This window comes from Pelobates fuscus, chromosome 5 (genome assembly GCF_036172605.1).
Source record: "Pelobates fuscus isolate aPelFus1 chromosome 5, aPelFus1.pri, whole genome shotgun sequence".
Classification (NCBI taxonomy): domain Eukaryota; kingdom Metazoa; phylum Chordata; class Amphibia; order Anura; family Pelobatidae; genus Pelobates; species Pelobates fuscus.
In genome coordinates, this window is record NC_086321.1 from 76,594,449 (window position 1) to 76,719,825 (window position 125,377).

Here is a 125,377-nt window from a genome sequence, read left to right on the forward strand (position 1 = left end):
GAAAGATCAAGGAGGATTAGGATAGAGTATTGGCCGTGAGATTTAGCAGCAATTAAATCATTGGATACTTTGGTCACAGCAGTTTCGACAGAGTGACCAGCGCGGAATCCAGACTGAAGGGGGTCAAGCAGAGAGTTGGATTCGAGAAAGTCTGTCAATCTGGCGTACACAACTCTCTCGAGGATCTTGGAGGCAAATGGCAGTAGCGAGATAGGGCGGTAGTTGGATGGGGAGTTGGGATCAAGGTTGGGCTTTTTCAGAATCGGGGTTACGGTTGCATGTTTGAAGGGTGAGGGAAATGTGCCAGCTAAATTATCTATTGGTGAAAAAGCTTCAATGTAATAATTAGTGTAAAGTCAAATAGAGAATAACTAATGTCTGCATTTTAAACCAACATCACCAGTTAATTATCATACAACTAGCAGTATAACGGGTCACTCTACATTTTAAAAAACGAATACATTTTGAGAAACTATCATACATATATATATATATACACACACACACACACACACACACACAATACATACATACTACATACAGAGCCTGCAGCTGACTCCTGGTGAACGTGCTGTGCTCCAATACTATATTTTGCACAAATAATGTCCTCTTTGGTGGAGATCATTAATTTTTCTTAGGATTAGGTTTGGTGAGAGCTACATATGTACTTTTAATAACCTACTGTTATACACCCACCCATGGTCAGATACACACCCACTTACATTATCCCATATCAGGATCTTTTTAAAATGGAATATCCAGGGAAATTGTCTGTTGGTCATGTCCTTATGTGAACAGTAACTAATATTTTGAAAGAGTCTGAATATAGATTTCTTGCTATCCCTTTTCCAAGAACCCCAACCTTTTACTTTTTACCCCAAATCCATAAAGATCTGACAGCACCCCCTGGTCGACCAATAATATCAGGGATTAATTTGATTACATCAAATCTGTCACAGTACATCGATACATTCCTGCAACCATATGTGTCTAAGGTCAAGTTTCATCTTAAAGACACGACACAGATGATTAAAGAGCTGGATTCCATTTCCTGGCAAGATAACTATATTTTAGTATCTACATATGTGACCTCCTTACACACGATTATTGATCACCAACAAGGCTGTGACTCCGTGAGGAACTGGAAGATACGCAAATTTCATGTATAATAGAAGGGATTGCGTTTATTTTGAAGAACAATTATTTCCTATTTGAAGATCAGTTTTACCTCCAGAAGAAGGGAACTGCTATGGGGACTAAATTTGTCCCTAGTTTTGCTAACCTGTTCATGGGGGAATGGGAGGACAATCACATTTGGAATGTACATCCCTGGAATATGAATATTCACAGATATAAAAGATACATCGATTATGTTTTCTTTATATGGGAAGGTGAGATGGCAGACCTGCAAGAGTTCCTAGAATATGTGAATAAGAATACCTGGGGAGTTAAACTGAATACTACCTTTAATAAAACACAGGTAGAATTCCTTGATCTTATCATTTATATAGATTCCGGCACAGTTAAAACGAAAATGCACTTTAAAGAACTAGATGTGACCAGCTTCATCCTTAAATAGGGCTGTCACTTACCTGCATGGCTTAAAAACGTACCTTATAACGAATTTAGGCTCCTGAGACGCAATTGTGCAGACTTTGAAGTCTACAGGGAACAAGCGGCAATAATAAAGAATAAATTCCTGTCAAAAAACTATCAATACAATGAAATAGAGGATGCACTACGTAGAGTAGAACATTTAGACCGTATTAATCTCTTAAAGAATAGAGATAAACTACAAGCAACCAGACCAGAAGAAGAATTTCCAGCGATTATCTTAAACTACAACAAAGAAAATGCACAATTAAAAAGAATACTCACAAAACACTGGCATCTATTGAAAAAAGATAAAATTCTTGCTAGTAGCTTACCGGAAAGACCTAGAATTCTTTTTAGGGGTGTACCTAATCTAAGAAGGAAAATAACAAATAAGCACCTAAGAGTAAGGAAGGATAACACTAAAATAAAAAAGAACGGTTTATTTTATTGTTTAGATTACATCGCATGCAAAACAAGCAAGAACAAACAAAAGGAGTATTTGAAGTTATGAAAGAGACAGAATCTTTTAAAATAAAAGAACATATCACCTGTCATAGTACTAACGTGATCTATGTACTGGAGTGCCCGTGTGGGCTCCAGTACATAGGAAGAACCAAGAGGCAAATGTATGTTCGAGTCAGAGAACATATGCTGAATATAAGGAAAGGATATATGCAGCACTCGTTTTCAGCCTAGTTTAAACAACAACACAATTCGGACATGAGCCTTTTGAATTTTAACCCCTTAACGACGAGTGACGGACGAGGTCCGTCACTCAGGGGAATGCGTTAATGACGAGTGACGGACCTCGTCCGTCACCCGTTAAAATTAACCCCAGATCGCCGCAATCGCGGCGATCGCGGGGTTAATGGTGCTCCGGTCTGCCTCTGCATTAGAGGCAGACCGGGAGCACCGGATCGGGCTGTCAGAGTACATGTGCCCGCTCTGACAGCATGCCAGAGCGGGCACATGTGCTGTGTATACTCACCTCCGCCTCCCTGCACTTCCTGGTTCTGTGTGAAGTGCAGGGAGACGGATCTTCAGTGATCCTGCCCCCTGGTGGAAAGAAAACATAGTAAAATTAAAATCCCACCCCCCTTTACCCCCCCTTTACCCATTTTAATAAAAAAATTAAACCCTTCCCTGCCAATTGATCACTGACTACAGTGATCAATTGGCAGGGATTAAATTTTACTAAGATCTGATTTTTTTTTTAACCCCTGAGGGTTAATTCTTTTTTTTTTTTAACCCTCAGGGGTTCAATTTATTTTATTAATTAATTTAAATATTTTAAAATTATAAATTTAGCTAGCTGGGGAGGGTGGAAGTTAGTGGGGAATTGGGGGATTTAGTATTACGCTAACTAGGGGTTAACGTTAAAAAAAGTTTAAAAATACGCTTTAAAAAGTTAAAAAATTAAGTTAAAAAAAAAGTTTTAATAACATTTAAGTAAAAAATTTAAAAAAATAAACCCTTTACCCAGTCCAAATAAAAATTAACCCCTTCCCTGCCAGTCGATCACTGCCTACAGTGATCAAAATACAGATCACAGTATTATACTGTTCTAATTTTTTTTTTAACCCCTGACGATTAACTTTTATTTATTTTTTAACCCTCAGGGGTTAAATTTATTTAATTAACTAATTTAAATATTGTATAATTAAATATTTTGCTAGCTGGGGTGGGTGGGAGTTATGGGAAAATGGGGAATTTACTGTTAGTGCTGCTTACTGCTAGTTAGGGGTTAACGTAAAAAAAAAAGCTTAGAAAAATGTTAAATCTGTAAAAAAAAGTTTTACAAAAGTTTAGGAAACTTTCAAAAAATGAATAATCAAAACAAAAGTTAAAAAAATAGTTTTAAAAAGTAAAAAAAGTTTTAAAAAGTAAAAAAATACATTTAATAACGCTCATTACCACTACACCTGGTACAAGCTAGCGGAAAAATGATCCCACGCTAAGGTTCAAAATATGCCTTTTGAAATACCCTGGGATGTCTTCTTTAAGAAATGGTATGGCTTTATGGGGTATTTGGTTTATATAGCCTGGTAAAATACTCTAAAATGGGACATGGGCACAGCGTAAAAATTTAAAGTTTGAAAAAAAAATGGAATGGCTGTGTCCCAAATGTGCCCCTCCGATGTCCACATATACCTGGCAAAGGTACATACGGGGGTATTTTTGTACTCAGCAGACATAGCTGAGCAACATATGAAGTATTATACAGTGGTAGTACACATAAGGTTTGCAAAATATACTGTGCAAACTCACTTTGTGTGTCAAAAAGGCAGAAAAACGCTTATTACCACTACACCTGGTACAAGCTAGCGGAAAAATGATCCCACGCTAAGGTTCAAAATATGCCTTTTGAAATACCCTGGGGTGTCTACTTTAAGAAATGGTAGGCCTTTGTGGGGTAGTTTGAATTTAAAACCTGCAAAGATGCTTGGAAATTGCACATAGGCCCGGCATCAAAATCCAAAGTTCGGTCAAAACTGATATGGCTTGGTCACCTTTATGGCACTGTAGCTTCACAAAATAGTGCCATAGACATACAATGGGGGTGTCCTTTTACTCAGAAGACTTAGCTGAGCATAATTTGGGGGGTTTGAACTTAGTGGCACACATGAAATATACAAAATGCCCAGCAAAAATGCAATCCGTATGTAAAAAATGCACAAAATTATTTTTTACCACATACTTTGGCATGTAATGGTAAAAAAATGGGGGCATGTTAAGGCACAATATGCACCTTATGAGATACCCTGGAGTGTCTACTTTTACAAATGGTAGGCCTTTGTGGGGTGTTTTGAACAGTCAAACTACTATAATACCCCAAATGGAAGCATAGGCTCATTAAATCCGTCTCTCAAAATTCTACTGTGAATACTGAAAAGGACAGGTCTCCTGTATGGCACTGTAGCTTCACGAAATAGTGCCATAGACATACAATGGGGGTGTCCTTTTACTCAGAAGACTTAGCGGAGCATAATTTGGGGGGTTTGAACTTAGTGGCACACATGAAATATACAAAATGCCCAGCAAAAATGCAATCCGTATGTAAAATATGCACAAAATTATTTTTTACCACATACTTTGGCATGTAATGGTAAAAAAATGGGGGCATGTTAAGGCACAATATGCACCTTACGAGATACCCTGGAGTGTCTACTTTTACAAATGGTAGGCCTTTGTGGGGTTTTTTTGAACAGTCAAACTACTATAATACCCCAAATGGAAGCATAGGCTCATTAAATCCGTCTCTCAAAATTCTACTGTGAATACTGAAAAGGACAGGTCTCCTATATGGCACTGTAGCTTCACGAAATAGTGCCAAAGACATACAATGGGGGTACCGTTGTACTCAGCAGAAGTAACTGAACACATAATAAAACTTTGTACAGGAATGGCACACACCAAATTTACAAAATACACATGAGAAGTTCTTTGTTATAAGTTTGTGTGCCAAAAACCCCAAAAAACACAATTTTACTCCAATATTTAGCAGAGGTTGGCGGTAAAATGGCTACGTAGAAAGTGTCAAAACAACCTTAGGTAAATAGCCTGTGGTGTCTACTTTATATAAATATATACTTTTGTGTGGCAATTTTGTTTTCTTTTATGGCTATTAGGCTTACAAGACAAACATACCAAATTCTAAAATCGCTCCACATAAAAAGTTTATTTTACTCCTTGTGCTTTGTGACCTGTAACTACCAAAAAAAACTGAAAATCCCAGACACATTATATATTCTGTAATTCAGAACAACTAAATGAATTTATTTTTAATTACTTTCCTTAACCTGCACTAATTATGTACACATTATTATTGCAAAAACTGTAAAAAAAAAAACACAAAAATTCATTTTTTTGCATATTTCTGTATTTTTTTTTATAATAAATAAGCATTTATATATACATGTGTTACATCAAATTAAAGCCCTTTCTGTCCTTTAAAAAACGGTATATAATGTGTCGGTGCAATAAATTAGTAAAATGCAAATTGCAGTTGAACGCAAATAGCAAAAAATGCAAAAAATGCCGTTGTCATTAAGTGAAAGACAAGCTTCTGAAGCTCTGTCCTTAAGGGGTTAAGGGGATATGTAAAGTAAACAAAAACTGGAGAAGAGGAGATCATAATAAACAACTGGGCATTACCAAGATGAAATGGATATATAAATAAGATACGCTGCAGCCTAAGGGATTAAATGCTGAGCTTGGTCATTTTTTGGGATGACCTTTTTCTTATAATGGTGTGTGTGTGTGTGTGTGTGTGTGTGTGTGTGTGTGTGCGTGCGTGCGTGCGTGCGTGCGTGCGTGCGTGCGTGCGTGCGTGCGTGCGTGCCTGGCCTTTTAAGAAATGAATCTGTTTGGATTCTATTAAGATTCCATTGAGGTCTATTTTACCCTGAGTAATATAGGGAGGGTCCTTTTAAGATGAATATACTTATATAATGTATTGTTCATACATTTTGAGGTCCTAAGTCCATATCGAAGATGCAATGAAATGAACTGATACAAAGGAATTGCAGTACATGTATTAAGACTAGAATTTCTAGATGGTCTTAACAATCCTTTTACATTGAAATTATCGTTTTTAGCTGTAATACAGTAATTATTTATCTTTAAACGAGCATAGTAGAAGATCTAAGGAAAGAACCTTCTTCTATAATAAACTTCTTTTCATCCTATTTCTTTCTCTGTTTAACCAGTTGAAAACGGCAGTTACATTTAAACCCGCTTAAGCGGGTGTTACCATAGTAACGGCAGTGAATACAAGATAGCAATACATTGTGCCGATCGAAAGAATAAGAAGTAATTTTATAAATAAAGTTTCTGATTTTAATACAATATGGTTGTTTAGTTACATAGAGAATAGCTGGATTTTTGCAACACACACGGTTGATTCTTAATTTGCCGCGATCATAAGAAAGCCGGCAGATACTATATAAATGAGCACTGAGAGACAGACCGCATCCATTGAGAAAGCCGCCGAAGCAGAGAAACGCGTCTGGAGGGGTCTGACTCCCATCACTGTCAGCCATCATCTTTACTTCAAAGAGGACTACTGTTTGATATTTTTCAGCATTACAATTTTGCTGACTCGGGATGCCGAGTATTTCAAATAAGGTCTGGACTTTTGTATGGCTTATATTAGTGATTTTTAATAGACATATTTGTGACAGATGGAAGTTTCTTTTTATATATTTTTTGATATTGATTAATTAATAAACTGATTTTTAATTACTCTTGAGTGTGTTAGTAAGGACCTATGATTTATTAGAAGAGAAGGGTTTATTAATTAATTTGTTTTATATTGTATAGGTTGTTAGGTTCCCTATTTTGTACCCTATTCTCATCTAGGTCCATTGGGGACTGGGCTGACCAGGTACAGTTCAAGGGAGGAGCTGCTATGGAGTAGCAGTGATAACTGCTGTTGGCTACTCTACTCCAGAGCAGATTTCCGTTCACAAGTGCTTGCAGGAAATGATCTGAAAGACTCCAGACACATAAAGCCGTTCTGATTTATTACAACGTACATAAATGTATAAAATAACAAAAAAAAAAATCCCCACAACAATGTACATTTTCGTATGAATCAGAGTTTGAATGAAATCTGTTTGCCATATGTTTTATTGACAAAAAAAAAACAACAATCATTTCTCAATATGTTTTTTTTAAAAACTTTACATTTTTACAACTCTGTTTGCACTATTGAAAATTGACCTGTTTGCCCTGTTGAGGTTGGCATATATTTGTCTAGATAGAAACTTGTACATGGAAAATATAAAGTTAACAGACATTTTATTTCTTCACCAAATGGATTCCCAGGAAGCAGCAAATAATCTTGTTTTAAATTCATATCTGCTGTAATGGCTTCAGATTTGGTGAAACCTGGAAAAAAAAAAAAAATTGTTTAGAATTCCCATGCACAGTATAAGTCTTAATCTATGTTTCTATGTTTCTAACATTGCAATAGAATTGCAAGTCATAATATCTCCTAGATCTGCATAATCAAAGGCAAACAGGGATACTGGCAAAATAAAATACACCCTTGCAGGACCAGTGATTTGCAGAATGGCTTGAAAGCATCAATATTTACAAATCAGATTTACAATTACTTTTCAATTTACAAAGGTAATTCTTAAATTAACGGTAACCCATTTTTTTTCCGCCCAAGACTTCAAAAGAGTTTCCATCACCCATCAAAAACTCCCTGCAGTGTGTGGGAGTGGGTTGTACTGGGTTCCATCAGATGTGTTTTGTGCTTTCAGATTAGAGATTAGCTTTCAATTATGGGAGGAGAGATTCTGTGTACAAGTCTAGTACAGAATGAGTGAAGATTCACTGTGCTCAACCAGTAATCTCCGAACATAATTACTGTATAGTATGTTTGTACAATCACATGTCTGTAGGCATAAAAACCATTGCGTATGCAACCATTTCAATGGGCTAATATGACTTATCAATTTAATATAACAATTACCCAATTCAAAAAGATTTTTATGCATCTTGTAAATATTATGACGTAAAATGCATTAAGCTATGCCAGTTGTGCAATAAACAGTGAAAGAAACCAGATACTATATTTTAATTGTTGCCAGACGGTAAGTCTTCCTTAGTGTCCAGACTACAATTCCCACTACACAGGGCAGATTGACTGATCCCTGGCTCTTACGGTAGCTTTGATAATGTAGACAACACATTATGCTTCACGTCACCATGAGCAACTGTGCTGCAAATAGCTGCAATGCATAGTTAAATTTTTTTTTTAAACATTTTTCAGAGCCACACAGAGCTGGTTGCATCAAGGTTTAGATAAGCAAAGACTTCAATGTTGCTAGCCTGGAGGAACTATTATGTTACTATGTTACTATGATAAGGGATGAGAGAACTGTCACTTCTAGTTGAAGAGAAAATTGCTTATGCTTACGGTGGGTTGAGAGGGGATAGAATGCAGAATTATACAGATCACAGCATTTGTGAAATGAAACAGTCACCTCCATTGCATTAAATGGCAATCAATTCCCCCCTTTTTGAGAAAAGTAGGTTGAATCTTGAAAGAGAAAGAAAATAGGTAGACAAATTCTCTGTGTTTTTTCTATAGCAGTAAAATGGTTATTTAATCTAGAATTACCTTTAAACGGATTAACACGACAATGAAATAAATTCACAGAGAACGTCTATTTTTTATGGTTATATCTGTATTATGCAAGATAAATGACAACATATAAAGCTGGCTGTTCATAAATTACACACCATAAAATTAAAGAGGAACCGTTACTTACCTGAAAGTGACAGTTCCATTCTCACCATCACCATTAACTGAAGGATTTACTGGGGTGATGCATGCACTTCAGGCATCTGCTTATCCTGATTCACTGCACCTGTGGTCATGGGCCACGTGCAGAGAATTGATGGGCACTTTGAGCTTGTATTGGAAGCCCGTTTGCACATTTAATGAAGGGGGGGGAGGAGGGGACACACCACAATTGCCAACTTCAGTCCAACTTTAAGTTAAAGTATTTTAAAGTAACATACAGCACATTGCAACAGCTGAAGAGGACATGACTACTTTGTGTGGGGCAGCAAGGTGGAGATATATGGACCTGAAGCTTTATTCCAGGGTTTGTCTTCACTAAATGTCTGGCACTAAAGTCACTGTTCAATGTGCAAGAGTACAACACAGTGTTCTATGGAAAATCTCTAGCGATACTGGGATCCTAAATATAACTACCAAAAAATCCTGTTCTTATAGCTATGACCACTGACGGCTGCTAGGAATTGACAAACAACTTGAGGCGGATATTCTGATCTGAATCAACATTTGCCAGCCTCAGCTTTGTCCATAAGAAAAAGTCCTTATTTTGACTTCTGATTGTGTTGGATTTTCCAATGATATTCTAAAACAGTCAATGTGAGGATTTCATAAACATTTCTCTTAACGATTCCAATATTTACCAGCCTACAGAGCATGACAATCTCTAAATAAAGCCAGTAATAAGGAATCTTTGTGTGATTCATGGTAGCATGAACTTGTTGAGCCGTTTAGCCTTTGTTAGTTACGGACATGTACGAAACAGTTCTGCTATGTTAGGTTAAAACTGTACATGTGTATTTCTGTAGATGCACAGCCCAAGATTAAAATTCATTAGTGTCTATATCACTGAGTGACAATGTGTAAACTATGTATGTGGGTGTATACTATGGATTGGTACAATTCCTCTATCCATTCACCTTTTCACATCAAAACATAAGAAAGTAATTTGCAATATAATAGAGCAATGAGATATACATGTACATACAGATGTATCCCATTGCCAATAACCTGTCTGTCAGGCTTGCCAATTATCCTGAAACATAGGAAACTAAGCAGCTCATATAAAAATCGATTCAGAATGTAGATTCTGCACATATTAAGCCCTGTGTGTCATAATGTTTATTGTATCAGCGATGGATTCATCAATACATTCAGTATTGGGCACTGGACTCGAACATGGCACTGAACATTTATTTTAATTTTAAGAGAGAAGGCAAATATTATCCTCAAATTTATTTTACTTGCTTCTGCAGCATAAACCCACAGTTTTGTCTCGGACTCACACAGCCAACATGAAAAAATTATGTTTTTCAATCAGATATTAGAGCACAGTGTGTTTACTTTAGATGTTATCTCCTTCTCTGTTAATTGAACGGGAGGCTCCTGCAGGCTTCTACATTAAACACACTGTGCAATATATTAAGTATAACATTAGCAAGGGCTGCAAAATTAATTATACTCCTAAATGGCAGAGAATTGAGCAATGAGACAAAACTGCTTTGTTGGTGGGGCTATCATGGGCAGACCTGTTTGTGTGTTTTATTTTAATGTCCCCCACCAATAAATAAAAAATATCTTTAGCTCTTTAGTGTCATGCCATTGTGTTTAACATTACTTGTAATGGCAGTGACAAACTGTCTTAGTCTGTGTAATGTCTGTGCATGTGGAGCAGCAGGAAGGAAGAGGAGCTTGCGCAACGTTCAGAGAATACAGCGAGGGACATGACAATCAGTTGAGCATTACGGGAATACAGAGCTTAACAAAAGAAGTGGAACTTGCCGTAAGCTCAACCCTGTGTTAAGCGTAAGAAAATGACAGAACATCTTCGGTATTTTATGTGAAGAGACATAATCTGTGCACCAAAACCTATTCATTAAACAAAAAAGTCGTTATGGTACTTAGTCTCTTTAATTTGTAAAATGTTTTAAAACTTTTTAGTGCTAGTGTCTGCACAGCTAACGTTATAACGAACATCTAAAGGGATAAACATTTAATAAAAGATTTTTTTTTGGCAACCATTTTGATATTTCGTAGGAGTCTAGCAGTTCAATTACCGTATTTATCGGCGTATAACACGCACTTTTTCCCCCTGAAAATAGGGGGAAAATCGTGGGTGCGTGTTATACGCCGATATCCCATAATTACTTACCTGTCCTGAAGCGTGGGCCGGCTTCACAGCGCGCACCGCGGTACAGGAACTTTAATTTCAGGTTCCGGTTTCCGGCGGGACTGAAAGGAAGTGTGCACAATAGTGTGCACACTTCCTTTCAGTCCCGCCGGAAACCGGAACCTGAAATTAAAGTTCCTGTACCGCGGTGCGCGCTGTGAAGCCGGCCCACGCTTCAGGACAGGTAAGTAATTATGGGAGGGGAGGGGACAGGGAGGAAAGTACACTATGGGAGGGGAGGGGGAGGGGGAGGAAAGTACACTATGGGAGGGGAGGGGGAGGGGGAGGAAAGTACACTATGGGAGGGGAGGGGGAGGGAAGTACACTATGGGAGGGGAGGGGGGGAGTACACTATGGGAGGGGAGGGGGGGAGTACACTATGGGAGGGGGGGGTACACTATGGGAGGGGAGGGGGAGGAAAGTACACTATGGGAGGGGAGGGGGAGGAAAGTACACTATGGGAGGGGAGGGGGAGGAAAGTACACTATGGGAGGGGAGGGGGAGGAAAGTACACTATGGGAGGGGAGGGGAGGGGGGAAAGTACACTATGGGAGGGGAGGGGGGAAAGTACACTATGGGAGGGGAGGGGGGAAAGTACACTATGGGAAGGGAGGGGGGGAAATACACTATGGGAGGGGAGGGGGGGGGAAATACTATGGGAGGGGAGGGGGGGAAATACTATGGGAGGGGGGGAAATACTATGGGAGGGGGGGAAATACTAGGGGGGGGAATACTATGGGAGGGGAGGGGGGGGAGAATACTATGGGAGGGGAGGGGGGGAGAATGCTATGGGAGGGGAGGGGGGGAGAATGCTATGGGAGGGGAGGGGGGGAGAATGCTATGGGAGGGGAGGGGGGGGAATGCTATGGGAGGGGAGGGGGGGGAATGCTATGGGAGGGGAGGGGGGGGGAATGCTATGGGAGGGGAGGGGGGGGAATGCTATGGGAGGGGAGGGGAGGGAATGCTATGGGAAGGGAGGGGGGGAATACTATGGGAGGGGAGTGGGGAGAATACTATGGGAGGGGGGAGAATACTATGGGAGGGGAGGGGGAGAATACTATGGGAGGGGAGGGGGGGAGAATACTATGGGAGGGAAAGGGGGAGATTACTATGGGAGGGGAGGGGGAAGAATACTATGGGAGGGGAGGGGGGGGAATGCTATGGGAGGGGAGGGGGGGAATACTATGGGAGGGGAGTGGGGAGAATACTATGGGAGGGGAGGGGGGAGAATACTATGGGAGGGGAGGGGGAGAATACTATGGGAGGGGAGGGGGGGAGAATACTATGGGAGGGAAAGGGGGAGATTACTATGGGAGGGGAGGGGGAAGAATACTATGGGAGGGGAGGGGGGGAGAATACTATGGGAGGGGAGGGGGGGAGAATACTATGGGAGGGGAGGGGGGAGAATACTATGGGAGGGGAGGGGGAGAATACTATGGGAGGGGAGGGGGAGAATACTATAGGAGGGAAGGGGGGAAATTACTATAGGAGGGGAGAGGGGAGATTACTATGGGAGGGGGAAGAATACTATGGGAGGGGGGAGAATACTATGGGAGTGGAGGGGGGAGAATACTATGGGAGGGGGGAATACTATGGGAGGGGGGAATACTATGGGAGGGGGGAGAATACTATGGAAAGGGGGGGAGAATACTATGGGATGAGGGGGGAATACTATGGGATGAGGGGGGAATACTATGGGATGAGGGGGGGAATACCATGGGATGAGGAGGGGGAATACTATGGGAGGGGGGGAAATTTCCTGGAATTTCTTTCTAAAAATGAGGTGCGTGTTATACGCCGGTGCGTGTTATACGCCGATAAATACGGTAATAGAGTTTACAGAGAGAGGTGGTGGAGTCTAGTGCTCAAATATAAAACAAACCACTGCAGATAAGACTTATTTCTAGAAATTTATTTTATATTTATATGGGACATTTGATATAAAGGTGAATGCATACATGGTGTAATAATACCTACCCATCCTCGAGCTGATCAGGAACCTCAGGACATGCCGAACCAAATAAACGTTTGCACAGAGCGAATACCAGCACTGATAATGCTTCTCGCATTTAGAGCGCATTCTTAAAGACACAGGGGACTTCATGTCATTTTTGGCTCAGATTGGTCCATGACAGTCCAGCGTTTTCATTCATGCATGATGTGGCGTCGTTGGCCAATCAAATCACACAAATTGTATTTAAACTCCTTTGGCCCCATTTACTTTGCCCTACCGGATGTATGTTCTCAGTACCCTTTAGTGCTTTCCTTCTTACATCGTAATATTTCTGGTATTGACATTGGCTTTGTTCCTGACCTTGAGTTTCTCTGTAACCCTCTCCTGACTCTTTTACCTATTCTATTGATAGCCTTACTCTGGCTAGTCCCCGTTTTCGCTATCTGTTATCCTGGCCTGCGCTTGTATTTTACTACGTTTCCTCTCTATTGAATGTTAAACCAGGCCACTCTAAGGACCGGTAATACGTCTACTTCTATTTCAGTCCAGTCTGTTACGGCTATCCTAGACACAGTTACCTATATTATCTTAGTCATAAAATATTCAGAATGAATATGTCAAACTGCAATGGCAGGTGTTTGAAAATACAAATACATTTAATATTTCATTGAGAAACCCACCCATATGGCTGCAAAAACAGTTTGAAAAAGACAATAGTCGTTCTTCGGACTATCCGTAATACTTGCCCAATTCTACCATCCAAACATGTTTTATTAGTTGAGAAGATGGAATGGCAGGGTAATTTGGAAAGTGCCAAAAAAAATAATTTAAACAGCGGACCAGAATATCTCTGAAAACAAAATAATACAAAATAATAATACAAACAAATTATAAAAAAATAAATAAAAAAAGGACCTAGTATTAGTTAATTATGAATCACAGTCTTTGAGGAGCTAAGACCATTGTGTAACCAGGTCATAAAAATATTCTCATTTCAAGAGGAAGATCAATGAGGGAAAATTCAAGCCAGACTATTTTTGCACATCAATTAGTGAAGAATCTCTAACATATGAGTCGCCTGAAAACAGACTGCTCCAATGATGAAGATGATTAGGATGATAATGAACACAATTTATGTTCAACAGTAAAACGTATTTCTGAAATATGAATTTTAGATAAACATGAAAGTCCTGAAAATATTATGCATTTCTTCAGTGGGCCTAATTCCACAGACAGATAAATATATGAAAAAATGGCTGAAAAAAAAAATCTTAAACAGAGTCTCTAGGAACTATTTTATCTCACTGAAGTGATAATTGTTTCTGGCATCCCCTGGTGCCGTCCCAGTTTTCATTTTTAAACAGTCTTTGATTAGTTTGACACTGAATGAGGGCACCCTGCCACATGTGGAACCATCCCCTGCAAGAGGCTATAGTGACCATGGAGGTTACATACAGATTGGCCATAACCAACTCATGTCAGCGGCAGGCAGCAATGCTAGGCTGCCCACCGCTGGTCTCACTAATTGGGAAGCATTGGCCAGTACAACAGAGGATCAAGCTGCATGTAGGTGGGGGCATCATTCTGTGTCAAAAAAATAAAAAAAAACACAAACAGTGGAATGCTACCATGGTGCTCCAGGAACCATAGCGTCTTTAATGATAAGCATCACGGGGGAAAAAAGGAAAAGCACAAACAAAAATAAAGTGTCCACAAGTACCAATGTGAGCGAGAAGACAGCCTAATATTTAAGTGAAATAAAAAAAGAATATCAGAAAAGGATCCCTGAAGTCCAACAATTACTCATACAAGTCAGGTCGGAGATTCCAAGTTGATCAAGGCTTCATGTATTTAGAACTTCCTAGATCCCCTTTGTTACCTTTTAGTTCTTATTTGGTTTCTATTCTCTTCATGTCCTTGGAGGTATTTCAAAGAAGCATAACATGCATTTGTTTCCTTTACTCTACGCACATTATACCCACCTGGCACTGCTTGCCAATAATAGCATCAGGCAAGTAACCGTTATAGGATTCCCATCACCTCCAGCAAATAATACAAAATGCAACTCATTAATGATTCAATAATTAATTGTTACAAACAATAGAAACCTATTACATTATTATACTTACAGCAAAATCAGAGCCAGTGCATTTCCTTATATCATCTACTGAAAATCCTTCATCAACTTCAATCAGAGTCAGACCATTGGTTTTGTCCACATCAAAGACAGCCTGTTATACATTCATAAAAAAAACTAGTTACCATCAGATTTAAAACTTATAAAATCGATTTCTTCCTGTAAAACATTAATTTTGTATCTGTACGGACCATGGCAGGACAGGTTTTAAGGGAAAAAGTTGATCTCTTCTTTCTCAGTGTTGGCCAAGCAGTAGGAAATTATATCACGGGCATTAAATAAAATTTGCATTCCAAAACTGTTCTATTACCTACTGAATAAAATAGTATATAAGCAGATAGATGTGCATTCCTTTATTCATGGGTGGGTTGTTTTATTGTAAGTTATTAAAGGAAATCTAGTCTATTAAAAATGTATTATGATGAAACGTTGCAAACTACAACAATATAGGTTCAGCACATTTCTTTAGAATCCAGATTACATACTTATTGGGTCCCAGTTCAATCAATGAGGTCTTTGTCAAGCATAACCCAAATGCATTCATCTAACCTGTATGTTTTAAAGGGATTCTGTAGGCATCAAAACAACTTTGGCTTAATGAAGCAGTTGTAATGTATAGTTAATGCCCCTGGAGACTCACTGCTCAATTTTCTACTTCATAAAGCTAAAGTTGTTTTAGTGATTATAGTGTCCATTTAATGACAAATCTGAAAATAGATTGCATTTATTTTATTTTTTTAAATTTGTTTTTTATTAAATATTTTTTTTTTCAGTTGAGCATTGGTAGGACTCGCAGGTCAATTGGCATCAAACGTTGACATTCAGGTCCCTCATATTGCAAACACATGAATCTTGCATCACAGTATAACAAGATGATATAGCATCACAAATATCTCAAGTCGTCTCAATTCTATGCTGCAGGTATAGTTAAAAAAAAAAAATAAAAAAAAATACTCCTTACTGTCATGAGCAGTGGTGGAACTAATATAGAAAGGTTAAGGATGCAAGAATTTTTTTTTGGCACCCATCTCTAGTTCAAGGGTGGCCAAAAGGTAAATCCCAATCTTTTGTACAACATTTGCATTGCTATGCCAGCTAAGGATCCATCCTTGCAGGGTTATATTTTTCAGCAGTGTTTTGGCATTTGAATGTAAAATTGTTTTTGTATGGAGTATTTGCAGAAAGGAGCTTGAAGAAAGACGACCTGTCACAGGGTGCTTTGTTGCAGACTGTTCCCATGAGGGCAGCTACCGGGTATAGATCACAGCAGTTGGTGGGTCTAGAAACATGTGAGACGCTGGGCGCTGTGCACTAGAGACTTTTATGGCTGCCCAGTATTTTTTTCGGACATCACACACGAATGTCCAAAGCCATGTGACCTTAATTAGCAAATAAGAATAGTAATTTGGCTATTTAAACTCATTTTGCTTTATTTTCAGTGCCATGTCGTGGTTTCCAGTTTGGTTATCCGAGAGCTCGTTATTGCAATTGATTCTTGTGTATTGTGACCTTGGTTTGCTCGTTGACTATTCTGACTGCTGGTACCCTTGACTTTTGGCTTGTCTACCATTTATGAACCTTCTGTTTCCATGACCTTGGCCTGTCCTGTACTCTTCTATATTAACGTTGAATCCAGCTATCCTAAGGTCCAGTAATACGTTTTAGGGTTTGATTTATTTTTAGGTTTGTTAACTTTTTTGCATGTTGACTTTCCTGACACCTCCTTGGGTAAGTGTAACATTCCACAGAGTATTTAAACTAGCACTTAAAGAAAGACTGTGTGCCATAAGTATGCCATCTCAATGAAGTGGTTATGATCCCAGAACTGCTCCTCTTGAGCTTGGGATAATACAGACTCTGATGCTGTCTATTACTGCACACTCATGCCAATAGGTCTGGATTAGTCCAAGAACAAGAGGAGATGCCACAGACCTGAACCTGGGGACACTTTTCTGTGTTTAATGGTTAGAAAATGGATAAACAGTAAAAGGCAGCACAGCGCCAGGTGTCTCCAAGGACCATAACTACGTAATTGAGATAACGTTTTTATGGTGTCAGAAGTGATCTTTTAATACCTACATCAACTGGACCTTGTTATCCATAATTTTGTAGCTGACAGGTCACTTCATTTGCAAATTAAAATGAAAGAAAAAATATATATATATATTACGAAAGATAATATTACCAGCCGAAAACAAGTCTTATACTTGAATTAAGCTGTAACCAATGGCGTGTTTGCGCCATTAAAATTTTATCTAGGATAAACTTGCAGTGGCAGTATCTAAACAATTTATAACAGACCCTGGTATTACAAGACATTTTAAGCATTTGGAGAAACAAACAAACAAACTTCGGTATAAATAGTATGATGGTAGGCGTTGAACTAAAGCAGAAAAATTAAATGTTACCTTCTCTGTAATAATACGGTCAACACACTGTTTCCCAGTAAGTGGCAAGTTGCATTGTTCCAAAATCTTGTGTGCTCCACCCTTTAAGGAACGAAAAGTAAATGTTTTAATGTTTGAAAACAATTCGTTATTCCCCCTTGTTGCTTTATATATTCCCATTAACTCATGGAACTCCCATCCAATGACAGAAAGGAGAAAAATGATGGAATTGTAACAAATACTAAACATCAACATATGTGTTTCTATAGACTAATTGTTTGTAATAAAGGGACACGAAGCTCCCTAACTGCTACAGGCCACTGTATTAGTTACTGTGCAAGCAGGCTACTGTAAAACAATTTCAACTTTTTACCTCCCAGAATCCTATGGCCAACTTCTTAATTTCAATATTAAGATTGCATGTGTTACACTGCTTATTAGCATTGTCAATTACAAATTTGGATTAAATAGATTGGCTGAATATATCAGTTGAGGTGTTAAAATCATCACTGTCATCCATATCTTGATAACCATTCTTACCCAAAATTTGTGGTTTATAACTTTAATGTTGTTCTGAATTGTAATGAGAACAATTTGAAATGTCCGTTTTACATTTTATTAAATCACTATTTGTACAACCTGATCACTAACTGCAGAGAAAAACTGACCTGGGACAGGTTGACAAGCATTTATTTCATTAACACAACAATGGAATTATACTTGTGTACAGTTTGTCATTTATTCCCTCGGCATTTACTAGGTACACATGCACCATAGGTCAGATGCAGAAAAGATTTCGCACAAAACGAAGATTAGAAAAACGTGACTTTCCATCTTAATGAAGCATGACACATTATAAAGCCAGGTGGGCAAAGGACCTCGGTCTGCCATTAATTATTAGTTATTTATCTTGACAAGTAAGTGCGTATCCCAAATGATATCCTAGATGCATTTGCAAAGTGCTTTAAAAGCTCTTCGTAGTATACCGTAATTCAGATGTAGCTACATACGGACTGTGCTGCCTTGTCAACTGTGTATTATTACACTGTAACAAAGCATAAGCATGGCGTTTAACATTTCATAAAATGCTTGCATTTAATTTGCTCTAATAGATCAGGTTTACTAGTAATTTTATAGTCATAGCATAAAAGAACAGAAAATATATATATATTTACTGTATTTCTGGGTTGACCATGATGTATGATCCTAGTTGACTTACTTGGGAATTGTAAGGGTGTAAAACGAGGGCTAATTGAACACAGTGGCAAAGGGGAAGATGGCCAAGTGTACTCATGTGATTGGATCATTTCTAGGATATACATTTTACAGTTTCAAACCAAAGAAAACTGAAATGGTTTTCCACCAGATATGTTGTAAAAGGTATGGGGAAACATGTAAAGATAGTCAACGTCTGTCAACACAGGAACAGTGACTATGGATGTCCACCAAGTACAGTCTAAAAGCAGACGGAGACCTTGACAATAACACGTTATATAAATATTGTATCTGTGAATTCTAGCTGAAGGTATCTCTTGTTTCAGAACAGTAACAGTAATTCCCTATTACCTAAATTTGTCCTGCCTTTCATCATCCAGAAACATCTCATCAAACCATCTGTTTCAATGGAGCGGCCCAATTTCTGTGTTTTAATGCGCTTTTGCATAATCACAGGGGAAGTTTGTTAACTTGACTGGGAGACTAGATTTAGACACTCCATACCACAGACATACCAGACCCTTAAAAAAATTAAATTAAAAAAAAAACACACACTTCAACATGTCCCCTTGTCCCAATTCTGAAATGAAAGTTTACATTAATTCAGAAGTGCCAAATTCTTCTGAAAGTATAAAACACCCCAGTCAATCTGAACATCAGGAATGCTTCCTGATTTACTCTGCTTGAACAATTGTTGAAGCACTAGGAGCAGTCATTTGATGATCACCACATTTGATCTATGCAGTCACCACACATGCACCAAATTTTAACCAGACAGCAAGGGAATGTCCTGGGGGTCGAGCAGTGCAGCGGAGAGAGTATTCGCCTGAGGAGAAAATCCATTTACTTTCATTTATGCAAACGGGCTTGCATTGATAGAGTTAAAGGAACACTGCAAATGCTAAATCCGAATGTAAGATTACAAAGATTATGGAATATTATAAATAGGATATAGAAGGGTTAACATGTGAGTAGGCTAGTACTAAAATGCCAGCGTAACAGCCTAAAGCAAGATGAACTACGAGAAACAGAAGATGGTCATGTGCCAAAGTAAGAACTCATTAGGCAATGCAGGGGTGTTCGCACAGTACAGCACAGCATAGTTTGTAACCTTACTTGGTCCTAAGCCAAGCATAGGTTGAAACAGGTTTGTTTTTAATGGTATGTGAAATAATCATGGTCTAGGGTTATCTGGAACCTTTGAAGAAACAAAATGGAATAGAACTTTGGGTTGATGCCAGGACTTCCCGAAAGAACAAGAAGACCATGGTGCAAGAACAGTTTATTAACTATGACAATTGGCTTTGTTGTCATCCAGTTTATTAATAAATTGTAATATTCTGTTTGGAGAGGTTTATCTCGTTTGGACATTTAATAGGGGTGTGGGCAGAATTAAATTTTTATTTTTAGGTGAAATCTCACATTGAAGATCTTTTTTCACATTTATGAGTTCATTTAATTTCACCTTTAAGTTAATATATGTCAGGTTTTAGAAACATATTATAGCCAGAGTTTCCACAAAGCTGGTCAGGGTGTGAACAACCCCAAAAAATATAAAATCATGTGACCTAACAAATCACCAATTGTAGAAAATAATCCAGGCGCTCCAATGAATTCCAGAATATAGGCAATTTATTAGAACCAGAAGCTACACAGCAACGTTTCAACCCCTCAGGGTCTTTATCAAGCTTGGGTAGAGTGCACTTCCATAATTTCTTTATATCTAACTAAAAAATCACCATCACAAGTTGTGGATGACCATTTTCTGTCACTTCTACTGCAGTGGGTAAAGTAGCTACCAGACCATTTACAGATCGTCTACTGTTTCTCACAAGTAAGAGCTGGTATGTCCAGATATGTAAATTTAAATTAATAATGGGCAAGTTGCAGGGCACCGCCGTCGATGCAGGATTTGACTCAACAAAACCTCTCAACTCATAATCCAAGATTGTAATAATTGTCCAAAACCTGGCCACTGTACATATTGTGGTACAGACATCCTCATCCTACACTCTGCACATGGGAAGAACCATTCTCAGTCTTCTTCCAATAGCTTGTCTGGTTAGAATATTAACAGGCACTTTGCAACTATAGGTTCATCAGATTTAGATGGGCACTGCCTCTAGGACTGGCCTACTGTTTCTAGGCTAGTGGGCTACCTCCATTATACTATTGTCCTCTATCACACTTTTCTAAAGACACACACTTCATCCTTTTAGGCACCTCTAGGAAAAAACCCACAGCTGTTTAACCCCTTAAGGACACATGACATGTATGACATGTCATGATTCCATTTTATTCCAGAAGTTTGGTCCTTAAGGGGTTAAAACTACTATCCCTACAATGCTTTGCTAGTCTTATTAGACAAGTAAAGAAAAATTGAACTTTACAAGATTTACCTTTTACAAGCATTATGGCAAACTCTTTAAAGGAACACTATAGTCACCTAAATTACTTTAGTTAAATAAAGCAGTTTTAGTGTATAAATCATTCCCCTGCAATTTCACTGCTCAATTCACTGTCATTTAGGAATTAAATCACAGTTTCTGTTTATGCAGCTCCTAGCCACACCTCCCCTGGCTATGATTGACAGAGCCTGCATGAAAAAAAAAAACTGGTTTCACTTTCAAACAGATGTAATTTATCTTAAATAATTGTATCTCAATCTCTAAATTGAACTTCAATCACATACAGGAGGCTCGTGCAGGGTCTAGCAAGCTATTAACATAGCAGGGGATAAGAAAATCTTAATTAAACAGAACTTGCAATAAAGAAAACCTAAATAGGGCTCTCTTTACAGGAAGTGTTTATGGAAGGCTGTGCAAGTCACATGCAGGGAGGTGTGACTAGGGTTCATAAACAAAGGGATTTAACTCCTAAATGGCAGAGGATTGAGCAGTGAGGCTGCAGGGGCATGTTCTATACACCAAAACTGCTTCATTAAGCTAAAGTTGTTCAGGTGACTATAGTGCCCCTTTAAAATTGTGGCATGCAGTACACAAAAAAGCATTTGGTTCCTCTATGCCTATTCACTACAGCTGGAGGTTAGTATACCTATTTCCCATAATGTTCAGCAATACTCTGCAAAGTAGGGCATTGTTCGACTCATTACCTTCAATGTGGAGCAAAAGGCAAATCAAAGGGTTAAGCGTATCATTATGAAGCACAGAAACAAGACATGCATTGTGAAAATGAACAGGTTTCCTTAGCAACAGAGAAGGCAGTACCCCCCAAAAAAAAAACAGAAAAAAAACCACAACATATCTGAGTTTAGCTATTCAAGCACAAAACCATTAAGTACCAAAAGCTTTAATTCTCATGGTGATAGTTAGTTTAGTAGATTTTGCTTAGCTGCCGATTCTTCATATGTCGAGTATAGTACTGCATTATGTTACAGTAATTCAGTGACTCGTGGAACACGTCCAAATAAAAACCAAACACGAGTGTGCACAATGTGGGCCGGAATGATATACTGGAAATTGCACAGAATTGCAGAGGATGACAGTGGAACTACCAGGTTATAAAGGGCAAATGATAAATATTTAGCAAATAAATTTAAAAAGCGTAAATATGGTGATACAAGGCAAATGAAAAAAATTATGTCAACAATAAAAAATACACAAAAAACGGTCAAAACAATTGTGAATAATTAGTCTGTTTATTTTAGTTAAAATATTGAATGAATTATAGAATCCTCCCTGTGTGCAATCCATCACCATTTCATAGTCCACTTACCTTGGCAGAGTGCTCCATAGTAACCACAACTTTGGTTCCTGAGCTTGACACCAGGTCCATGGCACCACCCATCCCCTTCACCATCTTACCCTGAAATGGAAAAATAAATATATATTTAAATAAACATGATACGCTTTGGCTTGCTTACACAGTCCAAAATAATGCAAAGCAAACTATGTCAACACACTTCAAAGTCACTGAAGCAGTTTTGTCATAACTGATGTGAACCGTGGCCAGGATTTTGTTACAATCCTATTTAATGAGGCTTAGTTATTAAGCAGTGAACGGTAAAGTACCGAAAGTCAGGTTGCAAAATTACACTGAAATAGAGAAACATTCTACAGCCTTATTCCAAGTTTCTTTTTGCAGTTCAGTTCGTCAACTCGTAAATCCAAAGTTATGAATGACCATGTTATCAATAAAATAATTATCTGTCTCGGGTTTATCTCCGTTGAGCTAAATATCCAGGAAGTAACAGGAATGGCTGTCTGATTGGCAGCCATGGGGGGTGTAACAAGGTAATTGCACATTTAATAAAAATGTTTTAAAAAATGTCAAAAGAGGAAACACTCTTTACACATATTGCACTTCAGCAAGTCACAGTGCTTTAGTGGTCTAGAATGTCCCTTTGAATAGTAGGCATCCCATTGAAGACATCAATTCTATTCTATGTCTGTCAATGTATCTAGCATGCGTATAGGAAAGCATGAAGTAGTTAGGGACACCAGCAAACAAGATTTAAAATTGAACCTGAATTCAATTATCTTCTGGGGGAACCTTGGCTTTCTATTCTGAAGTATAAATAATTGACAAACAAGAATCGTGGGAGTCCACCACATAAAGAAGCTAAAGTTTGCCACATCTGGGTCAGAGTATATTTTCCAAGCACAGTAGCATAAAGAAAAGAGAAACTTTCAGGAATTGTATAGTAAAATAAAAATCTAGTTCAGCAGTTGATCCATTAATTAACTTCTGTGAATGACAATCCTGACACTAGAAATATTACCGTAAAGCTGGGTTCTATCTAGTTTGACTGTAGTGACCAAATAATTATGCAAGTTCGGCCACAGAGATGGAATCACAAAGCCTATTCTCCGTTCTTTCCATTCCCTTCAAAGGCAAAGACCTGCAGGGCAATGTTATTGCTGTGGGTCAGTCAGCCAGGAATCTTACAAAGAACTTGCAGCATGCTATGAAAGTATAATCCTCTATCTGTAAAAGGGTCAATCCTAATGCCAGTGCATCTTTTCAAATTGACAGCTGGTAGCATCTACCATCACAACCAGCATTCTTCAAGGGACATCAAGGCTGAAAAGAGCTCAAACGTAACAGAGGACAATGACAACAAACGAAAGAGACGTATAGTAAGTGGAGAGAGAAAACAATGGACACTGCTTTAGGTCCAATGCCCTCCAGTAACTAGAGTCTAGTTTATGCAAGCCTATTTTCTCCTCCTGTGGGATATCCACTTAAAAGCGGAAAAAATAAAGAATAATAAAAAAAATATATAATAATAATTACACTATGAAATGTACACACAAATATAATAGATATACAATGTGTACATTTGATAGTGTAATTAAAAAAAACTATACATACACATTTTATATTACCTATATATTTTATTTATTGTAGTTTTTTTTTTTATTCATTATCTAAAATATGCAAAACAGAATAAAGTGTTTATCCAGACTACAGTATCCAGTGAAGCTTTCCTAATCACCAATCACTATGGCGAGCTGAAGTTTAAAAGCTGCTTATGTTTATAAATATATCATGCTGTTTATTAGCTAGTAAACATTTATCTGCCCAATGAATCTTCACTAGGGATCTGAAACCATTAGCCTGTGCCTTTAGACAAGCAATACATATTTTGTTTTGGTTTAATCTAATCCCCTATGAACAGCTAATAGAGCATATAACCAACAGTTAAAAAAAAATAAAATGAAATGCAATAAGCACTTCTGCTCCGAGGTGTTCGCTTACATAAACTAACGATAAGACGTGAGCGGTGTTACAATGTTATAATGTCAGCGTACAATGTTTATTGCTATGAAGTGTTTGATTCTAATCCTCTATCAAAAAGAAAAAAGTCCTTCTGGGGATTTGGGAATAAGGGCCATGACAGCCATTGGTCCTGAATGTTTTATCAATGTGAATTATTAAAAGGAGGTCAAAAATACATAGATTTCCAAATGAAAGCATTAAAACAGCACAGAAAATAGTAGCCAGTCTTATGAATCTCCCCCTTTCTACTGCTCTAGGTTGTCTTGTTACGGTCACTACTACGGGTAATGTGTAAGCACAGCACTAGCAAAGTGGTGAATAACTACTCACATTTGGGATTTGAGATTTAAAGGGCTACAGTAGCTAGAGGGCACGTGAGAGGTGTTGCAAATGATATTGTGCCTGAATCGCACTTTGCCATTCCACAAGCGAAACTTCACTGGAAAATGGACATTGTTTCTGTGGAATCAAGGTTAAAACTTCGATATAGGCTACTTTGGTAGGGATACCTCTGTCCTATGTTTATTACATCTGATGTCATAGATGCATTTTCTGTCAAATAATTATTAAAAAAAAAAAAAAAAAATGATCTTGCCAAAATAAATAACTAAGAATTGAAAAAAGAAACCCACCATCCAACCACTGCTCCCAAAAGGTTTTCATCTCATAATTTGTTTTACTATATGCATATACATATAAGATATGCCTTCTATAAAGATTACCTATATAAATGTATATCTCTGCCTACTCACCTGTAGCTGAGGGGTTGGGAGGTTATATTATTTGTTAATTAAATAAAAACAATTAATCTTTGTAGACTCTACTTTTAGTAATTAGTCTGCAAGAGTACTTGAAACCTGCAAACTGATACAAAAGGAAACCGGATATAATCTGGACCATTCTTATAGTACTGTGAATACAATTAGAATACAGAGAGAAAAACATGCAGCAGGTAATGTAGTGAACAGCTAATAAGTTAGTTCATAGGTTTCATGGTTAAAACAGAACAAATACAATGCATCCTACTGGAATGTATCAGGCTTGTAGCTTTAGCTTGTGGGGTAAATGAAATATTTGTTATAATGTTAGGAGTATTCAAGTGCATTAGAAAAGCCCGCTGTCTGTACGTCAGAGGGGCTCTCCATGACGGGGAACAGACTTGGAACCTTATAGAGTTTGGAGGCGTAGTTGTGCCTGTTTTGCTGGTGTGAGCCAAGTCTGCCACTATATCTTCCCCTACCTGGGAAAAGGTTGACAAATCAATATCCCTGGTCTCATACTCCGATCCCGATCATACTGAGCTCCTTGTCTTTCCTCCTCCCAATACTGATCCTCCTCTTTCGCTCTCCCTTCAAGTTTGTGCTACCCACATCAGTCCATCCTTGCAAGCACACTGTCTTGGCGTCATACTTGACTCTGGTATCACCTTTGAGCCTCACATCCAGCATCCGCCCCTTTCTTGCACCAGATACTACCAAGGAGCTTGTCCATGCTCTAGTAATTTCCTGCCAGGATTGGTCTTCCCAAAAGCCGTACTGCACCCCTACAGTCCATAATGAACACTGCTGCTAGACTGATTTTCCTTGCTAGTCGTTTCTCTCACACCTCACCCCTCTGCCAGTCCACATTGGGTTCCTGTATGCTATAGGAGTCAATTCAAGGTACTAACTCATACCTATAAAGCACTGAACAACTCTAGCCCCTCTTATATCTCCTCACAGATCCATAGGTATGTCCCTTCTCTGTCTCTCCGCTCTGCCCGTGACCACCTCCTTTCCGTACCCATATGGCCAACTCGCGCTTGCAGGACTTCTCGCGGGCGGCTCCCTTCCTATGGAATAGCCTGCCTACCGCCATCAGACTCTCCCCTAGTCTTGCATCTTTTAAGAAGTGCCTTAAAACCCATCTCTTTAGGAAAGCTTATGGCCTCCAAGACTAACCCCTACCTCACATACCGGTCTCTTGCCCTCTCCTAAAGGGTAGCCCACCTTATTTGACTGTAAATTCCTGTCCTAATGTGTTTTACACCCCACCTCCTATAGAATGTAAGCTCGATTGAGCAGGGTCCTCTTCAACCTATTGTTCCCGTAAGTTTATTTGTAATTGTCCTATTTATAGTTACATCCCCCTCTCATAATATTGTAAAGCGCTATGGAATCTGTTGGCGTTATATAAATGGCAATAATAAATAATAATATGCTAAAACAGTAGCTTGTTATCTATCGGTTGAATTATCTTTTTGTTTGCGTCTTGGTTTTCTTTTATGCTCTCCTACCTAGTGCACACCCTAGTTATAACTGGAGATGCAAAAATTGCTGCAGATTACATAACTTCAACTTTAGTAACAGACATAAATGTCTGAGATATTTTAATCCCTACTTTGCTCTAGAACTTGGTTCTCCAAACTCTAGCCCTCCAGATATTACTGAACTACAGCTACCATGATTCTCATGGTATGATTTACAAGGACACCATAATGATATCCTTGTAAAGGACGCTGCCCTCATTTTTTGCATTTTTGTGGATTACCATGATTATCTGGCTATCCATTTCATTCAAATAATCATGGGAGTTGTAGTTCAGCAACATCTGGAGGGCCAGAGTTTGGAGAAACGTCCAAAAGGATCAATGAGCAGAAACCAGCCATGGACTGCAGTTTTGACCTTGTGGGTCTCACAACCGCATGTTGCTGGTTCTGGTCTTGAAGTTGAAGTCTATCAGAGCAAATAGCTTGGTACCAAGAAAAAAAATAATGTATTAAACAACTCCTCACATGCGATCTGATAAGTGCAACGGCAGCTGGGAGCTGCACTACATATCTCCCTAAAGAGGAGATTATTTTTGACCAACAAAAATGAAAAGGGATTGACAATAGTGAATTCTAGTCAAAACAAAAATATGACTTTCCCAACAAATACGAGAGGTTTACACATGAACACCCCGTACGCATGTGTTAACAGTTGTGATGTCACTGCACACATTCATCTCCCAAAGTCCATATGGGTGAAATAAATTAACTAAATTAAAGAACTCCATCCTAATCAAGTCAAAAAGCACATACCAGACAAAAACTGCCAATCTCTGACCATGTATACACACCGCCCTACCATATTTCAGAGCAAAACACCAATCAATTTCACACATCTAAAAAAAAGTTTCAATATTTATTTGCCTAAACAGGGACACGAGCATGTTAAATATATGACCACATCATTCATAAGCCATCCTCTGCAGTTGGCAAGCCAGTGGGATCTTTTCTTGGTCCGTGAAAAACTAGGGAACTTCTGCCTTAACTTGTCATGCTTAAAGCAGTTTCACTTGGTGTTGCAGAGAATTTAACATCTCAAGCGCACAGATTCTCCTCCTGAACTTGAGAGCAGAGGCAGAGCACATATCTGGTAGAGACTAGTGAGGTCGCAAACATAACATTTTCCGTTCGCAAACGCGAACTTCCGCAAATGTTCGCGAACGGGCGAACCGCCATAGACTTCAATAGGCAGGCGAATTTTAAAACCTACAGGGACTCTTTCTGGCCACAATAGTGATGGAAAAGTTGTTTCAAGGGGATTAACACCTGGACTGTGGCATGCTGGAGGGGGATCCATGGCAAAACTCCCATGGAAAATTACATAGTTGATGCAGAGTCTGGTTTTAATCCATAAAGGGCATAAATAAGCTAATATTCCTAAATTGTTTGGAATAACGTGCTTTAAAACATCAGGTATGATGTTGTATCGATCAGGTAGTGTAAGGGTTACGCCCGCTTCACAGTGACAGACCAAACTCCCCGTTTAACGCATCGCAAACAACCGCAAACAGTCCATTTGCACAACCGCAAACTCCCCATTTGCACAAGGTTGGAAAGCAAGCTAGCCATGTCCCGTTCCTTGTCCTCACTGATGTCATTGAAGGTCTCTTCCTCCACCCACCCACGTACAACACCAAGGGTCCCCGAAACGTGACAACAAGCCCCTTGTATATTTTTTTTTTTTTTTTTAAATGTACACTACAGTTACACCAGATAGGAGTTGCACTGGTGTGACACTGTGCCCTGAAACGCACACGTGTGAAGGAAGCTGACTGCTATTATATTACAGTCAAAAAAGTGTTTTTTGTTTTGTTTTTTTTTAAATGCAAGCTATTGTGACACCGGATATGAGTGGTGGCACTGGGCAAGTGGGCATAGTATACGCTGTGAGCCTGACACACACGCTGGCAGGCAGGCAACTGCAATTAGATTACACACAAAAAAAAGCAGACTGATGTTCTAGCCCTAAAAAGGGCTTTTTGGGGTGCTGTCCTTACAGCAGAGATCAGATGAGTCCTTCAGGACTGTAGTGGACACTGAATACACTAGCCTAGCCATCGATTTCCCTATTAAAATCAGCAGCAGCTACACTGTCCCTCCTCTCACTAAGAATGCAGCCTCCGGGGGGCGGGGCCTAGCTGTCATGGAGGAAAGACGCACTTCGTGTGAGCTCCCTCAATATCTCACTTTAAGCAGCTATCAACAAGCAAATTTCACCCCAGAAGGGGATGACCCAGCAATGTTGCTCCTACCTGACCGACCCGACATGCTTAATAGTGGTCAGCAACTCGACAGAGTCTTACTTACACCTCCGCATGGCAAGTGTGGCCTGGTGCTCACTGGGCGGGAGAGGCGGACAATCTCCCGATCCTGGGATGCCCAGGATCAGCTACTTCCCAGCAGGAGCACCGTTACCCCCCCCCCTCCCCCCCTCGGACTGGTGGAGGTTATCCCGGTCCACCCCTGAGAGGCTGTCTGGAGCTAATGGACGCACAGAGCACAGCCGCCCAGGCTGACATACTCATCTGCGACTCTCCCAATATGGAGGCAGCCGCGTGTCCTCCTGGTACCAGCAAAGCATGGCAGGATATTGAGTCTAAGCTGGACAGACTCTTTAATTAATTTTGGAAGCAAAGAACAAGCAGGAAGCCCCAACAAGCTCCACCACAGCTAAGCGAAGCAGTCCCCATTAAAATCCACCAACGCAAAAGGCGTCGAAGACGAGACCGGAGGCACAAACAGAAATACAGAGCCTGCCCCACGTCAAGCACTCGCCTCCACAATCCCGCACCGGACGTGAAGCACCACCGGGACAGATCCGACCACCCGACAAAACAAGCTTCCACCACCTCAAGCCGCGAACCTAGCACTCAGCCAGAGACTTGCCTTTGTTGTTCCAGGTATCAGGGACTCCCAGGGTCTGCACCTGGCGCCCAGAAAGGATCGGATAAGCACAAGCAGTAAACAGCAGCCTGCCAAGCATGTCCCACTATAGCCGATGCTCCACACCATGCCTTTGATCACATGAACTGCTCTCTGCCCATTAACTAATCGTAAAGTAGCAAGCGTTTAAACATGTCATTATTTCACCTCCTAAAGAGTTTATTGTCGTAGTTCCTTACATGCCTTTACCTTAACCGTTCATGTATTATGTTATTCACTAGTCTCATCTCATGGGGCGACTCACACTTGATTTATAACTAGTGGTGGAGCTGCTGATATAAATACACAGTTGATAACGTGCAAGCTACACCCTAAACATGACAGCCATCTTTCACAACAATGTACTGCTATATACTCATACCCTCAGTGCAACTAGCCGTGATATACGCACGTTCAGCCTAGCATGCTCAAATATAACACACTTCTGTCTATAAAAAAAAAAGAATGCAGCTTCCGAATGAATCTAAAATGGATGATGTCCAGGAGGTGGGAGGGTCTGGGAGGTAGGGTCTGCTGCTGATTGGCTGGAATGTGTCTGCTGACCGTGAGGTACAGGGTCAAAGTTTACTCAATGATGCCGAATAGGGGGCGGACCGAACATCGCATATGTTCGCCGTCCGTTGCGAACAAGCTATGTTCACTGGGAACTATTCGCCAGCGAACTATTCGGGACATCTCTAGTCAGGATAGATGCCTCTGGAATGGGAGGTACGGGTTGAGATGGAACGCATACCAGTGTCTCAGGGGCCAAATAAGCATTTCTGGACAAAAGTGTCTGATGGGCCTGGGCAATCTAGTCCATACGGTGATCCTGTTCTTAAAATCTTGCCTCATAGGAGGCCATTTGCTGTCCTAAACCTGCAGGGCCCATGGTCCTATCATAATGTCATGATGTAATAACCCAACACGCAGAGTTTAGGATAGCAAGGGACAAGACTAGGATGTAACGTATTACCTGGACTTAGAATGGCCAGACTAAACGCCAGACAGAGCTAAAGCATAATCAGAAACGAGACGAGGTCATGGTAACAGAGAGACTACGAAAACAAGCCAGAGTCAAGTAGATGGTAATCAGTCACACGGGCAAACAAGACAGGAAAGGGTTAAATTCAGAGTCAAGAACAAAGCCATGGTCAATACCAAAATAAACAAAATAGATCAAGGAACGTACTAAAGGGTACTGACACAGAAACCATGATAGGACAAAGTGGTTAGGTCTAGGGAAGTTTAAATATCCTTTAACATTTGATTGGCCCACGTTTGTGTGTGGGGGTGCTGGAATGATGTGGGCCAATGGGAGCCTGAATCAACTTTTGGCTCCCAATGCCCCTATAAGAGCGAGCTCGTGACTCGAGCCGTGCTCCTAGTGCCAGATGGGCCACGTGACCGATCACTGCGGTCAGTGCATGCGGCTAAGTCAGAAGAGGAGATCAAGCCGCATGCGGCTCGTGTGGAGGCAGGAGTGATCCAGCCACGCGCGGCTTAAGCTTAGGAGCCAGGTCGGTCCCAGGATAAGGTAAATACAGCCACAACCACTTATCCCAATCACACACCTTTCCTAACGTCCTATCCCATTAAAAGCATATTACTGCGTATTTAATAAAACAGATAGACCCCCTACTTCATCCAGGTTACCGATCGATGGTTCGATATTCTGAGCCCTCTCTGATTTACTTTACACGACTATTCGATATTCCCACAAATTTTATATAGCATTTTATGTTTGTTTGAGACCACCTTAAAAATATTGGATATCGCTAAAAATCATGATCACTATATACTTTCTCTACAAACCTCTAAAACGAACCAAACTACTCATCCATCCGCTATACCACTTTATCCCACCTAGAACTAGTGCCCAGTTAAAATACTTGACTCTTACTTACCCACACTCAGTCATGCCACTCCTAAGATTGGGTTGTATCCATGTCTCGGGTCTTTCATTTAGAATAGGGGCAGCTTCGGTCTCCTTCAACACTGACACTCCAGTGCATATTATTAAAAGATTAGGCAGATGGAAATCCTCAGTCTACAACCGATATATTCCTCATCCCGAGAAAGAAATGAGGAAAGCTTTTAAAAGTTTGGCTTTGTAAATTTGATGCAATAAGTGTGTTTTTCTTTAATACCTTTTCACCCTCTTTGCATGAACCCGATTTACATATATTACTAATATGTTTCTGAACATATATATTATATTATTCACTCACTCACTCTCTGGGCCGGCCTAAGACATCATGCTGCCTAGGTCCAACGATAAATGACTATGGGGATAATGTATAATAAGCACAGGTTACTGGCTATGGGAGGGATAATTTATAATAAACACAGGTTACTGGCTATGGGAGGATAATGTATAATAAACACAGGTTACTGGCTATGGGGGATAACGTATAATAAACACATGTTACTGGCTATGGGGGGATAATGTATAATAAACACAAACATACAAAAAAAAAAGAATGCAGCTTCCGAATTCATCTAAATTGTATGCTGTCTAGGAGGTGGGAGGGTCTGGGAGGGAGGGTCTGCTGCGGATTGGCTGGAATGTGTCTACTGACTGTGAGGTACAGGGTCAAAGTTTACTCAATGATGACGAATAGGGGGCGGACCGAACATCGCATATGTTCGCCGTCCGTGGCGAACAAACTATGTTCGCCAGGAACTATTCGCCAGCGAACCATTCGGGACATCACTAGTAGGGACACTTTCAGAGGTACACAGCATTTCACACACTCATGTCCAAGCAGTGGGAACCTGCATAATCTTCTACACCTGCCTTACTGGTCTCCAACTGGGTCAATGTGGAAATAGAAGAAACCTTCAAACTCACTTCTTCGTCAGGTTATAGAACAGTATGGAGACCTTTAGCACTTCCTCCAGAATAAATGTTGCATATGTACTATTCATCAGTGCCTTCAATAAAGCATTACTAGATGGGCAATGTCCAGCACCTGCTCCAGTATGTGATCATTAGTGGGACAGGAAACCTTTCTTGCCTAAAGTCCTTGCAGGGATGCAAAATAACCATTGTAATGTACCCAAGTCTATTTTGTTACGGATAATCCCTCAACGTGCAAAACCTACTGAAGATTGAGAGTTTCTGTTCTGTACCAGTGTTCGTCCAAGCCAAGAAAAAATGAAGCTGGATAAAAACTGAATACAAAACCAGATTTTCCCCCACCAAATCCCTATGAGACTAATGAGGAAGCCCAAAAGGCACATTGGCAGAGGAAGAATTACCACGTATTAATTTCAAGGGGTCCACACACTTCCATAAATATGAATGCAACCCTAGAGGCAATGTAGAGTACTCTATACATTATGCAATTAATTAGATAATTAAAGGAGGAAAATAAACAAAAGACCCGCAGGAAAACATATGAGATTCATACGCATTCATTGAAAATGACAAACTGAGAGACTTCAATAAATTCAAATCAAACATCAACATGGCCTGTTCATGGAACTCATCGGTGAAACAGGTTTTAAAATATTTTAGGTCAGTGCGTTTCTCAGTTATATTTCAACTCGCACAGGATTACGAATTTTAAGCAGCCTTCCCAATGCATCAAATTAAATGTGCTGTGCCTTAGAGGAGCTTGAAGGAAATGTTGGCATTTTGTATGGATCAGTTATTCAAGATACTTGAAGATTGCAAACAAAATCAGTTTAAATGGAATTAGGTCCATAAATCACCAAGTAAGAATACATACATTTTCTACTTGCTCAAATCTTCATGGTGTGTGATCAGCATTCACGGGTTTATTAAAATAAATATTTTCCATTCAAACTCAAAATAAAAACAGGGGGGGAGGGGGGAAATGAAAACATTTATATTTACAAGTGCGTATAAAGTACACAAACATATGTATTATTGAACATTCACAGAAGCCGTGTATGCAGAGATGGATTAATGATCACGACACGATAAATAACATGTCTGGGATGCAACCTGTCAGTTCTGCTCTGCATACATCCTCGCTAAAACCCAGCTTTCACAGGGATAACATTGTACACAAACACATGTACACAAATCTTGCTCACTAACCTGTTCTTTTTAAGCTGCAGATGTATTCCATGAAACACTAACCTCGACGAAAGAAGCACTAGCCGAGTTCTATATACTACCTATACAGCTGAACTGTAATTCCTAAACCCACTCTCAAATACAAACACACACATCTGTTGTGACACAGATGTTGATAGACACTCTGCTACAAAAGCAGTTTTAAATCAAAGTGATTTCCTAATTTAGCCGATTTATGCCATTCTTGTAAGCTCAGTAAGTCATCCCCATAGATTACTATTTTTAGATGCAGTGCTAATTTTGTAGACTAAAACAATTCAGAGGACTAAAAACGACAAACAAAAAATGGCTTCTTAGTCAAAAGACAGACAAACTAAATTGAAATTGATGTCAAAATTAAAACACTGCACAAAAGGGCTGTTGAAGGGGTAAAAGAGAACAGGGCTTGGGAGAGAGACCCCTAGACAAAGAAAATAAATAAAAATTGGGGAAGGTGCAAAATGCAAATAAAACTCAAATGGCTTTTTAGTCAAAAGACCATGACTAAAACTAAATTGAAGTTTTCCACCAAAATTAACACTGTTTAGATGGTCACAAATGTGGTTATTAGCCCCAGTGCACAGTCATGATATAACGTTGTCATTTTAGAGGGAAAATGTTACAAATGGATCTTATCTGATATTTCTACATTCCCTCCAAGTATACCTATAAACCTAGAATGAATGATGCATATGGAGAACTGTTTTTTCCCCACTGAGTTTTAAAATGAATGTGTTTATTTCCGTAATCTTTAAGAATAAACTTCTCAATTTTGTTTTACTAGAAAAAAATTGAAATAAATTGATCATATGAAAAACGTGTTTGTGTCAATTACAGGAGATTTAATTAATGTATACCACAACACATTATTCAGCTAGATAATGTATCTTCTAATCTATAAAGATTGCTCAGATCCTATGCAGTCAATCAATTAACATCCATTTGATGGTCTCTATTCAATAAGATACGAATTGTATCCGATCAATCTTCTGGTGTATCCAAAGACCCACTTACACAGCATTTCATTCTAGGCTGCTGAAATGAATTCAACACATAGGCAGATGTCTGGATCGATCATTATCTGGCAGAGATACATCTGCAATTTAGCAATTCTGGCCTCATATGCCCAACTATCGGATTTATACTGCTTGGTTATTTTACAAGATAAAGGCTATTTAAGAGCATTGACTTTCATTTAATTATAATTACCATGCCATAGACTATATTATGTGTTATTACTTAATCTTTCAGCTTACGTTAAACACATAGGGTTTATTCAGTAAACAATGGTTAGTAGTGAACTGTAAATTAAAAAAAAATCAGGCTAATTGACCACACACATTATGACATTAAGTGGTGGTCCAGGGAGCCCTTTCACATAAGACCCTGCAAGTCTCTCTCCCTCTATGTTAGCAAGGTGTCCCATAGACCCCAAGCATGCCTAGTTAACATTTTAGGAATTAAAGGGACACTCCAGGCACCCAGACCACTTCTGCCCATTGGAGTGGTCTGGGTGCCAACTCCCACTACTCCTAACCCTGCAACTGTAATTATTGCAGTTTTTTTTATAAACTGCAATAATTACATTGCAGGGTTAACTTCACCTCTAGTGGCTGTCTTTTAGACAGCCACTAGAGGTCACTTCCTGATTTCTAGCAAGGATTTTCCTTGCTAGAGCGTTGCTGGACGTCCTCATGCTGTGTGAGGACCTCCAGCGCCGCTCATTTCCCCATAGGAAAGCATTGAAATTCGTTAATGCATGCGCATTAGGTCTCCTCGGCCGGTGGGCGGGATCAGTCTCGCCCACCGGCCAACGCAGTGCAGATGAGGAGCTTCGCGGAGGAGACAGCGACGAGGGCAGTGCAGATGAGGAGCTTCGCGGAGGAGACAGCGACGAGGGACATTGTCGCTGCCTCAGGTAAGTGACTGAAGGGGTTTTCACCCCTTCAGTAACTGGGGATTAGGGGGTGGGAGGGAGAGGGTACCTCCAGTGCCAGGAAAACGGATTGTTTTCCTGGCACTGGAGTTTCCCTTTAATGTCCTTTCATTACCACAGAAAATATGGTTTGATGATACACATCACCGAGGCAACAACACGATAAATTAGCTTAACATGTAGTAGGATATTTTATATGCTTGCAGGTGGCATGGAAGCTTTGACCAGTTTTGTAGAGGTTTAGGTGGCACCAAATAAATACAACCAGTAAAAGCAAAAGAATAACAATTGAATCTCATCTCTCTACTTCCATTACCAGCTTTTCCCCTAACCATACTTCCTCAGCTGTCCTATGCTCATTTGCACTCGCTGCAGCAGAAGAGGTTTCTGCTCTGCTCCTTTCCTCCCACCCCACCACCTGTTCCCTCGATCCTATTCTCTCGTATCTCATCCGCACTCTCTCCTTCTCTTTCTCTGCCTCTCACTAAAATTCTCTCTCTCCCCCCCCCCCCAGGCACATTTCCTCTACCCTTCAAACACGCAACCGTAACACTGATTCTGAAAAAGCCCAACCTTGACCCTTATTCCCCAGCCAACTACCGCCCTATCTCGCCATTTCCGATTGTCTCAAAGATTCATGAGCGAGTTGTGTATGCGAGATTGACAGACTTCGCCGAATCAAACTCTCTGCTTGACCTGCTTCAATTTGGATTCCGCACTTGTCACTCTGTTGAAACAGCTGTGACCAAAGTATCCATTGATCTTATCACTGCTAAATTCCACGGCCACTACTCTATCCTAATTCTTCTCAACCTTTCTGCTGCTTTTGACACTGTTGATCATCAACAGCTACTTCTCATCCTCCGTAATCTCAGTCTACGAGATACTGCTCTCTCCTGGTGCTCTTCCTACCTCCCCCAGCGCTCATTCAATGTTTCTCTCTGGCTCTGCCACTTCTCCCCAATCCCTCTCTATTGGTGTTCCCGAAGGTCCCTTGGTCCCTTTTTGTCCTCAATCTACACTGCCACCCTTGGTAAACTAACTCATCAGCTCCTTAAGCTTCCAGTATCATTTCTACGCGTATAACACGCAAATTTATCTGTCCTCCCCTGATTTCTCACCACCCCTCTTGACTTGTGTCTCTGACTGCCGCCTTTCTGCTATTTCCATATGGATGGTTTCACATTTCCTTAAACGTAACCTGTCCAAAACAGAACTTCTGGTCTTCCCTCCCTCAAATGTTGCTTCTCCCTTGTCTGTGTCCCTCCAAATCAATGGCGCTACCATCTGCTCTACCTCAAAGGATTGCTGCCTAGGTGTTCATCGACCTCTCCATCCCTCATGTCCAATCAATCGCCAAATCCTGCCGCTCCCATCTCAAAAATATTGCCCGTATCCGACCCTATTTAACACCTGATATGGCAAAGGTGCTTGTCCATGCCACTGTCTTCTCTCGCCTTGACTATTGTAATCTGCTTCTCAGTGGTCTTAAGTGTTCCCAACTTGCCACGTTACAGTCTATAATGAATGCGGCAGCGAGGCTCATCTTCCTGTTCGCCTGCACCTCCCACGCCTCCCTCCTTTGTCAGTCCCTCCATTGGCTTCCCTTAAGATATAGGACTCAATTTAAGATCCTGATACTTGCTTACAAATCTCTACACAATGTTGCTCCGACCTACTTAACCTCACTAATACACAAATAAGTCCCATCTAGGCCTCTTTGCTCTGCCGGAGACCTAGGTATAACCTCTGTTCGTACTCCTACCTCTGATGCTCACCTTAAAGACTTCTCTAGGACTTCACCGCTCATATGGAACGCCCTTACCCTCTCTGTTAGATTCTCACCCAATCTTCACTCCTTCAAAAAAAATCTTAAAAACGTACTTCTTTAGGAAAGCAGATCCATTAAGCTGAACAGCTTTCCGTCCCCGCACCCTGATTCCTCTCCTGAAACGGTCATCAAAACAAAACACTTAGCCCTCAATGAACATTATCCTACCCTTACCTTTTGTGTCACATTACCCCACTCCCTCTAGCATATAAACTCATTGAGCAAGCCTCTCAATCCCTCTGTATCCAACTCATCTGGTTACAAATACTTGTCTGTTAGTCAACCCATTGTACAGAGCTACGGAACTTGTTGGCACTTTATAAATAAGACAAATTCACATTTTATTTCTTAGCAAAACTGCTAATCAATAGCAGATATTATATTGTAGTTTTGAAACAAAGGAGGTAATTATATTTTACTTCAGGTAAGAAAATAAAACCTGCATATATTGATTACAGATAAATAATTTAGTGTGCCCAAACTCAGAATTGTTAAAATGTGGGGGGAGAAGAGGGCAGAAATGATAAACAACCCAGGTTTTACAAAAAACTGCATTTGATTAAACACTCAGCAGATCTAGTTTGTACGTGGATGTAATGTTTTACCATAACAAACATCACATATTTCTCAATTACATTGTATTACACAGAAATAGGTTTCATGGTAAGCATAAGTTGTCGTTTTAATCATATACATTTTTAGAACTTGAGGTCATAAGTCATTTCATTCTAATTAAATATATGATGTGTAAAACACATGCAAAAGAAAAACAATTAAAGGAACACTGAGCACCATGGCATAAACAACAGTATATATCCCAATTGTTTAAGTACAATTGGACAACTCTCCTGGGTCCCATGAGACCTCTGCTGTGGCCTCCCCTTCCGCCAGAAGCTCCAACGCTCAGATGACACACTCAGTCAATGAACCATCCCTGGTTCAATCTGAACCCTCAATGGAGCCAACGGAAGCTCCTTGGTGAAGCTTTACAGCACCAGGAGAGGCCGCAATAGGTACCCAGCAAGACTGCTTCCTCTTGTAGGGCACCATCCCTTCTGAAAGCAAAACAATCACAGCAGGCTGTTTTTTTTCATGGTGCGGATGTGTCCCTTTCAATAGGCTTACTATTTAATTTCATGAGTTTCCACTTAGAGATCTAACCTGAACTGCCACCTGCAAGATATTTATAAAGCAAATTTCACAGCGCTGTACAATGGGTGGACTACCAGACACCTATTTGTAACCAGACTAGTTGAACACACAGAAAAAGAGGGATTGAGGGCCCTGCTCAATGAGCTTACACGCTAGAGTGAGTGGGGTATAGTGACACAAAAGGCAAGGGTAGGGTAGAAAAGTAGGTTGCTAGGATAGTATTAACTGAGTGCTTAGTGTTTTGTTTTGATGACCGTTTCAGGAGTGGAATCAGGGTGCAGGGAGGGAAAGCTGTTGACTGTTTAATTGATATGCTTTCCTGAAGTGAGTTTTCAAAGATTTTTTGAAGGAGTGGAGACTGGGTGAAAGTCTAATGGAGAAGGGAAGGGAGTTCCACAGAAAAGTAGCAGCCCTGGAGAGGTCTTGAAGATGAGCAGCAGAGGTAGGAGTGCAAGCAAAGGTTAGACGTAGGTCTTCGGCAGAGTGTGTCAATTGCATGTTTAAAGGGTAGAGGAAATATGCCAGAGGAGAGAGATTGAAAATTTTAGTGCGAGGTAGAGCAAAAGGAGACATCGTGCAGTTGAGATACGAGGGAATAGGAACGAGGAAACAGGTGGTGGGGCGGGAGGACCTGAGCAGAGCAGAAACCACATCTGCTTTAGTTAAACACCCAGCAGTAGCTTACTTCATGAAAAGACAAACTGCTGTGCTTGAAAATAAAACACACATACCTACTATTCAGTTTACCAATGGGTTCAATCCATATTTTTATTTTTACCATAAACAGAGCTTATCACACTTACAGCACAGCGTCCTCCATAGAAAGTTATCATAAGACATTTAGGCCACTTGCACATTCCTCCTGTAATGTGACTGTCTAGGGGTGTTTCAATATAATTTGTTCTTTATTGATTAATGTAATACATTTTCTCATATAAAAAAAAAAAATGTACATAACCATATTCATAACACAAAAATAGATCATTTAAATTAAAAAAAATTAAAAAAGCAATTTTTTAAACCTAAATTAACAATTACAATTAATCTGCCATTTGTGCCACCACAGGACATCTTAACTAAGACAACCTTTTGCTCCCCAATATAATTCTTCCATAACTCCTACTATACAGAATTGGGTACATAAAATAGAAGGTACAAATCTTCTACTTTATGTGACCAATCCTGTAAAGTAGGAGTCTTGGGCCATTTCCAAAATCTTGGTATTAAATCATTGGCCTCATTTAAAAGAAACCATAATAAAAATTATATTGCGATTTATCCATAAAAATCCTGGCCCAGCCCAATAAAATTTGTGAGGTGGTAACTTGTGAACTAATAGAGGCAAATAGTTCCTGTATTTCTGTATAAAACCACTAAATATGTTCTAGATTTACCCCGGTTATTAATATAACTGCAGTTTAACCAATAGGAATATGAGGTAGGAATATGAGAGCATTTACATACCATCCTACGTAAGCAACTTAGTCACAATTGTTGGAATTAAAACATAACTCATCCTATATATGAAAGTGTTTGTCATAGTGGACTGTAGGTGGCGCAGTAGCAAACTGTACATAGTTACAAAATAAAGTACAGATTGATGCTGTTTCTACATGTGAATGTACGCATTTAATTAATTCTTGCTCAAGTTCATTAAAGAGTACCCCTTTAAAAGGTCATGGTGGTATGCAGCTGAACACTAAAAAAAAATAAAATAAAAAAATGTAATTCAATTTTCAGTGCATGCATACATTATGAATAATTTATTTTAAATGTGGCAATTATAGCAGTCCTACAATTGTGCACCTGTCTCTTATAGGCAATTACTATAGACTGACAAAGAGTGGCTATAACGTGATCACCAATTAATGAGGAATAATGAAAGTATGATTTGGCTTTCTAGACAATCAATATCTTACAGAGAGTATGCCTGTAGCATTTAATCTGACCAGTTTAACTGTAACACCTAAATGCCTTATCTTTATGGCTGCACTTATCCCTTTCAAAAGGTCAGACTCCAAGTCATCGTGCTAGTTACCCTGCACTATAAAAATGATGTTAACCATCAAAATGTCAACTAGGGATATTTAAGATAAAACAATTTTAATAGTTTATCATTCATTAGCTTCAGGGCCTTGCTGTCAGTGATTCAGTGATTTATTTGCTTCTGCATTGTACCGGCTCTGGGGTGTAAAATATAAATATTAATGAATCCTTAGGAGGCTTCAATTTATCATATTTATCACATTTAATCGTTTTATACTTTTTCAAATGCTCGGTTTAGAAGCCAAAATCCAGTCCAGGTCCAATGCATCATTAGTCAAAGGAGATGTATTTATATAAGCAATATCCATTTAACAGGAGAAAAAGCAAGTAATTATGTTGGCTTTAAGAGTTTTACAAGATGCTTCGAAACGCATGGAATTCATTTTTTAGCATTGCAAATGCATTCTGGTTATTGTTACTCTATGTAGTTGACTTGAAAACCACACACAAACCTTCATGAATCTGGCTTGTTGACTATTCATTTCTAAGCACTATACAGCCACTGTCTGTGCTAAGATGTATTTTTTTTTTTCTTTTTAAAAATACAATTTGTATTGTGAATGCATGGTAGAATTAAGCAGAAAAAGCGGGTAAATTAGTCATACATTTTTAAGAATACCAAGATGTAATACCCCTAGTGCAGTGCAGCATTATTCCGTAAGGGAAGAGATGATTCCATCCAAACTGAATACCTTTTATACCTGATCATGGAGGCGTAACTTGGATACTTGGTGACAAGAGTACCAAGTGATCCCGCATGCAGAATTGTATCACACCTAGGGCTAAGGATAATGTATAACCGGACCTTAGAATGGCCGGACTTTACATATCCAAGAATTATCAGAATACTTGACAAGGTCAGGGATAGAGAATCAAACACAGCAATGAGAAAAAGCCAAAAGTCAAGGATACCGGAAATCAGGGAAGTCAGAACGAAGCCAAAGTCAAATACCCCCCAAAAAATCATCAAGATCAGGAACGCACTCGAAATACCATCAGGCAGAAACCACGACAGGGCAATAGGAGAATGTGCAAATAAGTTTAAATAACCCTCCTGTTATTCCGATTGGCTGTAATCTGCCTTTGAACACAAAGACGTGCGTGCGTGTGACGTCACACCGACGTTATTCTCATGGGACTGTAAGGTGGCATAGATTGGCAGCGTCCGGCGTCCCTAGACATGCTGGGATTATTGAATATCCAGGCACACGACTGTAAATGGGCACAACTATTCCTGTCAGGACGGTAAATACCATTAAACACTTTACCCTAAGTGGATGAATTTGTTACACTTTGTCAATTTTACATTATAAAATGTTGGTTGTGTATGCGCCAATCAGCACAGTTACAGTTTATTATTGTAGTAGCTGGGAGTGCATGGAGGTTATGCATGCAGTTTTAAAGTTGTTTGACAAAAATAGTAAGTTTCTGCTAAGAACCAAAGCCTCCTCATTATCCTCCCAAAACGCTTATACAAAAGTACAGCAGCCAAATCGCTGAACCCCTTAGGGTGCAGTTAAGTCGCTGTTAACTAGTTTCTACAAAACCAAATTAACAAAATCTCCTTTATTTTTTAGGGAATATGACATTCTTCATCCTGTACATTTTACAACTGTGACATTTCCCCATCTCTCCCCACTTACGCCTCTGGAGTGTTCATTTAAAGTGGCAGATGGGGTACAAACACCTAGAGCGATTTAGTTTTGAATGTGAAGAGTGTGTCTGCATTTTGTATTATACAAATAGTGCAGATTGCAACAGTTATTGGCACATTTCTAAATTGACTTTGTTGCACCCCCTGGCTGTCCGACAACTTGCCATGTTGCATTCTCTTGTTTAGCTCTCTGGTGCAAAGCTGAAGAGGCAGACATTGTTCAGAGAACCTACCTTGCAAAGACCTCATTCCTCATCAGGGAAGTCTGATTGGATAGACACAGAGAGTCTGAGCTGGCTAAAAGGAGATGGCTGGCAAAGGCTGCAGACTGCAGATTTGCAAGCTGTTAAGACATTCCCCGAATGAAAAAAAAAAAATACAGCAAGTGTTATATATATTAAATTGGTAAGAAGAAAATATATATATAAATTAATTTATATTTATTCCCAATGGAGTCTCTGCAACATGTTTGCAGACATGTACTTTGAATTTAAATTTAGCATAGGAGTGGCTTTACAGGAATTGACTGTTCATCTTATTGCTTATATTTTGCTATTATACCACATAACATCATAAGATGACATACTTTGAGATAATAAGCATCCCAAAGGGGTTCGGAGGTCTGCTGAAATTGAAGTTGCAGGAAGGTGCACCGGAGCCCCTGCGGCTCCCAGGGGTTCACAAGTACTATAGAGATGGGCTACGTGTAACTGGGGCTTCCTGAAGAGGATACATACAGGTGATCATATTTTTTTTTCCTTCATAAAAATATGAATTTACTTATGGCTAAGATGACAGGTAAAAAAAGACTGAGGAACTATATATATATATTCCTATAATTGTTCTTCCTGTCCCACTGGCTGGAGGAAGGTGCTAACCCCATTAGTTAACTGCTGCCATGATTAGCCAAGAAAAACCCTAAATTGACTGACCACTTAAATTATAGGTACACTACAGGCACCAAGACCACTTCATCGCAATGCCAGCAGGCCTTTAAAAAGGTCCAAGAGAATTCTAACTATGCTTAATAAAATATTATATCCCAACAAAAAAACAAAAATCAAACATCACAAGTTCTATCCTCCCACTGCAATGCAGATGAGGATATTCAGACATACATCTCCTTCAAACCAAGATCAAGATTTCCCTATCCCATCCCCCCCCCCCCCCCCCCCCCCCCCCTCCCCCCAAAAAAAAGGATCAATAAATGCTTTGATAATCTTCTGGAGTGGAGTATTAGTGGTTCAAAATTAATTTTGTGACAAAACACAGGTACTAGTTATTGGTGTGAGCTGTGTGATAGCTTAGCAACTAAGCTGCATTAAGATCATCAAATTTGTCTGGGATACGGATGTTAAAAACTGAACTTCAGCATCAATGAAAAAACCTAGGCATTATGCTTGATTTTGAATTTACCCCAGAGACTCAAATGAGCCGCAGTCCAAACCTCATTCCTCATTTGAAAAAATTGCCAGAATCAAACACCTGATTTCAGCAGAGAATCTCTCACAATAATAAATCCACTGGTCACATCCCCATCTGGACTACTGTAACACATTTAATCATGGTCTCAAGCACAAGTTTCTCAGGTAGAAAATGCTACAGCAAGGATTTTAACCAACGGGTCAAAAATCTGTCATGGGACACCAGCCCTCCTTTGCTTTCATGGATTGCCATTAATATGGTACAAAGTAATAAAAAATGGTCAAAACTCAAAGCACTTTATAACCCACAATAGTACAGAGTAAGTAACAAGTGGCTTGATAGTGAACACCTCTCTTCTTACCAATTAAGCAACTCCCAAAAACTAGTAATTCCAAAATACTGTTAGCCCAATAAAATTACTATCAGGCAGCATTATTTTGCATCTATTTCATGAAAGTATGTATGAATGTATACATACAAACACATAGAAACTCAAAGATGTTTTCACTAGTAGAGTAGCAAGTTTGAGTTTTTGGGGCACAATTTAGCAAATGGGTAAAAATAAATAAATCATCTCTAGGTCTTTGAAGAAAGTAAAAAATAAACAAACATTATGTAATATACATAGACACACACACACACATATATATATATACACATATCCACATATACATACACACACACACACACACACACACACACACACATATACATACATATACATATCTTTCAGTCTTTAACTAGATATTCTCTCCAGCAAACTGATTTTCAAAGCTAATGAATAGATAAAATACTTGTATCTGTGCTGCTAGAAAAGATAATGAACTTCTGTTACATGCTTCAGAAACAGACTTTATGCAACATTAGTTCTTACAGTAATTATAGATTATGGTGAAAGATTTTATTGTACGACTGACATCCTCATATGCAGTTCACCAATCCCTGAATCTCCAAATCATCTTTAGTGTAAGCAGAGCAGAGCGCCCAACCCCCTCGTTCAATACACGACCTTCTCTGCAGGTGTTACTGATATCTCCCACAAGGCTCAGCTGAGGCACCTTAGTAAGAGCATATTAAACCGCAGCCAACACAACTGTGTAATGCTCTTTTCTCAGATGTCTGTGCTGGCTCCAACCACTTAAAGACATGCTGACTCTTTACCAGATTCTGCCTGTCTGGTTTATATTGTGCGAGAAAAGAACTATATTACCATCAGATTCAGAATAGGTCAAGCATCACACAGCCTTTTCTTTCAGATAAAGTAAACTTAAAATAAATAAAGGAAGAAAAAAAAAACATGTCTGCGAATTTCTAAATCAACAAAGATATCAACGACATATTTGGTAAAACAGCCATTTAGCCATGATTTGTTTTGTTTTGTTTTTATTTCATGGGCTAGCTTTGTGTCCCAAATTTAAAATTAAATTTTAGAGTACTGCTGAAGACTTGTCATCTATCGTTGATATGGAATGCTAAAAAAGTGACCTTCCACTTTAGCGTATCGGTGCAATTACATATATGTTTTTTTTTTTATTATTATTTGTTGTACCACTCTACCCAAAGCTATAAATTCCCAATATGTGGATCAACACAGCCAGTACTGCAATAGTAATAGATAAAATACTCACCGGAATCATCCAGTTTGCAAGATCTCCATACTTTGATACTTGCATAGCACCCAACATTGTCAGGTCAACATGACCCCTGGAAAAATGAAGACATAAATATTAAACACGGACAGGATAAAATTACACATTACTTATAAAGACAGACAAGATAAAGCAAGGATCATAGGACGTTTTGTAGCATTTAATTTTACCCATTTACACATACAAAGTCTAAATATTGACTGCTATGCCATTCAATTAAAATTACTAGAAAATATTACAGATCTATTTAGCTTTTGCATATTTTATATAAGCCTGTGCAAATTACCATGGCCGACAGTCCACAATTAAAAGGGACATTCCAAACACCATAACAACCTATGTGCTACTTACCTAGCAGCAATGAGATCCTCTCACTGTGATCTGGCACAAAACATTTTATAATTGCAACAAAAAAAAAGCACTACAACTCTGATCGCATCCCTTCACAGATATGTGCCATGGTTCATCTTCACTGTATAAGTCAAGGGGGTACCACCACAGATGAGATCTAATGCAACTGACTTTATGTCATGAAGATGAAACCTCGCCAAGAATCCCAAACTTTATAGAAAGAGGGCAAGGTGTCATGAACCCTGCCCATTAGCTGATCCATTAAATGATTTCCGTTTATTTTAGTTCTAATTTCTCTGGTCCCAGTCATGATCCCGCCAAAGGTCTCCTTGCTGCTAAGGTTATTTTGTTGATCAATTTCTGAGCCTTCTTTAGGAAGCCCTCTAAAGGTCTCTAGGCAATAGTAATAGCCAGGGGTCTACATCAAAGGGCCTATGATAAACTGCTGCCAAAATATCCCCTACTCCGTCCCAGAAAGGTACCCCACATATGAAGGTCTGAGCCACGATAACAACATTATCTCCAACAATAATCAGTGGGGATTTTCCCTATGGGACATAACTGGACAAGAGTGGTGTACCATTGGAACATAATTTTATACCTATATCCTGTGCTGTGACACATTTGGAAAACTTGACTGCTGCTTTCCAAATCTCTTCCCAGACATCCACCTCAACTGCACCCCAGAAAAAAACCAAAAACATTTCCCATTGAGAAACAGAACATATTTGATCCCAGACTGTGCAACTGGAGCAGACTTTGATCAGCCACAACATTAAAATCACTGCAAGTGAGTAAAGCTGATTATATGATTACAATGGCACCGGTCAAGAGGTTGGATATATCAGACAACAAGTGAAGAGTCTGTTCTTGAAGTTCATGTGTTTAAAGCAGGAAAAATAGGCAAGTGAAATATCACTTGGACAAGGGCCAAAAAGAGTTATGGCTAGATGACTGGGCCAGAGCATCTCCAAAAGCAGAAAGTCTTGTGGGGTGCTCATAGTGTGCAAAAAATACCTACCAAAAGTAAAACAAGGAAGGACAACCAGTGAGCCATTGTCATGGTTATGGGCGTCTAAGGCTCATTGAGACACATGAGGAGCGAGGGCTAGCCCAACTGTCCCAATCACACAAAAGAGCAACTGTAGCTCAAATTGCTGAAAGACTTAATGTTGGTGTGACGAAACTATACTCTTTGGTTCCCAAACTTAATTTTTTCTTTGTTCGGGATATATATCTACTGAACACCGACCACCCCCTTGGCTCATTAACCATAAAGAAACAGCAGGATTAAGTACTCTCCCTGTGTGGCCGACGTTCGTATAACCGAACGCCACATGCTGGAGAAAACGGCTGCCATCTTGTCACACGAAATGAGTCAGCAGGACTTGGTAATCGAGTGTCTGAACTCCAAATTGGACACTCGACCCAAAAACACCGGTCAACTTCGCGAATGCCTGCTTCCTTTCCCAGACAAGCCAGGAGAGCGCTGTTCGGTGGGTTTGTTTACACGAAGCAGGTGAACAAACGCTGCCCATGAGCTAGGGAAACCATTTGTGGTTTTGTTCGGTTTGGAACTTCCGGAATGGACTGACCTCTACCTCTGAAACTATGGAACGGTTTTGGGCAGGCGCCTCGTGAGTGGTCGGTCAAAATTTTACCCCGGTGGCGTTTCGGCTTTGGACAACTTGGGCACTCAGATCCAGGCTATCCGGGGATATGACATTTATGAGGGTTCCTATGTGTATTATGTATTTTCTATATTTTGTGTTTTATGCAGAGTCATGGGGACTCAGAATTTGTAGGCGTGTTGGGGGAGTTTACTGTACTCTGGAATCGCATAAAAGCCAGCCATCTGGCCTGAATAAAACATTGTTGTACCCTTCACCTAGTCTAGTCACTGCTGAACAGCGGGTGTATGCTGCACTTTGATTCTTGGGAAATGTCGAATTAGTGTCCCGAGCTGCGAGTTATAATTACCAGTTCGTGAGGAACAAAATGAACGGGTATATGAAATACCAGCTTTCGTTACAGTTGGCCATTACAGAAAGGTGTCAGCGAGTACCTACAGAACGGTCAGAGTGGCCATGATGAACCCTGTCCACTTCTGAAAGTGCATTAATTGGCAATGTGAGCACCAGAACTGGACCATTAAGCAAGGGAGCAAGGCTGCCTGGTCTGATGAATCAGATTTTCTTTTAAAATCAGATGGATGGCTGGTGCGTCTGCGCGGTTTACATGTGAAAAATATGGCAGCAAGATGTACTATGGGAAAGGCTGGTGGACACAGTGTTATGCTCTGAGCAATGTTTTGCTGGGAAACCTTGGGTCCTGGCATTCATGTGGATGTACCACCTACCTTTATTGGAATTTTGTTCCCTAATGGCAGTGGTTTCGTCCAGCAGAATGCACCCTGCCACACTGCACAAATGGTTCAGGAATGGAATGAGAAACATGACAAAGCTGTTGCCTTGGTCTCCAAATTAACCAAATCTCATCCGATTGAGCATCTGTCTGATGTGCTGGAATAACAAATCCGATCCATGGAGGTCCCACCTTACAACTTACAGGACTTAAAGGATCTGCCAAGAACACGTTCAGAGCTCTTGTGGAGTCCATGCCTCGATGCATCAGAGCTGTTTTGGCAGCATGAGAGGAACCTACACTATTGTGCAGGTGGTTTTTGTTTTGCGTGTATTTATATAGCTGGGACACTAGACCCTTCTGATATATGTCCTAAAGGCACAGAGTTTCAAAAGGGATAGGAAGCTGCTCTGCCACTCCCCACACCCCTGTCACATGTACAAAATTAAAAATCTGTGTGTAACAAAATAAAGACTTGTTATTTAAAGGGGCTCTTTCTTTTAAAGCTGCAAAGTTAATGACAGAGGAATGGTTCCATAAAGATCTGTAGTGTTGTATGCCAGCTACTTGTATGTTCCCATGGGCATATCCCAATAGGGAACTCTGTTTCTGACGACTGGAGCCAGGAGAGAGGGATCTGAGGTTAACTGAAATTTATATTTGATTCGGTCTCATATGGAGAGGGAAGCAAGAATGGAACCACATGTTGTACAGAGTATGGCCCTTCTGGGTTTATTCAGCCCCAAATAAAACATAGGGAGATGAGACCTCATGAGATAAGATTCAAGGTTAACCGTTCGTGATTTTGTTCTCCTGTGGCAGAGCATGCCACATCACTATCAGCGCTAACTAGGCGGAATATAGTACATCAAGAGGTTCAGTAGTCCTGGACCGCATTTCATTTTTGGTCTATGCCAATATATACCGTTTATTACCCCAAATAATTTGTCAAAATACCATCTAGGTCACACTTTGTAACCCAAAACAGGAGAACCTTAAATGGAAAGATCAATCTTGGAGGATTCATATTCATTTCTATGCTATGCATTCTGCTGACCAAGGAGACTGATCCCACCCTTCAGGAACTCCAGGTTCATCTTGATCTTATGAAACATTATAGAATAATTTGCTGCAAATAAAAGCTTTGGAATCATCCTTGGAGGAGCCATCTGTAACTTATTTTGATATAATTTGGTCCATGTCGGCAGCTGACAGGTTCATGGATATTGCATGGGATTTCTCTACATTGATCTTGTAACCAGATAATGACAGTACATCTTTAAAGTTGAACAAACAGTGGGTATAGGCTAGATTCAGAATTTAACAGTGTTAGGAGGACAATGTCGGCATAAGCCGCCATTTTAAAAAGGTCTCCTCCAACCTCAATCCTCTCAATGGATTGGTTCTACCTTTTAATGTGAAGAAGAGGTCCCAGGGAAAATATGTACAGTAAAGGCAAAAACAGGCAACCCTGTCTCATCCCTTTGGATAGATTAAAAGAAGCGGGATGTACCCCAAATAGGTTCAACTGTGCCTGCAGTCCTAATAGCCCTGAGAATAAGAAAGGGGAAGCTCTGCACCTAACAAGCCAAATAGAAATAGCCACTACACCCTGTCAAACTCCATCTCTGAATCCTAAGAAAGAAGCAGAGAAGGAGTCTGCAGCTTACCCATCCTCCAAGCCAAGTGATCTGGTATTCTCGTGTAATAGTCGTTCAGGAATGAATCCCACCTGATCAGTGTGTATTCATTTCGGAAGAGAGAATGAAGTCAGGCAGCAAGCACTCGACAGCACTTGTGTCAGAGTAATGAAATGGGCATTATTATATTGACCGTAAAATAATGAGCACACATCCACTAAACTCACCTAATCTTTAGTCGGTCGCAATCAATGCTGCACTGAATATTGGGACCGTATGAGGAACCTCAATAAAAATGTTATAGTAAGAGTAGCCAATGCCATCTTGGTCATGGGCCTGGTCTTACTTAAGAGCAAATATTACCACAAGAACCTCTTCCTGTGTTATTACTGATAGTAGAGCTTCTTCATACAAGTGCTGAATAGGCGGGAGGGACAGAGATTCAAAAAAATCTCTGCATAGCCTCCTTCTGGCGTGTGGTTATAGAGTGATTGGTAAGATTATTTAAACGTGGATTGTATGGTCTTGGTCTCTGGAGAGGACATTAGCTTCCCTTGGGGGTCCTTAATTGCTGTAATTGGGGCATGCACAAGGGTGCAATGTTCTGGCTAGCAATGTCTCTACATCTATTTTTAATATTATGGTATTCCTTTGACCTATGGGTATAAAGCACGAATGGGACAAAATTGCATGGAGTGTAACTTCAGTCTCAGATTTTAAGGCTTCTACTGGACCATTTAACAAGCAATACACTTTTACTACACTGCTTATGTGGGTGGTCATGGAGCCTGAAAAGGACGCATCACCTAATCAAATTAATTGTAACAATCTAGTGAAAAGGAAACTATATCTGTATGGTTACCTACCCTCTAATCATGGCAAAGGAATCATCACTGGAAAAGAAAGAGGCTCCCGGAAGGATTGTCACAGTTTCTTTACCTAGAAAAAGATATAAAAAATCAGCACACATTCACTAAACTCACCAGAATTTCTTCACTCCAATAGAAATCAATATGTTCTAGCCCCACTAGTCGGGTCACCATACATGGTTATTGAATTCCTTGTGCATCAATCAACAAAGCTTATAAATAAGCTAGAGTAACAGCTATAGTTTGTGTTTCTGTTATCACCAGACCAGTTAGTGGAAACACGTGCAATCAGAAATGTCACAGAATTATATTGTAAGAGTGCTAGCTTTATAAAGAAAAACTGCTTTACAAATGTTCAATGTTACATGATTTTTCTTTTAGCAGATTGTGTCCATACTGTAAGTATGTCACCCTCTCATTAAAGAGACATCGCAGGCACCCAGTACACTTAATATCTGTTTCACGGACATGTTTGGGGCAAAGGGACACTAGTGTTAGGAATACATATTTGTATTTCTAACACTGAAGTGTTCTTTTGAGAAAAAAAAAAAAGATTATTAAAAAAAAAAAAAGGGAGGAACAGATGTACAGCTTTGCACCCTTATGAGATGGATTAAAATGATATATTCTTCAATAGTAAATTTAGGTCAATGATCTATTATTCAATTGTAATCGATTACAAAACATTATTAGACTCCTCATTGCAAAGCAGCACAGTTTCAGTAAACAATTTATTGTATAGCGCCACAGCCTGTTACCTCCCCTCTTTGCCCTTTCCTCAGCCGACCTTGAGCACCCTAACATTCAACCTTTTTAGAGGCCCCATAAGTGGCCTGGAAGTCTGGTTTAAATATAAACTCTCATTTGCCATATGTCTGTCACTCAGGCAGCCAGGAAGGCTTTCTTCCACTTCCTTTAGTTCCACAAAGCTAGCAGAAGAGGCAGACTGGCTGTACTAGCGTGCACCTGCCTTCTCCCTTTCTCAATTAGCTGAAGTAGAACTCAATGGGAAACATAGGAACGCTGTGATTGAGTGTGCATGCGCACAATTGCGGCTTTAGCAGAGGCGTAGTCTCCATTAGAAGCCTCTCCATTGGAGTAATACCTGGAACAGAATAGGGGCTTGCAGAAAAACATGTTGCAAAAATAAAAGCATATTTTCTTTGAGGGTTTATCTAATAAATCGTTAATCGCAAAAAAAAAAAAGTGAAATGTTCTGTTTGGGGTTTAGTGAATAAACTTGCAATGCAGGGGGGGGAGTGGCAAAATGGATCTTTACCTAGGGCGGCAGAATTCCTTGCACCGGCCCTGTGTGATGTCAACTACATTGAATCATAAGTAAGGAGTGTGACATATCTATGGAATGGAAAAATGGTAACATTCATAAATGCAATTATTATTTCTGTGGCCAGCACAAAAAAAAGAAGAGATAGAAGAAAAAAAAGTTTCTATTTGAATTGATGTTGGTCTGGAACAAAAGGGGGTGGTCACTTATTGTCTCTATAGGTACGCCTTATCTACATCTAATGATACTGAAGTGGGTATTCTACTTGCTTGGGGCCAAAAACTATTTTTGAATGAGTCACGATTTTCCTTGACAGAGAGCCTCTGGGAAGAAGTTTTACTTTGAAAACCGGAGTAAGTGATTAGGACTTCTGTTTTTGTTTTTTATCTGTTGTTGGTGTAAATAATTTGTGCATCATTTATTGTTTCTATGCACTGTGACTATTTTTGTGCTCATAGCAAATATTTTTTTTTTTTTAAAGTTCTGCTTTTGTCTGGTTAATAATCACGTTACCTGAAGAGACTAATTAGTGTTGTGCAATTGTATAGATATTGTGCCAAGTTGTACTTGGTGGGTTATTATTAAGTTACCTGGAGGGCCAAGGCACCCCATTTATAAATGGTCTTGGTGGTGGCAGCGCTAAAATAGTAATATTTATATTATGGCTAAGTGTGGGTGGTGTTAAGTGGGATTTTTATCATTATTTCCGCTCTAATGCAGACAAATAGTGAAATTTAACCCCTTCACCACCATAACTACATCACGCACACTCTTGAAGTAGGGTGAGTTTGTGACAGTGTATAATATCTTGGTCATGTAGCCAAGTATATTTAAACAAAAGATGCACTCAAAGGGCTTTCACAGTTAAAACTATTTTACGGTGAAAACACATTGGGGTTAAAACGTTGATCAGATAACCATGCTGTAACACGGTTACTAAATTAAAACTAAAAGCACGGTTTTCACAGTGAAACCCTGTGAGTGCATCTTTTGTTTCAGTGTATAATATAATAAATATATATACACAAATACACACACACACACATACATTTTAAATATTGCTATACAAAATGGAGTTCAGAACACAACTGTTAACTTACCTGCATTAATCAGATCTGGGTCAACCTCGTTTTCCAAAGGATATGGACCCTGAGTAATAAAATAAAATAAAATAGATTACTAAAAATGTACTAAATTATGAGTAAGTAGTACAGTATGGAATTGATCAAAATCACTTTTGTACATCATACAATGTGCAAACTTTCTCTACAAATATGTTTCTCTAGTCCATTTAATTACTTTAAATTGGTATTTCGGTTTTCTGTTAAGACATCCATTGCTTGTAAAAAAAAAAAAAAAAAAAAAAAAAAAATGATGTTAAATCTCAGCCAATGCATGGCATGTATTCATCTGTATAATCAAAACAGTAGAAAACCCCTTCCCCCTGCTATACGACGGTTTATTCTTTCTGCCCCTCTGATTTTCATATACGTTCACAGGAGCTGGAGGAATGGGGAGGAAAAAAAACACAGAAGATGCCACCATCTGAGGAACATCTCTCTACTTCTTACCATTTAGAAGACTGATTCACAAACAAGTCACCAAACAACCCTGCATTGCCGGTTTTATAAATATCCTCTTGAGAACTGCAAAATGACTAAACTGTAAAGTATCTGGGGTGCACAATAACAGGGTTGAGAACCTCTACAGATGACCCAAGTATAAAATTAGCAGACATTTTACAGGGAGTGCAGAATTATTAGGCAAATGAGTATTTTGACCACATCATCCTCTTTATGCATGTTGTCTTACTCCAAGCTGTATAGGCTCGAAAGCCTACTACCAATTAAGCATATTAGGTGATGTGCATCTCTGTAATGAGAAGGGGTGTGGTCTAATGACATCAACACCCTATATCAGGTGTGCATAATTATTAGGCAACTTCCTTTCCTTTGGCAAAATGGGTCAAAAGAAGGACTTGACGGGCTCAGAAAAGTAAAAAACAGTGCGATATCTTGCAGAGTGATGCAGCACTCTTAAAATTGCAAAGCTTCTGAAGCGTGATCATCGAACAATCAAGCGTTTCATTCAAAATAGTCAACAGGGTCGCAAGAAGCGTGTGGAGAAACCAAGGCGCAAAATAACTGCCCATGAACTGAGAAAAGTCAAGCGTGCAGCTGCCAAGATGCCACTTGCCACCAGTTTGGCCATATTTCAGAGCTGCAACATCACTGGAGTGCCCAAAAGCACAAGGTGTGCAATACTCAGAGACATGGCCAAGGTAAGAAAGGCTGAAAGACGACCACCACTGAACAAGACACACAAGCTGAAACGTCAAGACTGGGCCAAGAAATATCTCAAGACTGATTTTTCTAAGGTTTTATGGACTGATGAAATGAGAGTGAGTCTTGATGGGCCAGATGGATGGATTGGTAAAGGGCAGAGAGCTCCAGTCCGACTCAGACGCCAGCAAGGTGGAGGTGGAGTACTGGTTTGGGCTGGTATCATCAAAGATGAGCTTGTGGGGCCTTTTCGGGTTGAGGATGGAGTCAAGCTCAACTCCCAGCCCTACTGCCAGTTTCTGGAAGACACCTTCTTCAAGCAGTGGTACAGGAAGAAGTCTGCATCCTTAAAGAAAAACATGATTTTCATGCAGGACAATGCTCCATCACACGCGTCCAAGTACTCCACAGCGTGGCTGGCAAGAGAGGGTATAAAAGAAGAAAATCTAATGACATGGCCTCCTTGTTCACCTGATCTGAACCCCATTGAGAACCTGTGGTCCATCATCAAATGTGAGATTTACAAGGAGGGAAAACAGTACACCTCTCTGAACAGTGTCTGGGAGGCTGTGGTTGCTGCTGCACGCAATGTTGATGGTGAACAGATCAAAACACTGACAGAATCCATGGATGGCAGGCTTTTGAGTGTCCTTGCAAAGAAAGGTGGCTATATTGGTCACTGATTTGTTTTTGTTATGTTTTTGAATGTCATAAATGTATATTTGTGAATGTTGAGATGTTATATTGGTTTCACTGGTGAAAATAAATAATTGAAATGGGTATATATTTGTTTTTTGTTAAGTTGCCTAATAATTATGCACAGTAATAGTCACCTGTACACACAGATATCCCCCTAAAATAGCTAAAACTAAAAACAAACTAAAAACTACTTCCAAAAATATTCAGCTTTGATATTAATGAGTTTTTTGGGTTCATTGAGAACATGGTTGTTGTTCAATAATAAAATTAATCCTCAAAAATACAACTTGCCTAATAATTCTGCACTCCCTGTATAACTGAGCATAGTTGTAGCTAAACATCCAGCAATGGAGAGTGCTAGGTCAAAAAAATCAATCTTAAATTAGAAACAATTGGAAGAACAAAAAAAAAATATGTAAATATCACCTTAAGTACATTTAATACTGATCAACACGAATGCTATAAATAGTTAAAATAGAAGAGAAAAACAGCCTTACCAGACCAAGCACTCCATTTTCGCTCTGAAGGTGGACTGTGATGTCTTTCTTGATAAAGTTGCTTGCCAACATTGGAATGCCGATGCCTAGGTTGGCTGTAATATTGGTTTGTTAAAGTCAACATATTTAAGTTCTATTATGCTAAGGTGGAATGACTTAGAATTTCAACTTTTTTTTTTTTTTACACCAAAGATAAAAACCAGAAAGCTAAAGACAAACTTAAGAGTGTTTCAAGTTTATTGGTTATTGTGCAAATAGAGTATCTCAAGTTTTAGTAACGCAACCTGAACAGTTTGCCAAAAAAAATGCCACAAAATAAATATTATATATATATATATATACACACACACAATCATGGTACCTAAAGTCCATCTAACCTTCGACAGCAACAACATGATGCAACTGCTGGGCGTTACTGGAGCCTAGTGGTCTGGTTTAACGAGCCAAGCAAGAGGGCAATATTTCGCCAAACTATGCAAAAGCAGTTTGGAAAAAGAAAAAACAAACAAACAAACAAAAAAAAAACAATAAACAAAGCACTCACGCATACTTTCCTAGCTATTGTTTAGGCACAATGCATAGATGAAATTGAATGCAGTTTAGAGAGAGATTATTTCATATTAGACATGGCAGGTGCCCTTTAAATAAATAAAACAACGTTTTTAAATGGTGATGCTTAAAAGAAAAAAAAAAGAAAAAAAAATAATGGCACTCTTTCCCCAAAATACCAATAGCAATGGAAACTAAAATGCTTGAAAGTAAAACAAACTTTTGTGAACTGAAACTTTGTTAGGTCATTCTGCTTTACTAATGCAATTCCCATGTTTAGAAAATCGCTGTTAAATAAAGTGATATAAATTTAATGAATCGTCTGGATCAGTTTTTAGTTAAAGACATATGAAGGTCTTAAGAAGGTTATGTTTTTTCCCAAATCAATATATTGATGTAACCTAAACATCCCACAATAAAAAAAAAAAAAAAATCAGGATCCAATACTAAATAATACGATATAATAGGCATAACAGAAACATGGTGGGATGAGACACATGACTGGGCAGTTAACTTAAATGGGTACACGTTATTTAGGAGGGATAGGATAAACAAGAAGGGTGGTGGGGTATGTTTGTATGTCAACCATGAGTTCAAGTCAAATCTTAGGCATGTGGAGTGTGACGAGGAAAATGTGGAAGCTTTATGGGTAGATATCTGCTTGGGGCAAACGAAGGGAAATACGTTATTGGTTGGGATATGTTATAAACCACCAAATGTAAATATTAATGAGGAAGAACTGCTGTTAGAGCAAATTGGTAAAGCTGCAAATTGGGGTAACACATTAATTATTGGAGATTTTAATTATCCGGACATAAATTGGGATAGAGGGACTAGTACTTCAGCAAAGGGAATCCGGTTTTTGAATGTGTTAAATGACACCTTTATGTCACAACTGGTACAAGCACCAACTAGAAAGGATGCTTGTCTGGATCTCGTTATAACAAACAATGTTAATCTTTTAACCAACATTCAAGTAGGGGAGCATTTGGGAAATAGTGATCACAATATGGTCACTTTTGAAATAAACTCAAAAAAGCAAAAGCATGTGGGGTATATTAAAACGTATAATTTTAAAAAAGCCAATGTTAATAAGATTAGGGCAGCTCTACAACATCTCGACTGGCATAAACTCCTTAGTGATAAAAACACTGAGTAAAAATGGAAACTATTCAAACAAATATTAGAAAGGTACATTTCACATTATGTACCATTGGGTAATACATATAAAAGAAACAAATTAAAACCAATGTGGCTTAGTAGAGAAGTAAAACAAGAGATTAAAAATAAGAAAAGGGTTTTTAAAGCATTTAAATAGGACAAAACAGAGGCATCCTATATAAGGAAGCCAATAATACTTGCAAAAAGGCAATTAAAGTGGCTAAACTAGAAAATGAGAAATTGATAGCCAAAGAATGCAAAACAAACCCCCAAAAAATTTTCAAGTACATTAATTCTAAAAAAACTAAAAATTAAAGCGTAGGTACACTGAAAACAGAGATGGGTCTGTTAGTCAATGAAGACCAGGAAAAGGCAGACATTTTAAACAACTATTTTTCTTCAGCAGGGGCGTACCTAGAGCATATGGCACCCGGGGCGGGTCCTAGTTTTGGCACCCCCCCCCCCTCTCCCCCCTGCACTTTAAAATGTACAAAACACCCACTATTTTTTTAATGTATGTAGCATTGAGCAGTGCTTGCATGTTTTAAGCATGCTTTTGTATGGAGTAAGTGTGAGTGAATGAATGGGTCTGTTTGTATGTAGTGTTAGCATTTTAATGCAGGCATGCTTTTGTGTGTAGTGTTGGCGAGATGCAGTGGTGTGGTTATATATAATGGTGATGTTTTAATACAGAGGTGTGTTTGTATGTAGTGTTTGCACCGGAATGCAGGGATGTGTTTGTGTGTAGTGTTGGCAAGATGCTGAGATGTATGCAGATATATTCACACACTGACACACATGCAGATACAGACACACATTTGCACACATGCAACTACACAGACACAATGCCATCCTCCTGTTTAGTACCTGCTGGCTGAGGCTGTTGGGAGTTGGGCTCTAGTTCTCTCCCAATCAGTGCCGCCCTCCATCCTGCGTGTCTCAGTGTTAGCTGGGAGGAAGTGACTGAATTTCACTTCCCCCAGGGCTGCCATTATATTATTACAGAAGCCTGGTCGCACCATTAAAGCACCACCGCGCACAACTGGGTCCCTGAAGCAGTGGTGACTCTAGGAACAATATATAGGGGAGGCACATAAACAGTGGAGGCTGGAAGCATGAATAATTTTCACTAAGTAATGGGGGAATGTAATGCCATTGGCTGTCTGACGACAGCATGTTGTGCATGCTGGCATCAGACAACACATTTGCATAGAATTCACATTAGCGACCTAGATTTCAGGGATGGCTGACACCTCTTAACTTTGATCTTTGTTTAGCGGATAACTCCCCTATTTCTTATCCTTATGTGGGATTGCCATATTTAAGGACACCAAATAAGGGAGCTATCTGCTAAACAGCACCCTAATTTGGTATCTTTACATATGGAATCTCACATAAGGGCACCAATTTAGGGAATTCTCTACTAAACAGCTAAAAGATCAAAATTTAAAAAGCCTTTTTCTTAATTTTAATCTTTAGGTTGTTTAGTAGATAACTCACTTATTTGTTATCCTTATGTGGGATTGACATATTTAAGGACATTTAAGGGAGGGGGTGACTGGGTGACAGGGTGACTGAGGGAGGGGGTGACTGGTGACAGGGTGACTGAGGAAGGGGGTGACAGGGTGACTGAGGGAGGGGGTGACAGGGTGACTGAGGGAGGGGTTGACTGGTGACTGAGGGAGGGGGTGACAGGGTGACTGAGGGAGGGGGTGACAGGATGACTGAGGGAGGGGGTGACAGGATGACTGAGGGAGGGGGTGACAGGATGACTGAGGGAGGGGGTGACAGGATGACTGAGTGACTGGGGGGGGTGACTGAGGGAGGGGTGACTGGTGACTGGGGGGGTGACTGGTGACAGAGTGACAGGCTGACTGAGGGAGGGGGTGACTGGTGACAGGGTGACTGGGGAGGGGGTGACTGGTGACAGAGTGACTGAGGGGGTGACTGAGTGGCTGAGGGGGGATGACAGGGTGACTGAGGGAGGGGGTGACAGAGTGACTGGGGGGTGACTGGTGACAGGGTGACAGGGTGACTGAGGGGGGTGACAGGGTGACTGGAGTTGACTGGTGACAGGGTGACTGAGGGGGGGTGACAGGGTGACTGAGGGAGGGGTTGAGAGGGTGACTGGGGGGGGGTGACAGGGTGACTGAGTGGGGGTGAGAGGGTGACTGAGGGAGGGGGTGACAGGATGACTGAGGGAGGGGGTGACAGGATGACTGAGTGACTGGGGGGGGTGACTGAGGGAGGGGTGACTGGTGACTGGGGGGGTGACTGGTGACAGAGTGACAGGCTGACTGAGGGAGGGGGTGACTGGTGACAGGGTGACTGGGGAGGGGGTGACTGGTGACAGAGTGACTGAGGGGGTGACTGAGTGGCTGAGGGGGGATGACAGGGTGACTGAGGGAGGGGGTGACAGAGTGACTGGGGGGTGACTGGTGACAGGGTGACAGGGTGACTGAGGGGGGTGACAGGGTGACTGGAGTTGACTGGTGACAGGGTGACTGAGGGGGGGTGACAGGGTGACTGAGGGAGGGGTTGAGAGGGTGACTGGGGGGGGTGACAGGGTGACTGAGGGAGGGGGTGACAGGGTGACTGAGGGAGGGGGTGACAGGGTGACTGAGGGAGGGGGTGACAGGGTGACTGAGGGAGGGGGTGACAGGGTGACTGAGGGAGGGGGTGACAGGGTGACTGAGGGAGGGGGTGACAGGGTGACTGAGGGAGGGGGTGACAGGGTGACTGAGGGGGGTGACTGAGGGAGGGGGTGAGAGAGTGACTCAGGGGTGGTGACAGGGTGAGGGGGGGTGACTGGTGACAGGGTGACTGAGGGGGGGGTTACAGGGTAACTGAGGGAGGGGGTGAGAGGGTGACTGAGGGGGGTGACATGGTGACTGAGGGAGGAGGTGAGAGGGTGACTGAGGGAGGGGGTGAGAGGGTGACTGAGGGGGAGTGACAGGGTGACTGAGGGAGGGGGTGACAGGGTGACTGAGGGGGGTGACAGGGTGACAGGGTGAGGGGGGTGACAGGGTGACAGGGTGAGGGGGGTGACAGGGTGACAGGGTGAGGGGGGTGACAGGGTGAGGGGGGGTGACTGGTGACAGGGTGACTGGTGACAGGGTGACTGAGGGAGGGGTTGAGAGGGTGACTGAGGGGGGGTGACAGGGTGACTGTGTGGGGGGTGAGAGGGTGACTGAGGGAGGGGGTGAGAGGGTGACTGAGGGAGGGGGTGAGAGGGTGATTGAGGGGGGTGACAGGGTGACTGAGGGAGGGGGTGACAGTGTGATTGAAGGGGGTGACAGGGTGACTGAGGGAGGGGGTGAGAGGGTGACTGAGGGAGGGGGTGACAGGGTGATTGAGGGGTTGACAGGGTGACTGAGGGAGGGGGTGACAGGGTGAGGGAGGGTGACAGGGTGACTGAGGGAGGGGGTGACAGGGTGAGGGAGGGTGACAGGGTGACTGAGGGAGGGGGTGAGGGGGTGACAGGGTGAGGGGGGTGACAGGGTGACTGAGGGAGGGGGTGACAGGGTGAGGGGGGGTGACAGGGTGACTGCGGGAGGGAGTGAGGGTGAATTTACAATAATATTTTCTTACCATGATTCAATGGCTGACTCTCTCCATCCCAGGCAGTGCAGGAGGTGCAGGCAGAGTGTCCGCAGGGGAGAAACCTTGCAGAATGCACGCTCTGCGCCCCCTGCTGGTACACTCCATAACAGCATCCCTGGTGCTCAGTGATGACTCAGAACACAGGCTGGGAATCCCCTCCCTGTGCTCTGACTCACTCACTGAGCGCCTGAGCCGCGAGGGAGAAGACGACCAGCAGGAGGGACAGAGTGTGGCACCCCCCTACTGGATGGCACCCGGGGCGGACCGCCCCCCCCGCCCCCCCCTTAGTACGCCGCTGTTCTTCAGTATATATTAATGTGGATCCTATGGCAAGAGATATGCATATGATTGCTGCAACAAACTTGCAGATAACTTGTGATTGGATAACTCGAGACAAGGTGCTACAGCTATTAAAGAAAATTAATGTAAATAAAGCTCCGGAGCCTGACGGTATCCACCCACGAGTACTTAAGGAGCTAAGTGGGGAAATAAGTGAACCTCTGTATTTAATTTTTCAAAATTCTTTTGTTTCAGGTATTGTACCGGAGGATTGGAGGAAGGCAGATGTTGTTCCTATATTTAAAAAGGGTTCAAAATCCTTACTTGGAAATTATAGACCTGCGAGCTTAACTTCTGTGACTGGGAAATTATTTGAACGGCTATTAAGGGATAATATTCAGGAATTCATTGGGAAGAACTGTGTTATTAGCAATAATTAGCATGGTTTTATGAAACATAGGTCATGTCAAACTAACCTAATTGCATTCTACAAAGAATTAAGTAGAAATATAGATCAGGGTGTTGCAGTGGATGTGATCTACTTGGATTTTGCCAAGGCATTTGATACAATTCCTCACAATAGGTTAGTGTTCAAACTAAAAGAAATTGGTCTAGATGGATACTCTTGTTCTTGGGTAGAACATTGGCTTAAGGATAGAGTACAGCGAGTTGTCATAAATGGTAAATTTTCAAGCTGGACAAAAGTGGTAAGTGGTGTCCCTCAGGGTTTTGTTTTGGGACCGCTTCTATTTAACATATTTATAAATGATCTTTAAATGGGCATTGAAAGCCATGTTTTAGTGTTTGCAGATGAGACAAAACTTTGTAGAGTAATAAAATGTGAGCAGGATATTGCCTTGCTGCAGAGGGATTTGGATAGATTGGGGGACTGGGCACTAAAATGGCAGATGAAATTTCGCGTAGAAAAATGCAAAGTTATGCACTTCGGGGTTAAGAATGCACAAGCAATTTACACCCTAAATGGTAGTGAACTAGGGATAACCACACAAGAGAAGGATTCGAGAATTGTTATAGACAACAAATTAGGTAGCAATATGCAAGGTCAATCTGCCGTTGCTAAGGCCAGTATGGTTTTGTCATGTATAAATAGGGGCATAAATTCGAGATGAAAATATAATTTTGCCTCTTTATAAATCGCTGGTAAGACCACACCTTGAATATGCTGTGCCATTTTGGGCACCTGTTCTAAAGAAAGATATCATGGCACTAGAAAAAGTGCAGAGACGAGCTACAAAATTGATAAAAGGAATGGAGCATTTTAGTTATGAAGAAAGGTTAAAAAATTTAAATCTCTTCAGTTTGGAAAAATGGCGCCTGAGAGGGGATATGATAACATTAAACAAATATATTCGGGGTCAGTACAAACCATTATCTGGAAATCTATTCATAAACAGGGCTATACATAGGACATACATTTAGGCTTGAAGAAAGGAGATTTCACCTAAGGCAAAGAAAAGTTTTTTTTTTTACAGTAAGAGCAATAAGGATATGGAATTCTTTGCCTGAAGAGGTGGTTTTGTCAAAGTCTATACAGATGTTTAAACTGCAATTGGATAAATACTTGCAAAAACATAACATACAGGGATATCATTTCTAATTAGTGGGGTAATAGCTGCTTGATCAAAGGAGACATCTGACTGCTTTTTTGTGGTCAAGAAGGAATTTTTTCCTAGTTTGTTGCAAAATTGGAAGCGCTTCAGACTGTTTTTTTGCCTTCTTTTGGATCAACAGCAAAAGCATATGTGAGGAAGGCTGAACTTGATGGACGCAAGTCTCTTTTCAGCTATGTAACTATGTAATAATTTAAGGGCTAACTGCACCCACGCTAAATGACAAACACATAACCGGCTTTTTAAGTAAAGGCAGAAATAGAGTCTTTGACTCCGGCACACATCACATGTGTCTCTTGGTACGCATTCATAGTCAAAAATCAAAGGAATCAATCAAATGAATGGCCAAGATCACGAAGGGCACCTAATCATCTAGTCCCTTGAGCAACATGTTGTGCTTAGTATATGCAGTGTTTTTTGGGGGGTTGAAGTTAGCAGTCCACTATTAAATATGTTTCTTGGAAGACCGGTTTTATCCTCATACCTGACCATGTGTATGTATCTTGCCATTCACTACAACCCAGGACAATCCTGGTCTCTCAGTGCCCACAATGATCATAGTTCTACATTCTCCAAAGACAGAGAGGGGACTACAGGTCTTTTGGACACGGATTCACTAATTTTAGTAATTAAAGGATACCATACATCCCATCCTCAAACTCCAAAGCTGCTCTCCTAATTATCTTCTCTCTTACAAGGTCTGAAGCTTTTTTAGGTTTGGGTGTGGAATTTTCTGACTTCCGAAGGGTTAGCCTCTATCAAGAAAAGAAAAAAAAATGTTATATACATACACACACACACACACACACACACACTCTTAACAATTCTACAATATATGAAAAATATTCAGCAGATCCTATTACATTTGACACATTTGTAACATTGTTAGTTTTGCTCAACTCAAGCTGTCAAAGGCTTGTAACATGATACATTCAATAAAATGTAGTTTTCTGCATAATACAACATAAAAATGCACAACTACAGTTGTGCAACATACAGTGAGGACCTCTCATCAAACAACAGATTTAAAAACCAAGCAATTAGTCAGCCAATTAAGCTTCAGAGCTGAAACATGCAATGTTTTCTGCTAAGTTTTGTCAAATAAAAACTTGAAGTTAACCCACTGACTTGTGTGCAGGGCACTGGACTCTATTAGATAGTTTGAGTGTTCCTTTAATCCTATGTTCTTGGAATGTACCTTTAAATTTACATAGCAAATAGGTATTTTACCACTAACACATACAGGAAAACTGCTATTCAATTGCCAGAGATGTGCTTGCCTCTAATAATTCTTTCCCTGCAGATTCTCCTGAGATTCTCAAGTGCAATATGCATTCATGTACTTGTTGTGAAAGGCTTATAAACTGTTACTAAACCTCTGGTAACTACCGTATATACTCGAGTATAAGCCGACCCGAATATAAGCCGAGGCCCCTAATTTTACCCAAAAAAACTGGGAAAACTTATTGACTCGAGTATAAGACTAGGGTGGGAAATGCAGCAGCTACTGGTAAATTTCTAAATAAAATTATATCCCCCCAAAATTATATTAATTGAATATTTATTTACAGTGTGTGTATATAATGAATGCAGTGTGTGTGTGTGTGTGTGTATATGAGTGCAGTGTGTGTGTGTGTGTGTGTGTGTGTATGAGTGCAGTGTGTGTGTGTGTGTGTGTGTATGAGTGCAGTGTGTGTGTGTGTGTGTGTGTATGAGTGCAGTGTGTGTGTGTGTGTGTGTATGAGTGCAGTGTGTGTGTGTGTGTGTATGAGTGCAGTGTGTGTGTGTGTGTGTATGAGTGCAGTGTGTGTGTGTGTATGAGTGCAGTGTGTGTGTATGAGTGCAGTGTGTGTGTGTGTGTATGAGTGCAGTGTGTATGTGTATGAGTGCAGTGTGTGTGTGTATGAGTGCAGTGTGTGTGTGTATGAGTGCAGTGTGTGTGTGTGTGTATGAGTGCAGTGTGTGTGTGTGTGTGTGTATGAGTGCAGTGTGTGTGTGTATGTATGAGTGCAGTGTGTGTGTATGAGTGCAGTGTGTGTGTATGAGTGCGTGTGTGTGTGTGAATGCAGTGTGTGTGTGTGAATGCAGTGTGTGTGTGTGTGTGTGTATATGAGTGCAGAGTGTGATGCAGAGCCTTGGTGGGGGGTGGGCATTTTTAATATTTTTTTTATTATTATTTTAAATTTTTTTTGTTATATTATTATTTATTTTTATTATTATTTTTATTAAAAAAAATTTCGTCCCCCCTCCCTGCTTGATACATGGCAGGGAGGGGGGCGCTCCTTCCCTGGTGGTCCAGTGGCATTGGCAGTTCAGTGGGGGGAGGGGGGCTGGCAGAGAGCACTTACCTCTCCTGCAGCTCCTGTCAGCTCCCTTCTCCTCCGCGCCGGTCCGTGCAGCTCTTCTGTCAGCTCACACTGTAAGTCTCGCGAGAGCCGCACTATGACCCTGCGGCTCTCGCGAGGTTTACACTGGGAGCTGACAGGTGCTGAACGGACCGGCGCGGAGGAGGAGGGAGCTGACAGGAGCTGCAGGAGAGGTAAGAGCCATGTAAATTGCCATAATACAGACACTGACTCGAGTATAAGCAGAGCTGGGGTTTTTCAGCACAAAAAATATGCTGAAAAACTCGGCTTATGCTCTAGTATATACGGTACACTTGTTGCGATTCCACACATACCTGCCACTATGGAGTTACCATATTTAAACATAAAATAATAGAACTGAATAAGTATCTGCTATAGAACAAAAAAAATCATACCTCTATTTTTTTCTGATAGTTTTCTCCTTTGAGAATTCGATCCACATAAATGCTTGGAATGTGGACATCTTCAGGTGCAAATGTTCCAGTTTCAACAATTTCCTCAACCTGCCAAAAGAGAGGAAATTAAATAAATAAAATATATCATTACTTAAAGCGGATCTGTCACTTTCTGGAGTCTTTGCAGGTGGTACAGTTGGAGAATATGCAGTTTGGATCCAGTGAAAGGTAGGTATATTTATCTGAAGCCATCTTCTTCCTCCAGAACTTGTTCAGCTCATGGCACTTAATTGACCAGGAGGCAAAAATCAGTGCTATACTTACACGCATGTGCAAGAGCACAAGATTACAATAAATCAATGGGGGATGCCACAAAACTCCTGAATCCCACAGTTGTTACTTGTGGATAGTGGAGCTCTGCCTTTTATCAACCGCGGGCCTGTCCATAAGACAAATTAGTCTCTACTTCAATGAAAATCCAAAGCAGTAAGCAAGCTTAAAAAACTTAGAATATTTCAGATAAACAGAAGGAAAATGGGCGGGTTAAGCACCATAACCATGCCTTTTCAAGTGATTTTTTTTCAGAAGGGTGGGAGTTCTCCACAGATTGTTAGTTATGTCAGCTGACATGCTCAGCCTATCAATGCTGTCCAAATATGGACAAAGTGCAGCAATTAGGGATTAATAAAGCAGAACCGTGTTGCATATATTGGTCAAGACAGGATTTCCAAAACAAATATGAAAGAGGGATAATGCTATTCCCAGGGCCTTTCTAAAAAAAATTTCAGAGTAATTACACATAGAAGGATCCAGTACTAGAGGACATGCATGAACACACACAAACCTACGTAACAATCACCACAAGAACATATGACAAAGCAGACATGAAATTTGAATTTCTACATATTGGGAGACTCTCTAGCAGCAACGCGGTGTTCTTTTTACTGAGTGGGCCCCCAATACTTCTACAGAATTTCCATTTTAAATTATTATTTTTTAAATAAAATTAAAAAGTACAAAGTAAGAGGTATAGCAAAAAACAAATGTATTTAGACAAATGAATTTGCATTTGACTAATTAAAAGTAGATTTTACTACTGTTACATTGACTTTCATCCATTACACCTGTATACACTCATGTCACAAACACTATTTCCACCCTCTAGTCAAACATTGAATGCACACTAACAAACTACAATGTCAAACCTTGTGAACGAAACCAACATGCATACATCCATCCTGAGTGGACACAGTGATTCAGTGACGTCAGAGATTGGGCAGATTCAATGCAGCTGAAACTTCCTGCATACCAACACTCACATCCTCTCTCTCATTGCATGGAGTAAGCATGTATTACCGTATATACTCTAGTATAAGCCGAGTTTTTCAGCACATTTTTTGTGCTGAAAAACCCCAACTCGGCTTATACTCGAGTCAATAGTCTGTATTATGGCAATTTGCATTGCCATAATACAGACTGGAGGAGAGGGGGGCTGTGAGAGCTGTAACTTACCTCTCCTGCAGCTCCTGTCAGCTCTCTCCACCTCCGCGCCGTCCGTTCAGCACCTTGGTCAGCTCCCAGTGTAAATCTCGCGAGAGCCACGGCTCTCGCGAGACTTACACTGTGAGCTGGCAGAAGAGCTGACCGGACGGCGCAGAGGAGGAGAGAGCTGACAGGAGCTGCAGGAGAGGTAAGTAAACTCTCTGCAGCCCCCACAGCCCCCCACAGAACTACCAATGCTGGACCACCAGGGAAGGAGAGCCCCCCTCCCTGCCATGTATCAAGCAGGGAGGGGGGACGAAAAAATATAATAAAATTTTAAAAATAATAAAATAATGAAATTAAATAAAAAAAACTAAGAAGAAATAATAATAATAAAAAAATTAACATAATTAAATAAATAATAATAAAATTGCCCACCCCCCACCAAGGCTCTGCATCACACACACACACACACACACACACACCCCCTGCATTCATACACACACACACACTGCACTCATACACACACACACACACACTGCACTCATACACACACACACACTGCACTCATACACACACACTGCACTCATACACACACACTGCACTCATACACACACACTGCACTCATACACACACACTGCACTCATATACACACACACTGCATTCATACACACACACTGCATTCATACACACACTGCATTCATATACACACACACACACTGCATTCATATACACACACACACTGCATTCATACACACACACTGCATTCATACACACACACACTGCATCCATACACACACACACTGCATTCATACACACACACACTGCATTCATTATACACACACTGTAAATACATATTCAATTAATATATTTTTTTAGGATCTAATTTTATTTAGAAATTTACCAGTAATGCTGCATTTCCCACCCTAGTCTTATACTCGAGTCAATAAGTTTTCCCAGTTTTTTGGGGTAAAATTAGGGGCCTCGGCTTATATTCGGGTCGGCTTATACTCGAGTATATACGGTACTTTTTATTACTATTTAGACAAAACAGTAAGTGAAACTTTGTCACTATGACACTACCAGTCAGGAGTTTAGTTAACCTTCGAACCACGTTTTTAAGTTACAAAGTCGTAAAAACGTATTAAATACACATACAAATCAGCCCCTTGCTATTCAAAATAGCAAATTGTATTTTTTATTATTTTTATTTATTTTTTTTACTAACATGGCAAAAAAGTTTAACATGACTTTATATTTCATTTTAATAGATTTTTTTTTAATTTCTCAGATGAACTAATCGCACTTTTCACCAATAAAAATAAATAAAAACCACCTACATAAATACACAAAACAAATGAAGTATACAGACAGGAGTGCTCTTGACAGCACCCTGGAGGATTAAAAGATATGGATTGTAACAAGAATTGGGCAATAAATTGTTAGCCTCTTTCAGCTAAAGATGCATTGAAATGATAGAAGATATAAATCCCAACATTCTTTGATTTATTAACTGTTCTGTCTATTATCCACAAACAGTTCTTTGCGAAGAGGCAATTTCTCAAGGTCCGCTAAGGCTGTAAAATCAGCTTGGTTCTTATATCTAACCTGAATCTTACAATAGAATTTTTTTATTTATTTTATATGAGTAGATATTGCCTTGGGAACTGAGCCATGAAGTATTTGTGATTCTTTTTATTTGAGAATTTGTAGAACTTGTTTAATGTTGATTGATACCCTCCAAACTTTCAATTTGCTATTAAAGTGCACTCATCCTGTTTAAATATACTCCCAAGGACCCCAACAGCCCTGGATTTAGCAAGGCAGTCTCAAGGTTGGTCCCATGCCTGGCTTTTAGAAATTCCCACAAAAGCAGCTTTGGCACATCATTAGATCAGCTTAAACTGCATGAAACAGACTTGTGGCTTTCATGCCCAGAAAGCTTCAACTGATATTTGCTCAAGGATAACCCTGAGAAGGCTTGCTTACCAGTGTGGGAAAAAAAAGTTACAAAATAAGATTACAGCAATTATTACAATTACACCAATAAATAGCAAATGTTTACAACTAAGCATCTTTCCCCCAAATCCAAATCTCTTATTTTGTACACAGGGCTGAAACTGCACTGCTACTTTACAAATGCAGGAGATGTGCAGATCAGTTGCTGGCTCCAATCAGAGATATTTTTGAAGGCTGAAATTTTATGTGTGAGAATGGTAACAACTCAATGTTGACCTTATTCAATTAGATCTGATCTATGATCTCCCATTCCAATATATCTCTATAAATCACATCCGATCACCTCACCATTTTTTTTTATTGATCCATAACCTTCACTATATGACACATACACCCCTACAAAACCACACAAACTCAGTATAAAGTAAATAGGTGGGATACAAACAAAGTTGCCAAGGTGGCTGCAGCATGTGCTAATGAATTGTCAAGCGACTTGATTCATTAACTTAAGGCATAAGGTGATATTTCGTTTTTTGCCCAGGGACTGCACAAAGCTGTGTGTGTACAGTGATTAATGGGTTCTATATATAGCGGATTATTATTAAAAAGACTGTGAACGTTAACTAAATAAACATTTTACTGAAAAAAAAAAATAGGGAAGGCGGAGTCAAGCAGCGAACCAGAGCAGTCGCATTCTCCCCGTGCTCTGCAAACTATTGCCCTAAAACTCGAAATTTTGTAAAAAACAGGGGGAATCAACCCCACTGTTATACGCCTGACAGCATGGGACGCAAAACCAAACGACCAAAGGCTGATAAAAGCCCGACAAGCCATGACATTGGCGAGTTATTCCGATGCTCGCAGAAGGCCGCGTGGGATAAGATGGCGCTCCTGGATGAGGGCTCATCGTGCTCCTCGGAGGAATCCTCCCCAGGACTGAGAGAAGGGGCCACTTCCAGCAAAAAAACGGGACCTACCCCCCCAACATCGGGGGACAGGGAACCGGTTACTGCACCACAACTAAAGGCGATGCTCGCAGAACTCCGAGCAAACCTACAGGGAGACATGGCCCTTTTCAGAAAGGCGATCGAGAGCAACACCTCGAGGCTCACCCAGCTAGAAATCTCCAACAACGATCACACCACCAGGCTGACTGCAGTAGAACAGAGTCTGGAAAACCTACAACACAAACTACAGCAGACCGACAGCAGAATTAATACACTGGAAGCAAAAAACAGGTGTGAGGAAGGCTGAACTTGATGGACGCAAGTCTCTTTTCAGCTATCTAACTATGTAACTATATGTAACTATGGAAGAGCACCGGAGGCGATACAACCTCAAGATAAGGGGAGTACCAGAATCACAGGGGATTACAGACTTACCTCATTTCATACGGCGGTTCATGGAAGCCTTCCTCCCGCCTAAACAGGCCAAAGCCATGAAACTGGACGGCATGTTCCGCCTCCCCAGGCCAGCAGGGGCCCCGCAGGACATGACACCTGACCTCATCCTCCGATTCCAATCCCTACAGGACAGGTCCTCACTTCTGGCGGCTATCAGGGGGAAGGCCCCGATAACTTTTGAGGGAGCGACGCTGCTGGTCTTCCCGGATCTAACAAGAAACACACTGAGCTGGCGACGGTCCCTGAAACCCCTCTTACAGGTGCTCCGGACCCGGGACATCCAATACAGGTGGAGCCTACCACGCACCATCCAGCTCACCCTTAAAAGGTGCTACACACCGTGCGGGAACATATCGGGAGCTGGAGGATCTCATGAGAGCCCAGGGTATTATGCCGACGGCTGCGAATGGGGTTCCTAGCCTGGTTACCTTGGATCCGGCAGAAATCCGTGAGTTCGTCCCTAGGAAGGCACAGACCACCCTGTCCGGCAGAGCTGAGACCTGAAAGCTGGGTCAGCGACAACGATGAACACCAGAGGCCCACATACGGCCATGGACTGTTTTCCCAAGGCAAACGTTTTAGTTAAACACCTCTCCCTTTTTTTTTTCACAATGATATGATGTCTAGTACAAATTTTCCCACTACCACAATGCCTCTTAGACTAAGGGGTCACCCAAACAGCGTTGCGATTACCCACTAACCAAAAGCAGCCCATACCCACCAGATACGTTATGGGGACACCACCTTAGATGGCTCGCTACCCAGTTTACCATCACGACAGAGCTCATCCCCCCCACCTCTTTGGCTACACCACATAGCTTTAATGTCCCCCACTTGGGGCACACTCATGCAATAAGAACCATACACTACCCCGCTGCACCGCAGCTTCACTGGAGTAATATACCAACCTATGGGAAGCACTATCCCCAACCCTCACACCCCGACCTGGCACCTACCTTCATGTTACAAGGCCTGAGAGATCTAACTGACCCAGGCAGGCAGCCAATATTTTTTTCCACGCAATCTCACATTCCATGCAACACACGGGTCATGCTAGCCGGGAGTGCTACTTGACGGTTAAATACCTGGCCCACCAACAGGTGGCATACTGCCCAGACAGGGAGGAGGCTGACTGGCTCCCTGTCTAATCGCAACAGCCTACCGTGGACGTGCGAACCCACGGTTATGGCTGCAGCGACCTAGTAATTTTATTATAGTCTCATCCTGTTGAATTAGCATTAATGTATTTGATTGTCACTTCCCCGCCCTGCCAAACGGGCTGTCATTTGTTGTGAGTATCACTACCCAGCGGTAACTCTCGCAGCCTAGCCTTATAATACAGCCCTTACTACGTAATTGGCATACCCTCATGACTGGTGGTGTTAGTGCCACTAAATGTCTGACATTTACCCACACTCCACTCAACTCTTATGTGATGCAAGCCTGACTTGGCAGGCACAGTTTAAACTAGTATTTTTACAAAGCTTGTTTGCGCAAGATGTCGCAGTCTTATTCTGTTAAAAAAAAAAAAAGTGCAGTGATATAATACTTATGCTAATAACTGTCAATTGATATCCTTGTTGAAATTCTTACTGATATGTAATACGTATGATTCCTATATGCACTTCAAAAATAAAGAATTAAAAATAAAAAAAATAAAAAAAATAAAAATAAAAAAAAAAATAGGGAAGATCTGGAGTCCCAGATGAAGACAGAAGTTTGTAGTAAATGAAGCCAAAATCTAGCTGTGTTGGCGAATAAGACCATATACTAACAGGGTGCCCAGCTCATTACAGAAATTAGCGGGCAAAATTAACACAATTTGAGAAGTGGTTCTTTTAGTTACGAAGGTTTCAGTTCCCTACAATTAATATTCAGCAAGGCAAATCCCCCATTATGAAAAAATGTTTGCCCTGTTGACTAGGGGTTAGCAACCGTTTTTCGCATTAAGGGGCCGTATGCCATGTCTGTAAACGAATGGAGGCCACATTCATATATATTGCTAAAGCAGCTACCGTTACCGGGAGAGGAGATTGTAGGTCCCTTGTCCCAGCAGCAGCATGCATCACTGATAGTGGAGATGGTTGGTCCCACTACCCAGCACCAGGCAGCATTACCGGGAGTCAAGACAGTCGGTCCGACTCCCCAGCGGCAGCAGGATTTAAAGTGAGAAGAGACAACCGGTCTCTCTCCCCAGCAGCAGCCAGCAGCACTGGGAGTGGAGATGGTCCCACTACCCAGCCGGCGTTATCGGGAGTCGAGAGTTGGTCCGACATACAGATACACCACTCCGATACTGGCACATACACACACACTCAGATGCACATAGTGACACATACCTTGACACACAAATACACACATACTCCGATACACACACACAACTTGGCACATGAAAACACACTGATAAACACACAGTGACACATTCACAATCTGACATACATCACAGCCACACTCCTGTTAGCCAACATCACCAGGACCACAATGTAAGTTGAGGCTGATGGGAGTGAGCTGCTGCATGCTCACTCCAGCCTCTTCTCTGTCATGCATGCTGCTCCCTCTCTGGGCTGCAGTCTCCAGCCTCCACACCTACTGTGCGGCAGCAGTTCTGAACTTCGGGCGATACTACAGGGGCTATTGCTATTGCAAGCGCATTAGGTCTCCCCTGCCGCCTGACAGTCACAGGAGAAGCATGGGCGGAGTCTGATCCAGCACCGAGGAACATCGCCGCAAAGTGTAAAATGTTTACAACAGCCTGTTCTTTTACTATTTAACAGGAAAAACAAAATCTAGATAACATTTAACAGACAAAGTAATAGCACAACAGTTATTAAAGAAACTGTAGATTGGTCAAAAGTTCTTTCTAGATTTGTTAGAAGATCATTGAACATTTTTTAAAAATTTCATGCAATTGCAATAAAAAGAATTTCAATTTCATTACATGACAGGAGGCAAATATTTGCTTAAGTCTCTTTACTAGAACTCCACAGCAGCACATTAACACAGAGTGTAAACAACAAATCAGAAAAAAGAAAGAAGACCATAAAACTCCCGTGCCTACAAACTACTTCCTCTTTCTTTGCTGCTCCACATCAGTACAGGTCAGAGTACCACTGCCTTCTGCTCATAGTGGGTGGCTGTGGGATCTTATATTGCTTATTTACATTATATTATATTTAGTTTAATTGGATATTTATAGTTTTTTTCTGTATTTTGTTTTTCCCTAGTTTACTTTATTTTGTATATTTTATTTTATTTTGATTTGTGGGCCTTCTTTTGCTTGCCTGTATCTTGGGATTCTAACACCCCTGTCTATCTTCCCTCCGATCTTTATATCTTATCACAACCTTTTTCCTTATATCGGGCTGTGTGTGGATGAATGGCGGGCGGACCAATCTCCCTCGGAGGACGAAGGCGGGTGGGGCGAGGAGGACCCGTACGATTCTGCATACTCAAGGGAAACCCATGGCTTCACTACGCAACATCTACGCGCTCCCCTAGAAGAGGACGTTTTCCTGGATTCTACGGGCGAACCCCTCTTCGACCCACGTACCATTCGGAACCCCAGGTCTCCTGAATGGTCCTTGCCCGACCATCTGGCGCAGTTTGTGCACTATTGGGTCCGCAGACCCCTCGATTGGGAAGTACGGAAGAGGTTGAGGGCAGAATGTCCCAGGCCCCCTTTGCCAGACAAGGTCGCTGTGACTCCTAGGCTTCCCTTCTTGACTACGTTCAGCGAATTGGTCTCGAGAAGACATATTTCAACAGTTTTATTTCAGACCTGTGGAACATGCATTGTTTGCTTTATTGGCTGAGCGTTGAAACAGCAAATATTGCCTATGACAGGAGGCAAATATTTCCCACCCTTTTTCTCCCCTTGTTTGCATATGTTATCTAGTGATATTTGGGTATACTAGGTAGGTATACTGTTCTTCAAATGCTTATTGTTGTACCTTATCACCACACTTTTTTCTTACAGTCTAGGGTAGGAATCTTAGACTGTTTGGTGGTGCTGACTGATTTTGAACTGGGTGGCTGCATGTATTTTTATATGTACATTTCATTGGCTAATCACCTTTTTCGATTCTGTTTCTCTTGTTTCAGTGTAGTTTCCGTGATAGTACCAAACTTTAATTTCCGTCTTGGCTGAAGAATTTTGTTGGGAGTCGTTATTTCCTTCAAGAGACGGACCGGACTGTTAATTTGTTCCATTGTTTTCTGACTGTTTTGTTAAGTCGTAGCTTGAAAGAGGAAGTAGTTTGTAGGGAAGGGAGTTTTATAGTTTCCTCTCTTTTTTCTGATTGGTTGTTTACTCTCTGTGTTAATGTGCTGCTGTGGAGTTCTAGTAAAGAGAGACTTAAGCAAATATTCGCTTCCTGTCATTAATAAAATTAAGATTATAGGTACACTAAAACTAGCATAATGTACAATTTTATCGCATGACAGGAGGCGTCATATTTGCATATCTCTCTTTACTGAAAACTTCCAGCAGCACAGAACAACCAACCAGAAAACATTCCAACATTACACAAAAGGCCCCAACACACCCAGCTCTTCCTCTTTCTTTGCTGCTCCAGTCATAGCACAGGTCAGAGTTTTTGGTCCTCCTGACTTTACACTGTATTTTGTACTGCATTCTCATATTAGTTTTCTTATGGTTCTACATGGTACCTACTATTCTGCTGCCACCTACTACTGTCAGACTTGTAATTTTCTCACTATCACCCTTTTCCTCAACCTGAGGCCTACTCACCCCCTTCTTTCTCTGGTGCCAGGGTCAGTCCTGCCTCCCTAGCCCCTCCCGGCTAGCAAGTGCAGCGATCACGTTTCTAATTGTCTTTCGATCCCTTTGTGGCCATCTGTGGTGAGGTGTAGGGGTGGTAAGGGGTGCCAGCACTACTTGCCAGTGGGTGGGCCCGCAAATCCACAGACCCCGCCACGTATTGTGCACAGTGGCCATCTTGGATCTCGCAAGTACAACGTTGCCCATTTTCTCCCTCCCTCCAGAGTTGTATTTCCGCGATCTGGACCTTCAACTACCCTCCGACAAGCGCTTCTATCTGCAGCTGGCATATACTGCCTATTAAAAAGGAACCTACAAGTCCTGCTTAACTGCCATAAGGTACCTTTTGCAAAGGAAATATATTAAATGTATGCCATTAAAGGAGTGCTTATTATACACACACACACACGTCATTCTCTATGGGATTACTGTCACATAGGACCACAACCTGTTAGCTGCAACTGCTTAACGGTTTATGTACCACGCTCTGTGGTGTACCTAATTGCAGGGCTGCATTCTGTGCTAGATGCCCTTACATTGTGCCAGTTTGCCTATATACCTGTTGCCATTTGTGGGTGCCCTCTGTTCCACATGGGGTGAGCCCCTAGAGATCAGATGTGACACGATCACTGGCACGAGGAGTCTCCCCCCTATTTATCATGCTGTTTATAGACACCTGTATTTTGCTGACCATGAGGGTCCCAGCCTTGACGTACAACTGGGGTGAGCACCTTTGCGGTATATGTCACCAATGGCAACTTTGATTCCACCCTAGAATAAATGGGCATGTTTGGGGGTCCACCTCACAAATTTGGAGACTCCCACGTCTCATTTCACTTATAGAAACCCCCCCCTTTCGTACACCTGGAGGGTGAGCCCCTCTTATTTGGCACTATACTCCTATTTGAAAAAAACAGACACACACAAGCCAATTCCTGGATGAGCCCCAGTTGTACAATGAGCCTGGTACCTGGAGTGCGTCTCCGACTACCGTACGCCCACTGACATGCCCTAAACACACTTCAAGTACGTGATTGAAACTGTACTGGTGATGATTATCCTGAGAGGAATAGCCACGCTCCCCCACCCAAACCAAAGGGTGATGCCGCCCTGCGTCTCTCAGTGCAACGCCAACGCTGCTATCTGCACAGAGAGACACAGGTCGGCACTTCTGAGAACGGATTTGAAACTCCTGGAACTGGGTTCCAAAGAGCTGAGGCCCCTGGCAAAGGGCCTCTTGTTCGGGTTTGTAGCTGAGCTAAAGAAGCACGTTAACCTAGATGGTGGCTACTATACATGCAAGCCTGGAATGGCAGAGCAATATTTGGGCCATCGCTGGATTTCTTGGTGGAGTCGGATGCCAGCCTCTGGGGCTGGGGAGCCCATTGCGCGGATGCATCCACAGGAGGTCCGTGGTCGGAGGAAGAGACTGTGTTACATATAAATTGCCTGGAGTTGGTCGCTGGATCATTTGCCATACGTAGTCTGGCCAAAGGCCTCTCAGATTGTTGTATCCTGCTCCAGGTGGACAATATCTCAGCAGTTCGAAACATCGACTAGGAGGAGCCAGATCCCGTTCCCTGACTAAAGAAATGAAGGACATTTACAAATGCTGCCTCTCACGCAACATCATGCTGCAGGCGGAGTAGCTCCTGGGGGTCACCAACCTCATGGTGGGCTGGTTCTCTCGCCACTGGCGAGACCCCAGTGACTGGCGGCTAGATTACTCAATGTTTCACACCCGGATGGATCTCAGGGGCCTTCTGCAAGTGGAATTGTTTGCCTCCAGGACAAACAGCCAACTCCCGAGGTACTTCAGTTGGCTCTCAGACCCGGAATGCGAGGAGGTGGATGCATTCCTACAGAATTGGCCGGACAAGGAGGCCTACACCGTTCCTCCATTTGCCATGCTGACTAGGGGGAATACATCACTTCCGCTTCCATGGAGGATGCCTCCTTCTCCTCATTCTCCTCTGAAGGGGCCAAGCATGGTTCCCGGATCTACCGAATTGTTTAGGACCATCCACTTATTTTGCCAGCATTTCCCCTCCTCCTGACAGGACCTCGGGGGAGAGACGGAAAACATCTGCTGGTATTAGAAGGGAAACCAGACCTAGTGGCTTGGACACTTTCCAGGAGCCTGGACGGTCCACGACTTATCGCAGGCATCTAAAGCACTAGACAAGGTTACATCTCCGCCTGGAATGTTTGGGGGAAAAACATTTTTTAGCCAGTATAGATTCTAGCTTAGGTGAACATTCGGTTCACAGGGCTGCGGCTTCTCAGGCGTTTTTGGCGGGCGCATCGCTGACCGTGTGTTTTATTTCAGACGATCCTCTCACGCTTTTTACTTTCCTCAATTCTGGGCGTTAAAACTGCAAATATGAAGCCTACTGTCATGTGATAAAATTGTAGATTATGCTAACGGAGTGTACCTATAATCTTAATTTTAGTAATGACAGGAGGCGAATATTTCCTGCCCTTACTTAGTTTCCCACTCTGGGTAATTTCCATTCTGCTCTTATCCTTTTCTAATTTTAGCTTCTCGCTAACTTCACTAGGTTTTTCACACCCTACGCAGTTGTATATTTCATGTTTAGTTATGTTGTTAAGAAGCTTAGATCAGACTAGGATTCTGTATGATGACTGTTAAATTTGGTTTACCATTATATTCGTTGCATCTATTGAACTTAATTGATATACAGTTGTTGGATGATGGATATCATCATTTCAGTTGCCTTACACTTCTTTCTGTTTCTTTTCAGTGTATTTCACACATTATACCTCGTTTCAGGATTCTACGGACACTTTGGATGTTCCCACTACCATAGCCTGGATTACAAGTTTATTTCTGGATTTCTGTTGGATTGTTCGCAGTTTGGACTCTGTTTGAAACTTTAATTTTGGTTCGCTACAAAGAAAGAGGAAGAGCTGGGTGTGTCAGGGCCTTTTGTGTAAAAGTTTAAATATTTTCTGATTGGTTGTTCTGTGCTGCTGGAAGTCTTCAGTAAAGAGAGATATGCAAATAATCGCCCCCTGTCATTACTAAAAGTAAGATTATAGGAACACTCCGTTAGCATAATTTAACATTTATGCTCATGGAAAGTGAAACATAAATACACAATTTAAAAAAAAATTAAAAAAAAAAACACACCAGAATGTCCAGCAGAACTCTGTAAATCGAACATGTTTCTGTACTACACAGAATGTTTGGGTGCTGGCATGGAACCAGAACCAATCACAGTAATCTAAAGAGAACGCACTCCCAAGCTTGCCAACACGCATATCTGCAGAGTGGGGAGATATGCTATAATCAAAAAAAAAAAAAAAAGCAATGGAGTTTACTTATGAATCAGTGAATTTAAAGACAGCAGGAGCTAGTAAGTGACAGGAAATTGAGCTTTTCCCTTTGATTTGCTTTATTTTGAGCTTGTCACCAATTCCAGGGATAAAACATTTTTAGGCTTACTGCTAATGTATAGGGTTGTTTCACGTCACTGTCCCTTTCAGGAAATATTCTAAATAAAACAGTTTTACAAGGAGATGGCTTTTAACTACTTTGTATTAATTAACCTTCAGAGAGGTATTATGACCCAGCTGGTGGCTCATTACAGACAGCAGGTGCCAGACACAGTGTTTAATAGCTATCATTTTGTTTCCATCATTTATGAACAATAAAATTCTAGGAAACTTTCAGAAACAAAGCAGCTCATCTTGGGAAAAAAAAAATTAAAAAAAATTATGATACACACACACACACACACACACGTAAATATATACGAATGCATATCTATATTTATATCTCAATCATTAAAATATTATGATTAGGATCTTAATTTCCACCTGAACATCCAAAATACAATTAAAGGGACACTATAGGCACCCAAACCACTTCAGCTCATTTAAGTTGTCTGGGTGCACTGTCCCTACTGCACTTAGTGCTGAAATGCAAAACATTGCAGTTCCAGAGAAACTGCAATGTATACATTGCAGCACTAGTCTGCCTCCAGTGGACGTCTACTAGACAGCCACTAGAAGCTCTTCCTGGGTGTTAACGGACTTTTGGTCCGGTAACGAACACTGGACATCCTCACGCTCTGCATGAGGGCATCCAACATCGGCTATTTCCCCATAGGAAAGCGTGGATTCAAACATTTCCAGGTCACTTGTGATGACTAATGAAGGTTACTGTAAGGCTGTGGACATTAAATAATAATAAATATATATATATATATATTTTTTTTTTTTTTAAATAACACATTTAAAAAAAAAATAATTGTTACGTATACCCTGGCACATATATTTTAACACAGGTAAAGGGGGTAGATACACGAATGAAAACCTGTGTAATTGTCATGGCACAAGGTTAATTAATAAACCATATATTTGTTAGGTAATTGCAAATTTTAGCTGGAAATAGACAACATTTTTGCCAAATTTGAGTTGAGTGAAAAAGCCTACAAGAGAGCTGCGCAATGCAATTGTGAAAGGAGGGGAAAAAAGGTTGAAATTCATCACAGTTTCCCTAGAGCTGCAGCAAACATTGCACAGCAGATTACACTGTAATTTGAGAGGTGCCAGTAATGAGGAGTACATTCTGTTGGGATTTCAAATGGATATGAAGATGTTTAGCTACATAAATGCATGTGGAAATTGGATATACAGATAAAGCTGCAAAGAAATGTACACACCTCAACAAGGGTCACTTTAGCGGCTTTACACATCGGCTGGTTGAAGTTTCTTGCAGTTTTTCTGTTTAAAAAAAAATAACAATAAAAAAGAATGTATGACATGTTTAAAGAATGATATTCCTCTACATAGCGTTTTTAACATATTTCTGTATCTTCTTTTCAAATAAAGTGTAGAAACATATTCATGTATGTCAAACTAATAAATGTTTTGTTTTTCCACGTGTTTTAATGCAGGTTCCTTTTCTATGATGCCTTGTTTCCTTGATTGTTGTTAAGTCAACTGAGGAAAATGCACATTGACATTTTAACAATATGTCTCAATTAAAGAGACAAATGCTCAAATAAAAAAAATTGATATAAAATAGTATATATATCACTATTTAGTAGATATATTCCAATGAAAACACACATTTAATTATGCATTTATCTGAAGACAGCTTGAAAACAAAAAAAACAAAACAAATCGTCAGGTCTCTTGCAAACTCCCCTTCCAGCCCTGTCCAGACTGTCTGTGGCTGTCCAATCACTGACTTCACAATGCAGCTCAATGATAGGTCTTTGCTAAGCAGGTTCTCTGAGCTAAGCAACCAGGAAATAACATGACCGGCTGTCTGGGGGTGGATAAGGTTAATTTATAAAAATGCCAAATTATAAAAGTACTTATTTTAGAAGTTTGTTAAGGAAGCCTTCTTTTCAGGTTTTGCAGAAACCATGAGAAATGTAAATTACATTTCCTTATAACACCTAAAATGTGCAGATACAATTTGTTAAAGGCCGCTTCATCAAGTAAAATATATGCCCCTTTTTTGACTCAAGCATGGGTACTCGTGACAATGAAATAATGCATTTTTTATATTACAAACAGCTTGTAAATGTCTGGGGAAACTTACTACTCTGCAGCTTTCAATGGCCCATTTGCAGTTGTCTATAGGCATCACTTAGAGCAGGCAGTGGTTTATATGTCCACTCATTCAAAAGTAAATGCCACAATTTGAAAAAGCCTAAATAGCAAAATAAGAAGAATATCTGACCGAGAATTAGCTTGGCTATTTTGACTTTGAATTTACTTTCAATTCTCAGCAATTCTCACCTTACTGAATAACAATCAATGCGAATTTTGCAGACAACAGGGTTATGCAGAGTTATCTGGCTTTCTCATAACTTACAAAAATGCATAAGGCAACTGTTCATAAGCATCACTGATCCAGTCACCGAGCATGCTGACAACTAATGACCACCTTGTAACCTCAATAACAATTTATGCTAAAAACTAGTGTGCAAAGTGTGCAAACGCCAATGTGCAAAGATGCGTAGGAAAAGAGTTCCGTCGCCTTCTGGCCCATAACACGAAAGACTAAAAACCCGGTATTCCCCGTAGAAAACCTGAGCCAGCTATAGCTCAGAGGGGGAAGAACGCTGGGAAAATATACAAGGCAAGCTTTTTTTTTTTTTTTTTACACAGTCCATCGAATCTATGTAGGGACAGAAGAACTATAGTTTTAGGAATAAAGGTTTATATTCCTAACACTATAGTGTTCCTTTACATGGTTACATAGCTGAAAAGAGACTTGCGTCCATCGAGTTCAGCCTTCCTCACATATGTTTTTGCTGTTGATCCAAACAAAGGCAAAAAAAAACTCAGTCTGAAGCGCTTCCAATTTTGCGTCAAACTAAGAAAAAATTCCTTCTTGACCCCAAAATGGCATTTAGATATCTGCTTGGATGAAGCAGCTATTACCACACTAATTAGATCCCTGTATGTTATGTTTTTGGAAGGATTTATCCAATTGCAGTTTAAACATTTGAATGGACTCTGATAAAACCACCTCTTTAGGCAGAGAATTCCACATCCTTATAGTGGTTACTGTAAAAAAACGAAAAAAAACAAAAAACTTTTCTTTGCCTTATATCTCCTTTCTTCAAGCCTAAATGCATGACCTTGTGTCCTATGTATAGCCCTGTTTATGAAAAGATTTCCAGATAATGGTTTGTACTAGCCCCGAATATATTTGTATGTTATCATATCCCCTCTGAGGCGTCATTTTTCCAAACTAAAGAGATTAACAATTTTTAACCTTTCTTCGTAACTAAAATGCTCCATTCCTTTTATCAATTTTGTAGCTCATCTTTGCACTTTTTCTAAAGCCATATCATCCTTCTTTAGAACAAGTGCCCAAAATTGCACAGCATATTCAAGGTGTGGTCTTACCAGCGATTTATAAAGAGGCAAAATTATATTTTCATCCCTAAAATTTATGCCCCTATTTATACATGACAAAACCTTATTGGCCTTAGCAACTGCAGATTGACATCACATATTGCTGCCTAATTTGTTGTCTATAACAATTCCCAAATCCTTCTCGTGTGTGGTTACCCCTTATTCACTAACATTTAGGGTGTAAGTTGCTGGTGCATTCTTGACCCCGAAGTTCATAACTTTGCATTTCTCTACATTCAATTTCATCTGCAATTTTAGTGCCCAGTCCCCCAATCTATCTAAATCCCTCTGCAGCAAAGCAATATGCTCACATTTTATTACTCTACAAAGTTTTGTCTCATCTGCAAACACTAAAATATGGCTTTCAATGCCTATTTAAAGATCATTTAGAAATATGTTAAATAGAAGCGGTCCCAAAACAAAACCCTGAGGGACACCACTTACCACTTTTGTCCAACTTGAAAATTTACCATTAATGACAACTCATGGTACTCTATCCTTAAGCAAATGTTCTACCCAAGAACAAGAATATTCATCTAGACCAATTTCTTTTAGTTTGAACACTAACCTATTGTGAGGAACAGTATTAAATGCCTTGGCAAAATCCAAGTAGATCACATCCACTGCAACACCCTGATCTATACTTCTACTTACTTCTTCCCAGAATGCAATTAGGTTAGTTTGACATGACCTATGTTTCATAAAACCATGCTGATTATTGCTAGTAACAATGTTCTTCCCAATGAATTCCTGAATATTGTCCCTTAATAGCTCTTCAAATATTTTCTCAGTCACAGAAGGTAAGCTCACAGGTCTATAATTTCCAGGCAAGGATTTTGAACCCTTTTTAAATATAGGAACATCTGCCTTCCTCTAATCCTCCGGTACAATATCTGAAACAAAAGAATCTTGAAAGATTGAATATCGAGGTTCACTTACTTCCCCACTTAGCTCCTTCAGTACTCATGGGTGAATACCAATCAGGCCCCAGAGCTTTATTTACATTAATTTTCACTAACAGCTGTAGCACCTTGTCTCGAGTCATCCAAGCACAAGTTATCTGCAAGTATTCTGCAGCAATCATTTGCATATATCTTGCCATGGGATCCTCAATAATATATACGGGAGAAAAATAGTTATTTAAAATTTCTGGGGGTTGGTTTTGGATTCTTTGGCTATCAATTTCTAATTTTCTAGTTTAGCCACTTTAATTGTCTTTTTTGCAAACATTATTGGCTTCCTTATATCTTATATAGGATGCCTCGGATTTGTTCAATTAAAATGATTTAAGTGCCCTTTTCTTATTTTTAATCTCTTGTTTTACTTCTCTACTACGCCACTTCTCTACTAAGCCTTTAAAAGTATATATATATTTTTTTAATTAATACTGTGCTTTGTGCTTGAATGCAATCACGGACACATACATACATACTCACAATCAGTGACCCTAGTACAGATAAATTCACTGACACACGCAAAGGAACACAATCACTGACCCATGCAGAGAGACACAAACACGCACATTGACCCATGGCCTAATGGAAGCGCCGGCCCTGAATGGCAGGCAAGGTTCAAAGTCTAGAAGCCCAAATGGAATCATATGAATCGAAGCTGGCAGACTAGTTTTGCTGTGTCAATAGCACTATATTGCAGTGTTTTACTAACCAGTTTCAACTTTACTTTTGATAGTAATAGTTGAAATCCAGTATGTTTTTATGTTTTGTGAAAAAGGAAAATAAAATATATTATTTGTAATATATTTTTGGGCTGATTTGTCAGCTGACACACTCAATCAAATTTGGGTGAAATTGATTTTGCTTAGTTGGAAGTGCAACTTCTGCATTTGCAAATATAGCTGGGAGCGTTATAATGTATAGAATGCCCCCTTACAGGGTTAAATAGAGCTCTACGAGATTAATCTCATTCTTTTAAGACCCGTCTTAAATCTATTTTATTTTAAAAAGGTTTTTTTTTTGCCAGTCGTTTAAATGCATTAATACATTGTTTTGTTTCCTAACAGACAGCCAAGTCAGATCCTCAAACACAGAAATTAAGAAAATCAATATGTATAGAATGCGCAGTGCCAGGCAGAAGCCAGATATGCTGCAGGCATCTGTCACAAGGCTACGCCAGTCAGCGTTGCCCTGGTGACCAAAACCATCTATGAGGCAACTGAACTTTCACAGACAATTGAGAAAAGAAGGGGAGGAGGGGGGAAATCTCATCATGAATGACAAGTAATAGAGATATACATACATTGTATAAATGCTATATTTACCCTGTGGCCAGGGGGTGTAAATTAAATATCAGCAGAAATGATTTAATTTAAGGTAATATGGAGAGAGAGAGAGGTACAGAGCAGTAGTTTTCAAGTTGTTGCAGTGACTTCAAGTGCACACTTGGAATTATCTTGGGGAGTCATTCTTCAACTGCAAAGTTAGCTCGGTGGCCCATTCTTTAATAGCATATTATGTACTAAAATGCACTCTATATTCGAGTCTTTCCTTGTCAATAATACTACATTAATTCATTATTGCAAGCATTTTCTGGGTGAATGTGAAGGAAGGCAGGGACACAGTGACAATAATCTAGTGTAGCGTACCTTTAAGTACCTACTAATTTGCATAAAAAAAAAAAGTTGTTTGGATACTCCCTTTTGTAAAAATATGATCTAAACACATACTTAAAACATGCACAACTATGGATGTGATCAGAGCAATTCAAGCTGCATGACGTCTACATACACATAAACAAACAAACCAACCAACCATTTCAATAAGCTTGCGCTAGTAGCACCATTCAGAATTCTTAATAAATGAAAACCTGCATAGTGTCTGCAAACATGGGACTGTTAGTGGTAGTTTTTTTTTTTTTTCTTAGGTATTCATAAATTGTAAGCTCTTTTGAGCAGGGCCTTCACCTCTAATATGTCCGTTCTATAATTTTAAAGATCCGCAGAATATGTAGGTGGCATATAAATCAAACAAAATTAAAAAAAAAAAAGTAATAAAATATACGAATAATCTCATCTTTCTCTGTGTTATACACTTCCCATCAAGGTTAAGCTCCAAGAAGTTCATTCTAGTTCATTGATGACTGGAGGCTAAATTCTCCCCTGGATTCTCACCTGAACACAACATTTCCCGCACGATCGGCTTTCCAAGCTTTTACCAATGCAAAGTCTCCAGTAATGGAGGTCTCCATAACAAAATGTCGCCCATTAAATTCCTTGACCTGGATGGAGGGTAGAACATGAAAATGGTGTATGAAGTCTCTACAAAAATTACCATACAAACTCATACATAGTCATAAGAAAACAGCATCTCACAAATCTCAACACCGGTCTTGGTAGGAAAGAGGGGGAGGGGGGGAATAAAAAATAAACAAAATCTACAACCCTTAATGTGACTGTCACCAGATATTAATTAGTTAAAACAAAAACAAAACAAAACAAAAAACACATGGATCGTGTGCTGATATATTTTAATACTGTTCAGTAGTTGGCTTGCAATTTTTATATTAGCGATGGATTAATTGATAACCTCAACATACTAATGGCAGACCGCGAGTAGCACAGCTCATCGGCTTGAATGTCAGGTTTTAATTGGTTGCTCACAGAACAGGCCTGGAAGCTTTTTTTTTTTTTTTTTTTTACAGTAGCAACAGTCACTGCAATGAGTGGCCTTGACAGCCACCTCCACACATAGTAACTGCCAGGTCTTAATTGGTACAATATCTAGGTTATAGTATAACAATATGCTAGTAGGATTTTTATTATTTAATTTTTTTTAAACAGATTTATGTAAAGACAATTTCAGGTGACAGGGGCAGATTACCCTAGAGCAGTGATGGCGAACCTTTTTGAGTGCCCAAACCGCAATACACGACAACTTTTTTTCTTCAAAGTGCCAACAGGGCAATTAAAACTAAATACTGAGGTTTAAGTTTAGAAAAAACAACTCCTACAGTTGCCCGAACTAATTATCCTCCTCTCTCCCCAGCATATCCCCCTCTCCCTCGCAGCACAGATAATGTTTAACTTTTTTTTGGTGCGGGTGGGGGGTTTGAAGTCCACCGAGGCTCCCTACCTGGTGGATCCGATTCCTTCCCGCTGCTGTGAGGGGGTGTGGGAGCACTGACTTACCTGTTAAGTACTGCTCTATCCGGGCTCTCTGCTTATACCGCCAGGAGACCGGAAATTACGTCAATTAGGCAGCCGTGCCTGATTGGCGTCATTTCCAGTCTCCCTGCAGCATCAGCGGAGGGAGCTGTGCTGGAACAGCAGGTAAGTTAGTGCTCCCTTACAGTCCTCCATCCCACTCACGCACAGATACGAAAGCGGAGTAGGCGCCTGCCGTTTTGGGCAGGCAGACGCACGCCTACTCTGCATTGCCGCCTGGGGGAGCCTAAGGCTGCTGACCGGTGTCAGCTGCGCCCCCATAAGCGATCCAGCGACATATGGCTGCGTGCCCACAGAGTGCTCGGCGTGCCATCTGTGACACGCGTGCCATAAGTTCGCCATTGCTGCCCTAGAGGTTCACATACAAGGAAAAGTTGCATCAATGCATTCAATAAACACATAACACATAATGTTGCTAAATATTTGCTTTATAACTAGCATTAAAGCGATAATCCACCCATCACTACCTGCAATAGTGGCTTTCATAGTAGGAATAATCTGGTACCATTCCGCGCTAATGGGCAAACATTTTACTAGGATTTGCCCCCTTGGTGAAAAGGGTCCCAGAGCTGCAGACGCCCGATGCCAATCCAACCGTTTATTCATTGTCTGAGAGTGTCAACTGACTGTTCTTAGACAATGATTGACATTCTGTGCATAGAATAAACATTAGTCAGTCTCAATTACCTCTGTCTGCAATGGTGTTAAACTCTGTATTGAAATGGTCAAGGGGTTGGAGTAACCCTTTGACGAGGAATAGAAATGTTTAAAACAGAACTACTAGATAAATCAAACAAAAAGTTTTACTTGTGTCAGGGTCAGTCATTTGTATAATAAAGTTAAAGTTTAACAGTGTTTGAAATCAGAGAAGTCTGTATGACATATAGGAAGAATATAAAATTAAGAAAATAATAAAACAAGTAATGCTATCTAAGACTGCAATGTACCCAGTATCTGCAACAAATAAGAAGACAAACACTGCAGGTCCCAGCTTATAACCCATTGTATATAAAGACTATATTTATTCCCTCCTCCCCCCCCCCTATCCATGAAACAGATGTTTTGCTGTAATGTATCAGTTTACATCTTAATGCTGACAAACAGTGCTTAATTAAAACACACATTATCATGGTTAAACAGAAGATTACTGGTCCAATACCACCACCTAGTGAAAGATCTAACCTCCTTTAATGTGCTTTGCTTTTAAAGTTAGAATATAAAATAGGGAATGGTAAAGAATTGACCAGAGCATTTCAAATCACAGTTGGTAAATGTTTCCAAATTGCCTATACCCCGTTAAAAATACCCAATGGTATAAAAAGTCACAGTGTAAACTAGAGTATAATCTATAGTTGTGTGCAACAATTGCTTACAAAGTCCTAATCAGTCCTGGTTTTTTTTTTTCCGGCATCAACGGTTAGGTAGACTAGATAATTCTGACAGTTTATCTATTTTTGTATGTTGCAATTTTTCTTTGTAAGCGATTGTTGCACACAACTATAGATTATACTCTAGCTTACACTGTGACTTTTTATACCATTAGGTATTTTTAACGGGGTATAGATTTCTAATACCCATAATTTGTTCATCGTTTGTACACAGAAACTTTCACCACACATCGTTTTTGTTATAAGTCTTTATGAATAAATTTTTTTTATTTTATTAATCCGGTACTATGTCTGGTAGTGAATAGTCCGCTATCTTTGAGATTTCTAAGTAAGTCATGATTTTTTTACTTTAATTCCAGACTGTGTAGGTACGCTACCCCCCTCTTTTTGATATGGTCTATTCTGGGGTTACCCCCCCTGTTTCTTTAGTGTACCTAATTTTTGGCTCTATTTTCGCTTTTCAAATTGCCTATACTTTGCAATTCTTTTGTGAATTCCTTAACATTCATGGTTTAGTGAAAAACACCGTAAACATATGTCATTCAAAAAGTGATGTATTACACGGAACACGTGTCAGTCTGAATGTTTGTTTTCCAAATTCTATGGACATATATAGGTTTTTGTTCATTGGGTAACCACAAAAAATTATTAATGTGCCTCTTGGTGTGTGTGATAACATGAAGCTGTGAATAAACAAAGGACAAATCCCATCACTAGTGTAGAACACATCTCTAAATGTGCTATCCCTAGTCCAAGTAATTGAACATTCACTGCCACTTTACGAATCCTACAATTCATAATGCTTTTATATATTAAGAGACCACAAGAAAAAGCTACCTATTTTACATGTGCATTAGTATTTTTATAAATTACTAACAGTTCACACAAATTACTCCCTGAGCACACTCATGTGTTTTAAATAAAGGGCAGGGAATAAAAACCACAACACACAATGTATACAGAAGCAAAGCAATACAATTAGAATGTATTAGGCCATTTATGGGGGGTTATAAAAAAAAAAAAATAATCACTGCCATCTGGTCCATGCAGGGCTTTCAAACACAGCACCGTGAGTGTGATCAGGCTGATGAGCCGATTTTCTAATGCTCTCCAGGTCTGGACTGGCCCACTGGAAATTCACAGGTGACTGAGTTATGGGAGGTCAAAGCCACCAGGTTATGACTGACTGATGAGTATGTGTCATGTAGAGATCATGGCAAGAAGTTTTGGGTCAAGATTATACACTGGTGAAAATGGTCAAAGGAAGCAGACAGATTGCTGGGACAACTCAAGCAGCCTCCATCTGTCAAATTTATATAATCTGCGCAGTGTGGGTAGAACAATCCGTTGCTTTCCTCCAACCATAGTAAATATTGCACATACATCTTAACATATTGCAAACAAAGCTTGCAGAATGTAAGGTGCAAAGGTTAACATGGATTGCAGTACCAGAGCATCAGAAACCGGAAAAAAAAAAAAAAATCCAGGTTTTGTTTAACAACTCCAAAATAGGTCTGTGACCATAACTGGGTGTGCAAAGCCAACAGACCCTTTACACCATAACCTACTTATACTATGAGCTCTCATGCAGATGATGATAGCAGTGTCGCTTTACAAAACATGTTATGACACAGAGTTACAGGCCATAACTGGTCCTTAAGTTACTGGACACATTTATAGCTATTCGTTAAAAATTCTATTTCAAGTGATAGAACAAATATATAAAAACTACTAATAAGCAAACAATACAGTGCTCCAAGCTTGAGCTAAGGCTGCCACTGGAGGGCAGCAAATATTTATATTTTATTTAACAATTACTACATTTATGAGCCCTTGCTTTCTCTGCCAGCAGCAAATACATTTGAGAAGTGTTCATTTTATTAGTGCCTTGGGAGCAGTAAAAATGAATAAGAAAGGGACAAAATAAATGGGACTTACTTCTTTAGCTTTGCTCGCTATTGCAATGGTGCCATCCTTATTATATTTTATTGGTGCTCCCCCTTCTTGGATTAATGTGCCGTAACCTGTGGGTGTAAAAAATGCTGGAATCCCAGCTCCACCTGCTCGAATTCTCTCTGCAAGCGTTCCCTGGTGGAAAAAAATAAAAACAGAACACTTTATAAGAACTGGTTATTGCACTTAGACAAGGCAGCAAATCTAATTCAATAAAATGTTACATTGTACCTAGGGGATCCTCTGACGTTCCAGCAATTGGACTTTAATAGAGAAAGGTAACTTTCCAAGAGTTTTCATAGGTTTACATCGCCTCTATATTAAACAAATGTGTTTGTGTAGAAATTCAGTATGTAAGAAGCACCATGGGCTAACAATTATACTGTAGAACAGGGTCAGCAACCTATGGCACACAGGGTGCCATTGCATGTCACAAGAGTCTGCAGATCCAAATGGAAAGATTAAAACATCCCTCCAGCTGGCCCAAAGTGCCCCAGTGTCTCGACTGCCTATGGTGTCCAGTGGGTTTGCGATCTGGCACTTCAAGTCAGGTCATTTCCACAACATTCATATAACACAAGTAGCCATCATATACAACATCACAGATAGCCCCTCATGCCACACACACACACATACCACAGAGACAAATACTGTAAGCAACCTACCTACACACCACACACAAAATCCCACACAGCCCACACACATGCATTCACAGCACAATCAGCTGGTACCCAACGTAAAAGTTTTACTAAAAGATTGCCTATCACTACTCAAACAAATGGCTACCAAATTGCTCAAGACTTGGTACCATAATTGCAAAAAATGGTAACCAACAAAAATGCAGAGTGTTTAAAAGAAACACTTCAAGCACCATAACCACAACAATACACTATCGGTTATGGCACCAGGAGCGTCCTGGCACCGATCCATTGCCCCCACAATGAAAGTACTCAAACAATTTGACAACAGTTATGTCAGGTGATGTCACTTCTTCCACCAAGAGCCAGAAGCTCCATAGCTCTTCTAAGCTAAACCATGGCATGTAGGGCCAGCTCAGAGAGCCACCGGGCTTGGCTTAGAGAGAGTTTCCAGCTCTCAGAGGAGGTGACCGTCAGTCCCTAGGGAAGTTGTCAGTTAGATAGCAGAACAGTTTGATGATCTATATGGGGGATGCAAGGGCAGTGTGCTGTAGTGTTTATGGTGCTTGGAGTGTTGCTTTAATAGCATTAAAAAAAAAAAAAACATGTTAGCCGATTTATTTTTGTGTTCAAAACTGAAGTTCTCAACAGGAGCTTAGGGAATATTATAGAGATCTTTCTGAATTTTGTACCAAGTGAAGTCACTTTTTATTTATGTGCAGTAATGATTAAATGAGAAACGTACAGAAAACTCTTAACGATGTCTGCCAGCACAGTTCATTACCTGCGGTACAAGCTCCACTTCTAGCTCTCCTTGAAGATACTGCCTTTCAAATTCAGCATTCTCTCCCACGTACGAAGAGACCATTCGCTTTATTTGATTTGTCTTAAGCAGGAGACCCAAGCCAAAGTTATCAACGCTGCAAAGTGCAAAACATTAAACATCTTATTTTTGTTTTTTCAAGGATATGTGGTTTATTAAAATCTGGCAGTGGTTTACAAAGTATTTAGGTCAGACCACAGCAGCATTTCAGGGACATCCCTTGCACAGTTTTGTGATCGGGGTTGTGCACAGTGTTTGCCCACTAACTTGCAGTGTGTGCATGCCATGTGAAAGTTTGTAAGGCCAAGGCAGAGTGTAAATTCCTCCATTGAGTGAAAATAGGCTGCTCCTTGAGCAATAAGCACAAAGGAATGGGGTTTAAAGGGTACCTACATTTCTGAAAATATCAATATTATATTGAAAATAATTTTCTGAAAAGGTTACCTTATAGTGAAGTGACTATTGTCCACCCCCTTTGATTAGTAAAATTAAGTTAAATGAAGACAAATTAGTTTATTTCCAGTGTCGGGACTCCACTGCAGTATCCAGCTCCTCCAATGGTGATGTCCGCATCCAGGTTGACATCACCCACAATCTAATCCAATCCGTTGGATGGATTGGAAATGCGCATGAGCAGCCAAACAACGCACTCCTCCAATCAAATGCTGCCATCAACAGCATTTGATTCCGGGACAGAGTTTCACTTGTTTCTGGATGAGAAAGTTTGACAGCCACTTTAGACATATTTAACTCTGCAATGTATATATTGTAGTTTCTACAAAACTGCAATATTTTATATTGCAGGGTAAAATGACAAAGCCACTGCACCCAGACCACTTCATTAAGATGAAGTATTTATGGTGACTTTAGTGATCCTTAAATGTGAACATGCCAAGAAGGTCACGTTGCCATAACTCCATTAAAACAACGATTGGGCATAATACAGCTCTTTAGCCTAAAATACCCCTGCCTTCTCTGTTGTACTTCGCCCCATACTAAAATACCCCTGCCTTCTTGGTGGTTCCTGAACAGAGCTGTGTGATATCACAGCTCAATAGATCACGTTTTGTCCCTCCTCCTTTCTAGGCAGTGTTTAGCAAATGGCACGGCTGCATTACGCCCCCCCAAAAAAAAAAATCATATGACAATTTCTCTTGTTGATGAACATTACAACTATTTTAAATATGTAAAGAACAAGACATCAGCATTAAGGAGAAAGCCAGGCAGAATTTGGGCACAGGCTAAGCAATAGCCTGACGCACGGCTTCATATATTAGTGTGTGCCAATGAAGGTAGCGCAATCCACAGGCTTTCATAAATGAAGACCATATTAAGGCCTGCACCAAGCAGACTCAGTTTCCTTTCCGTATGCCTCTTCTATCTTAATGATCATAATCACTCCATTGCTACTTACTTGCTTTTAGTTATATATTTTTATTTTCTTGTACCAGATCTCAATGCCTGTGTGCCTCCACTTTGTTCTCCTCTGTTCAAAATGTCTGCAGTTTGCCCGTTTGTGGGATCCTTTTAACTGATTGAGTAGCTTAGCAACTAAAAGGGAACTGACAAAAATCAAACTCCCCATGCCAAAAAGTAGTCCTTACTATTTCTTACACAGAGCAAAAATGTAAAAAAAATTTTTAAAAAAGTTGTAATGCTGTTTTAAGGAATAGTTTAGTTTAAAGGTTGCTGTTTTTTTTTGTTTTGTTTTGATACTACATTATGAGCCATCCGAGTAAGGTTTTTAAAATATTTTTTTTACTCTAACTTTGTATTTAAGTTAGGAGTCTCCTAGTACCCATTTAAGACTATGTTGGATGTAAAAACAGTTGCATAATGCAATGTGGAATCTGAATGTTATGCTATGAAGCAGGGGCACCAGTTGTATTTCATTCTAGGGAGCAATATAATCAGTTTTGTATTTATTTATTTTTTAACGATATGCCATTTTATTAGAAGCCTTGTGCAATTCCATGCAAGATGCCAATATCAAAGTTTAAACCCATAAACTGGAACAAAGGCAAATCCCATGTACAGAGTAACCATTGACATGAGAATACTTGGCACAGCACGCACAGTCTGTATTATCAAATGTCTCCGTTACTGCTACAAAAATGCTAAATCCAATACATGGCTGGATTAAGCTTTAACCTTTATTTGCTGAGGTGCCGGTAACAGACCACTTTTAAAGCATGCCACACATGTCATTTTCCATCATTACCTCGTCCCCTTTTCAGTCACAGATTATAGAATATAAACATATATACACACAGACACACACCCCAAGCAATCATGAACATGGTAAGGCCGATGACTTATTTACTTCTTATGTAAAAGGATGGGCTGACTTTTTTTTATAAGGACTATTAAATTAAGGTATTCTGAATAAGAGGATTTCACAAACCCAACAATGGTTATAAACAAAGAATAACTTTCCAGAATATATTTTAGCTGATGACACAATGTCTGACAACAGCTTCAAAAACAAGTTGATACATTTGTGGCACACTAATGCCTACATGGAAAAAAACAAAGCCTGGCCAGTAAACAGGGTTCTCTTTAAGTGGGATTTTGAAGCAATGGGTGATTAAAGTCTAGGTAGACACAAAAATCTTAAAAGATACACCGAGGAACTCACCATACCCCACTTTAGAATACAACATCAACCAGTGGTGATATGCAACTATAAGGCCTCATTAATACACGCTATTGATTTTCTTTGCTAAACAGTCAGTTTATTTATTACCAACAAACCTCTAGATTGTTGTCCCCTGTAAAGAGTACCTGATGGCTCACACAGTTTATAAAACGCCAGGATGCAACTGTAGACTAATAAACACTGCTAAAATATGCACTGATCCAGTGTTGAAACAAATTTTCTCCTCTCACCCCACTGCTCTTTTAAAACCCTGCCCACCCCCCATTCCCTCTCTTTCCCATCATTTGAAATTCATTCAATTCGCCTTTTCAGCTAACATTGCCGTTATCTATCGTCCCCCTGGTTCCCCTCTCCTCTTCCTTGACCACTTTGCTGCCTGGCTACCCTACTTCCTCTCTTCTAACATTCGATCCCTAATTCTTGGAGACTCTATAAATGGCAATAATAATAATAATAATAATAATAATTAATTACTATAGCCTGGATTAAATTAGATATGTTCAGGCCTCTTGTTGATGCTTATTTCCCCACTTACTAAAGCTTTGTTTTGTTTACCCACGGTCACCATAATGGGGGTACAGCCGATATTCGATTAAGGTGTCCGGTTGGTAACACATAAAATGTCTTCCCTAACTGGGCTAGGCCTGTTACAGAATCATGTGGAGTGTACCATTCTCTTCCTATACAGAAGTACTAGGAGTAAGTAATAGAATATCCCTTCCTCCTTGCACATAGTGGAAACTGGAAGAAGGGCCGCCCACAACTTGTAGCACAGCTCCGCCCCGCTGAACCCCAGGGAAGTCACACTCTGCTGGAAAAAGTTAAGAATAATGAAGGTGGACGCAACCAGCTATATGTAAATATATTTGTGTGAGTGTGTGTTGGTATGTGCGTTGCACAGTGTACCTGTGTATGTGCGGAAGGGTGTACAAGTATATGCTTGTGTGTCTAGCAGTGCGCATCCGGAAGTGTGTAATTATGAGAATATATATATATATATATATATATATATATATATATATTTGTGTTAGGTGCTTATGATAGTACAGTGTGAAATACCATAAATAAATGTAGGATAATAAAAAGTATGTGGACGCTGCTCCTATACGAAAGGAGTGCCCTGAGTAGTTGGCTGCGTTGAGGCCCAGTTGTGTGAGCAAGGACCTAACGTGGGTCATGAAGGTTGTAGTGGTGAGTACTGAACCTTGTAGCTGTAGTAATGGTTTTGAGGGCAGTAAGTAATGATGCTGTATGTATGCATGCATCAAGAACCCTGACGGGACACCATCTATTGTGCGTGGGATAGTACGGAATGTTTACGGGCATGTGCTGACTGGTTTTGGAGTGAGGTGAAGTCAGGATGGAATGATCGATATGTTTTGTCAGGTGGGAATAGAGGAGGAAAGGAGTAGTTTGGGTCGTGGTGGTTGTAGTAAACGCTCTAGGTCTTAGAAATCCATAGAAATCTATCTGTTTTGATGATAGAATTTGTATTGGTGTCAAATGGTTTTAAGTCAAGCAGGTTAGACAAAGATATGGTTATCTATGGGTAGCCTCTGGGCTGTATGTGTGGGTTCTGATTTCTGAATACCTCTGAGTATGGTCTTAATCTGGAGAGAGGCCATGAAACTGTTGTTATTTGGGTGTAAGATTAGCATATGGTGTTGAATGCCAGTGAGATGGAGTTTGATGGTGTTATATGACATTTTAAGTTTAAGGTGGCAAAAAGAAGCAAATCCCAAAAAAGATGTCATAACGAATGGTTGCATGATGTTATGTTCCAGAAGGAATCTTTTGAAAAGTGTGAAAGCCCTGTTGTATGTTTTGTGTGTATTGTTTGATATTGCCAATTGGGACAATGTCCTGCTGTGCTGCATGATGGTTTCTAGCCCAGTATGAGTTGTTGAAATGTTGGAGTGATGGTGGCTATGGGCGCAGCTGACGGGAGTGCTTGATGAAACGCCTGAAATTTGAAGCGAGATAAATTGTCAGCAGCTGTGTTACATACACCTGGAACACGGAAACAACATAGGAAAAAATTATGACAAGCTGCCAACCAAGTGAGTTTCCTCAGAAATCTCATGATCGTAAGGGATTTGGAACGACCTTTGTTGATGATGTGACAGGTTGCCTGGTTGTCTGAGTAACAACGCACAGGCATATTAGCCCATAAATGACCCCATGCTACGGCAGCCGCCACAATGGGATAGATCTCAAAAAGAGCTGAGGTAGTGGAAAAACCTTCAAAATCCTGCAATGCTGAAGGCCAGCTGCCCCAAAGCTATTCGTTCCCAAAAATTGCTGCAAAACCTGTGGTAGATGCCGCATCTGACCAAATGGTAGGAGATGAGTCAGTCAATTGAGGGAGGAACATACTGTTACCATTCCAAGTGGTTAAAAATATCTTCCACATGTTTAGATCTGCCGTAGCTTGGGTATCTAAGGACAACCTGTGCGTGTCATGTAGGAAAAGTGGGAAAAGATGCAATAGTCGTGATATAAAGGAGCGGCCTTGAGGCATGATGCGCATAGCAAAATTTGTGATCCCAGCAGGGACTGTAGCTCTTTGCGGTTGCAAGTACCGAGCTGAAGGTAGCTGTTTATGTAAGTGAGAATATTCTCTATCTTGTCGTGTGGTAGGCTCGCTTGCATTGTGGCTGAGTCTAATTGGATACCCAGAAAAGTGATAACCGTGTCTGGCCCCTCTGTTTCTTAGGGGAGATAGGTACACCTAGTTGCTCAAATAGCTTAGTGGTAGCTTTGAGACTAGTAGGAGGGGAAGTATTCTCCTCGACCAGTAGGAAATCGTCCAGGTAATGTAATACCGTAGGGCATCTGGCTATGTTCAACAGTAACCAGCACAATGCTTCGGCAAATGTGTTGAAAATAGCTGGGCTACTTTTGGACCCAAAAGTTAAACGGGAGAAAAAGTAGTAGTTCCCGGACCATTTGATGCCATGCAGGTACCACGGTGTGGGGTGGATTGGTAGTAACTTAAAGGAGTTAGTAATGTCGGTCTTACTAAGCCAGGCTCCAACCCCTGCTTGTATGATAGCGGTAATGGCGTGATCTATAGTGGTGTATTGCAGGGAGAATTCCTCAGAGGGTATGAGTGAGTTAAGACTGGGGTTGGCCGATGAATGGGGTGCTGATAAATCAATAAGGAGTCTCTGTTTTAGGGAAGATTTCCCTGTGACAACACCAATGGGGTTAGTGCGCCATTCTATGAGTGGAGGAGTTTTGAAAGGCCCCAATACGAAGCCCTCAGCCACTTCTTGGGCTATGAGGGTGTCAACCGCTGTGGGGTTGTGCTGTGCGGATTGTAGATTAGGGCATTACAGAGTTTCGGCTGGTATGTGTAGGATACCTGTGTGGAAGCCTTCTGTTAAACCAGAGATAAGAAAGTCTTAGGTGTCTAGATGGGTGCTGAGACATAAATGCAGTAAATACTGGCATATTAATGGACGTTAGGTAAGGCTTGGAATACATTTTATTTGGACACATGGTCTTTGCATGTGCCCTAAAACATTTTGAACAGATATGCATGTGCATACAAGGGCAATGAAACAGTTGGCCTCAACAGAAAATGCAGCAGTAATTTATAAAAAAAAAATTATACTATACTATTTAAAAATTTACTTCCACACAGGGCCGGCCTTAGGGGTGTGCGAGCTGTGCGGCCGCACAGGGCGCCATGGTGCAGGGGGCGCCATGCGGCCGCATAGCTCACACGGCATGTCTGTTAGCCGCAATGCTAACAAGACATTTGCTTTGGGCGGCATTTTCCAGGGGGCGGCAAAAAAAGCCGCCCCCAAATGCCCAAGGCAAATGTCTTGTTAGCCTTGCGGCTAACAGACATGCCGGGCTGCTGGGCGGTCGGGCGGCGCTGGCGGGCGGCTGGCGAGGGAGCACTTCCTCTGAGCTGTATGCTCAGCTCCCTCGCGCGCCGCACAGTGAGGCTGGGAGGCGGAGCCGGAATATGACGTCATATTCCGGCTCCCAGCCTCACTCTGCGGCGCGCGAGGGAGCTAAACAAACAGCTCAGAGGAAGTGCTCCCTCGCCAGCCGCCCGCCAGCGCCGCCCGCCCAGCCCAGCAGCCACTGGACCACCAGGGAGGAAGAGACCCCCCCCCCCCCCCCAGCATTCCCAAAGGTAAGGAGGCTGGGGGGGGGGGGGGTGTCTAAATAAATGTTAAAAAATGTGTTAATGTGGGTGAGTGCGTGTGTGCGACTGTCTGCGCGCGCGACTGTCTGCGCGCGCGACTGTCTGCGCGCGCGACTGTCTGCGCGCGCGACTGTCTGCGCGCGCGACTGTCTGCGCGCGCGACTGTCTGCGCGCGCGACTGTCTGCGCGCGCGACAGGGTGTGTGACAGGGTGTGTGGGAAGGGGTAAGGAGTGGGGGAGGGGGGGGACGGGAAGGGGGGGCGCTGTGAAGATTTTTTGCACAGGGCGCCCAAATGCCTAAGGCCGGCCCTGCTTCCACAGGTCAGCTTTCCAAGCTGTACTTAATACCACAATTCCCTAATACGCAAGAATACAATCCTTCATTACTACCAGTTTCCAGCATAAAAATACAGACATTATACAATAGTGCCACCATATGAAAAAAAAAAAAGTCAACACACAACCCATAACCCCATACTAAATAAATTCTATTCCGTAAAAACACTGTACCTGTGCAATAAGTGTACCAACTACCATACAGTTAATACACTAGTGCAAATAAATACCCATTCCTAATATATCTTAATTATGGGACATAAAAGTACTTAAAGGGACACTGTAAGCACCCAGACCACTTCAGATCATTGAAGTGGTCTGGGTGATGTGTCCCTATTGCACTTAGTGCTGCAATGTTAAACAATGCAGTTCCAGAGGGCGCTTCCAGAATCGAAATGGACCTTTGGTCCGTTATCTGACACTGGACGTCCTCACGCTCTGCACAAGGATCTCCAGTATCAGATTTTCCCTATCGGAAAGCATTGAATAATGCTTTCCTATGGGGAAATGCTAATGCGAGAATGCCTATTGTCGCACATGCGCATTAAGTCTCCCCCGCCGGTTTAAGTCGGCATGGAGGAGCAAGTACGGAGCCTGACCTTGCTATGAGGGACATCGGCGCTGGATTCAGGTAATCCCTTCAGCCCCGCGGGAGGGGTGCACCTTTTAAACCAATAGTGCCAGGAAACAGCTGTTTCCTGGCACTATAGGTTCCTTTTAATGTGAATCCAAAGCCACATGCATAAGTGCAAAGCATAAGAACATGGCCCATATACATAAAGTGCAAAGAAAGTGCACATATGGCAAGGGCAAAATGTAAGCACAATATGTGCAAATAATAAAGTATTTAACCATGAAAGGTACATTCAGATTACTCTGGTTTTCAAGTACGTCCTGGGGGTGTTACCATAGCCCAACATCCAGGGGTTGTTACTATTACCCAATTTAATGGTACTCATTTTATCTGCCTCAGAAGGATGAAGGGCTGAAGGATGAAATACAAAAATGTGAACACATAAATGTGCAAAATACATAATGCATATAAAAAAAAGTGCAAATTTGTGCAAATAATGATGTGCATAAAAGTGCAAAATGCAATCACAACGATCATGTTCATAAGTGCAAATGTGAGCACAGCAATATGTGCACAATGCCACATAGATGAAGTGTAATTATATATTAAAATATATATGTGTGTGCCTTCCCAGTGGTTATGTAAAGGTCCCTAATAATTTTGATGGCGATCGTGCCTCTACTAACAATGTGTCTCTTTTTACGCAACAAAGCCTGAGGTGCACACTGCAACTTACAGCCAAAACATCCTAATGACCTATATGGGGATCTGGCATGACGTATACTGATAAAAATTAAGCCTGGCCAAAATGCTCTAACTCTTTGTAATTATGTGTGTGAATATGTACTGTATATATTTAAACTTTATTTGCACCCATTGATCAAGTCATACCCTTGTAGATGGATTTGAGGGGAAAACGGGTGCATCTTGGGTTTTTTCCCCATGCAGGGACAATTATAAAAACACTTTATTTTTGCAATTAGGCAAAAGAAAACTGACTAGGTTACTATGAGCAGCTGTTGTACATGCATGTCACATGTTCCAAGGATAGAACAGTGGCTATATATTGCACAGATTAGATTACCTCGCTTCCAATCACTTATCTTCTCTCTTATCATGCATATTAGCCAACTGAATCTACCAAAAACCTTATTCAAACAGAGAATAAAAAAATAAAAAATAAAGTACTGCAAAAAGATATTTTGTTAAAGAAAGATGAAAAATAAATAGAAAGTTTTTCATGAGCTCAGAAACAGCATGAATCCATAATAAAATATTGAAAGATCTCCACTGCTGTGTGACTTTATACTGCTGCTAAACCCTCCCAGGTATATGCGGTGAGGAAGAGACAGTCCAGGTTTACAAAGAGGGCAAGTTTCTGGGAAACTGCCAGTCTCTATACAAAATGACATTGCATGATTAGGTTTTGCTTATATTATTAAAAAGTAAGTTACATTCTATGTCTTAACATTCTTTCAATAATATAGCAGACTTCCTAAGAGTCTCGATTTTGGGGGCCTCGTTTGCGGTTTCGATTTTGGTCCCTGATGTTCCCAACTGTCCTCGGCAGCACAAGTGCATCATTAGACACCTCTAATTTTCCATTTTTGTTGAAAAAGGTTATACAAAGAATGAAAGAACTTTGTGTTCAGAAATAGGGAGGGGAGGTTAGAACAGTATGTAGACAGTGCAGTCTAGATCAGCAAACTAAAAGCACAGTCCCACTCATCCCAGCCCCTATAACAACTTCATCTCAATTAGAGAAACACTATAGTCACCAAAAACACTACAGCTTAATGTAGTGGTTGTGGTGTCTATAGTCTGTCCCTGCCGTTTTATCACTGTGTATGCAAAAAGGCATTCAGGAAAGCTTATGGCCTCCCAGAGTAACCTCTACCTCACATACCTGTCTCTTGCTCTCTCCTAAAGGGCAGCACTCTACTCTCTCCTCCAGCTCTGCCTCACTCACCCTTTTTGATTGCTATTTCCTGTCCTATTGTGTTTTACACCCTACCTCCTATAGACTGTAAGCTCGTTTGAGCAGGGTCCTCTTCAAACTATCGTTCCTGTAAGTTTTTTGTTATTGTCCTATTTATAGTTAAATCCCCCCTCTTATAGTATTGTAAAGCGCTACGGAATCTGTTGGCACTATATAAATGGCGATAAAATTAATAATAATGCCTAGAAACAACTCTAGTGACTGTCAATCTGGCAGCTGCATGAGGAACTTCCTGACACCATAACCACCACAGCACACTGCAATAGTTATAGTGCTTAGTATATTCCTTTACATTTATTTTCCAGTAAGTGACAAGCTTTTAGCCTGGTGTGGTGTAGTTGTTAAATGGGGGAAGTCTACAAATAGACAGCTGTTGGAGCATGCTTTTTAAAAATAAGTAAATACTTTTTTTTTTTTTTTATGCAAGGGGAAAGTGCAGTGCAAGCTCTTTAAAGTGTAATCAATTGGCAGAAAGTTAAACATATCATGGAGGGATTCTACCATAAGCAAGCATATTTATAAACCTTACTGAAAAATAAAGAAATAAACCCAAACAACTCCTAATTTGCTCATTATCATCTAAACAAATTACAAATCTCTCTTATTTCTTGATTACAGTGAATTTCGTACTTATCTATTCATTTATCTCGTACTATGGCTGCCTAGAGCTACCTCATTAAGATATGATGTACAGAACACTGGTAAATTATTAATCAAATTATGGTATAGGTCAACTACTGCTTGTGCTGAAACAGTCAAAGGACAGTTATACTTGTCTGAAATGCAGACTAATTGTGTTTTAGTTTTAGAGGGCCCGCAGTCTCTTGAAAAGGGGCTACTGCCAAAGGTCTTCTGTAAGCCCTATGGATTACAAACAGTTAATACACTTCTTGTACCTCCCTTCTACAAACTGCTATTTGTGCAAGTTCAAATGTATGAACGAATATAAACGTATACACTATATCTACTCCACTTCTACACCGTTTCTCTGCTAAAATATGACCTGTTACAGCTATATAAATAAAAGTCTTCTACATTTATGTACAGAAGTATTTTCTATACACTCTACCCATTACTCCTGTACTTACCCAGCATTGTTGCTGACAGCTGTGATTCCGTTGATGCCAGTTTTAAGAAGCCCAGCAATAAGGTTTTCTGGAATGCCACACAAACCAAATCCTAGAAGATAAAATACACAATAACCTTCAATAATGACCCACTGTACATGCCAACAGCACACCTACAGCTGCTGTAGTTGCGGCAATTATTCCTCTCGCAAGCATGTAATTTGACAGGACTTCATGCTAACACCAGTGCAGAAACTTCTTAGGAGAGAAGGGCAGCCTGCTTGGGGGAAGTGTTACCACCCAAAACGAATTAAGTTGGATGGAGCTGGACACAGGAGACAGAGGGTGACGCTTGTACGATGGCAGTGCAAGATATGCTGGATTGGTGCTAAGTAATGGATAAACACCAGGATATCCTTTTATATAAAGTAAATGGTTCATAACCTTTCACTTTAAAAAGAGACTCTGTCCCCCACTATCACACTACAAGTATGCATACAAATTTAGTTAATACATTTTCCTGGTACAAAATCAATAACAATGTGATACATATACGCTATAGTTACCTGCCATTGCCTGTAAGGCAAATGACACGGGGGGGGGGGGGGGGCGGGGGAATTAAAATATTTAGAAACATGTTTGTTTTGTTAGCTGGTCGTGCATAATACACACAGGGGGCATCCACGAAGAAGAGTCAGTTGATAATGTATTTCTGTATCTTACTAAGTGTGATAGTATTAAAAAGATGCATGTCACACATAGCAACAAACTTAAAATTATAATTACAGAATTCTAGATTTATTCTGTTCATTAACTCACAGGGGTTATCATATTCTTAGATCACAGCAGCACAATTTGCCTTAGAAGTACAGCAGTAACAGACAACATAACATATTGCATCTGTTTAGTGAATAGAGAGGTGATCACTGCCCAGTGTTAAATATCAAGACACTACAGAACCAGAATGGATTGCAGGTTGAGGTCATCCTTGGTACAGTAGCTGGTACTAAACCAATATGCTTATGGACTCCCAGAATAACTTATCTACACTTTTCCATGTCAGCCTCTTGCTCTCCTAAAGAGCCACACTCCACCTTGTTTGGTGGCTGCCACCCTTGCGGTCCTGTTGTGACTTTGCACCCCACCTCCCCTAGACTGTAAGCTCGTTTTAGCAGGGCCCTCATCTACCTATTGTTCCTGAGTCACTGTGTAATTGTCTCATTTATTGTAAAGCGCTGCGGAATATAAATTATAATAATACTGAGGATATTTTGGGCCATTTGCCCTCTCATTGACAGAGCCCTCCTAATATATAACTAGGGACATTGAAGCACACAGTATTTCTTATCATGCTATATGTCACTGCAGTATAGGCTGTGCTTAACCCCTTAAGGACCAAACTTCTGGAATAAAAGGGAATCATGACATGTCAGACATGTCATGTCATGTGTCCTTAAGGGGTTAAACACATGAGAGCTGAGTGATCTGTGCCATCCTAATGTAACTTACTGATCTGTTTTAGAACAGTTTGGCAACTCTTCTGCAACTGCCCGTGCTGCATCTGGTTTTCTCCAGCAAGAGAAGCCAGATGCTTCTACAGACAGACAAAGCATGGCCAATGCAAGCCCTCACTCATTGGCTGAGAGCATTTAGAATTGCCCTGCTTTGCTTTTAGGGAGAATCTTCGAAGATTAGTGACATCATCAAAATATCTCAGAATCCTACATATAGCTAAAATGTAAATTCCATAGAGTGTCGTAAAGAGGTTTTTGAATGACCGATACACATAATAAATGAGACGGGCAGGTTAAAAGGGATTCATCTTTATTCCTTAAAAACTGTTAAAATAAAAACTATTCTACTGCAGACAATTGATATGAAACAGTGTAAAATGACTGTACATTATTGACAGATTATAAAGGACAATGATATTTACCACCAACAAGTAGCGTTGATCCGTCTGGTATGTCTATTACCGCTTGCACTGGATCACTGTAGAATTTAGCGTAATGATTACTGCTGGTGGAAAAACTGCAAGCAGAGCCCTATGACAAAAGAATCAGCGAGTCAGTGTAAAGAGTTAAGTAGGAAGATTAGCAATGAGTCTCCATTACACACACACAATTACCCTTGTAAAGGTGACCTTATATTAACAGTTCTATGGTCACTGAGTTACAAGGAGCCTGTAAAGCACTCCAACATGCACACAAATAATAGCAAAACCCTGTGTTTTCAGAGGCTCTAATAGAGAAAAAAAAAAAAGCTTTCCTGGAGGGGTTTTTTTGTTTTTTTTAAATTGCTTTTATAGTCGTACTTCTAATAAACAAAACCGCTTCAACTCATTGGTTTATTCACTGAACTATTGCAAAATTTAGACCAAACAGAGGTCTTGATTAATATTTTTGGATAAGCTTTTCAAAATGATTTAATACATTTTGCAAAATGTTAAAAATCATATATTAATCCTTTATCCTGATGACAATTTGGGTTACAAATTGAAACATCGATCTCTTAACTGTGGAAAATAAAAGTTAAGTTTTCACTGTGATTTGGGGTGCTGGGAGATGACGTTACTCCGGTCCCAGCATCACTAAAAGGCGCACGAGAGTGCACAGCAAGAAGAGCTTAAATATTTCAGCCGACACACTGGACCATCATAAATTAAAAAAATAATAATTTGTGTGTGTCTTTAGGTCTGTCAATGTGTGTGTGTCTTTATAGGTAGCCAGTTGCCTTCTAAAACACTTGGAAAAGGGTTTTTACTCATCTTTTTCCCCCACACTGTGCCGGTTTCACAGTGGCCGGCTCCACCTCCATGGCTGAAATCATCGTTCTTGAAAATCTTAGCAAATACTTTCCAATAGGAAAGTATTGGGAGGTTATTGCACAAGCGCTGTGCTGCAGCAATCATCATCATCTCCTCGAAGATTTATTGCATCAATGCATCTCTATAAGGAGCATTCAGTGACTCCATGCAGAGTGTGGAGAGACTGGACATCTTCTAGAATAGGCAGTGTTTACAATCGCAAGTTGCATGGACAGGTCTTTGCACCAGAACCACTACATTATGCTGTAGTGATTCTGGTGACTATAGTGATATAGTGTCCCTTTAAGAGTTGTATTTTGCCATTCAAAAGAAAAAAAAATGCCTCCCAACTTTTAGCTGGTTCCTAGAATCCAAGCAAATGTGTTAAGCCCAGGACTAAGGAATTAACCTCTTTGGGTGTGTTCATTGAACTCCAAATCGTTGCTAATTTAAATTCAAATTGCAAAAAGAAGACTAAAATAAACAAGCTGTGACTTCACTAGAACATAGTTTTTTTTTTTTGTTCCAGATCAGTTATTTATTCCTGAATTCTGCCATTACCTGCATATCAAACAAACTTTAGCTAAAATAGGAGGTAAACTGCAAGTCCTATTATCTAAATGGGTACAGAGAAAATAAGTGGCTTTCTAGGATCCTACCCAGAGGGCATATTGGGGACGAATTGCTTCAGTACAATCGTTAAACAGTCACACAGTCTTTGATTTTAGAGTTCTAGGGACGACCGTTTAATCACAAGCATTAACCAAAGCCCAATTAGATATCAACCTCTCATCCTGCCACTTACAAAATGAGAATTCAAAGTGAATTTCAAATATACCGTCAAAATATCTCAACTGGAAAAATTCTGTTAGTCATCTGGGCTTTCAGTTTGGCTACCATAGTCTTCAAATTGGAAATCCTTTAGAATTCTCACTTTAGTAAATAACCCTGTTTAAAAACTTCTGGAATAAAAGGGAATCATGACATGTCAGACATGTCGTGTGTTCTTAAGGGGTTAAATCAGAACAGGGACACAGGCTGGGGGGATCATAATGCTTTGTGTCAACTTGATTTCGAGACACCAGGCTTTTCAAGGTCACAGTCACATTGTTTACATTGTACAGTACAAGCCAATCCATAGATACAGAAGGGTAAACAAAGGGTGTGTGAAGGGCAGGTTTTTATTCTGGAACGGCACTGTTTCAGAACCTGTCATACTAAAGTGACAAAGCGTGGAAGTGACAGCAGTCTCTGTTTCTGAGCAATATGTCACACACAGACCTGGCAGTCAGTACGCTCTAATGGAAACCAGACATCCAATATGTTTCTTAAAGCAGTGTTTACTTTTAATTAAAGAACTGGTAAACACTGAGGCAGTTTCACATGACTGTGCAGCAATCTAAGTCTTCCCAACTAACAATGCACTTAGCAGGGAGCCAGGAGCCCATTGCCAGGAATGTGGTGAACCCCTGCCAAGGAGCTGGAAATAGGCATAGTTGGTACATAGCTGGGCACACAAGCATATGAAGCACTTGCAGCATACCTTACTGTGTACCATCCAGGCTGCACCAGCACTCATCCTCTGGGTCCATTTTGCCTGCAAAGTGAGGCCTCTGACAGTGGAGAAGAATTTACAAGCAGACATCATGCAGCAGAGCAGGGCTTGCAGCTACTGGGATCACTGAGCTCAAATTAGGAAAGGCCGCTGCTACTGGAGGGGGGAGGTGTCTGTCTAATGGGAGGAGGGGAGATGCTGATAGGTTGCCACCCAGCAAGGCTGGGAATTTCTGGTGAAAGGAGTACTGATACAATGTTACAGTGCTGCTCTCTGTATTCCCACTGACAGCTAAACGAAGCTGATTGAAATAAGGAAATCTTTACAGCTAGAATATGTTGCTTTCTGTGTGTGTGTTTTGTTATGGTTTGATTTGGCCGTGCACAGTCAGGTGAGACATGTTATTCAATAACGTGGGAAGTGTTAGGAATTCAAAATGAATTTAAAGATTTAGGCTAAAACAGTCAATCATAGCATACCTTTTATGTAATTGTGAAACGCTTTCAAATCTTCCCCAAGCCTAGAGTCCTTTAAGAGATCCCTCTCTACATATCTCAAAACAGAACACACCTGATGTAAAATTTTGTATATATTGTGTATTAATATTGTTTCTGTGTTTTATTGTACCCTATTGTATCAATGCAATGTTTTGTGGACCTAGGACATACTTGAAAACGAGAGAAATCTCAATGTATTCTTTCTGGTAAAATATTTTATAAACAAATAATACCTCACTGAGAGAATGCTTCCTGTTCCATTATTTTGGCTGAAGTTTTTAAAATAACCATGTCATTTATTCGCTAAGCAACAAATTGTACTGAGAGACAACTATTTGGGGTGTATGTTGCTTAAAGGGACACTCCAGGCACCCAGACCACTTCTGCTCATTGGAGTGGTCTGGGTGCCAACTCCCACTACTCTTAACCCTGCAAGTGTAATTATTGCAGTTTTTCATAAACTGCAATAATTACCTTGCAGGGTTAACTCCACCTCTAGTGGCTGTCTGCTAGACAGCCACTAGAGGAAACTTCCTGGTCCATAGCACAGGAAACCTGCGCTAGAGCGTCGCTGGACGTCCTCACGCTGTGTGAGGTCCTCCAGCGTCGCTCAAAACCCCATAGGAAAGCATTGAAATGATTTTTCAATGCTTTCCTATGGGGAGACGTAATGCGCATGCGCGGCATTGCCGCGCATGCGCATTAGCTCTCCTCGGCAGGTGGGCGGGATCAGTCTCGCCCACCGGCCGACGCAATGGACAGGAGGAGAGTCGCGGAGGAGGAGACAGCGACGAGGGACATCGCCGCTGCCTCAGGTAAGTGACTGAAGGGGTTTTCACCCCTTCAGTAACCGGGTATTGGGGGGTGGGAGGGAGAGGGACCCTCCAGTGCCAGGAAAACAGATCGTTTTCCTGGCACTGGAGTTTCCCTTTAATTCCCAGCTGCTAGGCCACTTTACACCTGTCTGTGTGCAGAAGCCCTTAATATGAATTGGTGTTCGTTGCCATTATGGGATAAGAAGTGGCTCTCCCACATTCTGGAAACACATTAAGTGATAACCAGTTTAATGATAGAGTTATGACTCTCTAAATGAGCCCCATTCCATTATAAAATGTGTCCCTAGGGCCTATGATTACCATTTAGTAAATAAACCCCACACAGGCAAATGTTATTTTCGATTGCTGAATGTGATGCACATTTATTAAATTGGCTGTGGCTGTGGCTTTTATAGTTGGAATAAATTCTTCCCTAGATGAATCTGTGTCACACATGTTTATCACTGGCTGAGAAAAAGCTTTATTATTTAACAACGTTCTTGGAATCAGACTGATATCAGATATTTTCTTTTAAAGGAGCAGTAAAATCCCTTTTCTAAATGAGATGTCTTAGAATGTGACAGTATATTGATGTTGGTGCTCCGAGACACCGGATGCAATATTAGCCGCTTTTCTGCCTTCAAATAGATAGAATTGATACAATATCACGCACACTGAATGCGTCATTCTCACACCAGAAGAAGACACTGCTGCCTATACAAACAAGCTATTCAACATGGATGTCCCTAGAGTGTGGTGTTTGGCACAGGATGGATACAAGTGATTGTCACTTACCTGTGATAGTGTGTCTATGAAGGCACTGGGACTCCTCACTGGCTGAAGTCACAGATCTTTCACTGCAACAGTAACTGTGCAATAAATGGAAACTATACAGAGACATTTGAGAAATGTGTCATGTTGAACAGGTTAAAAAAAAACATGTTGATTCAATGGTGAAGGGATAGGATACTCATTTAACCACTACAACATAAATCCTACTGACATTTTTGAATGGTTTGATCTAAATGTAATATCCTCCTGGCGTTTGAGCTTTTTTTTTCCTCCTGGCGTTTTGATTCTTATTGTCCATATCACTAATACAGAAATTCCACTTCCCCATTAGCAATATCAACTTTGTCCAAGTTGGAACACCATTCATTGGTTGAGAGCATCACTTAGCCAATTAATGTCATCAAAATATGGACACAACTGATGTTGTCAGTGCAGATGTGGAACTTCATGGGAGCATAAGGGATTATCAGTTTGCATTAAAATTGTTTGACTCATACCCGAGGGACTGTAACAGAGGCATGCTGACACAACGTCAACAACTGCATACAAAAAGCATGTATTATCCAGTTTGTTTTATTTCTCTATTTTACGCTATACTATTTAAAGAGACTGTTTTGAGAATATTTTTTTTGTCTGGCAATGAAGGGACGGTGCCAGGGGCATGCTAACATCATTTACACAATAACATGTTGCTGTGGTTATTGTGCTTAAATTGTCTTTTTTATTATATGATGTATTATCTTGTTAGTTTAATTTTTCTACTTTAGGCTACTTAGGATTTAAAGGGAACTATTGGGTGGATGAGATTTATCAAAGTGTTGCAGATAGTTTTGCGCAATTGTTGGTATGTTCTGGCTTTTTTTGGTACAATTTAATAAATCAGTCATTATTTTTGAATGCACATACTTTTTGGAGCAGCACAAAGGATAATGCGATGTGAAAATAAAAATCGGGATTATGCAAAAAAAATCTATAAAAGAATTGTGGGGAAACAGGTGAAATAATGATTTCTATAGAGAATGAAATTCTAGTTGAGACTGTATCTGGGGATTCCATTACATAAATCACCTATTGTTAGCAGCCAAAAGCTCATTGTGAGTGAACTTTCCTCTAGTTTCAACAGAATTTTGGTTATTCAAACAACAGGACATGCAGCTGCTTCAACTTGTTATGTCATTTACATTTGGCAGATTTGTCTGAAATATATAGAAGGTAATGCACAGAAAACAGAATTGTATAATGGAAACATATGATACTCAAAATTCAAAGTCTCCAATCGAGAAATAACAAGGAATAGAAAGTACATATTGCAAAATAAATTAACAAATAATCTAATTGATTGTAAGCTGGGCCTTTGTCACCTATGAATATCCTATTCTATAATTTAAAAGCGCTGTGGAATATGTTGGCGCTATTTAAATGCTAATAATAATAATAATCTTCCTATTAGCAATTAGTTATTTGTGGGTGCTTTCCTCCTGAGGGGGGTGAAGCTTAGGCATTAACTGACTATTTTAAATAGATTTTTCTCCTAATCTATACATTTGCTAGCAAAACATCTAGGAAAATGTATAGATACAATCTTACACTCAATTTAATGAGCATACATTGTTTGGGTCATGACATTTGCCCTTTAAAGGGACACTATAGTTACCCAGACCACTTCATCTCAATAAACTTGTCTGGGTGCAGCGACCTTGTTCTTTGAACCCAACAATGTAAAATAATGCAATTGTTTTTAGAAACTGCAATGTGCTTATTGCAGGGTCAAATTCCCGTCTAGTGGCTGTTATATGGTTGCAGCACTCCCCGTGTAAAATTCGGTCACGTGACGCAGAAGCCCATAAGAAAGCAGGGCCATGGTTCCAGCAAGAACTTTAAGACCTTTAAGAAATCAGGGGCCGGAGTGTTATATATATATAGAGAGAGAGAGAGTAATGATATATATAGAGCGCAGCAATTGTGGAACGACCTCCCGCACACTTTAAAATCTTCCCCAAGCCTAAAGTTCTTTAAGAGATCCCTCTCTGCATACCTCAAAACAGGATGCAACGTTCATGGTTGATTATAAATTTCCTACCTGTTCTATGTTAATTTTTTTTATTTTTTATTTTTTATTTTAGTTGTGCATGGATGGTACATGAAGACATTTCACACTGTTGAGCAACATAATCAATTGTAAAACATGTAGTAGGAAAACTAAACAGTAGAGCTTATCCTGCACATTTTTATATTAATCAGTCAATCCAGAGAGATACAGTGCTATTGGTGGATCATAACAGGCTGTAGTGTGGGGCACAGGCACTGGCTTGCATGAACTGAAATAGCTTAAGGGTACTATGCTCTTGAGTACTGGCATGGCATTAAAATAAAAGATCAGCATAATTGCACTAATCTGCTCTAAACAGAATAACTAACATATTCAGCTGTCCATTATATCTATAGCAGAGTAGAAAGGCGTATAGCTAACTGGGTGTGCTGGTTATAACAACTAGTCGAGTGTGTGGAACACGCTTGATTTTAGTATGACTGGAATGCAGAGATATAGCATGTATGTACGTAGTGGGGAATCGCGATGCAGCCTAGAACAAAATCTAACCCCATTAAACCCCCCAATAACGACAGACCACTTAGTATGGATGAAACAGGCCACAGCATTTATTATCACAACTAAATTACTGCATAACACATCCATAACTTTATTTATTAAATCTCTTCTTTTCTGTAACCAAAACATTAGACATAAATAAGCATAAATTAACATATATACATATATAACTCCACCCATAGTGTTATACAGTGACCCAACCGTCCTTGCCAATAAAAACATGGAGTGGTTCCTAATCACCACTCCCTCTCACCTCCCCCCTCGTCATAAAAATCCTTCCAATGCCTGCCATCAGCCGACCTTATCCACGCTCGATGGGCACGAGACCTCAGGCAACCTAAAGTTAAACCTTTAGAGCAGGGGAGGTTTGAGACCTTAAAAAACTTGTTCATCTCATTCCATCTACTTAAACGTAACCTCAAACTCAATTGGCAAGGACATACCCCCGGCTAGCTGCGACAAAAAATAGTATAGGGTGGGCGGGAGGGAAGCTGTTTGCTGGCCCGAATCCCAAGTGGCACTGAGGTAAGACCTCCCCCACACTGTCTTACACAGAACATAATCACACCCACAGATTCTTCCCAACCAATCCCATGCATCTATCCCCACACTCCTACATGTGCCCTTGTCCGCTTAGCTGCGCTATCTCCCCAGGGCCTCGTTGGTGAGTTTGAAACTGACAAAAAGCTTGCTGTATAGCTACTCAACTCGAGACATGCATGGCAAGGTAAAATAAAAGAAATTGAGCAAGACAGACAGGCATCAATATAACATCTAGAGTCAATGGTTGGTGGGCGCCAAGGTGACACTTTGCAGTAAAGAAGGGAAGCCTAAAGCCTCATAGTGCCCAGTCTGTAGCTTGTGCCAGACACCCCACTGGCCGGCTGTCACCCGATACCTTTGCTGTCTGTCCGAGTTGGGTATGGAGACAGGTCCGGGACAGTTCTCACTTGGCCGCTCCGCCAGCTCCGGGGGATCCCCACTGCTCCGGTCTCCCACACCACTGTAGGCATGGCCTCGGTAAGATGCTGTCGCCGCTTGAGCTCGTGGTTGCCCCCGCTGAGGGTAAGGGTTGAGTATCCGGGTTGGGCTCTCGTTCTTGGAAGGCAGTGGTGAGCGTTGGGCAATACCCGGCAGGATGTGGCTTTCGGGCGTAGCGGCTGATGCCGGGAGGCAATATCCTTGGGGGCCTCCACTCCGGGTGGGCGATCAGTGTGGTGAGTAGGCCAGCCCAGCATAGTGAGTTCACTGGCTCAGGCCCTCTGTCTCAAGGCTAAGTCTCTTTGGGGAGAGGGACAGCTGGTGGTCCTGCAGCGGCGTTGCCGCCAGCGGCGGCGGATTCCCTTCCTGCGTGGCATTTGTCAGGTTGGTGGCTTGGGGGCTGTGGTCCTGCCCTGATCAGAGCGCCCCTTCCCTCCACTCCCAACTCCTCTCCGGCACCCCATCTGCCTATGCTGTGGTACCTTGCTCTTTTCCCAGTGGGGGTGGTGCAGTTCACTTGGTCCCGGCAGGGATTGCTGGGTTGCCTGAGGTGCATGTAGCCGCTCATTTAGGTCGTGCCAGAACCGGGCAAAAGCAGCCTCTAGACGTCGCGCATCCTCTCTGAAGGTCTCGGGCACGCATTGTAGCTCGCATGGTGTGCTTGCCGCTGCCATTTTAGGTGCGCCATGTGTTCGGCTGCCATTATGTTGTAGTGTAGTAAGTTGTGCGATCTGTTTGTGACTGCCATTTCTGTCGCTTGTTGTGGACCGAGATGACCCCCATCGGTCCGGGGGGGCGGGGGGGTAGAAGATGGTAACCCCGGGGGATCCGTGTCCAGGTCAGTCAGCGCAGGGAGCGGCCGTCTCCCTGCTGCTCGATCTCCGGCAGGCCTCAGGGTGTTTTGTCGGGTCCCCGGGGGGGTTACAGTCTTGGTTTTGGTGTCGGGTGATTCCCCCGGGTGTCCCCGTCATTATAGCTTCCCTCCAGTGAGCGGTTGTGCCGTTTTTTTCGGGGAATTACCCCTAGAAAGGGTCGAGTAGAGCGGAGCTGAAATTCAGCACGACCGCTCAGTCTGGATGCTAGGCTCCGTCCCCTATGTTAAATTTTGTATATATTGTGTATTAATATTGTTTTTGTATTTTATTGTACCATAATGTATGGTACATACTTGAAAACGAAAGAAATCTCAATGTATCTTTCCTGGTAATATATTTTATAAATAAATAAATAATATATATGCAGTTTTGCCTGCTGCCTTGTCCTGTGTCTTTGTCCTGTGGCAACACTCTCGCGACTTGCGAGAGGAGAGGAGCTGATCCTGTGGGAGATGGAAAATTAGATCCCTGGGCCCCCTCTTGTCCTTTCTCCCTGCCCACAGGTAAAAGGCAGGTAAGGGGGAGTAAATATTTTTATACATAAAATAAACTGCTCCTCACAGCCCACTGCATCTAGTACACACACTGCATCCACTACACAAACACAGACACTACAGAAACACAGCTAGCCTGGATCCCCAAGACAACGACCAGGGACGTATTAACCGTGAAGCAAACAAGGCATTTGCCTTGGGCGGCACTTTCCGGGGGGCGGCAAAAAAAGCTGCCCCCAAATGCCCAGGGCAAATATGTTGTTAGCCTTGCAGCAAACTAACTATCCGGTCGGTCGGCGCTGGCGAGGGAGGACTTTCCAGCTCCAGACATCACTCTGCGACGCGCGAGGGAGCTGAGCAGAGCGCTCAGGGCAAAGTGCTCCTTCGCCAGCGCCGCCCGACCAACCGCCCAGCAGTCCCACTAGACCCTAGGGAGAGGGAGAACCCCCCCCCCAGCATTCCCAAAGGTAAGGAGGCTGGGGGGTTAAATAAAAAAAATGTGAGTGTGTGTGTGTGTGTCTGTTAGTGTGTGTGTGTGTGTGTGTCTGTTAGTGTGAGTGTGTGTCTGTTGTGTGTGTGTTTTAAGTATGTTGGATTTAGTTATTGTGCACTTTTTTAATGTATATTTGATTTTATGGTACAGTGGTGTTTTTTGTTGGGGGGCCTCCATGTTAATTTTGCTTGGGCCCCCCAAATTCCTTCAAATGGCCCTTAGTGCACACACACAGATGCTGCATCCGGTACACAAATACAGACACTAGATCCACTACACCAACACATACTACATTTAGTACACAAATACACACACTGCATCCACTACACAAACAAAAACACTGCATTCACTAATGGATGTATTTACATGTATCTGATTCCTGAGCCAATATACCTCAGCGCTGTGTCGCGTTCCTCCCCCACCACTGTCGGCAGATGTCCCGACTGTACCAGCAGTAGTTTCGCCACTGGTTAAGGAAACAGGGACACTGCGCCAAAACCACTTTTCACAGAACACATTTGATTCTTCATTATAATTTCCTTATCTCTGTTAAAATATATATTAACCCAGCTTTCATAAGGAACTAAATATGTATAAGGAACGAAATATGTATTACTGGCCTTTAGACATGGCCTTGTCATGAATAAAGAAGACAGTCGGGTAATTTACTAAAGTGGGAACTCAAGTTGAATTCAAAGTGAAAACATAGCTGAATTTTCCCAGTTCGGTTACTTTGACCTTAAATTTGAAATTCACTTTGCATTCACTTTGAATTCTCAGTTCATTAAACTTCATTAAACAGGGCCCTGTTGACTATAAATCCCAGAGATTACAAAAAATGTACTGTATATACAGTATGTTGTGATAGTAGGTTGCTCTTCTTGCAGAACAGAAGGATATCGTCCAAATATAGAATGCATCTGATCCCTCATGCTCTGAGATGGGACACCACCGGTTTTAGGATCTTCGTGAAACACCACGGTGCAAAGCTGAGCCCGAAAGGGAGGCAAGTGAACTGCCACGGGATGCCGTGCCATAGTAACCGGAGGATAGGGTGTCTGTCTTCATGAATTGGGACTGACAGGTATGCGTCTTTGAGCGTAAACCAGTCCCTTTCTAGTAAAAGGTCCCGGAGGAGGTGGATTCCCTCCATCTTGAAATGACGGTCTATAATGTGTACGTTTAGATTGCTGGTTTTCTTGCGAATGAGAAACATGTTGCTGAAGAAGCCCTCTCGTCCAAGCGTGGGTTTGATTGTTCTTTTCGTGCGTAATTCGTAGAGCTCCAGTTCTATGAGATGAGCGATGAGATGAGTGGTTCTGCATAGGGAACGTCTGAAGTTCGATGTGATAACCTTTGACGGTCTGCAATACCCATGCATCTGCGGACAGTTTTTCGCAATTCTGGAAAAAAAGAGAAATACGGCCGGCGGTAACGGTCAAAGTAGGCACATGTATCTGATGGTCTCTTACTTGTGGGGAATCTTGTGCAGGCACATCCGCATCCTGCACAGCCTCTGTCTAAACCCTGGTAGTAGGGGTATTGTTGTCTTAAACCCACTTCCTGGTAGAATTGTTGTGGGTCGTTACAGGGGCCTAATGGCCAAAATCGGCTGGTGGCACGGCCCCTTTGCCGGCCAGCCCTGGAAAAAACACCCCTGGTGGGGTTGCCTCTCAAGACCCTGCGCACGGAGGTACGGGCCTTATTTAGATAGGTGAACATGTTTACATGCTTGTTTAATTTCTTCATGAATCTGCAAAAAGTTTTCCCTGTGCCTGTGAGCCTAGTTCTTTCGCCCCAAGATCCGCCAGTTTGGGATCAATGCAGAAGAGTGCTGCATGGCGCCTCTCAGTCGAGAAGGCTGCATTGGTATTGCACATAAAACAAAACCCTCTTGAGGTCCATTCTCTAATGTCGTGCGCCCATTCACGCACCATATCCGCAGTGAAAGAGTCTTCCCGGGCATATGCGTCGGCCGCTAGGTACATTTCATGGGCCAGTGGCCCCATCGCGTCCAGGAGCTTATCTTGTGCACCTCTGAACCTCCACGTGCCATAAATGCTGCTTGGCCCCAGATACCACAAGACATGTTCAGAGGTCTTGTGGAGTCCATGCCTCAACGCATCAGAGCGAAGGGAACCTACACGATATTAGGCAGGTCGTTTGAATATTGCGGCTGATCAGTGTATCAGAAACTAGCCAAAGGTCAAAATTTTACAGAATTTGCAAACTTATATGAAACAAACTCATGGGCTTTCCAAAAACATAACAGGACACTGATTAGCTGGAAAGATGGATTTCAACAGGCAGCAGCCACAAACGTGCACAAATAGGTTATTAATTAAAGTGAATTTCAAATTCAAGACCAGAGTAGCTAAACTGAAAGCATAGCTGACAGAGAATGTTCCCAGTTACCTTAAATTTGAAATTCACTTTGAATTCTCAGTTCAGTAAATAACCCTGAGGGAGATGCATGGCACCAGAACGACACAAACAGAAAACCTATAAAACAAACATTGCAATGGAATGCAGCTTTAAAAAGGTTGCATCAGGAAAGTGGGGACCTCTGATTCTGAGACGTTCTGCGCCAGAGCAGGTAATTTAACACTCTGTCGGTTAATAATGCTGTATAATTACCACCTTTACTTAAACTCAAACAACTTAGACAGGCTGGGATTATGTGACCTTTTCTCCAGTTTCTTGGGCTTTTTGTTTTTTCAAACAACAGTACTTGTTTTCAAACAACAGCCTCATCCTTGCTTTCTTATATAATTTACATTTTATTTATATGTCTGAGGAGAAAAAGAAAGAATATAAAAACATTTTGCCATTAAAAACTACAATAGTACATAATATTGAAAGAGTACTGTGACGAAGTTCCCTGTACCCCGGCTGGGTACAGGGCCGCCATCAGGGGGTGACAACCATGACGGTTGTCACAGGCCCGGCGGCCCTGGGGGGCCCGGACTGCTCTGGGAGTCCTGGGCCCCACTTTCTTTCCCTGCACACATAGATAGCGAATTTCGCGACCCGCGGAGCGTTGCCATGGCAACCAGGTCTCACGAGAGTTATTAGAAGAGAGAAGAGAGGAGAAGCTGTGTGCTGCCTGGGCCCCCTCTGCGGTAACAGGGAGCTGGGGCCCCCCCCACCGGACCACCAGGGATGGAATCTCCCCCCTCCCTGGACACAGGTAAGCAGGGAGGGGGGAATAACATTTACATTTAGTTTACACATTGCACATTTACACACACACACTGCATACACTAACACAACACACACACACTGCATACACTAACACAACACACACACACACTGCATACACTAACACACACACTGCATACACTAACACACACACTGCATACACTAACACAACACACACACTGCATACACTAACACAACACACACACTGCATACACTAGCACACACACACACTGCATACACTAACACAACACACACACACGCTGCATACACTAACACAACACACTGCATACACTAATACAACACACACTGCATACACTAACACAACACACACTCTGCAAACACTAACACAACACACACACACTGCATACACTAACACAACACACACACTGCATACACTAACACAACACACACACACTGCATACACTAACACAACACACACTGCATACACTAACACAACACACACACTGCATACACTAACACAACACACACACACACTGCATACACTAACACACACACTGCATACACTAATACAACACACACACAATGCATACACTAATACAATACACACACTGCATACACTAATACAACATACACTCTGCATACACTACACACTAACACACTCACTGCATCCACTATACTGACACACACTCTGCATTCGCTACACATTAACACACTCTGCATTCACTACACTAACACACACTCTGCATCCACTACACTAACACACTCTCTGCATTCTCTACACATTAACACTCTGCATCCGCTACACACTAACACACACTCTGCATCCGCTACACACTAACACACTATCTGCATTCACTACACATTAACACACACTCTGCATTCACTACACATTAACACACACTCTGCATTCACTACAAATTTACACACACTCTGCATTAACTACACTAACATACACTCTGCATTAACTCTACACACAGCATCCACTACACAAACATCCTGTAGTTACAGTACACACACTACATCCACCACAAATTGAAACACTCTCCATTCACTATACACAGACACTGCGTCTAATACACACACTGCATCCACTAAACACATTTCATCTAGTACATACAAACACTACATCCACTACACAAACACACACTACATCCACTACTCAAATACACTCTGCGTTCACTATACACACTGCATCCGCTACACAAACACACACTCTGCATTCATTGCACAAACAGCATCTAATACACACAAACACTACATCCATTACACACATTCTAATTCACTTCCACTATACACACCACATTCAGTCCTGCCTCATTGTGAGCGGACTAGGTAGGGCGTGGGCGTGCCCGGGAGGGAGGGATTGGGGGGGCCCAGACCTTGTGCTTTGTCAGGGGCCAACCAAAAAAAACAAAATTTCTGATGGCAGCCCTGGCTGGTTAACCCTGCCAAGTCCGCTGCCTAGCTGCTTGCAGGGACCCTGGAACGCTTCTGCCCCTGTCTCAGCAGCTTGACTGGGGTCCATCTGGAGATTTTGCACCTGACCAGGCAGCAGCTCTCCTTCCAGGCAGGTATCGTCTGCTCTGCCAATTCCACTGCAGCCCTTCTTCCAGGCAGGTATCGCCCCCTCTGCCTAATCCGCTGCAACTTTGAATACAGTGATTATAGTTATTGCCTTTACAAAGGAAATTGCAGCTCTCAGGCCTAGCTCTTTTGATTTATCCCAGGGCTAGAAGGATCCTACAACCAGCAAACAGGTCCCAAGACTCTGCCACTCGGATCCCTAAAAATTGTGAAAAAGTTCCAAAAAGATCTGACATACAAAAATTTGTTTTTCTCGGGACTAGCCGAGAGACTGATTACATGTAGATTGCTGTGACAATTTAAATAAAATACAAATAACCAAATCATAGCAGACAACATACAGCAACTTATTATAACACAATCACATATTTATAAAGGGGTGGGGAAGATAATAATTAACACAAAATGTCTCTCCTGCCTGCAGAATTAGCAATATGCAAATCTACCCAAATATGCAAATTAGCAAGCCTTGCTATTCAGGTAGTGCATATAGCTGTTGCTGCAACCAACAGAGGACGCTATACAGGCTCCATAGCCAAGTCCTCCTAGATGGTAGCAAGCATCAGCAGGACAGGACAGCACACAAACAATTAACAATAAATACATAATACACGCTGTACCTACAATGGGCACAGGGTGACTTAAACATAGGAGTCATTTAGGGATCTGATTGAAGTGTCCATCTTATGTTCCCAGTGATGGTGACTACTGTCACAATTACTAAACCCCAAATTGTAATGAATTGAAAGCTACTCTGCAATATTCAGCCGAAAGTAACCAAGTTGGAACTATAGTCAATTGAGGGCTAATAGAGAACCTTCAAGGTGGAAGAAATATTGAATGTCCAATAACAGGAGACAATACCAAATAACACCTGAGCTATTCATAAATGCGTCTAATGATGCGCTCACTCCGCGCTTTCTAAGGACTAGCACTCCTCTCCCAACCTTCTTATTAGCAGGCAGAAGCTTTTATACAGTCTGGGACAGAGAAAAGTGTATGTAGTGAGCGTAGAAGAAAGGTAGCATGACACAATGTTAGAGAGAATGAAGCAGCAAGAGCATTTGCATAGTGCACAAAGTCCGCTTTACCTTAACTAATTTCATTGTCAGCCAGTCCACGCCAGTTTTGTTTCCTTACAACCACATGTGGAGAGTAATAAAAAAATAAACAATAAAAAATTTATTTATTTGTATTCCATGGGCATGGACCGCCTCTATGTTAATCCGGCCCTGCAACTGGTAGATCATTTCAATATAGAATCTACAAAACACAACACTTTCATAATTAGAAACATTTCCCCAGTCAATTCTGTTTCAGTTTGAAAGCATTTTGGCCTTAAATTTAAATCCAATTTAAATTCACAACATTTCACATTTTAGTGAATAACCGTGTAAATATTTTGACATCCATCCTGACCATGTCATTTAACTACTACAGGCAGTTGCTGTCAGCATATAGTTTTCTAGCGTTATGACTTTGTTGTGAAATATGCAAACAGATTTATGTTTTCACGTTTGTGTGAAGTAGCATACAGTTTTGCCTATTTTTTTTTTTTAATGACAGTTTTTGTAAAACATTTACGAGAATAAAAATGACCCCTATTTTTAAAGCATTATACAGGTACTATATAACAATAAAAAGGAATGCAATGAAACTAAACAAAGTAAAATAGCCACACTTTTAATGTTTACTTTAGAAGTTTAGATGATACACTGCCAAGTATTCTGCCAGTAGTACCAGGCACACCCTCCCAAACCAAAATAAGACTCTTATTCCCTAAACCTCTGTCAAACAGGGGTTTCTTGAATAAGTAGTTTATCTCTAGAGAGAGGAGATAGTCTCTTTAGGTTTGCAGAATATCTTCACTATCCTGGAGAAAAACAAAAACTTCACTGTATAGAAAAATCAGTAAGGGTCTTGTCTACAGATTCCATCAAAATATGTTGCCACATTATGGGGCGGGGCTTGACTGGCATGGAGGAAAGACGCAGCCTGAACGAGCTCCTCTAATATTTTGATATAAATAGGAATTTGCTACCTCCTCCTGTAGCTCAAACGGAGGCTAATCTTGTGAGGCATTTGCTTCCTGGCATGACTAAAGTACCAAGTAGCAGTCAGTGCAGTGTCAAGAGCTTTATATACCCCTTCAAGGCAAATGCGACCTGGTGCGCAGCAGGTGCAGCGGGCAAGAGAGGCGGCTGCTCTTCCACTAAAGAGGTGCCCAGAAGCAGAAATTGCTGAACAGGCACCTAGTTACCCCCCCCCCCCCCCTTGGACCGGTGGGGGTGATCCCGGTCTACCCCAGGGAGGCTACCTCAACCTGGCAAACACATGGAGTACAGCCTCACAAAATGGTGGCGTTAACCATGACTTACTCACCATGGTGGAGGCTTCCTGTTTCCGTGACCCAAGCAATGCCCTCGGTGATTTTCAGTCCAGGCTGGACGACCTCTTTAACAGGTTTTGGCAATGGCTGGAGAGTAAGATGCACTGACACACCCCACCGCTCTTGAGAGACCACTCAAATCAGCAGCTGGCTCCAAATTGTCAAATGGATCCCTCAGTGGAGCATCCGGGAAAGGCCCTAACATGGCAACGATTTAGGAAGGGAGGCCCAAAGCAGATTCCCAAGAAGTTCGGGAGGTACTGCGGAGAACCCAGCGCATGAATGTTGCACTGACAGACCAACACTCATATCGGCTTAAGAACTTGCAGTGCTCCCAGAATAAAATGGACCACGCTCTGCCCATGGTGGGCATAGGGTGAACTGGTTAGACAAAAACACAAAACAGAAAGGAAGGGTGCGCCTAAATCACATAAAAATATACATATAAGTCCAAAACCATATCATAAGTCCAGAATGATATGATCCACAAAAATATGGAGGGTACTTGAGAAAGGAGGTAGTCTTCACGGATATACACTTGTAGTTCAGTGGAAATATGTAGAAAGAAATCAGAAACAAGACCCCAATGGTACAGTATGTAGACAGGGTAAAATAATAAAATGGTAGTAATAAGTATTACTCACACTTTACAGAGCTAAAATCAAGCTCTGATATTGAATGCGTGAAGTGGAATAATCCCCACTCAAGAATGTATGAAGTGGCGCTGGTCAGCAGGTATGTAGTGTGAGTCAGAAGTCCAGCGTTGGTATGGTTATGCCGAAAATTTAAAAGGAGATAAAATATAGTGCTCTCTGTTTTACGGATAAAAAGATATATATAGAGCAGGCTATACTGCTTGATGTAAGCATATGGGTGGTATCCCCACCTATGGATTCTTTGTGCTTCTTTCTTAAGTGCTGAATATTGGTGTAGCCAGGAAAAATAAATAAATAAAATATAGAATAAAAAGGAATAAAAAGGAATATGGCAAACAAAATATTTGGTGCCAAAATAATTCATTTATTACAAATTATTAAAAAAAACAATTTCTAAACGCGTTTCGCCTAAAGAGGCTTCTTCAAGTAGATAATAATAATAAAAAGAACATATCCTGACATACATAAGTTTATATAGGGTACAATAGTATTGATGGAATTAAAATTTCCCACCATAATGACGTCATTACAATCACATTAACATAATGCATAAAATAAAAGTCACTTTTAAGTTTAGTGGGGTAAAGCAGTATAAAAAACTAGGTGTGTATGGCCATTTACGCCGAAAACCGAAGCTTTTAAGCATATAAAAAATGAAATTGAAAGAAGTCACGTGACGCACGGCTAGAACACTTCCGCGTCACGTGACAATTGAATGGAACGCATGCGTCCCGTAACAGTGGGACGCATGCATACCGCTCAAGGATGACGCCCAAGAGAAGGGGCTAGTAAAAAAATCGTCATCTCCCAGGAGAGAGTGACGAAAATAAACACAGTGAGAGTGTTTTTATACTGCTTTACCCCATTAAACTTAAAAGTGACTTTTATTTTATGCATTATGTTAATGTGATTGTAATGACGTCATTATGGCTGGAAATTCAAATTCCATCAATACTATTGTACCCTATATAAACTTATGTATGTCAGGCTATGTTCTTTTTATTATTATTATCTACTTGAAGAAGCCTCTTTAGGCGAAACGCGTTTAGATATTTTTTTAATAATTTGTAATAAAGGAATTATTTTGGCACCAAATATTTTGTTTGCCATATTCCTTTGTATTCTATATTTAATTTATTTATTTTTCCTGGCTACACCAATATTCAGCACTTAAGAAAGAAGGACAAAGAATCCATAGGTGGGGATTATACCACCCATACGCTTATATCGAGCAGTATAGCCTGCTCTATATACCGTGAGTATATTTTTATCTTTTTATACTGTTTTATCCGTAAAACAGAGAGCACTATATTTTATCTCCTTTTACATTTTCGGCTGGACCGTACCAACGCTGGACTTCTGACTCACACTACATACCTGCTGACCAGCGCCACTTCATACATCCTTGAGTGGGGATTATTCCACTTCACGCATTCAATATCAGAGCTGGATTTTAGCTCTGTATTTTACCCTGTCTACATACTGTACCATTGGGGTCTTGTTTCTGTTTTCTTTCTACACATTTCCACTAAACTACAAGTGTATATCCGTGAAGACTACCTTCAATCTCAAGTACCCTCCAAATTTTCGTGGATCATATCATTCTGGACTTATGATAAGGTTTTGGACTTATATGTATATTTTTATGTGATTTAGGCGCACCCTTCCTTTCTGTTTTGTGTTTTTGTATTCTATCTACTACGAGGGGATTAGAGGGAACTTCTCTTTTTGTAAAGGTGTCCAGCCGTTTACTGTGTATTATATATTTCTCTGTGTCAGCTTAGCGCTGACTCTCCTTCTTGTTCTTTCCAGTCTATAGGGTGAACTGGGACTTAATCATACAGCTCTCTATTTCCCCATCTCAAGCTAATTCTAATATGCTGTGGTTTAGTTAGCTTTGATGCACCCTTACCAGCTGTTTCTTTTGACATCCCATTCTTCTCACCTCGCTAACAGGGGGGCCTCCTGGGGTATTACTCTCAACATGCTTCATTGTGGTATAGATCTTGTTTATTTGTTTCTTTTTTTTAAAAAATGTGCAATAGTCTGTGATGCCATGACAATGTCTCCTTATGTTTGTGTTGTGGCAGTGCAAGTCTGATTGTTATAATGTGCACAGTAAAAATTAAGACTTTAAAAACTATATATATATATATATATATATATGTTGCCACATTACAGACTGAGATGACATCAATAGGTAATGTCATATTTTGCATACATTTCACAAACAGGATTCACTGGTTTTTCCGATGTCAACATGAAACAAAAAGCACAAACAGCTGACCTATATAATTACTGTTTTAAATACACATTTATTTTTTTCAGATTTTTAAACTGCAGGTACTTTAAAGAGCTTGAACTTTGTACATAATTCCACATCTCATGGAAAAGAGTGAGCTTTCATCATGGGAGGGCAGTCAAGTGAACCAGGGGGACAACTTCCCCTAGCCTCTGGCATACAGAAATTGTGGGATACATTCTTGTGTAGCTGCTAGACTATGTGTGAGATCTTGCAAGTAAGTATCAGGTGAGATGAGATAGGTCTGTTGAAATGTTGCTTTTCTTTGGTGTCAGAGGAGAAGAGCAGAAAACAGAGTCTGTGAATCTCTGTGAATATTGTCATCCTGTCCAGGTCAAACTGATGGTAGTTTTGGGATAAGTGATTTCACATTAGGCAACTCCAACAGCCTCCAACTGCCATATCCATACATTGTATGATACACATGATAGGGCCATCTACAGAGAGATCTGTGGGTTCTTGTTGTTTTGCTCAAATTAGTGAACATTCCTGTAGTTGCCCCCAATAGCTTCCAGTCCTTCCAGGTTTGTTAAATTTTAAGTCAAAATTCACAAACTAGAAAGAAAAACCCAAGTTGTAGAATTTGTAGAGTTTGGCTGTATTGGCCTGAAATCTTCTACAATTCCCTTCTGCTTTCTCCACAATTCAATTTTGATTCTAGTTCCCAAATCCGTGTTTAATAATCATGATAAAGTATCTCACAAAAGTGAGTACACCCCTCACATTTTTGTAAAAAAATTATTATATATTTTTTATATGACAACACTGAGGAAAGGATGCTCTGCTACAATGTAAAGTAGCCTACAGTGTACTCACTTTTGTTGCCAACAGTTTAGACATGAATGGCTTTGTGTTGAGTTATTTTGAGGGGACAGCAAATTTACACTGTTATACAGGCTGGACACTTACTACTTTACAGGCTGGACACTTACTACTTTACATTGTAGCAGAGTGTCATTTCTTCAGTGTTGTCACATGAAAAGATATAATAAAATATTTACAAAAATGTGAGGGGTATGCTCACTTTTGTGAGATACTGTATATTGCTATACCTAGCAAGCAATGCGCGAATGCATCATTAGACACACTTGTCCTTTGCTGAATGGCTTATCTCGAAGACCATGCACAGAGCATTTCAGCAGCACTCTGTACAAAGTCTGGGGTTAGCCAAGGAGGCTGTCAGTCTGAAAGGTGTTCACACCAGACTGACATGGGCCCCTTTATGAATAGAATGCTCACTATATTGGTAGGGCTGCCCCTTTCCACGTGGGTCTGCCCCTTGTCACTGCCAACCTCCTAGCATGCCCACAAGTCCTGGATTCTCCCAGAGAGAACTTGGTAACACTAAATAGAAATATAATCATCGATGCAACATTATTATTAAACTGTTTCATCGGATTATGCTTTCTCCTAGGCTATATTTTTTTCTGTACGCAACAGTCTAAAGAATAATTGTAAATACATTTATTTTAAATATGTTCAGAATTTTATTAAAATGTATTTCTAAAATCAAGCAAAATCTCATGTAATATATAAAGTATATTAAGTAAGGG

The 125,377-nt window shown here is 40.9% G+C and overlaps 1 protein-coding gene across 1 annotated transcript; it reads right to left on the reverse strand.

Moving 5' to 3' along the window:
• Positions 1 to 7,209: 7,209 nt before the first annotated feature.
• On the reverse strand, positions 7,210 to 106,334 carry OXCT1 (3-oxoacid CoA-transferase 1). Its single transcript, XM_063454007.1, has 17 exons — positions 106,165 to 106,334; positions 103,752 to 103,860; positions 101,837 to 101,927; positions 90,977 to 91,112; positions 89,540 to 89,689; positions 85,161 to 85,267; positions 79,816 to 79,876; positions 65,501 to 65,608; positions 63,380 to 63,494; positions 55,517 to 55,611; positions 53,139 to 53,187; positions 50,751 to 50,823; positions 45,509 to 45,584; positions 22,510 to 22,599; positions 17,581 to 17,661; positions 15,165 to 15,266; positions 7,210 to 7,488 (listed from the first exon to the last, which is right to left on the reverse strand). Exons 1-17 carry the CDS (start codon positions 106,267 to 106,269, stop codon positions 7,453 to 7,455), a joined length of 1,584 nt encoding a protein of 527 aa, XP_063310077.1. The 5' UTR covers positions 106,270 to 106,334; the 3' UTR covers positions 7,210 to 7,452.
• Positions 106,335 to 125,377: the final 19,043 nt, after the last annotated feature.

Bases quoted from the DNA above. Each gene is read 5' to 3' on its own strand.
- OXCT1 (XM_063454007.1), bottom strand. From the start codon at position 106,269: ATGATGTCTGCTTGTAAATTCTTCTCCACTGTCAGAGGCCTCACTTTG. The intron at 103,861-106,164 runs GTATGCTGCAAG...CTTTTGTCATAG, and splicing joins CCTGGATGGTACACAGTAAG to GGCTCTGCTTGCAGTTTTTC. The intron at 50,824-53,138 runs GTAAGTTAACAG...ATCTTTTTCTAG, and splicing joins CCCAGATCTGATTAATGCAG to GTAAAGAAACTGTGACAATC.